We start from the raw sequence: 115,681 nt of genomic DNA on the forward strand, positions 1-115,681 counted from the left end.
TTTTTCGCCGTCGCAAGATTTCATAATGGTTGAATAGTTCTTTTAGATGTGAAGTAAAGCAACCTTGACTTCTCCGAAAATCGTCTTATCTTAGTTTCTATCTCCTGCATTCACAGTGGCCGCTCAACTCATCAAATACACACTCTTAGGTGAATTTCTCACAGAAGTAGAAAAAAATCCTCGCGCCGCCATCTTTGTTTCAAATTTTCGTCTTTTAATCTCGCGCTTCTTTCGCACGTTTCTCTCGTGCGTGACGCAAGAGTTATCTGTTCCCCGAGCAAGGAAACTAGTACGAGCCAACTTAAGAGAATAACTTACGCATTTATGTGTTAAGTTCTAACAGTATCCCAAAAATTATTACCAGGCTAGCTTAAAACTCCAGGTGAACGTAACAGTAACCCTGAAAGAAAGGATATTTTTTTTCAGGTAAAATATTTCAATTTACCTCAGTTGTCTTACAAGTGTCATAACTTGTGTTATGAAATACCTCTGAAAATGTACCGGTGATGTTTCCCATTTGAGTCTTGACGATCAGTTGAGGTCACAGACACTGTAAAGTGGCTTTTGGTGTTTAAGGCTTGAAAAAAAAGTTGCAATATATAAATGCAAATCAGTTTGAAATCATAGAAACAAGTAGGAAAAACCTATTTGCTACACAACTGCAACGCTAACCTCTCCTCACTGCAGCGACATCGTCATGCCATAAATTTTTTCCATTAGGCACAAGCTTTACCGCCTAGCTTCTGCTAACGTACCCCAACATAGCCAATGTCTGTTGTATAATGCTAAATGCGTAAAGTTGAATCGGAGTAATAAACCATGTCATATGATACGGTAACTACCTTCTAATAAAGGGGGTAGGTTTTTAAAGAAACTGTGGTGGTGCTGCGTCGGTGGGGGTAACAAGGTCATTCGGTTTTTACCAACCGAGTTGATAATGTAAAATTTGCCACCGTAAAGAGCTTCAAAGCGGACGTTTCGAGGGTTAGCCCTTCGTCACAGCGAAACTAATTATATAAAACAGAAATCTATGGTATGGATCACCGTCTGGTAACGAAATTAGCTGCAAGTTAAATATTTATTTATTACTTTCTTAATTTTTTGGAACAATTTCAATCGATTGTTGAAAAAAGTCTGGGCTCGTACTGGTTTTTTCTTTACTACGCACTGTGATTGGTCGGTTACTGTAAATGATACAGTGGCATGGGGCGCCGATTCTGAAGGAGGTTCCATGTACTTGTCCTTCATAATGATCGAGTAAATATTTTGTCTGTTCTCTATTTTTGTTGAGGCTATTCCTCAACAAGGTTTTATGTTTTAGTCCGTTCCGTTCCTCATTTTTTTTATGTCGTGCAGACCACAATCCTTCAGTAGTAATTTCACTCACTATCCTTTTACGCGCGTGGTGAAGTGGGTGTAAAATTTTAGGTACGTAAAACTGTTCCTTTTCTTTCGCTTACCGCCCTTCATCATGTGGTTTTTATGGCTCCCTTAGTCTCGTAATTTTTGGTGATGAAATATTGGTATTCTTCGCCGTCATCAAACTCGTTGGTCGAATCGCTGTTCTGTTATTATTCGACATCTTCGCCGCTCTATGTGTCCGACCCGGACAATTTTTCTATGTTGTTTCTTTGTTTTAGTTACTGAAAAAATTCAGAAAGTCTAGGATTTCAAAAATCAAACCTGAACATTAACCCTTTAATACCCATGAGTGACCAAGAGAGAATTTCTCCTTACAATATCAATACAATATCAAACATACAAGTGATGAGAACTCTGAACTAACATCATGAGAATTGTATGGTAGACAGTAAGAGGAATTACCCGGGAGAGATGTTGCGGGTGAAAGGGTTAGGGAATTAGTAATTATTGCGTTCAGCCACACCAGCTATCCCATCATCCCACGCACCTCCTTTGGGTCGATGTCGACACTCTTATGAAATTGATGCCGACAACGGAATGACGTCACGCTAGACAAGAAAACCTTCCTGTTTCGTTTTGAAACTGGAAAAGAAATGGCGGCAGTCTCGTTTGAATTCGATTCTTGCGGCTATCGCTACGAGTTTACTAACAAAATTCCCGAAGATTTGCAATGTTCTGAATGTCATTTCCCAATGAAGGATCCTGTGCAAATTGCAGGATGTGGCCACAGATTTTGTAAGATCTGCCTGGAGCCATTGTTGAGGTAATAACAACCGACAGTGCTCGAATGTATATTACAAAACGTCTTGAAATTCTTGTTTTACGTTATTCAGTGACATACCGAACGGATGCACCGAATGATAACCTCTTTTCAATCCTTATTCGGGTTTATTGGACCCAAATTTATTTGTTGTAATAGGTGAAGCTTTGAATTGCGACATTTGAACTGAGCGATTTTTCAAACCTTTATGTTCCAAGCTACTTCATTCAGCAACAGGAATACACCTAATTGACATTCCGCGAATGCATATGAGTTTAAGAATGAAGTAGAAATGAGTGGTTTTCGTAGTTTTTCCTTTTTTATTACTGTTTTCTTCCGCAGGTACTCTGCGCCTGTATGTCCTTTTGATAGAAAACCCATTCTGCGAGACCAGGTAACAGTATCGCGAACACGTATGTTGTTGGCAAAGGACGACACGAACTCAGGCGGTGTTTATCGGATAATTGGAAAAAATACTTCTGGTTTACTTCTTTTGTAATATTACGGAATGAAAACATTTTCTGTAATGGGCAATTGTTCATAATTTTGCAAAATGACTTACCTCCAAAGCAATGTTTATTTACGCGCCTCTGATCGTTTCAGAAGGAATTGTTTGTTCCAACGGTTTCTTTGCAATATTTAAGATTCTGCAATGATTCCGCCAAGAACATCTAATTTTTCACCATTTTAACGTCTTCCAGAAAACTGCATCTATTTCGGAAACACTTATGCTAAATTTTCCGCAGAAGTATATGTATATGTGTATGTGTATGTGTACGTATACGTGTACGTGTACGTGTACGTGTACGTGTACGGGTACGTGTACGTGTACGTACCCTTCCGTACACGTGTACGTGTACGGAAACACTTATGCTAAATTTTCCGCAGAAGTATATGTATATGTGTATGTGTATGTGTACGTATACGTGTACGTGTACGTGTACGTGTACGTGTACGGGTACGTGTACGTGTACGTACCCTTCCGTACACGTGTACGTGTACGGAAACACTTATGCTAAATTTTCCGCAGAAGTATATGTATATGTGTATGTGTATGTGTATGTGTACGTGTAATAGGTGAAGCTTTGAATTGCGACATTTGAACTGAGCGATTTTTCAAACCTTCATGTTCCAAGCTACTTCCTTCAGCAACAGGAATACACCTAATTGACATTCCGCGAATGCATATGAGTTTAAGAATGAAGTAGAAATGAGTGGTTTTCGTAGTTTTTCCTTTTTTATTACTGTTTTCTTCCGCAGGTACTCTGCGCCTGTATGTCCTTTTGATAGAAAACCCATTCTGCGAGACCAGGTAACAGTATCGCGAACACGTATGTTGTTGGCAAAGGACGACACGAACTCAGGCGGTGTTTATCGGATAATTGGAAAAAATACTTCTGGTTTACTTCTTTTGTAATATTACGGGATGAAAACATTTTCTGTAATGGGCAATTGTTCATAATTTTGCAAAATGACTTACCTCCAAAGCAATGTTTATTTACGCGCCTCTGATCGTTTCAGAAGGAATTGTTTGTTCCAACGGTTTCTTTGCAATATTTAAGATTCTGCAATGATTCCGCCAAGAACATCTAATTTTTCACCATTTTAACGTCTTCCAGAAAACTGCATCTATTTCGGAAACACTTATGCTAAATTTTCCGCAGAAGTATATGTATATGTATATGTGTATGTGTACGTGTACGTGTACGTGTACGTGTACGTGTACGTGTACGTACCCTTCCGTACACGTGTACGTGTACGGAAACACTTATGCTAAATTTTCCGCAGAAGTATATGTGTATGTATATGTGTATGTGTATGTGTACGTGTACGTGTACGTGTACGTGTACGTGTACGTGTACGTGTACGTGTATGTGTATGTGTATATGCCCGGCAGTCACGCACAGCACCACATGTACTAAATGTGGACTTTGGAGCATCGAGGATCGAGTTTCGTGTCGAGACAGACAACTTTCCTCTGGCGAATAACACTATACATCGCTACAACACTCGTCCATCATTTTCACCATTTACGAATAAACGGGGACGGTCGTTAGATTATTTATAGGATATGGTTCAATTGTTTAAATGATATTCTGCTTCTGACTCATCTAAGCTTGATTCAAGTCAAGTTAGATGTGACTTTGCCTAAATGTGTAGGATATGTTATCGACCTAGAAACAGATGAGTATATAGTTTCGCGTGTATTTGAGTTCTTGGTTCAGAATCTTAGAACGTTAACACTACCTATGAACGACACGAAGTCATGAGAAGCAGTTATTTAAGAATATTGAGAACACGTTTGCTAAATCTCAACAAAAACAAATTTGGTTACGCTGAATATATGAAGTTCATATATTTTGAACTGCGGTTATAGATACGTATGATGCACTATCCTCGCAGTAGAGAGCGCTATTTATGCAATAGCGAAAATCAGACATGAAAAAAATCAGGCCTGTACGGAATTCGAACCCCTGACCTGGTTCGAATGGTTCAGTGGTTCGAATCCCGTACAGGCCTGATTTTTTTCAGGTCTGATTTTCGCTATTGCATAAATAGCGCTCTCCACTGCCAGGATCGTGCATCATACGTAAAAACAAATTTATGATACATCCTTAACTTCGTGACAATGGTAGAATCAAAATAAATTTCAAACTCATGATAACACTGTTTAAAGACATATTTCGGCATGCATTATGCAATCAACAGCTCATTGTGTTGTATCCGTTTCCTTTGCCTTTACTCGTTGCATTAAAATAACGTTAACGATTCAAATTAAATGACGATAATTGAAATTCAAGTTACCGTTACGTTAGTTTAGGAAGACACGCGCGAGCGCCGCAACTGTAATTAGGCTCTCTCAAATTAGGAAGCTACTTTTGAGCTTAATAGCTTAAAAGATCATATTCCAAATGCTCTTAGAATTCCTAGTTAAATAGAGTTATATATTTCAGTTTTAACGTGCAGGATGCAACTTCTGTTACTTTCGAGAGATACATATCTTTTTTCATTAGGGTGAGAGAGATCTACTGACTGACATAAATTCGCATGTTGTTCACAAGCCTTTTCTTATTGTAAGAAAAAATATTAGGCTGAGTGTTTTAAAATTCTAGAATCAGCCAAAACTGCTTATTGCTTACAATTATAGGAAGCATGGCACTTTGGCCGCTTAGAACCTCAGCTGAATGCACAGATGCAACACCGTGACAGTAATTATGTTTTCACTTAGACTAACCTTCCGATACAAATATTACACACACGCGCGCGTATTTACAAATAAACAACTTGCGCATGGATTCTGTTTGTGATTCAACGGTCTCAATCGTGTAAATTCTTCTCCCCCGCTCCCTTATAACTCTTTTAAGAATGTTATATATTTTCCATTATACAAACGGAAGGAAACCAAATCAATTCTTGAGTTTTCTAGCACGTCCTTTGGAGGTCGACCTCTCAAGAGAGAATTCAGTGATATGTTCATTAACAAAATAATATAATTGGGTGACAGATATTTGAAGATACCGCTTGTCATTTCAAAATTCTTGAACTTACTGCGAAGTGCTTAAATGATGGGTGTCCGGAGACAGGACCACTTCGTGATATAAAGGTATTTATACATCCAAACATGGCACGTATAGTGAAATTCTAGGTAAATTAACTGCATCATTTTACATCAGTCAAAACAGAACTAAAACAACTTCTCACCATGGGACATTGCTAGCATCTAAGATATTTTCTGACCCGAAATGTTTTTGAGGCATGTCGATTTTCTTCAGCCCGAGGGCGTATTAAAGTTGATCAATTCCTAGTCGTGTCACCCCGTTACAAATTGTCAATCCTTCGTTTCTATCGAATTCTGTTTTAAGGTGGCTCGTACCAGTTTCCTCGCGCGGGGAACAAGTCACTCTTGCGTGACGCGCGTATTAAAGTTGATCAATTCCTAGTCGTGTCACCCCGCTACTAATTGTCAATCCTTCGTTTCTATCAAATTCTGTTTTAAGGTGGCTCGTACCAGTTTCCTCGCGCGGGGAGCTAGTCACTCTTGCGTGACGCGCGTATTAAAGTTGATCAATTCCCAGTCGTGTCACCCCGCTACTAATTGTCACTGCTTCGTTTCTATCAAATTCTATTTTAAAGAAACATTTCAAAATGCGTGTTCAAAGAGGTGGAGTGCCCAAATGAAGGATGTAAGAAGAGATACAGAAGCAAAGATATGAAGAACCATGAGGAAATCGAATGTTCTTGGAGGAAAGTCACCTGTGAATTTTGTTGGGAACTCTTCATCTTGGCGAACAAGCAGGTTTGTTGCTCAGTGACACGTTTGTACCAAAAGCAATTCCTAATTATTGTCATTGTTATTTTCTCGGGATCGAAGCCAACGTTTGGAACTTTGGTCCCTCATTTCTATATGGGTCGTATATTGGTCCGTTTGTGGTTGGTGCCTTCTGTGATCTGATTCTATGCTTAATCTCTGAATGTGTTTCCTTTTGATTTTTCTTTAGGAACACCAGGATGTTTGTCAGAGGTTTCCTATTCACTGTTCTAACAACTGTGGTCTAAAAGAAATTCCCCGCGAGAAGGTAACTTTTAAGAGTTCAAACGCGAAGCTGGGTCAACCCTGTATTATCATCATCGTTATCATTATGGGCCGATCAATAAGGAGCTTCAGCATCAACCTCCCAAGAAACCCATGAGCATTTGACCGTCGTCCGTGTCCAATGGGGTGGGGAGATTCAACCTCAGGGCGAGGATGGGAAATTTGAACCGGAGGTGACAAGTCGTTGCTGCGGAATACAAGTGTTATATCTTTAAATATGGAGGTGTTTAAAGGTAAATAGTTCGCGTTCGTGAGCGAAAACCTCGGAAGAAAAGATCTAACGGCGAAGTCAAGGTTTTAAAGGTTAGTCAATTGCCTTTTACGAAAAAAGATTTGGTGGAGCATTTGAACACAACTTTGCCCCAGGAGGCGGGAATCTGAACGGGGGATATTGAAGCTTCAAGCGCACCGACACATTATCAGTATTAACTTTATTATAGCAGGAGCAGGAGCCCTGATTATAGTTATCATCAGTCATCATAATTGTTGTTATCATCATTAACAAACAAGCTCTAAAATCACACTAAAAGTCAATTGCCTATGGCTCAGCAAGTATCATCGATCAACTTTTAGTCTTGTTTTTCTCTTGTCTTTAGTTGGTGGATCATATTCAAGATGCTTGTTCTTTAACCGAGGTTCATTGTGAATACAACAGCTTAGGATGTAAAGAAGTGGTATGAATTTCCTTACGCGCTTTAAATGGGACGTATCCTTTAGAAACCACATTATTTTCACTGACGTCAATTGAAGTATTTATGAAGTTAGGATTGCGAACACGTTTTGAGATTTTCAAGAGTGACTTAACCGTTTTGAATTTGCCCTCAAATGTGCATCAAATTTTACTAAGGACGCCGCCACTTTGAGTCTTGCTCAGCGACCTGGCCGTTTGCCTACGATCCAACAACTTACTTGGCAGTCTGAACAATTAAGAGCAACAGGAAATTACAGTCTTGAGATCAACTAGGTTTTTTATTGTGATAAGAAAATCAGTAACTGCTTGTGAACCGCTTGTTGAGTCTTTGTGTGCGGCCAGGCCACATCAGTAACACCACCAATTTTATGGCGGTGTCAACAGTCGAATTTTCCACAAATTAGAGGGAAGCTTTTAAATCTTTAGGTGACAATAAATGGAGAATTTCTAAATCTACCTACATGATATTTGGAGTATGCTTTTCTCATCCAGTGTTATCATAGTCATTTTTCCTTTTATCGTATACTCAGGCTTGAGTCTATAGCTTACGAATAATCAAAAGGGATTGAGAAATTTATGAGCTAAAAATAGTGGAGGATATTTAATCGGGAAACTAACAGTAACCGGTGCAAGTCCAAGATGGCGGGCTCTGTCTCGACTCCTCCAGCGTTTTGTGGCCGGTTATAAAATCGGAAGACGATCTCCCTGACTTTGAGACTGAAATACGGGGGACCAAAGCTTTGGAATTTACCATGTACATCAACCAGAAAACTATACACAGTCGCCCATTTTTTCCAGCGTAACACTTAGCATGCACCGACAATAATATAATTCTTGTTTCGCAGACGCCTTCGAACTGAGGACCAAAAATTATACTTATACCATTGTTGAACGGAATGGAGAAATAGATTGTTCGACAAATTCTTCAAATTCGAGTATTATTTATTATTATTTAGGTTCTTAAAGCATTAATTCCTCTCTTTTCTAGTTCCCAAGATCAATGGCTAAATCTCATTCAGTCTCTCAAGTTCATCACCACATAAACTTGACTCTTCGCAGTCTTGATGAAAACCAATATCAGGTTGAGAACAAATTGAAAGAGATTGCGCGACTGATGTCAAAGGACACATCTCACTCACAGCTGATTAAACAAGTAATTTCTACTGTACAAGATCAGTCACGGCAGATAGACCAACTAAAAACACTTTGCAAATTTGAGGAACAGCTGAATGAGGGGCTACGACAGGAATGGTCGACAGAGAGTGCCAAGTTAGAGCGTTTGACGGAGAGCGTCAAGCTGGGACCGTCGACAGAGAGTGTCAAGCCCGAGGGTAATGCTATTACTGTGTTATTAGCTTTGAAGGGGATTGATTTTTGTAGCTAGTCTTCTCGATCAGGCGGGAACATATTGTTGCTGGGTTCCCTGTTTTTGTGTTTTCCCGCCCTTTATGTCACATGACATCATCACATGACCTCAGTCGCTCAAGAATGTTCCGTTTTTGTTATGTTTGGGGAGGCATATTCACTCGACTAATGAGGTCCGATGAGCAGATAGAAAACCAATAAAGACGAATTTTGGTCGTTAAAGTTTTGGTTGTTACACATATTCTCCTACCTAAATGACCATTCTGAAGAATTTGCCTATTTTAGTCGCAGTTTGAGGAGCATCCACATTGCGGATGAACTCTGTTCTCTGAGGATCGCAATTAACTACAGCCCTGTCGCTAGTCGCGACCCACCGCACTATTCTAGCATTAGTGTAGTGGACTCCATTGATATTCACACTCTGGCTCATAGCCTTGTCCTTGTAGACTTTTCCCGTTACTCTCAGTGTTATTTGTCTTTCTTGTAGAGTAGAATCTTTAAAATTGTCTTCAACGTGCGTTAAAAGCTAATTAAAGTTTATATTTGTATTTACTTTCCAGCGGGTACGCTGATATCAGCAGCGCACCTGAACTCAGTCATTCTTCAGACAATTGTAGATAACATAGCGTGGGTCAACCGAAAGATTGCCATCGGTGTCATAAATGAAACACCTTCCTCTTGGACAGCGCAGTGTCCCTTTTTCAAGTCCGGTACCTCTGATGCAGTCTTGCCTGAATTCGTGAAGAGTGGCGAGGCGGCTCTGTACAGTGCGAGAAGGAGACACACCTCTTTCCTTGTTGGAGCTGTTGGTATGTTTACCTAATACATGCCAGACGCCGAAAAGACCTTAGCAGTCATGTTTAGCGTACCATACGACTATCGTTTGTTCGACAACTGGTGGAATGCTAAGGTTTATCGTGGAAAGAAGAAAGCTGATAGTGGTACGTGGAATGAACTGTACCACGAAGATCCTTTCAAAGGAGATGGCGGTTGGTGCAACAAGGAAATAGGTGAAGGATATCGTATGAAGGGTGTTATGACCGGTGCGGCTGCTTGTACCCTGGAATTAAAGGTTTTTTGTTAAACTGAACTCCAGTCACACTTGTTTCCCTCTATGGAACAGTTGATTTGAGCTTGAGGAGAATAAATTAGTGTGTGAAAATTTGACAAGTTTCTATGCTCTTTTTTTTTTCGCTTAATGGGTTTCTTAAACGAGTTCTTGCATATGTTTTAACACGGAACAAACAACTATTTTAAAACCTGGCAAGGTATAATTTTTAATATGGGATAAGCTTTTACTTCGTTGTAAAGCTTTGCTTTGGAGTGTTTTCCTATGAGTTAAACCTTTACTTGATTATGAGGCTTTGCACAGAAGTACTCTAATATGAGATAAAATTTATTTTCTAATGTATCCTCGCTTTCTATAGTTTTGTTATGACATTAAGACTTATTACCTAGTTATAGAGTATTGCATTGTAGTCTTCTGTTATGAGATAAAGATCAATTTAGTCATAAGGCTCCTGTAGTATTTCCAAAGGGATACTAAAATATTTACTCAGTTTTAAAGCTTTGCGTCATAGCGTTTTTATATGACGAAAAATCCATAGTTATAAGGGCTCGTATCATGTTATTTTGATGTCGGAAAAACTGTATTTCTTCGGTCTCAGAGCCTCGTAGTACGGTGTTGTTATATATGTTCAACACCTTTTTGTGTGGAGGTTTCTCCAGATATGGTGCGCAAATTTGGAATAGCGTCACTAATGAATTGCATCATTTATCGAAACAGATATTGAAAGTAAAACTTCGGAAAGTCTTACTTCAAATATTGTCCGAAGCAGACATCTACATCGAGTTAACCAATCTGATAGCGAAAAAATAATGGAAACGGCTCAGCTTTTGATTTGCATATATTCCTTTTTTCCCTATTCTATTTACCTACTACAATATTATAGCTGTTTAACTTAGTAATATATTTATTTGTTTTAGCGAGTTTTTTGCGTTTTTTTCTTTCACATTTTTCTCATCTTAGTACTCTTATTATTGTAACCAGCAAGAGCATATTCTTTTCTTCTCAGTAACTCATACCTGTAAATTTTAAATTAATCTGCGTGCAGCTTCTGCTCGATTCGACAGGTAGTTGCCATCTGCGAGCAGTGGATGCCAAGCTGTAAATCTAGAAGTATAAATTGATTGAATAGAGTTGAGAGTGTTTCGTCATGTTGTCGTCGAGCATCTTGTGTTAGTCAGCCATCGCGTTTTACTTTAAGCTTTGTCTCTTTTAGATATTTTATTTTGTTGTTGAAGATCATAAATATTTTTGATTTACTAATAGGGTAGTATGTTTTAATCCTTCCCCCCCCCCCCCCATTTTCTTAAAGCAGCTACGTTACAACACGGGCATGCGCACTAAGACAAAGTTCCCAAAGGGCGTTTGGTAACCTTTTCTGTCCAATTTCGTACCCTTCGTTCGATTCTGATGCTGGTTTTTGTTGTGTAATTTTTTTAATGTTATTACTCGTTTAAATACACGAAAAATAAAAAAAATATTTACCTAGCAGAATAAACTGAATACATGACGCAACTATTAAATTGAACATTTTCTTTTACATCTTGGGAATCAGGGATTACTTTTGGAAAAAACATTTCTAGTCTACTGATGTCATCCCCCCTCCATCTTTCGTTTTATATTACTTCAAATAGTTTTTTCTTCTTGTGACTCATAAGGAAAACATAAAAAAGATTCGGGGCTAAGCTATAATGTTAGTAATTTTTTAATAATCCTTTTTGATGACTCTGACGAAAATACAAACTCAGAACAAAATAGAGTTCTCATCCGAATCAACTCGTGCTCCATTCAAATTATGGACCATGGCATTCAGAACAATCACTGTTCAGCCCGCGTAACTCGATCCAATTTTCAAACTGACTCACATTATTGTATTTTGACAATTTCTTGTCATTCGAAACGTCTTAAAATGAATGAAATACGTTCAAAAGTAAACGAAATCGTTATTTAGTTGTTAGCACGTTTGAAAACACAGTTTGATCAAGAAAACAAAAATAAACAATTGGCAAAAAAAATGCGCACGTTCTAATTCTAGTGAGCAGCCTTATCGACAACGGCAACTAAGTTTCCCGAGAAAGAAAGGAAAAGAAAAAAGGGAAAAATAAAAAAGAACTCCCACACACATTCGAATTTTACTGAGCCGTTCTGTCACAAAGCACAGATCGAGACTGACGAGAGTTAAAATTAGTTTTGAAAGATTTTGTAAACTATTGGAGCCTTAGGGTGGTAATTTTGGTTAGACTGCGGTTGAGTTTCAGTTTCTTCGGCTAATGTGTCACAACCAAATGATAGTGTGAAATACAAAGAGCTGCCAGCGGAAAATCACGAAAACCACTTGGACATAGGATAAGGGAGTAAATTAGACCAGAATTACGTTAACTGCAAAAGCTAGAACGCTTGCGAAAAAACAAAACAAAACAAATTAAAGCAGTGCAGAGCATGTAAAAAAACTAAAGGTTGGAATTAATATATTGTCTTACAAATACAGCTGACTATGAGATCATGGCGTGACGTTATGATGTTTCTTTTCCCTTTCAAAAATCATTGATAATTTTTAGAATGATTTCTTTTCGTCTTCTGTCTTCCTGGGACTTTGAACTCCGTTCCTCAAAAGGTTTGAATCCACTTCCTTTAGATTGAGCCATACCCGGTACTGATTGTTAGGGCTGTTAGTTTTAAAATAATTTGGTCATCACCTTTGTTGGCTCAGGCGGCAAAGCAAGTTACGTATCAGCATTTTAGCTAAGTATTCCGTTCATTAGAGGAAGTGTTTTTTTTTTTTTTTGTTATTGTAATAATGAAGCATTGCACAAGTTTCGAAGATAAACCACCTCCTGAGCGCGTGAGTTTTCCGAGTCGCGGACGTAGTTAATTTCCCTTTGTTTTCCCCGTCCACGAATCAAATTATTAGGGAAAAACGAGCTACGGGAAAAGCAGCTACGTCACGGCATGAGGCATTTTCACCAAGACAGAGTTCCCAAAGGGCGTGCGGTAACCTTCACTTCGGATGCTGGTTTTTTGTTATGTGATTTTTTTTCTTTATGTTTTCACTCGTTAAATACACGAATAAAAGAAAAGATTCACCTTGCACAAGAAACTGAATACATGACGCAGCAATTAAATTTAACATTTTCTTTTGCATCATAGCAATCAGGGATCACTTTTAGGAAAATATTTGTTTCTGCCTACTTATGTCATCCGGTCTCGACCTTTCGTCTTACATTGCTTTAAATAGTTTTTTCTTTTTGTGACTCATAAGGAAAACATAAGTAATTTTTTTCACCTGTAACTCCTGATAAGGTTCAGATTCGGGGCTAAGCTATCATGTTAGTAATTTTTCTTATCATCGATTTTGATGACTCTGACGAAAATACAAATGAAATCAAATCAAAATAGAATTTTCATCCGAATCAACACATGCTTCAATCAAATTATGGACTATGGCATTCAGAAAAAATCGCTGTTTAGCACGCGTAACTCGATCCAATGTTCAAACTGACTCACATGATTGTATTTTGACAATTTTTTGTCATTCGGAACAGCATCAAATGAATGAAATACGTCCAAAGGTAAACGAAATCGTTATTTAGTTGTTAACATGTTTGAACGAACAGTTTGATCAAAACAAAGGATGAAAAATGATATTTTCCCAAGAAAATCAAAATAAATATTTGGCAAAAAAGCGCACGTTCTAATTTTAATAAGCGGCCCTTTCGACTACGCCAGATGAATTTCCCTAGTCGAAAATAAAAAAAAATTGGCAAAAAATAAAAAACAACTGCTACACACATCCGTTCTGTCACAAGGCGCACAGATCGAGGCTAAGGAGAGTTAAAATTTATTTTGAAAGATTTTGTAAACTGTTGGAGCCTTAGGCTGGTAAATATGGTTAGATTGCGGTTGAATTTCAGTTTCTTCGGCTAATGTGTCACAACCAAATAATAATATGAAATACAATGAGCTGCCGGCGGAAAATCACGAAAACCAATGGGACATAGGATAAGGGAGTAAATTAGAACAGAAATACTTTAATTGCAAAAGTTAGAACGCTTGCAAAAAAAAAGTAAGAGAAAAACAAAACACGCAGAGCATGTAAAAAAACTAAAGGTTGAAATAAATATATTTTCTTACAAATATAGTTGACTATGAGATCATGGCGTGACGTTATGATGTTTCCTTTTCCATTTCAAAAATTATCTTTTATTTTTAGAAGAGTTTCTTTTCACTTTCAGTCGTCGTGGGACTTATAAGGCTTGAATTCGCCTGCGTTAGATTAAGCCATTCCCGGTTCTGATTGCGAGAGCAGTCGGTTTTAAAATAATTTGGTCATCCCCTTTGATTCAGGCGGCAAGGCAAGTTCAAGCTTATGGGCATTTTAGGTGAGTATTCTGTTCATTAGAGGAATTTTAGTATTATTATTGTTATTATTATTATTATTATTATTATTATTATTATTATTATTATTATTACTCTTGTAAAAATGAATCACTGCACAAGTTTCGAACACGTACCACCTCCTGAGCGGGTGGGTTTTACAAGTCGTGGACGTAGTAATTTCCCTTTGATTTCACCGTCCATGAATCAAATCAGTACGGCAAAACGAGGTACAGGAAAAGCAGCTACGTCACGACATGGGGCATTCGTACCAAGACAGAGTTCCCAACGGGCGCGCGGTACCTTTTTCCGCGGAGTCTCGCACCCTTCGTTCACTTCGGATGCCGGTTTTTTTGTGACGTGATTTTTTTTTTTTTATAACTCATTTAAATATACAAAAAAACTCATATTGCTTCAAATTGTTTTTTCTCCTTGTTATTCATAAGGAAATCGTAAGTAATTTTTTTTTTTACCTGTAACTCTTAATAAGGTTCAGATTCGGGGCTAAGCTATCATGTTAATAATTTTTCTTATAATCGAATTTGATGACTCTGACGAAAATACAAAATCAAAACAAAATAGAGTTTTCATCCGAATCAACACGTGCTCCATTCAAATTATGAACCATAGCATTCATAAAAATCGCTGTTCAGCCCGCGTAACTCGATCCAATTTTCAAACTGACTCACATGATTGTATTTTGACAATTTTTTGTCATTCGGAACAGCATCAAATAAATGAAATGCGTCCAATTTTAATGAGCGGCCCTATCGACTACGGCAAATAGATTTTTCGAGAAAAAAATTTGAAAAAACTGACAATAAATAAAAAAGAACTGCCACACACACCCGAATTTTACTGAGCCGTTCTGTCACAAAGCACAGATCGGGACTGAGTGAGAGTTAAATTAAAATTAATTTTGAAAGATTTTGTAAACTGTTGGAGCCTTAGGCTGGTAAACTGATTTGGTTAGATAGCGGTTGAGTTTCAGTTTCTTCGGCTAATGTGTCACAACCAAATAATAATGTGTATTGCAATGAGCTGCCGGAGGAAAATCACGAAAACCACTTGGACATAGGATAAGGGAGAATATTAGACCAGAGATACTTTAAATGCAAGAGTTAGAAAGCTTGCGAAGAAAAAAAAAGAAAAACAAAAATATGCAGAGCATGTAAAAAAACTGAAGGTTGAAGTAGATATACTGTCTTACAAACATAGTTGACTATGAGATCATGGCGTGACGTTATGACGTTTCCTTTTCCCTTTCAAAAATCATTGATCATTTTTAGAACAGTTTCTTTTCGTCTTTTGTAGTCCTGGGACTTTGAACTCCGTTCCTTATAGGATTTGAATTCGCTTGCTTTAGATTGAGCCATTCCTGGTTCTGATTATGAGGACAGTTAGTTTTAATATAATTTGGTCATCACGTTTGGCTCAGGCGGCAAGGCAAGTTACGTATCGGCATTTTAGGTGAGTGTTCTATTCATTAGAGGAAGTCTTTTTTTTTATTTTGTTTCAATAATGAATCACTGAACAAGTTTCGAAGATATACCACCTCCTGAGCGCGTGAGTTTTGCAAAAGAACTGAATACATGACGCAAGTATTAAATTTAACATTTTCTTTTACATCTTAGGAATTAGGGATCACTTTTTGGAAAAAAAAATATTTAGCCTACTGATGTCATTCGGCCTCCACCTTTCGTCTTATATTACTTCAAATAGTTTTTTCTTCGTGTGACTCATAAGGAAAACATAAGGAATTTTTTTTTCACTTGTAACTCTTGATAAGGTTCAGATTCGGGACCAAGCAATGATGTTAATAATTTTTCTTATAATCGTTTTTGATGACTCTGACAAAAATACAAACTCAGAACAAAATAGAGTTTTCATCCGAATCAACACGTGCTTCATTCGAATTATGGACCATGGCATTCAGAACAATCGCTGTTCAGCCCGCGCGTAACTCGATCCAATTTTCAAACTGACTCACATGATTGTATTTTGACAATTTCTTGTCATTCGAAACATCTTCAAGTGAATGAAATACGTCCAAAAGTAAAGAAGATCGTTATTTCATTTTTAGCACATTTGAACACACAGTTTGATCAAAATAAAGGATCGAAAATGATATTTTACCAAGAAAATAGAAATAAAGAATTGGCCAAAAAGAAAACGCACGTTCTAATCTTAGTGAGCGGCCCTATCGACTTCGGCATATAAATTTCCCTGGTAGGAAATAAAAAAAAATTGGCAAAAAATAAAGAAGAACTGCCACACACCGAATTTTACTGAGCCGTACTTTCCCCTCAATTGATCAATCACAAAGCGCACAGATCGAGACTGGCGAGAGTTAAAATTAATTTTGAAAGATTTTGTAAACTGTTAGAGCCTCAGGCTGGTAAACTGATTTGGTTAGATTGCGGTTGAGTTTCAGTTTCCTCGGCTACTGAATGTGTCACAACCAAATAACAATGTGAAACTGACAATGAGCTGCCGGCAGAAAATCACGAAAACCACTTGGACATAGAATAAGGGAGAAAGTTAGACCAGAAATACTTTAACTGCAAATGTTAAAACGTTTGCGGAAAGAAAAAAACAAAATATGCAGAGCATGTAAATAAACTAAAGGTTGAAATAAATATATTGTCTTACAAACATAGTTGACTATGAGATCATGGCGTGACGTTATGATGTTTCCTTTTCCATTTCAAAAATCATTGATCATTTTTAGAAGAGTTACTTTTTGCTTTCCGTCGTCTTGGGACTTTGAACTCCGTTCCTTATAATGTTGAATCCGCTCGCGTTAGATTGAGCCATTCCCGGCCCTGGTTGTAACAACAGTCAGTTTTAAAATAATTTGGTCATCACCTTTGACTCAGGCGGCAAGGCAAGTTACTTATCGGCATTCTAAGTGAGCATTCATTTCATGAGAGGAAGCGTTTTTCTTTTATTGTAATAATGAATCACTGTACAAGTTTCTATGACATACCACTTCCTGAGAGCGTGAGTTAGAAGTCACTTTTACAAGTCACAATTTCCCTATGATTTCCCCGTCTATAAATCAAATTAATAGGGAAAAACAAGATTCGGTGGCTGAGATAATAAAGCGAATAGACAAGGGTTGGCTAAATATTCGTTACATTTCTACTATGTGTCATGTGAGTGTGGGAAATTATTTCTAGTCACGCCAAACGGCTTCACATGAATGACAAACGACGAAAGCAAAACAAGGCAATTCGAAATCGCTGTTCAGTCGTTAGTACGTTTGAATAAACTGTTTAAGGCAAAAAAAAGCTCCCAAAAAATTTCCGAAAAACTACCATGAAATGACAAACACGTAAAAGAAATAGCTTTGAATTTTCGCGCGCAGCTCAGTCAAATGAGGTTGTCGAAAGACAATTAGGTTGTAGAAGAGTTTATGGTCAAAGAGAGTGACACTCAAATGAGGAAATTTATATATTTCAAACGAAGGTATACGGTATGTCTTAGATTTTGGCTGGATTCTTGATTTTAGTACTTTCTTTGATACAAACTGTTTATATTTTAACTGGTAATTCCGCCGAGAATGTCAAAAATAAACGGTGTTCGTCCGGCTCTTTGACCCTTTTCTGAATTGGTATCGTGCGCGCCAACCCAATTGACCTTTATGGTTCTACATTGTTTGTACACCGTCCGGGTACTTCGATGCAAAGTTGCGACGTGATTTACATGTTTGTATGTGTTGCGTCATCTTTTAATGGCAAATGCTTTTGCCGTTTCGTCAAGTATTTTCAAATTGGACAAATTTAATCTCTTGGTATCTGCTCTGTAGTCAATGTTAGATCTTATAACACAGTGCTTTCTGTCTTCACGAGTACGAAACTGGATTGAGAGGACTGCGTTCATTGGACACCATCAGTCTAATGATAGATGCAACAACCCGGCAATAACACAGTATTCATTCTAAATTGGTATTCTCCTAGCTGTCTGATTTTCATTAAAACAAAGAAAAAAGTACTCTGTATTAATTGTCTTATTTTGGAACTCTGAGGCCACTTTCGAAAATAATCTTATTTTGAACGACATACCAGATGAAAGGGAAAGAAAAAAAAAATCTCGGCCAGAGTTGTATTCTATCTCATTTTCGATCCAATCTTCTTCAAATAACGGTACATTAAGCTCAAATGTAATCACAATAATTTTCCTGCGTCACTTTGTAACTTTTAACCCCTATATTTTTAAGGCTAACAAATTTGAAAATCATGTAGTGGCAGAGTACTACATTTCACTCTCCTAAATGCGTCATAGAAACCGCACGATTGCACAGAGATACCCCCGAGAAAAATCCCCGTATCCTCGTAGAACTTGAGTCATAATTTATTTATTTATACAAAAAGAGAATGCGATGGAACGTTTGCAAGTCAGTCGTGCACTTTGGCTCATTACCTAATTAACATTCCCTAGAATGGAAACACAACGTGACGATTTTTCACTGAAAATGTATTTATTCATTTCAGGAATCAGAAATCATTAAAAGAGTAATTTCCCATAGAGACGTTGTTGACCTTCCTTTAATTTTTGTTCACGGCTTTTTGAGTCGAGTGGAAGGGGAGTTCAAACTCCTCTTGCGCTTGACGGAGTCTGCAGTCACAGCAGAATAGTTGAACGCTTTTTGATCGAAAGGACACTTATTTCCAAAGTCATTTGTCTTGGTGAAGGCGGCAAAGCGCATCAGGTGGGTTGAATGCAATTGTTTGACGTGGCACGTAACGAAAGTATGCACGGCTTTTTTTTTAAGTATTTGGTTTAGACCGATGGCAATTAAATGCAAAAGGCATCTAGCATACCCAAAATATAGAACATTTATACTCATTCTTTGTAGTTTTCGGGCAAGAAGGTTCAGTTATTGTTTTTAGACCGATCAGCGTATCACTAAAAGAAATCAATTTGTTTCAACCACCATCGAGTCGGTCAAATATAAATTATAAAGCTACTCTGAATTTAAAGAACAATCCCAGGATTTCAAAACAATCTACAAAGTGACCTCTATGTTTTCCACGTATGTTCGATGAATGTAAAACAAGGTTATCGTAGCTATTTTACATCTGTAAAACTAACTGCATAAAGTTGTACTTTGATGTAGTAGTCAGACATAAAACTTTCTCTCTGAGTCCTTTTTTTTTTTCATTTTTCAGTTATGGCGGAGGGATTCACACCAGTAACTGGAGTAAAACTTGATTGTGATGAAAGCACATCTAATGGTAAGAAAGAAGGGCCCTGCTCACAAATTCAACAAATTCGACTGTTTAAATCACGAAATCTTGTACATTTTTTACATGTTGTACAAAGGTGACTTTTCCGTGATTGGATAACCTCATCTTGACACTAAGAGAGTGTTGAAAAGATCCTTTGCTCAGAATTTCCCGGAAACATCGGACAGCAGCAATTCTTGCGTGCGTTTTACTATCTCCGTTTCCCTAGCTAGTTTCGAGCCCCCAATGCAGTTAGTCGGGCTTGCTAAAAGTAGCACCTTGTATATACAGGCGTACGATTATAACCTATCAAATTTTGGTCGTTTGATCAACTTTTTTCAGCTCGATGGGTTTCTGTTTTATTACCATTTTCTATAAGTATGGGGCTACACTGTGACGTTGCGAGTTCCGCCATGAAATCTTAACTATAGAAGCTGATAACTTGAAAAACGATTTGACAGCGGACTAAAATGCTTTTATCATATATGTTAATTGAAGATATGGCAGAGGATTCCGAAGATAAAGAGAGACTCGACGATGCCACTTTGAGAGGTAAGAATTTTCACTCTTTCTCAGTGGTGGCGAGGTAATGAGACTCAAAATGAATCCTGCGGTTCCTACTTCATCAAGTCCAGTCCAACAAACGGCAGCGTTAGTTATTCTTTTATAATTGAAGCCTGCTTTTAATCATTATTAGCCAACCTTCATGAAATTGCTTCCTGCCTGTGGGGTCCTTTAACATGGCCACATTTGATTAACTTTCTCACGAGAGTCGGAATGAAGTGGTATGAAGTCCATAATAAAACGGGGAACCTAAATATTAATTTACGAATTCACTTGTTTTACTCAGAGTCATATTTGCGCCTATTTCATTGTTTCCTCTTTATTGATTAGACACGCCAGTCAGTTTTACGGAGCTTAATTTTTTCAGTTTCAAGAAATTATTCACGGGTGTAAATATTTGTGAAAACTTTAAGAATGAAATGTATATCACCCGCCAATAGAATGAAATAAACAGAAAATACGAGACCGAATAATGGCGTCGTGGATAGCTTGTTGCCATCATGGAGATCATTTAGAGAGAACAAAGAAAGGCTTTAAAGATTTACAGGTCTGCTGCACTTTCCAATTAAGCAGCAGCATTCAAAATTGTCCATATTGTAACCAATTATACTCCTTAGCTGATATTTTGCTTCAGGTCCGTGATTTCGAATGTAGCTACACTAATTTCATTATGATCTGGCAGAACATTTTCCACAGATCTCATTAAAGACGGAGCTCCACAAAATAGAGATCACTCCTTTTTTTTTCGATGACAAGAAATTAAGATATTTTTCCCGAATCTCATTCACTGTTTAGCGAAAGCAAAAGTTTTTCTCGAGAAAGGCAACGAAGCTTACAAACAAGAAAAGGATTACACATGCGCAGTCCATTTTTACACGCAAGGCATTCACGTGGAGTGCAAAGATACCCGACTTATCGCCAAACTATACAGCAACAGGGCAGCAGCTCATTTCCATCTGGGTAAGAATGTTTTTCCTAAATCATTTTTGCTTTCATTTAGGATCTTATGACTGTGTCTCATCGACACTTTGTCTCCAGGACCACATTAACGTATATAGTTTGGTCACAAGGATCACTTTACTAGTTTTTACTGCATTCTTACAAATGGCTGTTTTCTGAACTGAGCAATCAATTTTGTATCATTTCGATTTCCAAGGTCACTGTTTGAATCTGATGAATTTGGGTCCTTGTTTTAGAATAGTAATTATACATAGTAACTAAAATGCTGTCGGAATCCGCCCATATGTAAGAGAGATGGCAGGTCAAGACCAACAGCTGGAAAATCATGGCTTCTTCTTTAATCAATAAGAGGAAAAAGATAGATTGATTAGAAACATCTCAGCCCAAAAAGCTCCATAGGGGAGAGTTTGAACAAAAATCATTATTCTTGCAGTTCAAAAATTTCGTGCCAGCTTTTAAAGAGAACAACATCATTGCAAGCTCTACCCTTTGTAGATTAATATAGGACGGGTAGAGGCGTTGGAAATTGAATATTTATACGGGCTGCTTTGTGAGCTAGCGGTCGACTCTCTCTTTGTAATATTTTTTTAACATTAAACAACGAATTGAATTTCAATTTTTTTCTAAGGAAATTACCGAGAAACACTGGCAGATGCAAAGCTTGCTCTTCTACTGGAGCCAACACTCATAAAAGCTATAGAACGGGGTAGGTTTTTTTCCTAGCTAGTGGCGAGTTGTGTTACTTTAGCTCATGGCATGGTATACTCCCTGTCTAAATGGGCGTATATCCCAGACATCCCCAGACCTTGCTGGAGATTGGAAAGGATAAGAATTTTAGAAAAAAAAGTTATCTCCGAGAAGCGTGCCGCGTGCCGGTACCTGCATGAAATCTATTGGTTAAATCCATGGAATGCTACACGAGCGAATCAAATCAAGGACTCACAAAGCTTTCTCCCAATAAGCATTTTCTCTAGCACTGGAAAAAGCCAGGCTCTATGGTCGGGTCTTTCCGGCAGCATTTCTCAGTTAGTTTCCGCATTCGTCTTTCCGGAATTCAACGGAAGACTGGGGCGGAACTTAACTCGCGAAGCACCCTGGGGCTGTTTTTGAAGACACGAGCCAAAGTGATAAAGAACAACAAGGGGAAATTCTCGTGCTTTGTGCCTCGTTGCACAAATAATTGGCGTAATTCCCCAGATTTGAATTTCCATTCACATCCTCAAGATCCTAAAGTGCTCTCTAAGTATGTCAAGTTGATACGAAACCTTAATCTTAAAATACACTCGTCAAGTACAAAAATATGCGGCAAACATTTTCCGCAAGCACGACGTACCGTCCAAAAGAAAAAGACGAAAACCCTCTCCGACCAAAAGTGTTTGTGTTGAGCTCCACAATGTCGAGGAGTCCAGCGAAACCCTTCGAAAGGAGATTGAACAGCAAAGAAACCCGAAAGATGTGATTGTCCCAGAATTGATGGAATAGAAGACAAAACGATTTTGACGAGATTTACTTGATCTCGGCTTTCTACATTGCCCAATCATAATCTGCTAATGATCTGTCGAAAATTTCCATCCAAGAGGTTTAAAGATAACTAAACAAACAGTGTTGACATGATGCTAAAATACCTTATCACAAGTTCTTCTCTTTTGCCACCAACTTTCGCTCCACGGCAGCTTAACCATCGCTTTAGAACGTTAATGGTACATTGCTCAACAGGTGTATTTAGTTTTGCGCCTGGAATATCATCTTCGTTTAGTAACAGGCTCGTAATATTATCTTTTTCTACCGATAACTCTGTCATGATTAAAATTCGCGGGCTATTCCCGCGTCTCCAAAAACAGCCCCAGGGTGCTTCGCGTGTTAAGTTCCGCCCCAGTCTCCCGTTGAATTCCGGAAAGGGCAATTGGTTGTGGCCTGATCCTCTATTGTTCTCTTGCCTTTATTACGATTCACAGTTATTGATTCATCTCTTCGCGAGTTCATTACGAACAAACATGATGACCATATACATACATACATACATACCAATAATTTATTTAACCTCGAATTTAGAGTAGCTAAAGATAAGCTAGTATCTTAATTAAAGCCTTATATAAACAGCTCCCAGTTGGCTTGTTAGCGCTAGCTTAGTTGGTAGAGCACTGCACTGGTACCGCAGAGTTCATGGGTTCAAACCCCTTACAAGCCTGAAAATTTTTCAGGCCTTATTTTCACTATTGCTTAAGTAGTGTTCAGTACTGCGATGATCGCTTTCGTATTCATTTCTTTGACCGCAGTTCACATACTATACGATTTTCATTTATTCAGCCGGAGAATACTTTTGTTTGGTGGAAGGAAATAATATGATTCTAATTAAAACTGTAACTACACCTTTGACTTCGAAAGCAGTCGAATTTTATATCGCGAAGAGTTGCTGTTATTTTCTTTTTATTAATTTCAACGTTTTTTCACCTGAGTAAACTTACCCTTTGCCAACATTTGCCTTTCAGGAGCCTCTGCTTGCGTAAAACTACAGCTGTTTGAAGAAGCAAAACTCTTGTGTATCGGCGGACGTATGGTATCCTTTAAGAAAACAGAACTAGCCTATAGTTTCCAAGATATTTCTTTGTTCTTTTTATCTTTTTAATATGCCTATTACTTTTTATGTTCTGTTCCCTTCAGTTTTGATCATAAATCAAAGAAAAAATTGCGAACGACTTAGGCTTTAAAATACTCAATTAGACGAGAAAAATCAACCGGCAAGGTATAACTTAGAATCTTGGAGCGCCATCTTGGAATCAGAGCGCCATCTTGAAAATCAGAGCGCCATCTTGGAATCAGAGCGCCATCTTGGAATCAGAGCGCCATCGCTAACCGTCTCCCGAGTAATCCACCCCAGGCTCTCATGTTCTTAAACCTTGACCTTCGTAAAGATTGATTGCAGCAGGAAAAGTTTTGCAGCAATTTTGACAAAATGTGCTTGTGAGTCACCTGAGGAGGGATCGCAAGAAAGCGAAGGAAAAATTCATAACTATACTACAGCGATACAGGCGAGTATTGAAAATATTGTATATGGCTTTTTTCCTATCGTAATGCATGTTGATCAAGGCACACGAGGCTAAAACAGAGGAAAAAAAATCCTTACACCAGCTTTCAGTTTCAAAGTTCTATGTGCTTAGTGCTAAGTTTTTTGTTCCACCTCGGTTTTGACTTGCTATACGTAATCAGGTCTGCAAATATTAAAATTTACAAATTGTGATAAAAATTAAATGAGCGATTGATTTACTCAAGTAACCTCAAAGAAAACGGATTGTGTGCTAAGCAGATGGCAACTGCCCAGGGGCTTTACCATTAGAATTGGGAAAGCAACACAACTTTCATAAAACTAACAAACAGGACATCCACCATGTTTACGCGTTTTGCATACTTCTCGCGTTTACCTTGCATGCTGCTCTAAATGATGTTAATTCCTAACCTTAGGTCTTTACAAGCCACCATATTCCCATAGAGTACATTGAGCTACTTCTATCAATTGCTGAAACAACGGGAGACAAAGCTCAAGAAGGTGAATTTCGTAAATTGCTTAGTTACGCTTATAAAAGATTAGGAAAACTTCAAACAGCAATCAAGTATCAAAAACTTTCTCTAAACATCGCAAAAGAAGTAGGAGACAAAGTTAGAGAAGGTAAAACTTATTGCAATCTCGGCAATGCTTATAATGGATTAGGACAATTTAAAAGAGCCATCAGGTATCACGAACTCTCTCTAAACATCGCAAAAGAAGTGGGAAACAAAGAGGTAGAAGGTAAAAGTTATGGAAATCTCGGCACTGCTTATAATGGGTTAGGACAATTTCCAACAGCCATCAAGTATTATGAACTCTTGCTAAACAGAGCAAAAGAAGTGGGAGACAAAGAGGCAGAAAGTAAGGCTTATTGCAATCTCGGCAATGCCTACGATGCAATAGGACAGTTTCAAACAGCCATCAACTATTATGAACTCTTTCTAAACATCGCAAAAGAGGTGGGAGACAAAGAAGCTGAAAGTAAAACTTATTGCAATCTCGGGAACGCCTATGATGAATTAGGACAATTTCAAACAGCCATCAAGTATCATGAACTTTCTCTAAACGTCAACAAAGAAGTAGGAAACAAAGCTGGAGAAGGTAAAAGTTATTGCAATCTCGGCAATGCTTATGGTGGATTAGGACAATTTGAAAGAGCCATCAATTATTATGAACTCTCTCTAAACATCGCAAAAGAAATGGGAGACAAAGACGCTGAAAGTAAAACTTATTGCAATCTCGGCAATGCTTATAATGGATTAGGACAATTTCAAACAGCCATCAAGTATCATGAACTTTCTCTAAACATCGCCAAAGAGGTGGGAAACAAAGCTGGAGAAGGTAAAAGTTATTACAATCTCGGCAATGATTACAATGGATTAGGACAATTTCAAACAGCCATCAAGTATCATGAACTTTCTCTAAACATCGCAAAAGAAATGGGAGACAAAGAAGGAGAAGGTAAAACTTATTGCAATCTCGGAAATGCTTATAATAGATTAGGACAGTTTCAAACAGCCATCAAGTATCATGAACTTTCTCTAAACATCGCAAAAGAAGTGGGAGACAAAGAAGTAGAAGGTAAAAATTATTGCAATCTCGGCAATGCTTATAATGGATTAGGACAATTTCAAAGAGCCATCAAGTATCATGAACTTTCTCTAAACATCGCAAAAGAAGTGGGAGACAAAGAAGTAGAAGGTAAAAATTATTGCAATCTCGGCAATGCTTATAATGGATTAGGACAATTTCAAAGAGCCATCAAGTATCATGAACTTTCTCTAAACATCGACAAAGAAGTGGGAAACAAAGCTGGAGAAGGTAACAGTTATTGCAATCTCGGCAATGCTTATAATGGATTAGGACGATTTCAAACAGCCATCAATTATTATGAACTCTCTCTAAACATCACAAAAAAAGTGGGCGACAAAGAAAGAGAAGGTAAAGATTATTGCAATCTTGGCAATGCTTATAATGGATTAGGACAATTTCAAACAGCCATCAAGTATCATGAACTTTCTCTAAACATCGCCAAAGAAGTGGGAAACAAAGCTGGAGAAGGTAACAGTTATTGCAATCTCGGCAATGCTTATAATGGATTAGGACAATTTCAAACAGCCATCAAGTATCATGAACTTTCTCTAAACATCGAAAAAGAAGTGGGAAACAAAGCTGGAGAAGGTAAAAGTTATTACAATCTCGGCAATGATTACAATGGATTAGGACAATTTCAAACAGCCATCAAGTATTATGAACTTTCTCTAAACATCGCAAAAGAAATGGGAGACAAAGAGGTAGAAGGTAAAAGTTATGGAAATCTCGGCAATGCTTATAATGGATTAGGACAATTTCAAACAGCCATCAAGTATCATGAACTTTCTCTAAACATCGCAAAAGAAGTGGGAGACAAAGAAGTAGAAGGTAAAAATTATTGCAATCTCGGCAATGATTATAATGGATTAGGACAATTTCAAACAGCCATCAAGTATCATGAACTTTCTCTAAACATCGACAAAGAAGTGGGAAACAAAGCTGGAGAAGGTAACAGTTATTGCAATCTCGGCAATGCTTATAATGGATTAGGACGATTTCAAACAGCCATCAATTATTATGAACTCTCTCTAAACATCACAAAAAAAGTGGGCGACAAAGAAGGAGAAGGTAAAGATTATTGCAATCTTGGCAATGCTTATAATGGATTAGGACAATTTCAAACAGCCATCAAGTATCATGAACTTTCTCTAAACATCGCCAAAGAGGTGGGAAACAAAGCTGGAGAAGGTAAAAGTTATTACAATCTCGGCAATGATTACAATGGATTAGGACAATTTCAAACAGCCATCAAGTATCATGAACTTTCTCTAAACATCGCAAAAGAAATGGGAGACAAAGAAGGAGAAGGTAAAACTTATTGCAATCTCGGAAATGCTTATAATAGATTAGGACAGTTTCAAACAGCCATCAAGTATCATGAACTTTCTCTAAACATCGCAAAAGAAGTGGGAGACAAAGAAGTAGAAGGTAAAAATTATTGCAATCTCGGCAATGCTTATAATGGATTAGGACAATTTCAAAGAGCCATCAAGTATCATGAACTTTCTCTAAACATCGCAAAAGAAGTGGGAGACAAAGAAGTAGAAGGTAAAAATTATTGCAATCTCGGCAATGCTTATAATGGATTAGGACAATTTCAAAGAGCCATCAAGTATCATGAACTTTCTCTAAACATCGCAAAAGAAGTGGGAGACAAAGAAGTAGAAGGTAAAAATTATTGCAATCTCGGCAATGATTATAATGGATTAGGACAATTTCAAACAGCCATCAAGTATCATGAACTTTCTCTAAACATCGACAAAGAAGTGGGAAACAAAGCTGGAGAAGGTAACAGTTATTGCAATCTCGGCAATGCTTATAATGGATTAGGACGATTTCAAACAGCCATCAATTATTATGAACTCTCTCTAAACATCACAAAAAAAGTGGGCGACAAAGAAGGAGAAGGTAAAAATTATTGCAATCTCGGCAATGCTTATAATGGATTAGGACAATTTCAAAGAGCCATCAAGTATCATGAACTTTCTCTAAACATCGACAAAGAAGTGGGAAACAAAGCTGGAGAAGGTAACAGTTATTGCAATCTCGGCAATGCTTATAATGGATTAGGACAATTTCAAACAGCCATCAACTATTATGAACTCTTGCTAAACTGCGCGAAAGAAGTGGGAGACAAAGAGGCAGAAAGTAAAACTTATTGCTATCTCGGCAATGCCTATGATGCATTAGGACAATTTCAAACAGCCATCAAGTATCATGAACTTTCTCTAAACATCGGCAAAGAAGTAGGAAACAAAGCTGGAGAAGGTAGAAGTTATTACAATCTCGGCAATGCTTATAGTAGATTAGGACAATTTCAAACAGCCATCAAGTATTATGAACTTTCTCTAAACATCGACAAAGCAGTGGGAAACAAAGCTGGAGAAGGTAAAAGTTATTGCAATCTCGGCAGTGCCTATAATGGATTAGGACAATTTAAAACAGCCATCGATTATTGTGAACGCTCTCTAAACATCGCAAAAGAGGTGGGAAGCAAAGAGGTAGAAGGTAAAAGTTATGGAAATCTCGGCAATGTTTATAATGGATTAGGACAATTTCAAACAGCCATCAATTATTGTGAACTCTCTCTAAACATCGCAAAAGAACTGGGAGACAAAGAGGTAGAAGGTAAAACGTATTGCAATCTCGGCAATGCCTATGATGCATTAGGACAATTTCAAACAGCCATCAATTATTGTGAACGCTCTGTAAACATCGCAAAAGCAGTGGGAAACAAAGAGGTAGAAGGTGAAAGTTATGGAAATCTAGGAAAAGCTTATGGTGGACTAGGACAATTTCAAACAGCCATCAAGTATCATGAACTTTCTCTAAACATCGCAAAAGAAGTGGGAGACAAAAAGTTAGAAAGTGAAAGTTATGGCGATCTCGGCAATGCTTATGATGGATTAGGACAATTTCAAACAGCCATCGAGTATCATGAACTTTCTCTAAACATCAAAAAAGAAGTGGGAAACAAAGCTGGAGAAGGTAAAAATTATTGCAATCTCGGCATTGCTTTTAATAGTTTAGGACAATTTCAAACAGCCATCAATTATTTTGAACTCTCTCTAAACCTCGCAAAAGAAGTTGGAGACAAAGAGGTGGAAGGTAATAGTTATTGCAATCTCGGCATTGCTTATAATAGATTAGGACAATTTCAAACAGCCATCGAGTATTATGAACTTTCTCTGAACATCTACAAAGAAGTGGGAAACAGAGCTGCAGAAGGTAAAGCGTATGGCAATCTCGGCATTGCTTATAATAGATTAGGACAATTTCAAACAGCCATCGAGTATTATGAACTTTCTCTGAACATCCACAAAGAAGTGGGAAACAGAGCTGGAGAAGGTATGGCTAACTGCAATCTTGGCTTATCAAATTTTTCTTTAGGATACTCTGAAACAGCTGTCGAGTACTTAGTACGCGCTTCAAATATTACTAAAGAAGTAGGAGATAAACTTTCAGCAGCTAAATCATTACATGGTCTTGGTGAAAGCCTGTATACCAGAGGAAATCTCCATGAGGCGTTCAATTGCTTTCACTCTAGTTTACATATGCTTCACGAGATCAGAGCGGGTTTTCAATCTAAAGAGGAGTGGACGATTAGCTTCCGTAATTCGAATGTAGATGTGTATACTTCACTGTCGAAGCTACACCTAAAACTGGATGAAGTGGTTCCCGCTCTTCACATCGCTGAACAAGGTCGTGCAGAAGCTCTGAGAAATCTCCTGGAATTAAAATATGGGTATGAAGAAGAACAATGCCAGTCATTATCTCCACAGAAATCTGCCAGTCTCCCCCTAAGTTGCCTTCCACCAAATACAATCTTTACAGCCATTTACAATGGAAGTATTCTCTACTGGGTTATTCAGAATGGCAAAGAAGTGACATTGAGAAAAAAACCAATTAATAATTATATTTCGAAGGAGGAGGTAACCATTTTCATCGAGACTGTTCTCGGAAAACTTGGAATAAAAGTTCATGTCAAAGATGAAGACCGTTCGTACCTTGAGGCGTGTGATAAAAGAGGCAAAAACTATTTTCTTTTCAGCAATCCTTCTCAGGAAGATATACTGAGGAAACTTTACGAGATCATCATTGCGCCAATTGAAGATCTCATGGATGGAAATGAGATCTGCTTGGCTCCCGAAGGTCCATTGTGCTTGGTCCCCTACGCTGCATTACTGGACTCCGAGTCAAAATATCTCTGCGACTCTCTCCGAATCCGAATGATTCCATCCCTGACCGCTTTGAAATTGATCAATGATTGCCCAGCAGACTTCCACTGTAAGACGGGCGCGCTGCTCGTTGGTGATCCATATTTGGGTGAAGTTCTTTACAAGAATAGGAAGCTGCCTGAGTTACAAGGCGCAAGAGAAGAAGTCAAGATGATTGGAGAAATGCTAAGAATTGATCCTCTTGTTGGAGAAAACGCGACAAAAATGGAAGTGATGAGGCGACTCTCCTCCGTCACCTTAGTGCACATTGCAGCGCATGGTCGATTAGGATCAGGTGAGATCTTTTTGGCGCCAAACCCCACACGGAAAAATAAACAACCAGAAGAGACAGATTACTTACTGACCATGAAAGATGTGTCACAAGCTAAGCTACGAGCAAGACTGGTCGTGCTTAGTTGCTGTCACAGCGCAACGGGGAAAATAATGGCTGAGGGTGTGGTTGGCATCGCGAGAGCTTTCTTGGGTGCTGGTGCTCGCTCCGTGTTGGTGTCACTGTGGGCGATTGGTGACGAGGCTACTCAGGAGTTCATGAAACATTTCTATGGAGAGCTTTTACATGGACAGAAGGCCAGTGAAAGTCTACATCGAGCCATGGAATGCATGAGAAAGTCTGAAAAGTACAAGGACATGATGTTTTGGGCCCAATTCGTCCTTCTTGGTGATGATGTGACACTGGAGTTAACCAAAGATGACATCGCCTAACTTCGCAGTAAGCGAACTCTGACTTAAAATTATTGCTATTATGATAAAGACTGAGATTATCACACAGAAGTGTATGCTTTCATTTCATGATTCTACAAATAAACAGAGGAGGCGTTCCTGGAAAGGGACTGTCTTGAGATCAAGCATCGCCATCTCAGAATTAAAACGAATTTTTTTCATCAATCGAGCTCTCTTGTAGTTAATATCTAGTCAGCTTTTGCCAATAAACCTAAAGATGTAGAGATGAAAACGAATTTAATGCTAATAATACCTGTTTTTACTGAGTAAGTAGAAATTATCATGACACTTGCGTAATGCCTTTAAAATTGGTGGCTCTTTTATCTTTTCTTGTAGATTCAGACCAGGACCAGTTCAGCATGGTTGACCCATTTGACTGCGCGTTGCATCCACTTCCTTGACGAAATATTTTGAGTTATCTTCAGAAGAAAGACTCGACGACTATAGTGCTGACAGATTAGTGCTACTTAAATGAAAGACTGCCAGTGTTAAAAGAAAAGCGTGTGTAGGAAAGGAGAATTCAACTGACAGTCCTAAGAAGTTAATAGACATTCCTAAAAATGATAGCGTCGCTTTGGTTAATAATGAGGTGATTTTTCAGAAAAACGTACGGTATTTACGCAATTTCTAGCGTGTTCGTTTCGAAACGAGATTTTTGATAGTCTGATTTCAGTTTTTTATATTACTGATGACGACTGAAGAGCCATTCTTCGCAAGAATCAGCTAAACTGTGTTTGAAATTTTTGACTCTCATGCCAATTGAAATATTTCATACAGTTAGGTATGGAAACATGTTAAAAATGGCTTAATCATTTTTGTTTTTTATGTTTCAACGCTGAATAAGCGTTCTGCCATAGATACAAAAAGTCAGGATGATTACGGTAATTAAATGATCATTTTAACAACCTATGGCATTCTTGTGACGATCAAGTTACGAGTCTTCATCCACCCTTTTAACAATTATTTTTTTTATTCGACCGGAGCTGATCTTATTTCTATAATTTCCCAACTTGGAAATACATATTATTTTGTACAAATTTCCAAAGTCAAGTTTTCCTTTTCCTTAAACTCGTCCAACGTTTTCCCTTCACCTCCCTGGTTCAAACTAAAACAACATTAGCCTCGGGCGTCAGTGATTACACAACGTGTCGTGCGTCTTGCTCGCTTTAAGACGAAAAACACCTTTCTATATTTCTCTACCGAGCTCAAAACTTACCATCTTTCTTATTCTCCACAAAACATGACGTCATCGACATCGCTGATCCCAACGGTATGCAGGACCCGTGCCATATATGAACTTCGTTATGGGCCTTGCTCATTAGGGAGTCTCCGTGTGGCTCAGTCAGGGGTTCAGCATCAGAGCGCGGAAGGTCGATTTCTCATAGGGACTCGGAAATTTTTTCATAGTCCCACACTCGCTTCAAAACGTAAAAATCTTTCTTAATTTTTTTAAACCAAGCTCAAAACTTACCAGAAAACAAAAAATGCCATGACAACCGATCTATTTAGCTCTATCTGCTATGTATTTCATGCCTATGAACTGCCGTTCTATTTGTTCTTGATACGATGACAACATGCCGGCTTGGCCACTGTGAAAAGAATGAGAGCGAGAAGCGGGGGGAAGGAGGGAAAGGCTGTGCAAGTGGTAAGCCTAGCAGTTAATACTTGTGAGGGAACCAGGATATTACCAACTGGATCGTGCATCAAGGTTAAGTCCACCAGAGGCATACCAAGCTCATGTCTCGAGGAAAAGCGAGATATAATTTCATGAAAGCGTCACGCGTTGTGTGACGCGGTGTTAATTTACGGTAGGAACCGTTGAGAATTGGATGCGTTATACGGAATAGTGTGAGGAACGAGATATGGTCGATTTACAACACTAAATATTCGCAAATATTTTACATTTTACTCGTAAGATCGATAAAACGTTTTGGGCTTGTCATGATCGCTTTTCCTCGAGACGTGAGCTTGGGACGCCAGTGTGTCCACATGTCATGATACGCCTGCCAAGCGTGCAAAAAATATGCGCAAGCAACTTGATAACTTGTCTTAAGCTTCTTTTCCTGCGACTCGACATGTTTGCGAAAAAAGAATCCCAGCACGTGAGAAATGACTCAATCTTTCACCGTGTTCCTTTTTACTCGTTTATGCGGATGTAGTGTATTGAGAACACAGTCAAAGTACTTGCACTAATGTTAGTGATATTACTGTAAGATTACTGAGTGATGTGAAAGTACTGTTACTAAGTAAGACTATTGTACCAGCTTATAAGATACTTGATCAACGAATAAAGACAGAATAATAGTAAGCAATTGAAAAGTGTGTATCTCCACTAAATGAATACACAACAGCGGAGTTCCATTTTATCAACCACTGCTGAGCTTGAAAACCCTTTTATTCATTGGCTATCGCTCGAACCGTCAGTTTCAGAAAATCTCTACCGCGGCCATTTTACATTTTGAACTCATTTGATGAAACCAAGTTATTAAGTAGTTTTCAATATGCAAATATAATATCTTGAACAAAGGAAAAACTGACGTAAAGAGTTTCTGAAGCTGACATTACGAGCGTTAACCCTAACGTTCGTAATGTCAGATTTAGAAACGCTCTATGGTGGCCACTTCACAAGATCAATTCAATCGATAAAAGCAAGTCATTACGTAATTATTTCTACGCAACAGTAATATCTTGAACAAAGTGCAGCAAAAAAGTTGAAAATATGTATTATTTGTTTTAAATGATTCTGCCGAGTGCAGAGCCGAACTGCGACTTGAAAAGGCAAGATCAACGCCAGACTACACTTAAAAAAACTCGGTAGATACCTAAATGAATAGACTTGAATAGATCTGGTTGTCACACTTCGGCAACCGAAAACAATTCAGCCTATAGCAAGATACATCTAAATATTTTATTTAAGATTTACTCTGATTGTTTTGCACCAATTTTGCAAAATAATGATTACGTACGACTTTTGAGTGTCTCACTGAGCTCTACTCAGCTGCAGAGGAATATTCATAGAATGTTGTTCCTTCCGCCCACAAACGTCAAAAAAGAATTTTTTTGTCATCTTCAGCTAACAAGAAAAGTAACTGAATTCTTTTAAAAACAAAATAGCTAGAAAGTCTCCAGCAGCTTGTTCCATGTGGATCTAGGTAAATGTTTACCAAACACCAGTTGAACTATCTTTTGTGTGTAAACAACAATCTCCTAATCACTTCATTTTCGTATATGATAATATGGTTAGTTAATTAAAGTCTTCTTGTACTCTTTCGATAAATTTTACAACCTCCATTTACATAAAAAAAAAAAGCAAAGTTGTTGTCAGCGGGTAGCCTAGTTTCGGTTTGTTGAATAAGGAAATCAAACCAAATCCTTCTCGATTCTTCGTGTATTAAATAAGCTGGCTCTACTCCAGTGGGTATCAGTCCACTTCCAAATGCTGCAAAACTGCATATGATATCAAAAAATTGCTTCCGAAAACAGAACAATAAGAAAAACTCACTGGTGCCCTTTAAAAGAAATGAAAATTACCTTGATGAGATGAAACAAACATCAAGAAGAGAGGAAACAAAGATGGTTCCGCTGTTAAACCGCGGCACTTATTAAATATATGTTAGTGTTTTCCATAAGAACAATGTAAAATATAGGGGGAGGGGGAGGGGGGTGAAGTCATTGATGAACTTTAAAAGTTTGTCGAAATGTTTCCAGGGTAGAAATAAAAACCGGGGGAAATTCTATAGGAATACTTCGAAGGCCTAATTTCTCTCAGATAACTCAACTATTTTATCATGCACGGGTGCCCAGCAACATTCAAAGCAATGTTATTTTTTTACGCTTTACCGCACCAATTCAATGGAGAGTTCAAGGTTATGAAGAACGAAAATAACGCAGCTGTTTGTTCCGCAATGCCTGGGGCAAGGTAACTTTGCAGAACACTTTTATATGACGTCTTAGAGTAACCATTCAATTGAATTGTTCAGGAAAGGTAGGAATGTTGTTCCTTCCGCTTCACAATAACTCAACGTTTTATAATCTTCCGTTAAAATCAAGTAGAAAACCTTTCAAACTGGATCCAAACAGCTTTATCACGTGATTGAGCATGACATTATATAAGTGAACAATTCCATGATAATCGTCAATTGCGCTCGCTGACAGCTTTGGGTTAGATCTTTCGTCCTTTCTTTAAAGGTGAGTATCTATGAGCTTGAAAGATAATATTGATCGTTGTTACATGATAAGTTTTATCGAGTTAACAGACTTACGGTTTTCAAGCTTAAGAAAAAGGACGTCTATAACCTGCAGAAAAAGATGGTTCGCCTAAAAATGTAACGACTTGGAATTTCTTTGTTTCTTTTAAAGAAGTGTTGAAACGACTTTGTTTACAAAAACTTCCCGGAAGGTGTTCAAGAACTTGTAGCGGGGCAACTAAAAACTTTTGTAGTTGTCGCGACCGTGGTGACCCTCTGTCGAATAATCTTGTCCGCAATTAATAGTCACTGTATTGTGTCGTAATTCGGTAGCAGAATGTTTCAGAGCCGTTCCGAAGGATCTCGAGACTAGTTAAGTGGTTATTCTTGGTGTTCCATCCGACTGAGACCCTGAACAGCGATCTTTTGGTTACGATTTGCAGAATAAATTTGCGATGTTTCTGTTTCAAACACAGCTAGTCCGACTTGTTTATATATTTTAGTTGTCTATTGCCTTCTGTTTTTCTGTATCACTTCTAATAAGTTCAGCAGGTAGTTCAGGCGATAGTTTCCTTGATTCACGCTTAGCTGCCAACAGACTTATTATCGATTATCTCCCAAAAGACAAACACTACTGAATTATGTCATTTTTGAACAAAAGAACTAAAAATGTCGAATAATCTCTATGAAAATATCAAGGATTCTTCTCTCTCTGCTTTATAATTGAAACTTAGATAGAATCCCATGGACACTGACTCATTAAAGAAACGATAGGGTTACGGGTTGATATTGACTATCGTGTTCTCGCAATTTCTGCTCAATAATGCTTATAGTTGTGTTTATGTGATATAGTTTGACTGTGTGTATGTGTGGTTTAGTATGTGGAGTGTACCGGCCTTATAGTTTATATGTATCTAAATGCAAACTGGCAATTAGTTTCGCTAATCCCGTGTTTATTTGGGTGCCAGTGCCCTTATCTTTATATATATTTTTTTAATTTTCTTTAAAAGGCGAAGTTTGTGTTTTTTAGTTCACAGTGTCTCAAAACAAGGAGAACATGACAGATCCAGTGATACCAGCTGATCAGTTGGGCCAACAAGTTCTGGACGATGTTTTCAAATCAATGCCACCCACAAAGCGGGGAATTGCCATTGGAATCGCCAATGAAACACCTTACAAATGGAGTGGAATGAGTCCCTATTTTCGTTCTGGTAAACCTGGTTCAAATATGATCCCCGAATTCGTGAAAAGCAAGGAAGCAGCTCTGTATACTGCCACAAAACGATGTGGCGAAGCAACAGGAAGTGTAGGGGTGCTTACCTTCTTCATCCCAGAAGACAAAAAGACCGTGGCAGTCATGTTCAGTGTACCATTCGACCGCAATTTGTACAGGAATTGGTGGGATGCTAAAGTTTATCGTGGTAAGAAGGAAGCTGACCACGATATGTATTCTTCTATGTACTACAATCACAACCCTTTCAAAGGGGATGACGGCTGGCATGAGAAACACCTAGATGATGGTTACCGTGTAAAGGGGATCATGACAAGCGCAGGCGAATGTAAACTGGAGGTAAAGATCTTCAAGTCCTCCAAGTGAAACTATTTGAACTTACTTGAATTTGTTTTAAAATCATGAAATAACTGCATTAAGGCGTTATAATTAGTTCTGTTGATGACGTTTCAATTAACATTTTTAGCTACAAAGCTGCTCAGTAATGTGAAGGATTGAATCATTTAAAGGCTCGAGTCAAAGTGTTTCGATCTGATCGAACTAGCAAATAATGGTGCTTTGGTGCGGGTCAGTTATAAGCTTTTGTGTGATATTTTTTTTTTCGTTATGGAATCAAAACCATTTTTATTGTTATATATCTCCGCGTGTTAGTGAGTGAGATACTCGGAATTCGCTCTTTGGCATTTCAGTTTGTTGCATCTTAATGGTAACCCGCTAAGACAAATGTTGTGCGCAATTTTAGCTACAACAGTGCTATTAAAAAACAGTTTAATTTTCTTTGTAGGAGGCGTTGTTTTGCCTAACTAGTGCCGAAATTTTCAAAACTTTATTAGCAACCTGTGGAATATCTCCCCCGCCAATAGTCACAACCAAAGTGGTTACAGTTAGGATCAACTCTCTTTTTAGGTCGTGAAAAAAGTTGTGTGAAGCGTCTATGAATTTTATGAATAAATAAGTGCATAATAGCCTGGAAAGTTGCCTTATACACCTTTGCCATAATGGCGGAAAATCTGATGGAGGTCTGAGACTGGTTATGAATAATTTCACGAAAGCGAGGCCACCCGGGCAACACATGGCGACGCGACTATACAAACTCTCACAATTCCTCGACCTTTTTAACCGAAAATGACATTCCTGGAGCTTCCTTAGAAGATAGAAATCTCTCACAATTCAAGACTGAGGACTTGAGACTATGGTTGAAGGGCAGAGGTGACCCAGCGAAAGGTTTAAAGACAAAAGCAAGCTTGTGACAAGGCTAGTTTCGAGCACAAGATGCGTACTTCGAGGTGTTTTGATTGCTTGAGAAAATTGTCAATTGTGATTACTTACACTTAAATTGACCTAATTTCTTATACTTTAATACATCAAGAGCGGAAAGGTTAAAAACATCATTGATCCTGATTCCAATAATCTTTATTCTAAACGAAAACAACTGCGCTCGGCAAACAACACAAGTTCACACTCCACCGCTAAACGACAAGTTCCCGTCAAATTCTCTGAATTTAGTATGTGGAACTACTCACTTCAGAAGATGCCTCTGTTTACCAGAGCGGAATAAAACAATCATATAACACGCTCTGGGGTCTAGATAATTGTAGATTTCCATTAAAATAGCGTTGTTAGGAAACGAAGTGTGGTAGGACACAGCAGAATTGTCGGCGCGAAATCTTTCAATAGAAAAAGTCTACTTTTTAAACATTCTTCTTTTAAATGCTTTCTATTTCTCTTTAGAGCTCTTCTATTCTCATTTCATACTGTTTCACAAGCGCGACAACACTCTGATCACTCTGAATGCATGCATCCTTCGACTCGACCAAATCGGTCTGAGTTTCAACATCTTTTGTCTTTGCCTAATTTTCGACATTCTTTTCATTAGGTTCTACAGTTGTAATCTGACTCTCTAGCTGTTCATTCGATTTATCATTTACGCTGCTTTCCGAGTGTGCACACCATGAATAAATCCCTGAATGATTGATGAGTAGTTGTTTTACTAGTGAATCTTTGAGGTGGAGGCTTTTTTTGCGCAGCGAAGTACGCCACTGAAATACCGAAGGTACAGCATTGGTTTGAAGGCATATTTTGCCCGCAATACTTTTCTTCAAGTCTTCCATTTTAAAATGGTGCGAGCAGACCATGGTTGAGTCCAAGACTTTGAAGCTTTTTCCTTCCTCTCGACGTATTGCATGAAGCCATTGCTTTCTCGCGAGTTTTTCTTTGGGAAACTTGAAGTAGGATATTTATTAACCGTTTACGTCGCGATTTCCCTTTGTAGTCCATGAAGGAACACAGCAGTGGCATGGCATTGTACATATTAACTTGAGCCTTAGCTATATTAGTAGTCGATTCTTTGAGAAATAAAGCTTTTTGGATCGATTAATAAATTGTGCCAGAAACTTTTTGACAAGCGCTCACAAGTGCACAAATCCATACCCGGGTGGCCTCGTCCCCATGCACTAGTTTTAGTCTTCACTCGGCCGCCGCCATTATGGCAAAGGTGTATTGCTTAACTAGATTAATTAGAAGAAAGAACTTGGGTTAATGAACGCATTCCCGCTCTGTTAGTCAACGTTTGTGAAAAATCTCTCCTCTGAGGCGACAAAAAAGATTTTGAAATATTCAGGAGATGCAAAGGTAATAAGACAAAGAGACAATTCGTCCCATTGTGTACATTTTCGGAGTTTTATTATGAACAATGTTGTGTTAGTTATATTAGGGGGCTTCTGTATGCATTAAAATTGCCCACGGGTCCATGTGATTACATATACTTTTTACCACAGTCATACTGCAGCAACTGAATTGCAGTTTCTCGCAACATACATAAGTATCGTGCCGGGGGGATGTTTAAAACTACTGTCATTATTTTTGAAATTCAGTCACGCATTCAGTCACGCACCAACCTGGGACACTGCGGTCATGTGAAATTTACCAAAATAACACAACTGTTTCCCACGAAGGATGGGTGACTTCGTAAAATAACAACAACAACAACAACAACAACAACAACAACACTTTATTTACCGAGGGTAAAATACATTATTACCGGTTACCCGGTAGTTTACATAATGGCCCCCAACAAATCGTACTAAATATAAAAATTCATAATACTAAAATTGCACTTAAACGTCCTACTGATCTTAAAATGCTCTATCGAGATGTTTTCTTTAATAAAATTTGTCAGTAAAGTTATCTTAAAATTTGAGGGGGAAGTTATATTTCTAAATGAGTTTACCTAGTTTAGGTAAAAAAGGCAAAACTTCTTTTTTTTTTTGTTCAAAACACCTCTGTTTTTTATGTTCATTGCTCAAAAAAGTTCAGAATGTTATTCCTTCCGCGTCTCACTGACTAATATTTGTAATCTTCCGTAGAAATTAGGCAGAAACCTTCTTACAACTCAAATTAATTAAAAGTCAAATGCCTTGTCACGAATGCTTATGACCTCAGCTTTAGCTACAATGGCGCCAGATTAAGGAACAGTCTACCACGCGATATAAGCAACACAGTCTCTTGGGTTATTTAAACGTAAGATCAATGACATTCTTTAAGGCTAACGCACGGCATTCACGGAAATCAGCTTTAGTGTTATAGCATGTAGTTTGAATTTTAAATATCTTAGCATGTGTGATATGTATTTTTATGGCCTGATGAATTGATGGTGTTTAAATAAAGATTACACACGTGACCACGTATGACCATAATATGAGTAAACAAATCCGCAGTGCTCGTGGAAAGCGCCCCCCGGCTGAGCCTTGACTTTTAGAATGTTGTTCCCCATCTTTCAAGGTAGGTATTTACGTACGAATATGATTGTTGAAGCTGATATGTAATCAATAAGAAAGATTTACGATCGTCATTTAGCAACTTTCATCAAGTCGACAAACCATTCTAAACGGCGTACACAAAAAATTGAAAACAATAAGGAAAGAAAGCTGTTGCTAAGAAAGCGCGGTTAGGATCAAATGAATTACGCCGGCATAGTCGGTTCATCAAGCGTGATGCCAGTATAACGACTTTCCTTCTTGAAAATTCCCTCGATGTTACATATACAGTTCAGCAAGAGATAAATTCTGTAGCCTGGGTACTGTCAACATTGAGTTAGCGTGCTCTTCTCGCATGTACTTTGATCCAGTAAAATGTTGTGTTGTGAACTTCGGTAAGCCTTTTTGCTCTCAGCAAGTTTTATCTGTTGGTGGTAGAAATGGAAGGGGAGGTTGAAGGGTTCTTAAAACTGTGCTTTATTCTGAATTATTAAATTAAGCATAAGAAAACGATTCCGCTGGGCTTAGAAACCGAAATCCGTGTTTGCGACACTTGACATGTGTTACGCTTTCCGGAAATCGTCACGGTGTCACGAAATAATAGCATCAAGTCCTGTTTCAGCTGCATACTAATTACCCGAATCGATGTTCAGAGCTACAGGATAGCCTGGCACATCCTTATTAACAAACGGCGCTGCGAGTTGCCTCTTCGAAATGTACTGAATGATGGTACATTTTAAAGGACTGAGCCGGCAAAGTCTTCTCGGGAAGAAACGGGAAAACTCAAGATTCTTGATTTCTAAACAATACATGAAAGATAAACTCAAGAGGACAGTATCTCAGCGAAAGCATTGTCACCATCTAACAGTTTTAAATGGCCGACCTTTTTTGAATAATCAGCCCCTTCTTTGCGGCTGTTGTCAATGGATTACTTCTTGAAACCTTCAGTTTATGAACACTTTAGATGGAAAATCTTTAGTTTCTTTAAATAAGTGGCGTGTTTTAGTCACATTGGGATTTCAGGAAACTTTAACGGATCCCGTAGCTATCCGCAACTAAATTATCAGGTGGCTTATAGTTTCATTCTATACGGTTCGGCATTTAATCTCCGCGTCTTAACGCCTTAAGCGTATCGCTTTTCTGTTCACACAAATAAGTTTTATCACTTTAACTTTGTGCATGTTTATGCTTTGCACCTACATAGCCTGAACGTGGCGGATCTAGTGATACCAGCTGATCAGTTAGACCCACAAGTTCTGGAAGAAGTTTTCAAATCAATGTCACCCACGTATCGGGGAATTGCCATTGGCATCGCTAATAAAACATCTCACAGGTGGAGTGCTATGAATACGTATTTCTATTCTGGTTCCCCTGGTTCAAATGTTTTGCCCGAATTCGTGGAGAGCCAGGAGGCAATTCTGTATACGGCCACGAAACCAACTGGCCTACCAAGAGGAAGTGTAGGCGTGATTACCTTCTTTATCCCAGATGACAACAAGACCGTGGCAGTCATGTTCAGTGTACCATTCGACCGCAATTTGTTTGAAAACTGGTGGGATGCTAAGGTATACCCCGGTAAGAAAGAAGCTGACTATGATATGTGGTCCTACATGTACTACAATCATAACCCTTTCAAAGGGGACGACGGCTGGCACGAGAAACCAATAAGTGAAGGTTATAGTGTAAAGGGGATTATGACAAACGCAGGCCAATGTAAGCTACAGGTAAAGATCTGGAAGTGAATCTCTACGAACTCACATTTGTAAAGTCTTATAATTATTCCTTTTATTCACGAGACACTTGTTCTTATTTGGGATCTATGGCGAGGATCAGAAGTGCTTCAGATGGAATGAACATTCGTTTGTTACAAAGCTGTGTGGTGATTGTATAACGAAATGATGCATTTGTTCGTTTGACAGTGTTATAGTATGAATTACGTACATACATACATAAACTTTATTGAAGTGTCATGGTATTTAGCTGAAAGCTAATTGTGGACACTATAAATGAATAACATGAGTATAATATAAGATTAAATAGAGTATATGTAAGAATATTAAGGATATATTCTCAAAATATCATTAACATATATAAAAAGCATCAATATATAAAATTGTTACAGACAATCATATAAGCAGCAATAGAATGTTTATACAGCATTTAGAAAGTTTAAAGTTTAAGTCAAAGACGTTTTGATATGAGCAGTTAATAAGCGTTTGCATATCATTTTGATATGAAATATTTATTAATTTATTTATTTAGAGATGCTCGCCATTAGCTCTTGGGCTTGACAACCCATTATATATAGTGTTAAAGGTTTTTATGCGTCTTACAGGTTTCATAGATTGTATATAATGTCGACTTCTGTTGTCAAACTACCGACTTAATCGACTTAATCAACTTTGCATTAAAAGAGTTATGCAGTAAATAACATCACGGCAAAACCAACCGATCATTTCACACGAACTGGAATAAGAACATTCTACTGACAACAGTCATTCACTTGACTCTGATGATGACTTCCGCACAGGTTGTCGAAACGTCAGTCACTACCACCGACAACAGTCCTTCTCAGGACTACACTCACCCGGACGATCAGACTACACCTTCACATAAAAGAGTTATGTTCAGATGTTGAAGATTTTCTTTGGGGGAGACGGGGGGAGAGATTAAGAGTTAAGGGTGTTTAGGGTGGGAAGGTTCCTTAGGCTGTTGATTCCAATAACTTCTTGCAAATCGAAATGTTTTATACAGGAACCTTTCCTCTTTTAAAAAATTTGAACGATCGTGGAACTTAAAGAGCACTCAAATGCACACCATAAAATGATTTTTAGATAAGTCAACCTTTAATACATAGGCTGTGTAAGGTCTAGGTTTTCCAGCTTAAATAAAAGTTAAGAAAGAAAGTGAATTCCGACTTGGAACCAACTACACTTCTTCCACTAAAGGGAAAGAAAACTTCGCATGATGATCAGTGGCAGGCTTCACCTGAAAAAAAATGATTAACAACAAAAATAAGAGTGTATTTTGATTGAAAGTTTCGAAACAAACCCACAGCAGTCAATACGACTGATCGAAAGAAAGGTATAAACAACAAAGAGAAAGAAAGAAAGAAAGAAAGAAAGAGCTTGAGAATGAGAACTCAAAGTAGTTAACGAGTAAACTTTGTTGAGTGTGAGAAAAAAAGAAATGAGGTATTTATCATCGGTTTTATGATAAGGAAGAAAAGCAAAGACAATGCTGACACTTATAGTTACATCTAATCTACCAACTATAGTGCATACGGTACTTAAGTCCGAGTAACTAAAGATCATCAGAGATCGTCAGATCAAATTTTTTGACTCCATTTTAAACTTATTCGTCATTAAACGAACATAATTTTATCCTATTCTGAATAGAAGCGATATCATCTGTAGATCCAAAAAATTTTGATCGGATTCTTTAGACAAAGCTTAGCCGTTTTTTAAAAAAACCGCGTCCTAATTAAACAATCCTCAGTTTAGCTGAACCTTTTACCTAAACATTTAATTCTGTGAACACCGTCGAGAGGGCCGAAAGCTAACAGTGGAAGGACGTTTATTTGATCAAATCAACCCTCTTATATAGAGAAAGACTGAGGCCAACAGATTGCGTAAACCGCGGTTTGAGCAAGAACTCGTGTAAATGAATGAATGTGTTGCAAACTTCCCTTACCCTCCCTCCCATGGAGTAATCATATGTTACGTGGGGAACGACAAAATGCCAAACTCTTCACCAGTTTCACTCCCAAGATCTAGTTAGTAATTCTCCTTACTGTCCGCCATACAATTCTTATTAGGTAAGTTAGGAGAATTAGATATTGGATCAACTAGTAATCCCTATTTAGCAAGTTTTCTTTACTCTCATCACTTGTCTGCTTGATATTGTGTTGATATTGTTAGGAGAAATTCTGTCTTGGTCACCAATGAGAGTTAAAGGTTTGTGCACAAACCTCAAGCGCAGTTGTTAGCAGAACATTCTCCAGTAGATGAACAACCTTTGTTTAGACAAAAAAAACGGTCTTCACAAGGACAACCAGGTCCAAAACCACCGCAGTCTGGGCAGATACTAGCTATAAAATGGACAAAATTGTTTTAAAAAAAAATGAGGACTATTAGACGAAGGAAAGCAAGCTCTCTCACTGATTGCAATTAATAAAGTTTTAAATTTCACATTCTTGGAAGAGACTGAAAGGCTACCCACTACAGATGGAAACATAAGGTTTTACAGCTGTTTTTCACCGTCATTAATGGCGGATCTAGGGGAGGGGGGAGGGGCCCACCGGCCCCCTCCCCCCCCACTTCCTTCCTATTTTGGTTAAAAAAATTAACTCAGAAACAAGAAAAGCCGGCAGGTGTACACACACACAAAAAACTCCCCCCCTCCCTTCCCCCCCCCCCCCGTTAGCTCAAGGTGTGGATCCGCCACTGGTCATTAAACGTTTGTAGCAGTGCCAACAACTGAGACTTAATAACTCCTATTGGCAAAATATATTTATATTTGTCTCAAGCGTATGCATCTACGTATTTAGTAGGTTCAGCCTATTCAGTGTGCCTCCGCCAGACGTCAGAAGTTTTCGGAAACTAAATGAGTTTTCGAGTTGGCTGTAACATTACCATTGTTTTCACAATAAAAGCTGTTCGTTACCGTCTCTCTTTGGAAGGGCTTCTAGCATCTCTCTCACTTCAGCTAAAAGATCTAAAAGGAACATGTGAAAACAAAAAAATTCAGTCATGCTTATCATTGCTTTAGACCAAGACAATCAAAGATGAGAAAGAAATCAATTAATTGCATGCTTGTTTCCCGTAATCTGATTGGTTAGTTGGCATTCGGAACCATGTTCACAGTAAGCGCGCTGTAGCTCCCGCGAGTACTTGACATGAAAATTATTATATCACTAATTAAATCAACGAAGAGATGAACTAAACAGACAACTTATCAGCCTGAAAGGTAGATATCATTGTTATCTTTAACTCCTAACCTCATCTCTTAACTGATTTGCAAGGAAATATCGGGAGAAATTTCACTCTTACCCCTGGTCTTTGAAGCATCCACTCCTTGTCGGACTGTTACCATGATAAAACAACAATTTTATGTTAATTTTCAATGAATTAACCTAATTAAATTGAAAATGAAACAGCGAAAAATTTGAAAAGAATAGAGTACAATAAATTAAGACATAACCTTAAATACTGAAAGCTCATGGTATTGAATTCTGTTGGTTCCTTTGTTACTCATTTTATTTTAGCGCCATGAATACTCTTCAATGCAAATAAACATTTTTTAAAACAAAATAACAAATGTCGCAGGTAAACAATGTAATCCACAGAAATCCGTGTCAAAATTAATTACCGAGTGCAAACTCAAATTTACTCATAAATCTTTAAATGAACAAAGATTACCGACCTTAAGCTTGGATCGGTTTGAAGTAAACGATTTAGCGTGCGTTTCAGAAAGAACTTGCACGCTCTATTTGTAAAGTTTAGAGAAGTGTCTTATAGGAGTTAATTAATCGTTAGCCGTAATATGGCAAAAAGAATATATTATTAAAGGTAAAAAAAAATTAACTTAAAAAAAATTCCGTCAAACCGTAACGGATAGAAATAACTATTAGTCGTAAAAGGGCCAAAATTTTACTCTTTAGCCGTAAAAGCCATCACTCTCTCAAGATCCACTTTCAGTTCAGACAGCAATTAAAACTTCTTTCTTTTTCTTGAAGCTTTTACGACTGTTAACTGATTATTCTTATTAATTGTATGCAACATCGTAAAGTAAAAAAAAGCGGAGGTGATAATAAAAACTAGGTCTTCCTGAGATTAGAATATTAAAAGATTCGTGAGCTCACAAAAGACCGGTGGTAATTCTTGCTCAGGTGTCGTTATCGTTGTACACACAAAAGAGCGCGCACAAGAAAAACGCGCGCACTCTTGATTTGGGCCATAGTTATCGACTAACTATGTTTGGGCGAAACTTTCATGGTAACTTTCTGTTCCATCTTACTATGCCACCTTCAAAACGTCGTAAATTTAGAAAACTTTCTTATTCTGAAGATTAAAATATGTTGCTTTTCAAATCAGTTTTTTCTTGACCTTAAACAATCTCGGATTGCGCGCGCGCCAACTTTCACTAGCTGAGCATACAGGCAAAAGTTACGTTTTTAACTAACTAATAGAAGATGAAAGGAAAAGGCGTGCACTCTTGATTTGAGCAAATTTATAAGGGTAACTTGCTGCTGTCCCTTCCTATTTTTTGCCCTGAAAATCATCGCATAGCTTTAAAAACGTTTTTATTTTCAGTCCAAGTACATGGTCTTTCAAATCTGTTCTTTCATTAATTTTAACACTCTTGGATTGCGCGCGCGCCAAGCGTCACTCGCCTGCAGAAAATTCCCTGTTTTTGATTTATCAAATACAGTTGATTCTACTTACATTTTCCTGGAGATCGTGCATTTGAGCAAACTGAAATGCAGAGTACCAACAGAGCAATTGTGATGTTCTTCATTTTGGTGCGGTCTGCGAACTTGACAACGTTGATTGGGAATCTCAACTGAAAAAACCAAGCACTTGGAAGATATCTCTCGTACGAGTTGAAAGTTAATCTAGAGACTACAACTCAAGTTGCGTTTGTTATATAGCATACACTCACAATAGAGTCAACGATATAAACATTCTTTGGCCGCAAGCAACCGAAACTAATTTAAAATTATTCATTTTGATTTCCCGCCTTCAAGTTCAACTTTTAGTTCTTTGCGGCATATTTGTACAGAGAAATTTTGAAAGTGTCAATTTTCCTTTTTCAGGTCTACAAGAACATTCGTAGAAAGGGTCAAGTTTCAAATATATTAGATGCCATGATGTCAAACAAATCTTCGGAGGGAACCGTTACAGGACAAGATCATTATGCAAGTTTGCGATGCTTTTGAATTAATTCATTGCAGAGTGAATAGTTTGTTTATCTAACCTCATTTCACTGATTAGATTGCGAACTTAAATCTTAATTAAGCCGGAAAAAATTGCTGTCTTGACAGGAGATGTCAAAAACCGTCCGATTTTCACAATCATTCAACCAATTAACGTCAAGATTTGCGTTGTTTTGATTGACTTAGATAGGACTAACTATGGTTAAACAATATTCAACAGTACAGTCAAAGTTTTGCGCAGTTATTATTAGGGGTATGAATAAGATCTTGGAATCATTTCGATAGTTGTGCCTTGTTTGGCACTCTTGACGACCTAACTAGTTTGGATTTGTTGCGCGCAGTTAAATTTTCAGCGTTTTGAAGACCATAACCTAGAATTTTTTCAAGTTTGTTGTTCACAAATCTGGCCTCAAAGAGCGGATAATGTCATCCGACGAATAAATTACCATCCAGTGGATAGGAAGGCAACGAAGTATCGTTACTTCGCGGTGTTTGCTTGAGTAGACTAAAAATTCGGAAGCACAAAAGATCGTAATAGAACTGTATAATGCAGTAAATGGCTTGAACCCGGGGGTAACATGTGAAGGTGTAGTCTGATCGTCCGGGTGAGTGTAGAACTGTATAGATGCACAATTAGGGTTCGAGTCTCATTTAAATCACAACAAGCCAGATATATCTTATCTAACCTGGTGATAAAGGTTTTGAGAAAAGGAAAATTTAAAGACATTGAGCTAACAATTAACTTCAGTAATTACATTATCGAAAGCATGATACTTTATACTCGAAGGAACGTAAAAGTCTCGAGTTTGGCGCCAAAATGTGCTCGTAATGATTACTGGGTGTTTCAAAGTTAGGAGGGCTTTGTCAGTTGTGATTTTGCGCAACGCGTTCTTCAAGTTGTTGCATCTCAAAACTCGAAAACGTTTTCCGATTGGAGGAGAACCTGTCACGCGCCATAGGGTCAGAACTCACTAACTCCGAAGGGAAACGACAACTTGCTATTTGAAACCGCGGCTAATTGTATATATTATATACTTTCAGACAGTACTGTTTCGGCCTTCTGGGCTTCATCGATGCAGTGCTGATTCTAGGATGGAGGTTAAGCCATATAGCCACCCCAAATGATGCCACATAGGCCATGCCAGAGTGCTCAAACTAGTAACTAATGAGCCTGACATGACCCATCCAGTTTTCTATATTTTTTTATCATTATTATTTTTTGTAGTCATTGTTTTAACTTTAAGTTGAGAGTTACGACGAAACACTTAATACAGGAAATGGTATGAACCTGGGGGGAATATTTGATCATGTACAGTCTGATAGTACGGGTGACGGTAGTCCTGAGAAAGACTGTTTTTCGGTGATGGTGCCTGACATTTCAAGAATCTAGGCAGAAGTCAACAGCAGAGTAAAGTGAAGAGTTGCTGAATGACTAAAAAAAAGGACCGATTCCGAGAATACCTTCGCGACGTGGAGAGGAATGACAAGGTCACATCGAAACCAGTCGCTAGACATTTTAATTTACCTAATCATTGTAAGCAACATATGGCAATCTGCGGTCTTTCCTTACACTTAGCTAGCACAGAAAGCCGTAAAACTCTTGAACAAAAGATCATCTTTCAAACCGGCAGTCTAAATTAACCCCACATGTATCAACGAATGCTTTTCATTCCACTAATTTATTCGTGTTTTTCTCGTTGCCATGTTCCCACCAATAACGTAGCTCCATTTTCTGCCTTTAAATGCACACACAACCCACAATTCCTCTATTCGCTCCGACGAAGGGCTAACGCTCGAAACGTCAGCTTTTATAATCGTAACGGTGGCCATTTTACCATTTCAACTTTATCGAAATATTCAAATTATTTCGTTACCCCCACCGACGCAGCCCCAAACAGTTTCTTTGGGAACTATCAGCCTTTAAAAAAAAAAAAAAACACGTTACGATTAATTGTCGCCCTGTTGTCAACATGGGTATTCTATTCACCAGTCTCCATACATTCCTTTCAAAAATTGCGAGAATTTGTCAAAGATCTGGGTAATTTCCCTTTGGTGATAGTTTTCTCGATTCTAATGACCTTCAACAAGTTGTTGATTTTTTGAGAAGAATATTTGACCCCGATCATTCGTGAAGCTAACTCTTGAAGGTAACTCTTGAAGGTAACTCGTGAAGGTAACTCTAACGTTAACTGAGATAGCTAAATTTAATTATAAGCTTTAGAAACCTGCATTTATTGACTAGAATTGCTAAATCTTTCAATAAATTTTAAAGTAAAACTCTTCTCGATGACATCATCAAAACGATGCACTAATTATAATTAGCACTTATTAATTGTGACACAGTCGATTACTTAGTAACAATCAAACAAGCACGCGCTGATCGTATTCAATAAGCTTTAGAGAAACCCTGGCAGTTGTACCTTTAGGAAACATATCAGGCAGTTGAGGGATTGATCGAGATGGGTTGCGGAGGCTCCAAACTCCGTTCTTCGAATTTGAAAGGTGAGCGCTTTCAGAGTCCATCACTTATTCACAGGAGGCGAATTTTACTGACTTGCCTTGCGCAAGGACACAACTAAATGAGGGGTTGTTCACAAGGCGTACAACGCTATACACTGGATAAATCGCTCTCCAGCGGATATGTGTTAAAATAAAAGTACCACGCTATCCACCAGATTTAGATTATTTCTTTCGACCTCCTCCTGGTTAGCTCAGTTGGTAGAGCGCCGAACTGTTGTGCAGGAGGTCGAGGGTTCGAGCCCCGGCCGGACCAATTCTCATGGTCTTAAAATACTTCAGAAGAATTTGCTACCTCTCTATAACACCAAGAAATGGTTAGATGTTCTATCCTTCTCGGATAGGGACGAATAAGTGGAGGTCCCATCTCCTGCAGGGTTAGGGGTAGGAGACGGTAATTCCCACGCACGAGATTACTGTGTGATAGATGTTCTCCCATGGGTGGGATGGGTACTTACTGGGCCCGCAGTGATTGGCGCGAGCTGTTGTGGTGTCCCTGCCTGACGGAAAATCTTGTAAATAAATAAAACTAAAAGAAAAATACTGCGCTATCCACCAGAAATAGATTTGTCCAGTGGATAGTGTTATCCACCCTTGCAACAACCGAAACTGGAACATGTTGTACGATAAATTTCATTTTCAGAAACATGGAGGGCAATTGCTCAGTTGATTTGTGCTATACTGATTTCACCGCTTCTCTGACTTTGCATTTACCTTGTTTAGATTCCTCTCCTGATGGAGGGCCAGTTTCTAAACTTACGACGAAGCAAACGGCAACTACGTCGCCTGCTAAGGCGACCGATAACAAAAGGTAACTATATATGGTTCGCGAGGTACCTCCCTGAGACCCTCTCTGTTGGCTTTAAAACAAGTTGCTGCAATTCATTTCCTGGCTGTAATAACTTGTGTATGCGAATAGAAAGCAGTTTGACTGCGACTTGCTCGTTGTTCCAAATTCAATCACAGCAATAAAGATTGTCACCAGAATCCTTTTTGTCATCCGAAATGAATTGTGGCTTCGAGCTGTCCCGGCATCACCTCGCACGGACTTGTCGCTTAGGAATGTCCCCACCTTTGACTGTTCTTTTTTATGACTTCTTAGTGCCCCCGCTCCACCCAATTTCCCTAACTTGTCGCAACATAACAACTGGATGGCAAAATGTCTTACACCTGAGATCTATGGGCGACTGTGTGACAAGAAGACCCCGGGTGGATTCACTTTGGACGCAGCGATTCAGACAGGTGTTGATAACCCCGGCCATCCCTTTATTATGACGGTCGGTTGCGTCGCCGGAGATGAAGAGTCGTATGAGGTCTTCGCGGATCTTTTTGACCCAGTTATTGAGAAGCGACACGGAGGCTGCAAGAAAACAGATCGCCACAAAACCGACTTGAATTCCGCCAATCTGATTGGTGAACAACTTGATGAGAAGTACGTTCTATCGTCTCGCGTAAGGACTGGGCGCAGTATTAAGAATCTGGGCCTGCCGCCCCATTGTACAAGAGCTGAGCGGCGCAAAGTTGAATCCCTCGTCACCGAGGCTTTGGATTCGCTTGACGGCGAATTGAAAGGGAAGTATTACCCATTGGCAAAGATGACAGATGCGGAACAAGAGCAGCTCATAGCAGACCACTTCTTGTTTGACAAGCCTGTGTCTCCTCTTCTGCTCGCATCCCGAATGGCGCGAGACTGGCCGGACGCCCGCGGGATCTGGCATAATGAGAAAAAGAACTTTCTTATCTGGGTCAACGAGGAAGACCACACTCGAGTCATTTCGATGGAGAAAGGCGGGAATATGAGGAGTGTTTTCGAGCGCTTCTGCAATGGACTGAACAAAGTTGAAGATGCTATTAAAGCCAAGGGGTACGGTTTTATGTGGAACGAGCATTTGGGTTACGTTTTAACGTGTCCATCTAATCTTGGGACAGGACTGAGAGGAGGGGTACACTTGAAAATCCCGCTTCTTAGTCAAAAGCAAGAATTTGCCAGCATCCTGGAGAAACTTCGCCTCCAGAAGCGTGGCGTCGGTGGGGTGGACACGGCAGCGGTCGGAGGAAAGTACGACATTTCCAACGCGGACCGACTGGGATCTTCGGAAGTAGAGCAGGTGCAGTGTGTTGTGGATGGAGTCCGTCTGTTAATTGAAATGGAAAAATGCCTTGAGGCTGGAAATCCTATCACCAGTCTGTACCAAGAGCTCATGTCTGGTAAACGCGCCAGAGACGTTGCTGACCAAGTTGGGAATAAAGGAAATGAAACGAAGGAGATAAATAACTTCCCTGATCTCTCAACGCACAACAACTGGATGTCCAGGTGTCTGACAAAAGAAATTTACGACAGGCTCTGCGGTCTCAAAACACTATCAGGTTACACCCTGGACCAAGCCATACAAACAGGTGTGGACAATCCTGGCCACCCGTACATCATGACCGTGGGCTGTGTGGCAGGTGACGAAGAAACTTACGATGTATTCGCCGACCTTTTTGACCCAGTGATAGAGGGGCGCCATAACGGATACAGCAAGGACGCACTTCATAAGACAGATCTGAATCCTAACAATCTTATTGGAGGAGAGGATCTGGACGATGAATTTGTACTCTCCTGCAGAGTGAGGACTGGGCGTAGCATCCGGGGTCTGACATTGCCACCTTACTGCACCCGTGCAGAACGACGGGAAGTTGAGAAGATTGTGGTGAAGGCGTTGGACTCGCTGAAAGGAGATTTACAAGGAAAGTACTACCCCCTGAACAAAATGACCCCAGAGGAGCAGGATCAGTTGATAGAGGATCATTTCCTATTTGATAAGCCAGTTTCACCTTTGCTGCTGTCTGCTCAGATGGGCCGTGATATAGTTACAAATATAGTTGACTATGAGATCATGGCGTGACGTTATGATGTTTCCTTTTCCATTTCAAACATTATCTTTTATTTTTAGAAGAGTTTCTTTTCGCTTTCTGTCGTCGTGGGACTTATAAGGCTTGAATTCGCCTGCGTTAGATTAAGCCATTCCCGGTTCTGATTGCGAGAGCAGTCGGTTTTAAAATAATTTGGTCATCCCCTTTGATTCAGGCGGCAAGGCAAGTTCAAGCTTATGGGCATTTTAGGTGAGTATTCTGTTCATTAGAGGAATTTTATTATTATTGTTATTATTAGTATTGTAAAAATGAATCACTGCGCAAGTTTCGAAGACGTACCACCTCCTGAGCGGGTGGGTTTTGCAAGTCGTGGACGTAGTAATTTCCCTTTGATTTCACCGTCCATGAATCAAATCAATACGGCAAAACGAGGTACAGGAAAAGCAGCTACGTCACGACATGGGGCATTCGTACCAAGACAGAGTTCCCAACGGGCGCGCGGTACCCTTTTCGGCGGAGTCTCAAACCCTTCGTTGACTTCGGATGCCGGTTTTTTTGTGACGTGATTTTTTTTTTTTTAGAACTCATTTAAATATACCAAAAAATTCATATTGCTTCAAATTGTTTTTTCTTCTTGTTATTCATAAGGAAATCGTAAGTAATTTTTTTTTCACCGGTAACTCTTGATAAGGTTCAGATTCGGGGCTAAGCTATCATGTTAATAATTTTTCTTATAATCGATTTTGATGACTGACGAAAATACAAAATCAAAACAAAATAGAGTTTTCATCCGAATCAACACGTGCTCTATTCAAATTATGGACCATGGCATTCATAAAAATCGCTGTTCAGCCCGCGTAACTCGATCCAATTTTCAAACTGACTCACATGATTGTATTTTGACAATTTTTTGTCATTCGGAACAGCATCAAATAAATGAAATACGTCCAATTTTAATGAGCGACCCTATCGACTACGGCAAATAGATTTTTCGAGAAAAAAATTTTAAAAAACTGACAATAAATAAAAAAGAACTGCCACACACACCCGAATTTTACTGAGCCGTTCTGTCACAAAGCACAGATCGGGACTGAGTGAGAGTTAAATTAAAATTAATTTTGAAAGATTTTGTAAACTGTTGGAGCCTTAGGCTGGTAAACTGATTTGGTTAGATTGCGGTTGAGTTTCAGTTTCTTCGGCTAATGTGTCACAACCAAATAATAATGTGTATTGCAATGAGCTGCCGGCGGAAAATCACGAAAACCACTTGGACATAGGATAAAGGAGAAAATTAGACCAGAGATACTTTAAATGCAAGAGTTAGAAAGCTTGCGAAGAAAAAAAAGAAAAACAAAATATGCAGAGCACGTAAAAAAACTGAAGGTTGAAGTAAATATATTGTCTTACAAACATAGTTGACTATGAGATCATGGCGTGACGTTATGACGTTTCCTTTTCCCTTTCAAAAATCATTGATCATTTTAAGAACAGTTTCTTTTCGTCTTCTGTAGTCCTGGGACTTTGAACTCCGTTCCTTACAGGATTTGAATTCGCTTGCTTTAGATTGAGCCATTCCTGGTTCTGATTATGAGGACAGTTAGTTTTAAAATAATTCGGTCATCACCTTTGGCTCAGGCGGCAAGGCAAGTTACATATCGGCATTTTAGGTGAGTGTTCTATTCATTAGAGGAAGTCTTTTTTTTTATTTTGTTTCAATAATGAATCACTGAACAAGTTTCGAAGATATACCACCTCCTGAGTGCGTGAGTTTTGCAAAAGAAACTGAATACATGACGCAAGTATTAAATTTAACATTTTCTTTTACATCTTAGGAATTAGGGATCACTTTTTGGAAAAAAAAATATTTAGCCTACTGATGTCATTCGGCCTCCACCTTTCGTCTTGTATTAGTTCAAATAGTTTTTTCTTCTTGTGACTCATAAGGAAAACATAAGGATTTTTTTTTTCACTTGTAACTCTTGATAAGGTTCAGATTCGGGACCAAGCAATGATGTTAATAATTTTTCTTATAATCGTTTTTGATGACTCTGACAAAAATACAAACTCAGAACAAAATAGAGTTTTCATCCGAATCAACACGTGCTTCATTCGAATTATGGACCATGGCATTCAGAACAATCGCTGCTCAGCCCGCGCGTAACTAGATCCAATTTTCAAACTGACTCACATGATTGTATTTTGACAATTTCTTGTCATTCGAAACATCTTCAAGTGAATGAAATACGTCCAAAAGTAAAGAAGATCGTTATTTCATTTTTAGCACATTTGAACACACAGTTTGATCAAAATAAAGGATCGAAAATGATATTTTACCAAGAAAATATAAATTAAGAATTGGCCAAAAAGAAAACGCACGTTCTAATCTTAGTGAGCGGCCCTATCGACTTCGGCAAATAAATTTCCCTGGTAGGAAATAAAAAAAAATTGGCAAAAAATAAAGAAGAACTGCCACACACCGAATTTTACTGAGCCGTACTTTCCGCTCAATTGATCAATCACAAAGCGCACAGATCGAGACTGGCGAGATTTAAAATTAATTTTGAAAGATTTTGTAAACTGTTAGAGCCTTAGGCTGGTAAACTGATTTGGTTAGATTGCGGTTGAGTTTCAGTTTCCTCGGCTACTGAATGTGTCACAACCAAATAACAATGTGAAACTGACAATGAGCTGCCGGCAGAAAATCACGAAAACCACTTGGACATAGAATAAGGGAGAAAATTAGACCAGAAATACTTTAATTGCAAATGTTAAAACGCTTGCGGAAAGAAAAAAACAAAATATGCAGAGCATGTAAATAAATTAAAGGTTGAAATAAATATATTGTCTTACAAACATAGTTGACTATGAGATCATGGCGTGACGTTATGATGTTTCCTTTTCCATTTCAAAAATCATTGATCATTTTTAGAAGAGTTACTTTTTGCTTTCCGTCGTCTTGGGACTTTGAACTCCGTTCCTTATAATGTTGAATCCGCTCGCGTTAGATTGAGCCATTCCCGGCCCTGGTTGTAACAACAGTCAGTTTTAAAATAATTTGGTCATCACCTTTGACTCAGGCGGCAAGGCAAGTTACTTATCGGCATTCTAAGTGAGCATTCATTTCATGAGAGGAAGCGTTTTTCTTTTATTGTAATAATGAATCACTGTACAAGTTTCTAAGACATACCACTTCCTGAGAGCGTGAGTTAGAAGTCACTTTTACAAGTCACAATTTCCCTATGATTTCCCCGTCTATAAATCAAATTAATAGGGAAAAACAAGATTCGGTGGCTGAGATAATAAAGCGAATAGACAAGGGTTGGCTAAATATTCGTTACATTTCTACTATGTGTCATGTGAGTGTGGGAAATTATTTCTAGTCACGCCAAACGGCTTCACATGAATGACAAACGACGAAAGCAAAACAAGGCAATTCGAAATCGCTGTTCAGTCGTTAGTACGTTTGAATAAACTGTTTAGGGCAAAAAAAAGCTCCCAAAAAATTTCCGAAAAACTACCATGAAACGACAAACACGTAAAAGAAATAGCTTTGAATTTTCGCGCGCAGCTCAGTCAAATGAGGTTGTCGAAAGACAATTAGGTTGTAGAAGAGTTTATGGTCAAAGAGAGTGACACTCAAATGAGGAAATTTATATATTTCAAACGAAGGTATACGGTATGTCTTAGATTTTGGCTGGATTCTTGATTTTAGTACTTTCTTTGATACAAACTGTTTATATTTTAACTGGTAATTCCGCCGAGAATGTCAAAAATAAACGGTGTTCGTCCGGCTCTTTGACCCTTGTCTGAATTGGTATCGTGCGCGCCAACCCAATTGACCTTTATGGTTCTACATTGTTTGTACACCGTCCGGGTACTTCGATGCAAAGTTGCGACGTGATTTACATGTTTGTATGTGTTGCGTCATCTTTTAATGGCGCATGCTTTTGCCGTTTCGTCAAGTATTTTCAAATTGGACAAATTTAATCTCTTGGTATCTGCTCTGTAGTCAATGTTCGATCTTATAACACAGTGCTTTCCGTCTTCACGAGTACGAAACTGGATTGAGAGGACTGCGTTCATTGGACATCATCAGTCTAATGATAGATGCAACAACCCGGCAATAACACAGTATTCATTCTAAATTGGTATTCTCCTAGCTGTCTGATTTTCATTAAAACAAAGAAAAAAGTACTCTGTATTAATTGTCTTATTTTGGAACACCGAGGCCACTTTCGAAAATGAACTTATTTTGAACGACATACCAGATGAAAGGGAAAGAAAAAAAATCTCGGCCAGAGTTGTATTCTATCTCATTTTCGATCCAATCTTCTTCAAATAACGGTACATTAAGCTCAAATGTAATCACAATAATTTTCCTGCGTCACTTTGTAACTTTTAACCCCTATATTTTTAAGGCTAACAAATTTGAAAATCATGTAGTGGCAGAGTACTGCATTTCACTTTCCTAAATGCGTCATAGAAACCGCACGATTGCACGGAGATACCCCCGAGAAAAATCCCCGTATCCTCATAGAAGTTGAGTTATAATTTATTTATTTATACAAAAAGAGAATGCGATGGAACGTTTGCAAGTCAGTCGTGCACTTTGGCTCATTACCTAATTAACATTCCCTAGAATGGAAACACAACGTGACGATTTTTCACTGAAAATTTATTTATTCATTTCAGGAATCAGAAATCATTGAAAGAGTAATTTCCCATAGAGACGTTGTTGACCTTCCTTTAATTTTTGTTCACGGCTTTTTGAGTCGAGTGGAAGGGGAGTTCAAACTCCTCTTGCGCTTGACGGAGTCTGCAGTTACAGCAGAATAGTTGAACGCTTTTTGATCGAAAGGACACTTATTTCCAAAGTCATTTTTCTTGGTGAAGGCGGCAAAGCGCATCAGGTGGGTTGAATGCAATTGTTTGACGTGGCACGTAACGAAAGTATGCACGGCTTTTTTTTTTAATTATTTGGTTTAGACCGATGGCAATTTAATGCAAAAGGCATCTAGCATACCCAAAATATAGAACATTTATACTCATTCTTTGTAGTTTTCGGGCAAGAAGGTTCAGTTATTGTTTTTAGACCGATCAGCGTATCACTAAAAGAAATCAATTTGTTTCAACCACCATCGAGTCGGTCAAATATAAATTATAAAGCCACTCTGAATTTAAAGAACAATCCCAGGATTTCAAAACAATCTACAAAGTGACCTCTATGTTTTCCACGTATGTTCGATGAATGTAAAACAAGGTTATCGTAGCCATTTTACATCTGTAAAACTAACTGCATAAAGTTGTAGTTTGATATAGTAGTCAGACATAAACTTTCTCTCTGAGTCCTTTTTTTTTTTTTCATTTTTCAGTTATGGCGGAGGGATTCACACCAGTAACTGGAGTAAAACTTGATTGTGATGAAAGCACATCTAATGGTAAGAAAGAAGGGCCCTGCTCACAAATTCAACAAATTCGACTGTTTAAATCACGAAATCTTGTACATTTTTTACATGTTGTACAAAGGTGACTTTTCCGTGATTGGATAACCTCATCTTGACACTAAGAGAGTGTTGAAAAGACCCTTTGCTCAGAATTTCCCGGAAACATCGGACAGCAGCAATTCTTGCGTGCGTTTTACTATCTCCGTTTCCCTCGCTGGTTTCGAGCCCCCAATGCAGTTAGTCGGGCTTGCTAAAAGTAGCACCTTGTATATACAGGCGTACGGTTATAACCTATCAAATTTTGGTCGTTTGATCAACTTTTTTCAGCTCGATGGGTTTCTGTTTTCTTACCATTTTCTATAAGTATGGGGCTACACTGTGACGCTGCGAGTTCCGCCATGAAATCTTAACTATCGAAGCTGATAACTTGAAAAACGATTTGACAGCGGACTAAAATGCTTTTATCATATATGTTAATTGAAGATATGGCAGAGGATTCCGAAGATAAAGAGAGACTCGACGATGCCACTTTGAGAGGTAAGAATTTTCACTCTTTCTCAGTGGTGGCGAAGTAATGAGACTCAAAATGAATCCTGCGGTTCCTACTTCATCAAGTCCAGTCCAACAAACGGCAGCGTTAGTTATTCTTTTATAATTGAAGCCTGCTTTTAATCATTATTAGCCAACCTTCATGAAATTGCTTCCTGCCTGTGGGGTCCTTTAACATGGCCACATTTGATTAACTTTCTCACGAGAGTCGGAATGAAGTGGTAGGAAGTCCATAATAAAACGGGGAACCTAAATATTAATTTACAAATTCATTTGTTTTACTCAGAGTCATATTTGCGCCTATTTCATTGTTTCCTCTTTATTGATTAGACACGCCAGTCAGTTTTACGGAGCTAAATTTTTTCAGTTTCAAGAAATTATTTACGGGTGCAAATATTTGTGAAAACTTTAAGAATGAAATGTATATCACCCGCCAATAGAATGAAATAAACAGAAAATACGAGACCGAATAATGGCGTCGTAGATAGCTTGTTGCTATCATGGAGATAATTTAGAGAGAACAAAGAAAAGCTTTAAAGATTTACAGGTCTGCTGCACTTTCCAATTAAGCAGCAGCATTCAAAATTGTCCATATTGTAACCAATTATACTCCTTAGCTGATATTTTGCTTCAGGTCTGTGATTTCGAATTTAGCTACACTAATTTCATTATGATCTGGCAGAACATTTTCCACAGATCTCATTAAAGACGGAGCTCCACAAAATAGAGATCACTCCTCTTTTTTTCGATGATAAGAAATTAAGATATTTTTCCTCAATCTCATTCACTGTTTAGCGAAAGCAAAAGTTTTTTTCGAGAAAGGCAACGAAGCTTACAAACAAGAAAAGGATTACACATGCGCAGTCCATTTTTACACGCAAGGCATTCACGTGGAGTGCAAAGATACCCGACTTATCGCCAAACTATACAGCAACAGGGCAGCAGCTCATTTCCATATGGGTAAGAATGTTTTTCCTATATCATTTTTGCTTTCATTTAGGATGTTATGACTGTGTCTCATGGCTACTTTGTCTCCATGACAACATTAACGTATACAGTTGGGTCACAAGGATCACTTTACTAGTTTTTACTGCATTCTTACAATCGGCTGTTTTTTTAACTGAACAAGCAATTTTGTACCATTTCGATTTCCAAGGTCACTCATTGAATCTGATGATTTTGGGTCCTCCTTGTTTGAGAATAGTAACTATATATAGTAACTAAAATGCTGTCGGAATCCCCCCATATGCAAGAGAAATAGCGGGTCAAGACCAAGAGCTGGAAAATCATGGCTTCTTCTTTAATCAATAAGAGGAAAAAGATAGATTGATTACAAATATTTCAGCCCAAAAAGCTCCATAGAGGAGAGTTTGAACAAAAATCATTACTCTTGCAGTTCAAACATTTCGAGCCAGCTTTTAAAGAGAACAACATCATTGCAAGCTCTACCCCTTGTAGATTAATATAGGACGGGTAGAGGTGTTGGAAATTGAATATCATTTATACGGGCTGCTTTGTAAGCTAGCGGTCGACTCTCTCTTTTTAATATTCTTTACATTAAACAACGAATTGAATTTAAATTTTTTTTCTAAGGAAATTACCGAGAAACACTGGCAGATGCAAAGCTTGCTCTTCGACTGGAGCCAACACTCATAAAAGCTATAGAACGGGGTAGGTTTTTTTCGTAGCTGGTGGCGAGTTGTGTTACTTTAGCTCATGGCATGGTATGCTCCCTGTCTAAATGGGTGTATGTCGCAGACATCCCCAGACATTTCTGGAGATTAGAAAGGATAAGAATTTTAATAAAAAAATTATCTCCGTGAAGCGTGCCGCGTGTACCTGCATGAAATCTGTTGGCTAAATCCATGGAATGCTACACGAGCGAATTAAATCAAGGAATCACAAAGCTTTTCCACAATGAGTAGCTTCTCTAGCATGGAAAAAGCCAGGCTCTATGGTCGGGTCTCTCACTTTGTTGATGCAGTATTTCTCAGTTAGTTTCCGCCTTGGCTGTGACCTGATCCTCTATTGTTCTCTTGCCTTTATTACGAGGGCATGTGACTGTATCTGCCGCGATATGATATCAGTAATACCTCAGTTCATGTATATGATTTTTCATATATTCACAGTTATTGATTCATCTCTTCGCGAGTTTATTACGAACAAACATGATGACCATATACATCCATACATGCCTATACTTTATTTAACCTCGAATTTAGAGTAGCTAAAGCCTTATATAACCAGCTCCCAGTTGGCTTGTTAGCTTAGTTGGTAGAGCACTGCACCGGTACCGCAGGGTTCATGGGTTCAAACCCCTCACAAGCCTGAAATTTTTTCAGGCCTTATTTTCACTATTGCTTAAGTAGTGTTCATTACTGCGATGATCGCTTTTGTATTCATTTCTTTGACCACAGTACACATATTATATGATTTTCATATATTCAGCCGGAGAGTTCTTTTGGTTGATGGTACGAAATAATATGATTTGAATTAGAACTGTAACTACACCTTTGACTTAGAAAGCAGTCGAATGTTACATAGCCAAGAGTTGTTGTTATTTTCTTTCTTTAATAAGTTTCAAAGTTTTTTCAACTGAGTAGACCTACCCTTTGTCAACATTTTCCTTTTAGGAGCTTCTGCTTGTGTAAAACTAAAGCTGTTTGGAGAAGCAAAACTCTTATGTGTCGGGGGACGTATGGTATCCTTTAAGGAAATAGAATTAATCTATAGTTTCCACATTTTTTTCTTGTTTTTTGTCTTTTATGCCCACCAGATAGGATTACTTTTTATGTTCTGTTCCCTTCAGTTTTGATCATAAATCAAAGAAGAAACTGCGAACGACTTAAGCTTTAAAATACGCAATTAGACAAGTGAAATCAAGGCAATGTGTAACTTAGAGTCTTGGATTAGTTAGAGTGCTATCACTAACCGTCTCCCAAGTAGTCAGCCCCAGGATTTCAAGTTCTTCAACCTTGACCTTCATAAAGATTGATTGCAGCAGGAAAACCTTTGCGGAAGTTTTGACAAAATGTGCTGTTGAGTCACTAGAGGGCTCGCAAGAAACGCATGAAAGAGAAGGAAAAATTCATAACCACGCTACAGCGATACAAGTTAGTATTGAAAATATTATATATGGTTTTTTTCTATGGTAATGCATGTTGATAAAGCCACACGAGGCCAAAACAGAGGAACAAATATCATTACACCAGCTTCCATTTCAAGGTTCATGTGTTCAGTGCTAAGTTTTAGGTTCCACCACAGTTTGTCTTCCCATTTGTAATCAGGTCTGCGAATATTACAATTTACAAATTTTGATGAAAATAAAATGAGTAATTTATTTACTCAAGTAACCTTTATAGAAAACATATTGTGAGGTGAGCAGATGGCAGCTACCCAAGGGCTTCACCATTAGAGTCAAGGAAACAACACAACTTTCATAAAACTAACAAACCGGACATCCACAATGTTTATGACTTTTGCATACTTCTCGCGTTGGCCTTGCATGCTGCTCTAAATGATACAAATTCCTAACCCTAGGTGTTCATATGCCACCATAGCCCCTTGGAGTACCTTGAGCTACTTCTATCAATTGCTGAAAAAACGGGAGACAAAGCTCAAGAACGTAAATTTTGTGAATTGCTCGGCAATGCTTATGAAGGATTAGGACAAATTCAAACAGCCATCAAGTATCATGAACATGCTCTAATCATCGAAAAAGAGGTGGGAAACATAGAGGTAGTAGGTAAACGTTATTTCAATCTCGGTAATGCTTATGGAAGATTAGAACAATTTCAAACAGCCATCAAGTGTCATGAACTTTCTTTAAACATCGCAAAAGAAGTGGGAGACATAGATTTAGAAGGGGAAAGTTATTCCAGTCTCGGCTATGGTTATGAAGGCTTAGGACAAATTCAAACAGCCATCATGTATCATGAACATGCTCTAAACATCGCAAAAGAAGTGAGAAACAAAGCTGGAGAAGGTAAAAGTTATTCCAGTCTCGGCAATGCTTATCACGAATTAGAACAATTTCAAACAGCCATCAAGTATCATGAACTTTCTCTAGACGTCGCAAAAGAAGTGGGAGACAAAGATAGAGAAGGTAAAAGTTATTGCAATCTCGGCAATGCTTATGGAAGCTTAGGAGAATCTCAAACAGCCATCAAGTGTTATAAACATGCTCTAAACATCGCAAAAGAAGTGAGAAACAAAGTGGTAGTAGCTAAAAGCTATTGTAATCTCGGCTTTGCTTATAACAGATTAGGACAATTTCAAACAGCCATCAAATATAATGAACATGCTCTAAACATCGCCAAAGACGTGGGAAACAAAGATGTAGAAGTTAAAAGTTATTGCAATCTTGGCAATGCTTATCACAGTTTAGGAAATTTTCAAACAGCCATCAAGTATTATGAACATAATCTAAACATACACAAAGAGGTGGGAGACAGAGTTGGAGAAGGTAACAGTTATGGCAATCTCGGCAATGCTTATGAAGAATTAGGACAATTTCAAACAGCCATCGAGTATTATGAACATAATCTAAACATACACAAAGAGGTGGGAGACAGAGTTGGAGAAGGTAACAGTTATGGCAATCTCGGCAATGCTTATGAAGAATTAGGACAATTTCAAACAGCCATCGAGTATTATGAACTTTCTCTAATCATCGCAAAAGAAGTGGGAGACAAAGATTTAGAAGGTACCAGTTACTGCAATCTCGGCAAAACTTATGAGGAGTTAGGACAGTTTCAAACAGCCACTAAGTATCTAGAGCATGCCCTAAAGATCGCAGAAGAATTAGGAAAAAAAAGTTTAGAAGAAAAAGTTTATGGTAATCTCGGCGTTATTAGTGACAGATCAGGAAAATCTCGGGAAGCCATCAAGTTTTATGGACGTGCCCTAAACATCACAAAAGAAGTGGGAGACAAAGGTGCAGATCGTGATATTTATTTCAATATCGGCATTGTTCATAGAAATTTACGAGAATTTCAAAAAGCCATCGAGTATTACGAACTTTCTCTAAACATCGCAAAAGAAGAGGGAAACAAAAATATTGAAGGTAAAATTTTTTGCAATCTCGGTCTTTTAAAGCATCGTTTAGGAAACACTGAAACAGCCGTCGAGTACTTTGTACGCGCTTCAAATATTACAAAAGAAGTGGGGGATAAACTTTCAGCAGCTAAATCATTACTAGGTCTCGGTGAAACGCTGTGTACCAGAGGAAATCTCCACGAGGCTTTCAATTGCTTTCACTCTAGTTTACTTATGCTTCACGAGATCAGGGCAAATTTTCAATCTAAAGAGGAGTGGAAGATTAGCTTCCGTGATACGAGTGTGGATTCATATACTCCATTGTGGCAGCTACATTTAAAACTAGGCGAAGAGGTTCTGGCTCTTCACACCGCTGAACAAGGTCGTGCAGAAGCTCTGAGAGATCTCCTAGAATTAAAGTATGGGTATGAAGAAGAACACTGCCAGTCATTCTCTCCACAGAAATCTACAATTACCCTCTTGAGTTGCCTTCCACCAAATACAGTCTTTATAGCAGTTGACCATGGAACTATTTTCTACTGGGTTGTTCAGAATGGCAAAGAAGTGACATTTAGAGCAAACCGAGTTAATAATTATATTTCAAAGGAGGAGGTTACCATTTTCATTGAAATGGTTCTCGGAAAAATTGGAATGAAAGTTCATGTCAAAGATGAAGACCGTTCGTACTTTGAGACGTGCGATCAAAGAGGCAAAAACGATTTTCTTTACAGTAATCCTTCCCCGGAAGACATATTGAAGAAACTCTACGAGATCGTCATTGCGCCAATCGAAGATCTCGTGGAAGGAAATGAGATCTGCTTGGCTCCCGAAGGTCCATTGTGGTTGGTCCCCTATGCTGCATTGCTGGACTCCGAATCAAAACATCTGTGCGACTCTCTCCGGATCCGAATGACTCCATCCCTGACCACTTTGAAACTGATCAGCGATTGCCCAGCAGATTTCCACTGTAAGACAGGTGCACTGCTCGTTGGTGATCCATATTTGGGTGAAGTTCTTTACAAGGAGAGGAAGCTGTCTGAGTTACCAGGCGCAAGAAAAGAAGTCGAGATGATTGGAGATATCCTAGGAACTGATCCCCTTGTTGGAGAAAACGCGACAAAAGTGGAAGTGATGAAGCGACTCTCCTCCGTCACCTTAGTGCACATTGCAGCGCATGGTCGAATAGGATCAGGTGAGATCTTTTTGGCGCCAAACCCTACACGGACCAATCAACAACCGGAAGAGAAAGATTACTTACTGACCATGAAAGATGTGTCACAAGCTAAGCTACGAGCAAGACTGGTCGTGCTAAGTTGCTGTCACAGCGCAACTGGGACAATAATGGCTGAGGGTGTGGTTGGCATCGCGCGAGCTTTCATGGGTGCGGGTGCTCGCTCTGTGTTGGTGTCACTGTGGGCGCTTGGTGACGAGGCTACTCTGGAGTTCATGAAACACTTCTATGGAGAACTTTTACAAGGAAAGAAAGCCAGTGAAAGTCTACATCGAGCCATGGAATGCATGAAAAAGTCTGAAAAATACAAGGACATGATGTTTTGGGCCCCATTCGTCCTTCTTGGTGATGACGTGACATTGGAGTTAACCAAAAATGACACCGTCTAATTTCGCAGTAAGTGAACTCTGACATAAAATTATTGCCGATACGATAGAGATTGATATTATCACACATAAATGCATGCTTTCGTTTGATGATTCTACAAATGAACATATGAGACGTTCCTGGACAGGGAATGTCTTGAGATCAAGCATTGCCAACTCAGAATTAAAACGAGTTTTTTCCTCAACCGAGTTCACTTGTGGTGAATATGTAGTCAGCTTTTGCCAGTAAACCTAAAGATGGAGAGCTGAAGATGAATTTGACGCTATGAAAACCGTCTTTACTGAGTAAGTAGAAATTATCATGGCACTTTCGTAGTTATTTTAACATTGGTGGCTCTTTAATCTTTCCCCGTAGATTCAGACCAGGACCAATTCAGCATGGTTGACTAATTTGACTGCGCGTCGTATCTACCTCCTTGACGAAATATTTTGAGTTATCTTCAGAAGAAAGACACAAGGACTATAGTGCTGTCAGATTAGTGCTACTTAAATGATTAAGATAAAAGCAATTTTAAGATAAAAGCATGCATAGGAAAGGAGAATTAAGTTTACAATCCTAAGAAGTTAATAGACATTCCTAAAAATGACAGCGCCGTTTTGGTTAATAATGAGGTGGTTTTTCAGGAAATGTACGGTATTCACGCAATTTTTAGCGTGTTCGTTTCAAAACGAGTTTTTTGATAATCTGATTTCAGTTTATTTTATATCACTGATGACGACTGAGGAGCCATTCTCCGCAAGAATCAACTAAACTTTGTTTGAAATTTTTACTCTCATGCCAATTGAAATATTTCATGCAGTTAGATATGGAAACATGTTAAAAATGGCTTAATCACTTTTTTTTATCTTTCAGCGCTGAATAAGCGTTCCGCAATGGAGACAAAAATTCGAGATAATTACGGTAATTAAACGATCATTTTAATAACCGATGGCATTCTTGTGTCGAAGAAGTTACGAGTCTTCATCCACCCTTTTAACAGTGTTCTTTTTTCTTCGATCGGAGCTGATCTTATTTCTATAATTTCCCAACTTAGAAATACAGATTAATTTGTACAAATCTCCAAAGTCACGTTTTCTTTTTCCTTAAACTCAACTAACGTTTTCCCTTCACCTCCCTGGTTCAAACTAAAATAACATTAGCCTCGGGCGTCAGTGATTAAACAAAGTTTCGTGTGTATTGCTCGCTACAAGACAAAAAACATCTTTCTATATTACTTTACCGAGCTCAAAACCTACCATCTTTTTTATTCTTTACAAAACATGACGTCATCGACATTGCCGATGCCAACAGTATGCAGGACCCATATATATATATATATAATTATGTTATGGGCCTTGCCCATTGAGGAGTCTCTGTGTCGATTTACAACACTAAATATTTCGAAATATTTTACATTTTACTCGTAAGATCGATAAAACTTACTCACTCCGTATGAGTGAGTTGTAGTTTTTGGTGATTTCGGCCGTTTTGGGCTTGTCTCTTTTTATCAATCACTACTGAGCTGGAAAACCTTTTTGTTGACTGGCTATCGCTCGAAACGTCAGTTTTAGAAAATCTTTTTCCGCGGCCAATTCACATTTCGAACTCATTTGATAAAACCAAGTTATTATGTATTTTTCAACTTGCAAATATAATATCTTGAACAAAGTTACTGTAGAGCAAAGGAAAAACTGATGTAAAGAGTTTCTGAAGCTGACATGACGAGCATTAGCCCCAACACTCGTAATGTCAGCTTTAGAAACGTTCTAAGTTGGCAACCTCACATGATCAATTCAATCGAAAAAACCAAGTTATTATGTAGTTATTTCTACGCAACAGTAATACCTTGAACAAAGTGCAGCAAAAAAGTTGAAAATATCTATTACTTGCGATTCTGCCGACTGCGGAACCGAACTGCAACTTGAAAAGGCAAGATCACTACACCAAACTACACTTAAAAAACTCGGTAGATACCTAAATGAATAGTCTTGAACAGATCTGGTTGTCACACTTCAGCAACTAAAAACAATTCAGCCTACAGCAAGATAAACGGAAATGTTATATTCAGGATTTACTCTGATTGTTTTACACCAATTCTGAACGTAATTGAAGTTCTATCAAAAGCTAACAAGTAACGACAGTCAATTTTTTGATGCAAAATACCTTGAACTTGGTAACTTTGCAAAATATCAATTACGCACGACTTCTGAGTGTATCACTGAAGTCTACTCAACTGCAGAAGACTATGCATGGAATGTTGTTCCTTCCGCTCAATAACGTTAAAATTTTTTTTTTCTTCCATTAATAAGAAAAGTAACTGAATGCTTTTTCAACTAAAATAGAAAGTCTTCAGCAGTTTGTTCCATGTAGATCTGGGTAAATGTTTACCAAACGCCAGCCGAACTATCTTTTGTACGGTAAACAACAATATCCTAATCACTTCATTTATGTATATTATAACATGGTTAGTTAATTTAAGTCTTCTTGTGCTCCTTCGATAAATTTTACAGCCTCCGTTTATAAAAAAGCAAAGATGCTGTCAGTGGGTAGTCTAGTTTCGGGATTCTGAATAACTGAGGAAATCAAACCATATCCTTCGTGTATCAAGTATCCGCCGGCTCTACTCCAATGTTTATCGGTCCATCGCCAAATGCTGCAAAATTGCATGTAATATCAACCAATTGCTTCCCAAAAATAACAAGACGAAAAACTCACTGGTGCCCTTTAAAAGAAATGAAAACTGCACTGACCAGATAAAATCACATGATATTACAGCAGTCACGAAACAAACATTATGAACAGGGAAAACAAAGGTGGTTCCGCTATTAACCCTAAATATATGTCACGGTGTTGTCCATAAACACAATATAAAATATAGGGGGGGGGGGGAAAGTAATTGATGAATTTTAAAACCTCCCTGGAATATTTACAGTAACAATAACAGAAAGAAAATTCTACAGGAATACTTCGAAAACCTAATTTCTCCCAGATAACTCAACTATTTAATTATGCACGGGTGCCCAGCAACATTCAAAGTAATGTTATTTTTTTTATGCTTCATCGCACCAATTCAATAGAAAGTTAAAGGTTATGGAGAACGAAAATAACACAATACAGTAAATGGTTTGAACCCAGGGGTAACATGTGAAGGTGTAGTCTGATCGTCCGGATGAGTGTAGTCCTGAGAAGGACTGTTGTCGGTGGTAGTGACTGACGTTTCGACAACCTGTGCGGAAGTCATCATCATAGTCACATCACGGCAAAACCAACAGATCATTTCACACGAACTGGAATAAGAACATTCTACTGACAACAATCATTCACTTGACTCTGATGATGACTTCCGCACAGGTTGTCGAAACGTCAGTCTCTACCACCGACAACAGTCCTTCTCAGGACTACACTCACCCGGACGATCAGACTACACCTTCGAAAATAACACAGTTGTTTGTTCCGCAATGCCTGGAGCAAGGCAACTTTGCAGAGCAATTTTATATGACCTCTTCGAGTAATCATTCTATTGAATTGCTCAGGAAAGGTAGGAATGACGTTCCTTCCGCTTCCTAATGACTCAACGTTTTACAATCTTCCGTTAAAGTAAGTGGAAGACGTTTTAAAAGAATCCAAAACGCCTTGTCACGTGATCGAGCATGACATTATAAAAGTAAACAATTCCGTGGTAATCGTCAATTGCCCTCGCTGACAGCCTTGGGTTAGATCGTTCGTCCTTTCTTTAAAGGTGAGTATCTATGAATATGAACGAAAATATTCATCATTGTTACATGATAAACCTTATCGAGTTAACAGACTTAGCTTTCAAGGTCCAATCTTAAAAGGACATTGACAACCTGCAGAAAAAGATGGTTCGCCTAAAAATGTAACGACTTGGAGTTCATTTGTTTCTTTTAAACAGAATTGAGAAGACTTTGTTTACATTAACTGCGCGGAAGGTGTTCAAGAACTTGTAGTAAGGAAATTACGTAAAAACTTTTGTAGTTGTCTCGACCTGATGACACTGTCGAATAATCTTGTCCGCAATTAACAGTCATTGCCTCGTGTCATAGTTCAGTAGCAGAATGTTTTAGAGAACGGTTCCGAAGGGTTTCGAGACGTGTTTATGTTTCAGAGCCGTTCCTTAGGATCTCGAGATTAGTTTAGTGATTATTTTCGGTGTTCCGTCCGACCAAGAGCCGAGACAACGATCTTTTTGTTACGATTTTCGAATAAATTTGTGATGTGTCTGTTTCAAACACACCTAGTCCGATTTGTTTATATATTTTAATAGTCTATTGCTTTCTGCTTTTCTGTCCTACTTCAAAAAAGGTCACCTGGTAGTTCAGGCGATAGTTTTCTTGATTCACGCTTAGCTGCAAAACAGACTTGTCATCAATTATCTCCCAAATGGCAAAAACTACTGAATTATGTCGTTTTGAACATTCCGGACTAAAAATGTGCAATATTCTCCGGGTTTATTTTGGGTGCCAGTGCCCTTATCTTTGAAACTTTTTTTTATTTGCTTTTGAGGATGAGGTCTGTGTTTTTTCGTTCACAGACGGTCTCAGTACAAGGAGAACATGACAGATCCAGTGATACCAGCCGACCAGCTGGGCCAACAAGTTCTGGACGATGTTTTCAAATCAATGCCACCCACAAAGCGAGGAATTGCCATTGGAATCGCCAATGAAACACCTTACAAATGGAGTGGAATGAGTCCCTATTTTCGTTCTGGTAAACCTGGTTCAAATATGATCCCCGAATTCGTGAAAAGCAAGGAAGCAGCTCTGTATACTGCCACAAAACGATGTGGCGAAGCAACAGGAAGTGTAGGGGTGCTTACCTTCTTCATCCCAGAAGACAAAAAGACCGTGGCAGTCATGTTCAGTGTACCATTCGACCGCAATTTGTACAGGAATTGGTGGGATGCTAAAGTTTATCGTGGTAAGATGGAAGCTGACCACGATATGTATTCTTCTATGTACTACAATCACAACCCTTTCAAAGGGGATGACGGCTGGCATGAGAAACACCTAGATGATGGTTACCGTGTAAAGGGGATTATGACAAGCGCAGGCGAATGTAAACTGGAGGTAAAGATCTTCAAGTCCTCCAAGTGAAACTATTTGAACTTGCTTGAATTTGTTTTAAAATCATGAAATAACTGCATTAAGGCGTTATAATTAGTTCTGTTGATGACGTTATAATTAACATTTTTAGCTACAAAGCTGCTCAATAGTATGAAGGATTGAATCATTTAAAGGCTCGAGTCATAGTGTTTCGATCTGATCGAATTAGCAAATAATGGTGCTTTGGTGCGGGTCAGTTATAAGCTTTTGCGTGATATTTTTTTTTTGTTATGGAATCAAAGCCATTATTGTTATATATCTCCGCTTGTTAGTGAGTGAGATACTCGGAATTCGCTCTTTGGCATTTCAGTTTGTTGCATCTTAATGGTAACCCGCTAAGACAAATGTTGTGCGCAATTTTAGCTAAAACAGTGCTATTAAAAAACAGTTTAATTTTCTTTGTAGGAGTCTTTGTTTTGGCTAACTGGTGCCGAAATTTTCAAAACTTTATTCGCAACCTGTGGAATTTATCCCCCGCCAATAGCCACAACCAAAGTGGTTACAGTTAGGATCAACTCTCTTTTTTAGTCGTGAAAAAAGTTGTGTGAAGCGTCTATGAATTCTATGAATAAATAAGTGCATAATAGCCTGGAAAGTTGCCTTATTGCTTAACTAGATTAATTAGAAGAAAGAACTTGGGTCAATGAACGCATTCCCGCTCTGTTAGTCAACGTTTCTGAAAAATCTCTCCATTGAGGCGACAAAAAAGATTTTGAAATAATCAGGAGATGACAAAGGTGAGAAGAAAAAGAGACAATTCGTCCCATTGTGTACATTTTCGAAGTTTTATTATGAACAATGTTGTGATAGTTATATTAGGTGACTTCTGTATGCATTAAAATTATCCACGGGTCCATGTGATTACATATACTTTTTACCACAGTCATACTGGAGCAATTGAATTGCAGTTTCTCGCAACATACATAAGTGTCGTGCCGGGGGGATGTTTAAAATAACTATCATAATTTTTAAAATTCAGTCACGCATTGAGTCACGCACCAACCTGAGACACTGCGGTCATGTGAAATTTACCAAAATAACACAACTGTTTCCCACGAAGGATGGGTGACTTCGCAAAATAACAACAAGAACAACAGCGACAACACTTTATTTACTGAGGGTAAAATACATTATTACCGGTTACCCGGTAGTTTACATAACTGCCCCCAACAAATCCTTCTAAATATAAAAATTCATAATACTAAAATTGCACTTAAACGTCCTACTGATCTTAAAATGCTCTATCGAGGTGTTTTCTTCAATAAAATTTGTCAGTAACGTTATCTTAAAATTTGAGTGGGAAGTTATATTTCTGAATGAGTTTACCTAGTTTAGGTATAAAAGGCAAAACACTTCTGTTTTTTTGTTCAAAACACTTCTGTTTTTTTTGTTCATTCCTCAGAAAAGTTCAGAATGTTATTCCTTCCGCGTCTCACTGACTAATATTTTTAATCTTCCGTAGAAATTAAGCAGAAACCTTCTTACAACTCAAATTAATTAAAAGTCAAATGCCTTGTCACGAATGCTTATGACCTCAGCTTTAGCTACAATGGCGCCACATTATGGAACAGTCTACCACGCGATATAAGCAACACAGTCTCTTGGGTTATTTAAACGTAAGATCAATGACATTCTTTAAGTCTAACGCACGGCATTCACGGAAATCAGCTTTAGTGTTATAGTATATAGTTTGAATTTTAAATATCTTAGCATGTGTGATATGTATTTTTATGGCCTGATGAATTGATGGTGTTTAAATAAAGATTACACACGTGATTACCACGCATGACCATAATATGAGTAAACAAAGCCGCAGTGCTCGTGGAAAGCGCCCCCCGGCTGAGCCTTGAGTTGTAGAATGTTGTTCCCCATCTTTCAAGGTAGGTATTTACGTAGGAATATGATTGTTGAAGCTGATATGTAATCAATAAGAAAGATTCACAATCGTCATTTAGCAACTTTCATCAAGTCGACAAATCATTCTAAACGGCGCACACAAAAAATTGGAAACAATAAGGAAAGAAAGCTGTTGCTAAGAAAGCGCGGTTAGGATCAAATGAATTACGCCGGCATAGTCGGTTCATCAAGCGTGATGCCGGTATAACGACTTTACTTCTTGAAAATTCCCTCGATGTTACCTATACAGTTCAGCAAGAGATAAATTCTGTAGCCTGGGTACTGACAACATTGAGTTCGCGTGCTTTTCTCGCATGCACTTTGATCCAGTAAAATGTTGTGTTGTGAACTTCGGTAAGCCTTTTATTCTCAGCAAGTTTTATCTGTTGGTGGTAGGAATGGAAAGGGAGGTTGAAGGGTTCTTAAAACTGTGCTTTATTCTGAATTATTAAATTAAGCATTATGAAACGATTCCGCTGGGCTTAGAAACCGAAATCCGTGTTTGCGACATGTGTTACGCTTTCCGGAAATCGTCTCGGTGTCACGAAATAATAGCATCAAATCCTGTTTCAGCTGCATACTAATTACCCGAATCAATGTTCAGAGCTACAGGATAGCCTGGCACATCCTTATTAACAAACGGTGCTGCGAGTTGCCTCTTCGAAATGTACTGAATGACGGTACATTTTAGATGACTGAGCCGGCAAAGTCTTCTCGGGAAGAAACGGGAAAACCCAAGATTCTTGATTTCTAAACAATACATGAAAGATAAACTCAAGAGGACAGTATCTCAGCCACAGCATTGTCACTATCTAACAGTTTTAAATGGCCGAACTTTTTTGAATACTCAGCCCCTTCTTTGCGGCTGTTGTCAATGGATTGCTTCTTGAAACCTTCAGTTTATGAACACTTTAGATGGAAAATCTTTAGTTTCTTTAAATAAGTGGCGTGTTTTAGTCACACTGGGATTTCAGGAAACTTTAACGGATCCCGTAGCTATCCGCAACTAAATTATCAGGTGGCTTATAGTTTCATTCTATACGGTTCGGCATTTAATCTCCACGTCTTAACGCCTTAAGCGTATCGTTTTTCTGTTCACACAAATAAGTTTTATCACTTTAACTTTGTGCATGTTTACGCTCTGCACCTACATAGCCTGAACATGGCGGATCCAGTGATACCAGCTGATCAGTTAGACCCACAAGTTCTGGAAGAAGTTTTCAAATCAATATCACCCACGTATCGGGGAATTGCCATTGGCGTCGCTAATAAAACATCTCACAGGTGGAGTGCTATGAATACGTGCTTCTAATGTGGTCCAAATGTTTTACCCGAATTCGTGGAGAGCCAGGAGACAATTCTGTATGCGACCACGAAACCAACTGGCCTACCAAGAGGAAGTGTAGGCGTGACTACCTTCTTTATACGAGATGACAACAAGACCGTGGCAGTAATGTTCAGTGTACCATTCGACCGCAATTTGTTTGAAAACTGGTGGGATGCTAAGGTATACCCCGGTAAGAAAGAAGCTGACTATGATATGTGGTCCTACATGTACTACAATCATAACCCTTTCAAAGGGGACGACGGCTGGCACGAGAAACCAATAAGTGAAGGTTATAGTGTAAAGGGGATTATGACAAGCGGAGGCCAATGTAAGCTACAGGTAAAGATCTGGAAGTGAATCTCTACGAACTCACATTTGTAAAGTCTTATAATTATTCCTTTTATTTACGAGACACTTGTTTTTATTTGGGATCTATGGCGAGGATCAGAAGTGCTTCAGATGGAATGAACATTCGTTTGTTACAAAGCTGTGTGGTGGTTGTATCACGAAATGATGCATTTGTTCGTTTGACAGTGTTATAGTATGAATTACCTACATACATACATAAACTTTATTGAAGTGTCATGGTATTTAGCTGAAAGCTAATTGTGGACACTATAAATGAATAACATGAGTACAATATAAGATTAAATAGGGTATATGTAAGAGTATTAAGGATATATTCTCAAAATATCATTAACATATATAAAAAGCATCAATATATAAAATTGTTACAGACAATCATATAAGCAGCAATAGAATGTTTGTACAGCATTTAGAAAGTTTAAAGTTTAAGTCAAAGACGTTTTGATATGAGCAGTTAATAAGCGTTTGCATATCATTTTGATATGAAATATTTATTAATTTATTTATTGAGAGATGCTCGCCATTAGCTCTTGGGCTTGACAACCCATTATATATAGTGTTAAAGGTTTTTATGCGTCTTACAGGTTTCATAGATTGTATATAATGTCGACTTCTGTCGTCAAACTACCGACTTAATCGACTTCATCAACTTTGCATTAAAAGAGTTATGCAGTAAATAACATCACGGCAAAACCAACCGATCATTTCACACGAACTGGAATAAGAACATTCTACTGACAACAATCATTCACTTGACTCTGATGATGACTTCCGCACAGGTTGTCGAAACGTCAGTCACTACCACCGACAACAGTCCTTCTCAGGACTACACTCACCCGGACGATCAGACTACACCTTCACATAGAAGAGTTATGTTCAGATGTTGAAAATTTTCTTTGGGGGAGACGGGGGGAGAGATTAAGAGTTAAGGGTGTTTAGGGTGGGGAGGTTCCTTAGGCTGTTGATTCCAATAACTTCTTGCAAATCGAAATGTTTTATACAGGAACCTTTCCTCTTTTAAAAAATTTGAACGATCGTGAACTTAAAGAGCACACATAAATGCACACCATAAAATGATTTTTAGATAAGTCAACCTTTAATACATAGGCTGTGTAAGGTCTAGGTTTTCCAGCTTAAATAAAAGTTAAGAAAGAAAGTGAATTCCGACTTGGAACCAACTACACTTCTTCTACTAAAGGGAAAGAAAACTTCGCATGATGATCAGTGGCAGGCTTCACCTGAAAAAAAATGATTAACAACAAAAATAAGAGTGTATTTTGATTGAAAGTTTCGAAACAAACCCACAGCAGTCAATACGACTGAACGAAAGAAAGGTATAAACAACAAAGAGAAAGAAAGAAAGAAAGAAAGAGCTTGAGAATGAGAACTCAAAGTAGTTAACGATCGAGTAAACCTTGTTGAGTGTGAGAAAAATAGAAATGAGGTATTTATCATCGGTTTTATGATAAGGAAGAAAAGCAAAGACAATGCTGACACTTATAGTTACATCTAATCTACCAACTATAGTGCTTACGGTACTTAAGTCCGAGTAACTAGAGATCATCAGAGATCGTCAGATCAAATTTTTTGACTCCATTTTAAACTTATTCGTCATTAAACGAACATAATTTTATCCTATTCTGAATAGAAGCGATATCATCTGTAGATCCAAAAAATTTTGATCGGATTATTTAGACAAAGCTTAGCCGTTTTTTAAAAAAACCGCGTCCTAATTAAACAATCCTCAGTTTAGCTGAACCTTTTACCTAAACATTTAATTCTGTGAACACCGTCGAGAGGGCCGAAAGCTAACAGTGGAAGGACGTTTATTTGATCAAATCAACCCTCTTATATAGAGAAAGACTGAGGCCAACAGATTGCGTAAACCGCGGTTTGAGCAAGAACTCGTGTAAATGAATGAATGTGTTGAAAACCTCCCTTACCCTCCCTCCCATGGAGTAATCATATGTTACGTGGGGAACGACAAAATGCCAAACTCTTCACCAGTTTCACTCCCAAGATCTAGTTAGTAATTCTCCTTACTGTCCGCCATACAATTCTTATTAGGTAAGTTAGGAGAATTAGATATTGGATCAACTAGTAATCCCTATTTAGCAAGTTTTCTTTACTCTCATCACTTGTCTGCTTGATATTGCGTTGATATTGTTAGGAGAAATTGTGTCATGGTCACCAATGAGAGTTAAAGGTTTGTGCACAAACCTCAAGCGCAGTTGTTAGCAGAACATTCTCCAGTAGATGAACAACCTTTGTTTAGACAAAAAAAACGGTCTTCACAAGGACAACCAGGTCCAAAACCACCGCAGTCTGGGCAGATACTAGCTATAAAATGGACAAAATTGTTTTAAAAAAAAATGAGGACTATTAGACGAAGGAAAGCAAGCTCTCTCACTGATTGCAATTAATAAAGTTTTAAATTTCACATTCTTGGAAGAGACTGAAAGGCTATCCACTACAGATGGAAACATAAGGTTTTACAGCTGTTTTTCACCGTCATTAATGGCGGATCTAGGGGAGGGGGGAGGGGCCCACCGGCCCCCTCCCCCCCCACTTCCTTCCTATTTTGGGTAAAAAAATTAACGCAGAAACAAGAAAAGCCGGCAGGTGTACACACACACAAAAAACTCCCCCCCTCCCTTCCCACCCCCCCCGTTAGCTCAAGGTGTGGATCCGCCACTGGTCATTAAACGTTTGTAGCAGTGCCAACAACTGAGACTTAATAACTCCTATTGGCAAAATATATTTATATTTGTCTCAAGCGTATGCATCTACGTATTTAGTAGGTTCAGCCTATTCAGTGTGCCTCCGCCAGACGTCAGAAGTTTTCGGAAACTAAATGACAGTTTTCGAGTTGGCTGTAACATTACCATTGTTTTCACAATAAAAGCTGTTCGTTACCGTCTCTCTTTGGAAGGGCTTCTAGCATCTCTCTCACTTCAGCTAAAAGATCTAAAAGGAACATGTGAAAACAAAAAAATTCAGTCATGCTTATCATTGCTTTAGACCAAGACAATCAAAGATGAGAAAGAAATTAATTAATTGCCTGCTTGTTTCCCGTAATCTGATTGGTTAGTTGGCATTCGGAACCATGTTCACAGTAAGCGCGCTGTAACTCCCGCGAGTACTTGACATGAAAATTATTATATCACTAATTAAATCAACGAAGAGATGAACTAAACAGACAACTTATCAGCCTGAAAGGTAGATATCATTGTTATCTTTAACTCCTAACCTCATCTCTTAACTGATTTGCAAGGAAATATCGGGAGAAATTTCACTCTTACCCCTGGTCTTTGAAGCATCCACTCCTTGTCGGACTGTTACCATGATAAAACAACAATTTTATGTTAATTTTCAATGAATTAACCTAACTAAATTGAAAATGAAACAGCGAAAAATTTGAAAAGAATAGAGTACAATAAATTAAGACATAACTTTAAATACTGAAAGCTCATGGTATTGAATTCTGTTGGTTCCTTTGTTACTCATTTTATTTTAGCGCCATGAATACTCTTCAATGCAAATAAACATTTTTTAAAACAAAATAACAAATGTCGCAGGTAAACAATGTAATCCACAGAAATCCGTGTCAAAATTAATTACCGAGTGCAAACTCAAATTTACTCATAAATTTTTAAATGAACAAAGATTACCGACCTTAAACTTGGATCGGTTTGAAGTAAACGATTTAGCGTGCGTTTCAGAAAGAACTTGCACGCTCTATTTGTAAAGTTTAGAGAAGTGTCTTATAGGAGTTAATTAATCGTTAGCCGTAATATGGCAAAAAGAATATATTATTAAAGGTAAAAAAAAATTAACTTAAAAAAAATTCCGTCAAACCGTAACGGATAGAAATAACTATTAGTCGTAAAAGGGCCAAAATTTTACTCTTTAGCCGTAAAAGCCATCACTCCCTCAAGATCCACTTTCAGTTCAGACAGCAATTAAAACTTCTTTCTTTTTCTTGAAGCTTTTACGACTGTTAACTGATTATTCTTATTAATTGTATGCAACATCGTAAAGTAAAAAAAAGCGGAGATGATAATAAAAACTAGGTCTTCCTGAGATTAGAATATTAAAAGATTCGTGAGCTCACAAAAGACCGGTGGTAATTCTTGCTCAGGTGTCGTTATCGTTGTACACACAAAAGAGCGCGCACAAGAAAAACGCGCGCACTCTTGATTTGGGCCATAGTTATCGACTAACTATGTTTGGGCGAAACTTTCATGGTAACTTTCTGTTCCATCTTACTATGCCACCTTCAAAACGTCGTAAATTTAGAAAACTTTCTTATTCTTAAGATTAAAATATGTTGCTTTTCAAATCAGTTTTTTCTTGACCTTAAACAATCTCGGATTGCGCGCGCGCCAACTTTCACTAGCTGAGCATACAGGCAAAAGTTACGTTTTTAACCAACTAATAGAAGATGAAAGGAAAAGGCGTGCACTCTTGATTTGAGCAAAATTATAAGGGTAACTTGCTGCTGTCCCTTCCTATTTTTCGCCCTGAAAATCATCGTATAGCTTTGAAAACGTTCTTATTTTCAGTCCAAGTACATGGTCTTTCAAATCTGTTCTTTCGTTAATTTTAACAATCTTGGATTGCGCGCGCGCCAAGCGTCACTCGCCTGCAGAAAATTCCCTGTTTTTGATTTATCAAATACAGTTGATTCTACTTACATTTTCCTGGAGATCGTGCATTTGAGCAAACTGAAATGCAGAGTACCAACAGAGCAATTGTGATGTTCTTCATTTTGGTGCGGTCTGCGAACTTGACAACGTTGATTGGGAATCTCAACTGAAAAAACCAAGCACTTGGAAGATATCTCTCGTACGAGTTGAAAGTTAATCTAGAGACTACAACTCAAGTTGCGTTTGTTATATAGCATACACTCACAATAGAGTCAACGATGTAACCATTGTTTGGCCGCAAGGAACCGAAACTAATTTAAAATTATTCATCTTAATTTCCCCGCCTTCGAGTTCAACTTTTAGTTCTTTGCGGCATATATGTGCAGAGAAATTTTGAAAGTGTCAATTTTCCCCATTCAGGTCAACAAGAACATTCGTAGAAAGGGCCAAGTTTCAGATATATCAAATACCATGATGTCAAACAAATTTTCGTTGGGAACCGTTACAGGACAAAATCATTATACAAGTTTGCGATGCTTTTGAATTCATTCATTGCAGAGTGAATAGTTTGTTTATCTAACCTCATTTCACTGATTAGATTGCGAACTTAAATTTTAATTAAGCCGCAAAAAAAATTGCTCTCTTGACAGGAGATGTCAAAAACCGTCCGATTTTCACAATCATTCAACCAATTAACGTCAAGATTTAGGTTGTTTTGATTGACTTAGATAGGATTAGTTAAACAATATTCAACAGTGAAAGTTTTGAACACAGTTAATAGGGGTATGAATAAAGTCTTGGAAACATTTCGATAGTTGTGCCTCGTTTGGCACTCTTGACGACCTAACTAGTTTGGATTTGTTGCGCGCAGTTAAATTTTCAGCGTTTTGAAGACCATAACCTAGAATTTTTCAAGTTTGTTGTTTACAAATCTGGCCTCAAAGAGCGGATAATGTCATCCGACGAATAAATTGCCATCCAGTGGATAGGAAGGCAACGAAGTATCGTTACTTCGCGGTGTTTGCTTGAGTAGACTAAAAATTCGGAAGCACAAAAGAGCGTAATAGAACTGTATAATGCAGTAAATGGCTTGAACCCGGGGGTAACATGTGAAGGTGTAGTCTGATCGCCCGGGTGATTGTAGAACTGTATAGATGCATAATTAGGGTTCGAGTCTCATTTGAATCACAACAAATCAGATATATCTTATCTAACCTGGTGATAAAGGTTTTGAGAAAAGGAAAATTTAAAGACATTGAACTAACAATTAACTTCAGTAATTATTTTTTAGTAAATCATTAAAAGCATGATACTTTATACTCGAAGGAGCGTAAAAGTCTCGCGTTTGGCGCCAAAATGTGTTCGTAATGATTACTGGGCGCTTCAACGTTAGGAGGGCTTTGTCAGTTGTGATTTTGCGCAATGCGTTCTTCAAGTTGTTGTATCTCAAAACTCGAAAACGTTTTCCGTTTGGAGGAGAACATGTCACGCGCCATGGGGTCAGAACTCACTAACTCCGAAGGGAAACAACAACTTGCTATTTGAAACCGCGGCTAATTGTATATGCTATATAACAACTGCAGACAGTACTGTTTCGGCCTTCTGGGCCTCATCGATGCTGTGTAGTAGTAGTGGTAGTAGTAGTAGTAGTAGTAGTAGTAGTAGTAGTAGTAGTAGTAGTAGTAGTAGTAGTAGTAGTAGTAGTAGTAGTAGTGAACTTTATTTATGTGTCGTGAAAACCTAGCGCATAACACTAATTGGGGAAACAGGGTAAAAGCTTTAAAAATAAGAAATCTGGAACCAATTTACAGAATTATTTACCTAACCTATTAACAGTTAAAATTATTTATCAATGTCCTAGAGTTAAAAATCAACTATTACAGAGCGCACATTTTTTGCATCCATCATCAATCAGGACATTCATGTCCGTTCTCCTGATTTTGCTCTTAAATCCGTGCAGGCTGTCTTCACTGCGTAACTCTTTTGTAAGTTTCGACCAGAGGAGAGGGCCATAGTATCTTATAGAGTGTTTACCATATTTTACTGTATTAAAGCGAGGGATTCTAAAATCTGCATTTCTTAGAGAATATCTTCTATCGCAGTTTACTTCTGACATAAATAGTTCCTGTATTTGACAAGGAAGTAAGTTCTTTTTTGCCTTGAACATACTGGATTGCTATGTCCTGGAGCCTTCTGTTCACCAGTGATGGAATTTCAGCCAGCTTCAGCAGGCCGTCATAAGAGAGTGATTTATCGTTGAAAACTGCTCTCAAGGCCCTCTCCTGTAGTCTTTTAGCTTTAAGTTTGTCTGAGGCTCTGCAGAAATGCCAGATGATACTGCAGTAGGTCAAGTGAGGTAAAATGGCGGCTTTATAAAGTTGTAGTTTAGCGTAAGTGGGTATTAGTTTTCTGATTCTAGGATGGAGATTGAACCATATAGCCACCCCAAATAATTCCACATAGGCCATGCCAGAGTGCTCAAACTAGTAACTAGTGAGCATGACATGACCCATCCAGTTTTTTATATTTTTTTATCATTGTTTTTTTTTTAGTCAATGTTTTAACTTTAAGTTGAGAGTTACGACGAAACACTTAATACAGGAAATGGTACGAACCTGGGGGGAATCATCGTGTACAGTCTGATCGTACAGGTGACGGTAGTCCTGAGAAGGACTGTTTTGGTGATGGTGCCTGACATTTCAAGAATCTAGGCAGAAGTCAACAGCAGAGTAAAGTGAAGAGTTCATGAATGACTAAAAAAAAAAAGGACCGATTCCGAGAACACCTTCGCGACGTAGAGAGGAATGACAAGGACACATCGAAACCAGTCGCTAGACATTTTAATTTACCTAATCATTTTAAGCAACATATGGCAATCTGCGGTCTTTCCTTACACTTAAGTAGCACAGAAAGCCGTAAAAAACTCTTGAACAAAAGGTCATCTTTCAAACCGGCAGTCTAAACCCCACAGGTAGCAACGAATGCTTTTCATTCCACTAATTTATTCATGTTTTTCTCGTTGCCATGTTCCCACCAATAACGTAGCTCCATCTTCTGCCTTTAAATGCACACACAACCCACCATTCCTCTATTCGCTCCGACGAAGGGCTCGAAAAGTCAGCTTTTATAATCGTAACGGTGGCCAATTTAAAATTTCAACTTTGTTGATATATTCAAATTATTTCGTTACCCCCACCCACGCAGCCCCAAACAGTTTCTTTAGGAACTATCAGCCTTTAAAAAAAAGAAATTACACGTTACCAGTAATTATCGCCCTGTTGTTAACACAGATATTCTATTCACCTGTCTCCATACATTCCTTTCAAAACTTGCGATAATTTGTCAAGGATCTGGGTAATTTCTCTTTGATGATAATTTTCTCGTTTCTGATGACCTTCAACAAGGTGCTGATTTTTTGAGAAGAATATTTACCCCGATCATTCGTGAAGGTAACTCTTGAAGGTAACTCGTGAAGGTAACTCTAAAGTTAACGGAGATAGCTAAATTCAATTATAAGCTTTAGAAACCTGCATTCATTGATTAGAATTGCTAAATCTTTCATAAATTTTAAAGTAGATTCTTCTCGATGACATCATCAAAACAATGCGCTAATTATAATTAGCACTTATTAATTGTGACACAGTCAATTACTTAGTAACAATCAAAGAAGCACGCGCTGATCGTATTCAATAAGCTTTAGAAAAACCCTGGCAGTTGTACCTTTAGGAAACATAGCAGGCTGTTGAGGGATTGATCGAGATGGGTTGCGGAGGCTCCAAACTCCGTTCTCCGAATTTGAAAGGTGAGCGCTTTCAGAGTCCATCACTTATTCACAAGAGGCGAATTTTACTAACGTGCCTTGCGCAAGGACACAACTAAATGAGGGGGTTTTTCACAAGGCGAATAATGCTATACACTGGATAAATCGCTCTCCAGCGGATATGTGTTAAAATAAAAGTACCGCGCTATCCACCAGATTTAGATTATTTCTTTCGACCGCCTCCTAGTTAGCTCAATTGGTAGAGCGCCGGACTGTTGTGCGGGAAGTCGAGGGTTCGAGCCCCGGCCGGATCAATACTCATGGTCTTAATATTAATTGAGAAGAATTTGCTACCTCTCTATAACATCAAGAAATGGTCAGATATTCTATCCTTCTCGGATAGGGACGAATAAGTGGAGATCCCGTCTCCTGCAGGGTTAGGGGTAGGAGACGTTCATTTCCCACGCACGAGATTACTGTGTGATGGATGTCCTCCCCTGGATGGGATGGGTGGTTACTGAGCCCGCAGTGATTGGCGCAAGCTGTTGCGGTGTCCCTGCCTGACGGCAAAACTTGTAAATAAATAAAATTAAAAGAAAAGTACCGCGCTATCCACCAGATTTGGATTTGTCCAGTGGATAGTGCTATCCACCCTTGAAAAAAACGGAACCGGAACATGTTGTACGATAAATTTCATTTTCAGAAACATGGAGGGCAATTGCTCAGTTGATTTGTGCTATACTGATTTCACCGCTTCTCTGACTTTGCATTTACCTTGTTTAGATTCCTCTCCTGATGCAGGGCCAGTTTCTAAACTTACGAAAAAGCAAACGGCAACTACGTCGCCTGCTAAGGCGACCGATAACAAAAGGTAAGTATACATGGTTCGCGAGGTACCTTCCTGAAACCCTCTCTGTTTTGGCTTTAAAACAAGTTGCTGCAATTCATTTCCTGGCTGTAATAACTTGTGTATGCGAATAGAAAGCAGTTTGACTGCGACTTGCTCGTTGTACCAAATTCAATCACAGCAATAAAGATTGTCACCAGAATCCTTTTTGTCATCCGAAATGAATTGTGGCTTCGAGCTGTCCAGGCATCACCTCGCACGGACTTGTCGCTTAGGAATGTCCTCACCTTTGACTGTTCTTTTTTATGACTTCTTAGTGCCCCCGCTCCTCCCAATTTCCCTAACTTGTCGCAACATAACAACTGGATGGCAAAATGTCTTACACCTGAGATCTATGGGCGACTGTGTGACAAGAAGACCCCGGGTGGATTCACTTTGGACGCAGCGATTCAGACAGGTGTTGATAACCCCGGCCATCCCTTTATTATGACGGTCGGTTGCGTCGCCGGAGATGAAGAGTCGTATGAAGTCTTCGCGGATCTTTTTGACCCAGTTATTGAGAAGCGACACGGAGGCTACAAGAAAACAGATCGCCACAAAACCGACTTGAATTCCGCCAATCTGATTGGTGGACAACTTGATGAGAAGTACGTTCTATCGTCTCGCGTAAGGACTGGGCGCAGCATTAAGAATCTGGGCCTGCCGCCCCATTGTACAAGAGCTGAGCGGCGCAAAGTTGAATCCCTCGTCACCGAGGCTTTGGATTCGCTTGATGGCGAATTGAAAGGGAAGTATTACCCATTGGCAAAGATGACAGATGCAGAACAAGAGCAGCTCATAGCAGACCACTTCTTGTTTGACAAGCCTGTGTCTCCTCTTCTGCTCGCATCCCGAATGGCACGAGACTGGCCGGACGCCCGCGGGATCTGGCATAATGAGAAAAAGAACTTTCTTATCTGGGTCAACGAAGAAGACCACACTCGAGTCATTTCGATGGAGAAAGGCGGAAATATGAGGAGTGTTTTCGAGCGCTTCTGCAATGGACTGAACAAAGTTGAAGATGCTATTAAAGCCAAGGGGTACGGTTTTATGTGGAACGAGCATTTGGGTTACGTTTTAACGTGTCCATCTAATCTTGGGACAGGACTGAGAGGAGGGGTACACTTGAAAATCCCGCTTCTTAGTCAAAAGCAAGAATTTGCCAGCATCCTGGAGAAACTTCGCCTCCAGAAGCGTGGCGTCGGTGGGGTGGACACGGCAGCGGTCGGAGGAACGTACGACATTTCCAACGCGGACCGACTGGGATCTTCGGAAGTAGAGCAGGTGCAGTGTGTTGTGGATGGAGTCCGTCTGTTAATTGAAATGGAAAAATGCCTTGAGGCTGGAAATCCTATCGCCAGCCTCTACCAAGAGCTCATGTCGGGTAAACACGCCAGAGACATTGCTGACCAAGCTGGGAATAGAGGAAATGAAACGAAGGAGATAGATAACTTCCCTGATCTCTCAACGCACAACAACTGGATGTCCAGGTGTCTGACAAAAGAAATTTACGACAGGCTCTGCGGTCTCAAAACACTATCAGGTTACACCCTAGACCAAGCCATACAAACAGGTGTGGATAATCCTGGCCACCCGTACATCATGACCGTGGGCTGTGTGGCAGGTGACGAAGAAACTTACGATGTATTCGCCGACCTTTTTGACCCAGTGATAGAGGGGCGCCATAACGGATACAGCAAGGACGCACTTCATAAGACAGATCTGAATCCTAAGAATCTTATTGGAGGAGAGGATCTGGACGATAAATTTGTACTCTCCTGCAGAGTGAGGACTGGGCGTAGCATCCGGGGTCTGACATTGCCACCTTACTGCACCCGTGCAGAACGACGGGAAGTTGAGAAGATTGTGGTGAAGGCGTTGGACTCGCTGAAAGGAGATTTACAAGGAAAGTACTACCCCCTGAACAAAATGACCCCAGAGGAGCAGGATCAGTTGATAGAAGATCATTTCCTATTTGATAAGCCAGTTTCACCTTTGCTGCTGTCTGCTAAGATGGGCCGTGATTGGCCCGATGCCCGCGGGATCTGGCACAATGATGAGAAGACAGTGTTGGTGTGGGTAAACGAGGAAGATCACACCCGCGTCATATCTATGCAAAAGGGCGGGAACATGCGAGAGGTTTTCACTCGATTTTGTAAAAGTCTTAAAGAGATCGAGAATGCCATGAAAAATGAAGGCAAAGAATTTATGTGGAATAAACATCTCGGGTTTGTGCTCACATGTCCTTCTAACCTCGGCACGGGCCTGCGCGCTGGCGTGCATGTCAAGCTTCCATCGTTATCGAAAGACGCAAACTTTGAAGATGTCTTGAAGAAGCTGCGACTTCAGAAGCGTGGTACAGGAGGCGTGGACACTGCATCTACTGACGGCACATTTGACGTGTCAAACTTGGACCGTCTGGGATTCTCTGAGGTGGAACTTGTTCAGAAAGTTGTCGATGGCGTCAAGCTTCTCGTTCAGATGGAAAAGCGACTCATGGAAGGGAAATCTATTGAGGATTTGCTACCCAAATAAAAGAGACTTCCATTTTAATTTTCCTGAGGACTTTGAAAGGCCTTGAATATTTCTTTTTAAAGGTTATGTGTGTTTTTTTTACAGAATAACAGTCTGGACGTCAATATTTACTTTTAAACCGTGCAAATACCGTAAGATTTACTGTGATATATTTGAGCTGACAATCAAGACGTTGCTATCCTTAAATAAGAAGATGTCTAGATAAGAGACAATATGCACTGTTAACAATACCGTTGATCAATTCATACTATATATATCAATATCACAATACAGTGTATATATAATTCATTCAACGTTCAAAATACGATGTATTCTTCAGGGTAAGAAAAACACAAGGAACAAGAATATAATAAGAGTTGCTAGAAACCAAGACATTAAAACTTGGCTTTTTATATTCATTAGTGTTTATGTCTGCACAATTATATCTCAGACTCATTCCCATAAGGCGATGGGAACGAGGTTGATCATATCCAACACGAGAATATATAAGGTTTCCTAACCTGATCCAAAGCACTCGGTATACAGAAAGGACGGAGGACGGAACAAAGTTTCGTGTGCAGAACGCAGAAAGGGCGCCTATAGTATTTATCGAGATCTAAGAGGAATTCAAGGGGAGGCGTCAAAAAAACTCATTTTTAAGTGAGTTTTTTTGACGCCTTCCCTTGCCTTCCTCTTAGGTCTTGATAAATGCTCTGCCTAGATCACATTTTTCTTGCATGTTTTTTTAAAAATGGTTGACCTTTTTTAGACTAGACCTCAAAATACAGTGTAATGCATCGCGTGAGTATAGAGTTTCAGAATTTGCCGGGAGTGCTCTTCCTCCACACAAACGGAAATGGAGAAAGTATGAATCCTCTAGAAAGCACTCATTATTTACCGCCTGGGGGAGCCAGGGAAGATTTTTGTGGGAGATAACAAGGTTTTCAGGGCGAACGGAGAGCGGATCAGTCTTCAACAACAAAGTATGTATGGGTGGGGCATAGAAAATTGATTGCAAATGAGGAGGGGTCATAAGAAAATTACAGAGTATTATGGGGAGGGGTCAGGTAAATTTTATCGTTACACAGCCAAAATCCGCCCACCCCCTCTTGGGAGTCCAGGCGATGAATAATGACTGGTCTACAAGATAAAACGACTGCACTGTATGCGCCATCTTTTCGGTGAGAGACTGGTGCCAAGACCTTCCGATCCAAGATGGCGGCATTTCGTACTGTTCCAGAGAGACTATTAAGACCAGTGGCGCGCAGCATATCGTCAAGAAATGCCGAGATTATTTCTGTTAAACCTAATTTTGGTAAACCAAGGATGTACCGTGCTGCTTTGTGCAAGGAACTTGGAAAACCTCTTGTCGTGGAGCAAGTCCCTGCAGCGGAGAAACTCAAATCCTCTCAGGTAACTTCATGTTTCGCCTTATTCTAGAGTCGCAGAATGTAGATGTTGTGTTTTGTTTTCGAATTCCTCTGCATGATACCCAGAAAAACCAAAGCCACTTCATTAAACGTGACATCAGGCTTAGAAAAAGCATTCTCATTCATCATATGCGCACCATTTCTGTTCTAGATCTCTACTCACCCTCCCCGTCTCAGGGTAGGAAGGGAGAGGGGTGGGGCCAAAAACTTTTTTCTTAAGGGTGTACATGTGTTAGTGACTTTTACCTACTGAGCCATTTTTGAAAGAAACCTCTTTTTGCTGAGGGAGAGATGGAAGGATAATCAGCTTTTTCCTGGAGTTAGCTTGCAGAGCAGCAGCCATGCTTTTGCCTTTTTCCTGCAAGTTGAGGCAAGCATAATTTGAGTGTGAGGAGAGTATGAAGGCATGTTTTTCTGCAATATTGCATACATTGCAGCTCACCTACAAGGATCATTTCTTTGCTTGAGAAATGAAGGGTGGCAAGAAAGGAGAATCTTCTAATCATTTACAGCCTAACATCAGTATGCATATTCTCCATACTGTTTTCTATGCATTTCTTCAGGTGCTGACAAGGAGAATTTGTTTAACAATCAATGTATTCAAGGCTTGACACTAACTTTTCAACTTACTAGGCAAGTGGCTTGTGACAACTTAGATGTTACAACAATTTCAGTTTGTTTATACTATCCAAACTGGCTAGTGGAAATTGAAAACCACCCACCAAAGCTGAATTTCTTCTAGTCTGTGGCTAGTTGGCTACTCTTAGTGTCAAGCCCTGGTATTTTTTACTTGGTGATCATTTCCTTTATTCTCCAGACCTTGATGGGGTGATAGTGTAGGAAGAAACTAGATACCAATCACTCTTAGGGGTTAAATATTTATAGATATCTGTAGTTAAAGGGATAACCATTCTCCCGTCCCCCTCTCCGCAATAAAAGAAAACAATTTATACCGGTAAGTAGTGGAATGATAGTGGTGTTCATAAAGATATCGTCAATTCCTTTAAAAAGTAATCTACTATATATTTCATTTGAGGTGAGAGTTGCAGTCCATAATTGTGGTATCAACTTTGCTGACATACTTATGTGTCTGGGAAAATATCAAGATAAACCAAATCTACCATTTATTCCAGGCATGTACCTTAATTGTAAACTATAAAATAACTGAGATACTTCAAGAACCCTGATTGGTTAAAAAACCCTCGTTAGACCCATAGTGCAGTTTCTAAAAACAAAAGACCACACTTTCTATTGGTTGAGAAACTCGGAAAGTTTCTAAATCAAAATCTTCTGGCTTGTGATTTATAAACTTTAACTTTTCATAGAAGGATAGAAAGTGCAGTTTATTGCTTAATCTACATGTATCATGACAAATCTTTGTTTTCTTTTCTTATATTCTCTTCCCTTAAGTATCTCATTCAAAGTGTTGTGTACTTAACAAATTTCCTGAACAAAATTATGTAGGATACTTGCTTATAATTTGTCATTTGAGAACTTTCTTCTTCGCTAACTGGGCTTTTTAGTGATATTGAAATTCTTAATTTTGTTTCTTTCTTCAGCCATTATTGTAATACTGGTTTCCACCCCATTCCAATATTAGTACCCTCCCTATGACTGTCACAATATTGGTACTTATCCCATAACAATACTGGCACTAATGATTGTAAAATTGCTTGTTATAGTCCAAGGGATCAGAAGGGTATAGCACTCATCAGACCAGAGCTGTAGAAATGAAAAATCCCTTGCTAGTTTCTTGATTGTGATTGATGTGTATCTTGTTTTTTCAGGTGCTGAGATAGCTGGAGAAGTGATTGAAACCGGAGAAGGAGTAGAACAGTTATCAAAGGTGACTATGTATTCATGAAGTCTGGACTTACCCCAAATTACCCATCATCACAGGGCTCTTCCAAGTTTCAATTCCTTGAAACAATTAAAATATTGCTATTTATTCCCCCTCCTCCCAATGCAGGTGCATCACAGGTTGCCCTCCCTCCTCCCCATGCAATTGCTGTTAACCCCCCTCCCCCCATGCAGGTACATCACAGGCTACCCTCCCCCAGTCACAGGTTACCTTCCCTCTCCACCATGCAATTGGTTAGTTCACCTTAAAAGTTTTCTGGTAACCATTTGCATTGTGAGGAATACACTGGAGAGTAAAGCATCTTGCTCCAGAACACAACAGAACAACCAGGCCAATTAAGACTTAAACAGGTAACCTGGGGTAGGGCTCAACACTAATGGTACCCAACTAGCCACAGACTGGTTGAAATTCAATTTTGGAAGGTGGTTTTTGATTCCAACTAGCCAGTTTGGCTAGTTTAAACAAATTGAAATCGTCATAGCATCTAAGTTGTCACTAGCCACTTGGCTAGTAAGCTGAAAAGTTAGTGTCGAGCCCTGCCGGAGTCTAGTACCCTTTCCATCAAGCCATCATATCTTACTAAGGTCTACAGGTGGGACCTATGCTCTGGTTTGAAGTGTGCTAACTAACTGTCAACCATTCACTCTCAAGATCTCATTAGTAATTCTCCTTACAGTCTGGTATCCAATTCTTATTATTGGTTCAGAGAATTTGGTATTGGATCAACTAGTAATCCCTTAATTGATATAATTTTTTCTTAATTCTCATCACTTGTCTGGTTGATCTTTTATTGTTAATGTAAGGAGAAGTTATGTCTTGGTCACTCAGGGGAGTTAAAGGGTTAAGCCATGTCTCTATTCTTGGGCAAGACACTTTACTGTCATAGACAAGATACTGTCATGGTTCCCCTCTGCTAGTCCTAGGAGTGTAAATGGTAAGCCACAAACTGTCTGGAAAGCCTGATGCTTTGCTATAACTTGGATGGAGTCATACCCCTTCCATCAAGAGAGGGAAAACTCTCAAGGTGCTTCGTGCAACAAAAACTTGAATAAACATGCATCAGTGCCTTGTGGGTCAGTCCTGGCTCAAGAGCAGACTGACGCACTTATTGTTATGTAGATTCTCATTCAGGGAGAAACTAGCAGTGCTCTGATCCTCTCCACCCTTGCTTTGCTAGTAAGCAGAGGAGGTGACAGTCATTTGGGAATACTCTGACTTCACAGTTAGGAGGTTCTATCACTCAATTGGAAAAAATATGAATCAGTTATCAGCTGACTTAAATAATTTTGATCTTCAGGGTGACCGAGTGTTTGGTCTGATACCAATTGGTGGTTTTGCCGAGGAGTGCATTGCCGAACAGAGTGTGAGTTTAATTTATAGGTCTTCCCAATGAATACATTTGAACAACTATGTGTTTCTAATGGTGCTTAAATCTGATTCCATGCCTTTATGCTGATTCCAGGGTTTGTGGAAAATTCCTTCAAGTGTTGGGTATAATGCTGCAGCAGCACTTGCAGTATCATATGGTACAGCATATGTTGGACTCACTACCAAGTCAAACACACAACCTGGGTAAATAACATATCTGCAATGTGAAGACTTGTTTTGATGAATTTAATTATTTTATGACCATCCCCAAACATGGATTAAAGTTTGATTTGTACGCCTTCCTTCTGGTTACCATACATTTCCTTTTAATCTCTTACAAAGGAATTGTGTTTGATCAAATGAATGTAACACCTTCAAGCTGATAAGTATGTCTACTCTCACTGTCTGTTTGCCTTATAGAAATATTTTTGTTTTTAGTTGGAGTTACTCATGAATCACTTCTAAGAGTTACATAATTTTTATTATATTTTAAAAAGGGGTTTATAATTAGACTTGATATTGTTCTGTCCAACTGATATAATGATCAGTAGGTCATGTTCAGAAGACAAGTTAAAATTTTAGAAAAAAAAAAATAGGCACAGCAATTTATCATGGTGATGCATCAACAAGGGGATATTTCAATTCTCTGCTTTGACACCACATTCTCAGCAATGAGTGATTATGACAAATATACACCAGAGACAGAAAGGAGCATGTGATCAGGTGTTCTTTTTCTTTGGGGGAGTTTTGACTATTGCATTGATGCACTTGCTCTCCTTTGATAACTGTTCTACAGATGCTTTACTCTTCAATGTAATTAATTTCCATGCGTCTGATGGCAGATTAGGCAATTAATGTTGAGACTCAAATGGTCAAATCAAAGCCTGCTTTGTTTTATTTGTAGTCAAACAGTGTTGGTAACAGCTGCTGCAGGAGCATTGGGATTGGCAACAGTTGACTTAGCAGCAAATGCACTGGGAGCAAAGGTTTGTCCTTGAGCGAGAATCTCACTTGGAGGGGCCTCTACATATGAGCCTGATAAACCCCCCCCCCCCCCTGACTCAGGTTGAAATATCTCCATTGGTCTCTTTCTTCTCTGTAAAGATTTCAACGTGTTAAATTAAGAGGGCAGTGCGAAAGCTGCCTTTCAACATCTTGGCTTGTATATAGCCATCTTTTTCTCATTGGATCCTCTAAGAGTTAACCTGGAGAGGCATCCTATTTGTTTCATGCTCTTAGAATTGTGATCAGCTTGTCCAGTTATGAGGGATTATAATTTTTCTGAAGATTGTGTATCATCTGATCCTCACGGGAGTCTGGCTCTGCTTTTAAGGTCATTGGGGCTGCAAGTAAAGACAAGCTTGATGTTGTTACAACAATGGGAGCCTCATCCACAATTGATTACAACAAAGACAGTCTAAAAGAAAAGGTAATCTTTCTTGTTAACTCTTTAACTCCCTCAGAGACCAGAACAGAATTTCTCTATACAATATCAATACAATATTAACCAGACAAGTGATGAGAAGAGAGAAAAAATTAATATGCATGAGGGGATTATTAGTTGATCCAACACCAAATTCTCAGAACTGAAACCTTATAAGAAATGTGTGGCAGACAGCAAGAAGAATTTCTTGACACTCTCTTCATCTCTGATTAGTTGTATTATGTGGCAGGTTAAAGAACTAACTGGTGGCAAAGGAGCAAATGTGATCATGGAAGCTGTTGGAGGAAAAGTATTTACAGAGTGTCTGAAATGGTAAATATTAAAAATTATTTTTTAATAATAAATTTCTTTATATGTAAGATTAGTACTACAGAAGTATGAACATTTTGTAGCTTGAATCTTGGGATTTTGGGTTATCATTAGCAGAAATAATGTTTTGGACATCTCATGCATGACATACACTTAGATGTTGGTGGAAATAATGGGTGTTGTGCCATGGTGAGGGAGAGTTGGACTTGTGCTAACTGCTTTATGGCGAGATTACCACCTTCACTGCTGGAAAATAATTATACCTGTCCATCAAAGCCCAAAATGTCTTAATTGAGTTTCAAATGATGGAAGCTAACATGCCAGAGTGAATAACTTCCAACATTATTTTTCCTTTCAAGCATTGCATGGGGAGGTGTTATTCTTCCTGTTGGGTTCGCTTCAGGAGAAATTCCTCAGGTGTGGACCTTCTTAAAAATATTAAATTTAATTTCTTTTATAACATTGCTCAATCAAGTAGATGTTGCATTGTATGAAAATGTTTGTTCTATGACTAGTTGCAAATTAGTTCCTCTGTTGTTATATTTCAGATCCCAGCAAATATTCTCTTGGTGAAAAACTGTTCGGCAGGTAATTTTAGAACAACTGTTTATTTTTTTTCAAACATCTCAGCAGGTTGGAGTGTTAAATCCTCAAATCTAAGTGGCTAATTGCATTCTTGTAACCTGTCCTGACAGACCTCCCTCTTCATAACACATTATATGCAATATGATTGAGCTTGAAAAGGTTGAGTTTCACTCTTATCTTTATTCTGCTAAAGATGACAGCTCTTAGAGTCAAAAGATGTCAAGACTAAAAGCTGTTACTTACAATCTGTCTTTTTTTCTCACAGCTGGATTGTTTTGGGTAAGTACAATGCACCAGTTGGTGTCTGTTTTTTTACAGCTTGATTTTTCCTTTTTTTGGGGTTATAAATCATTACTAGCACCACATTGCAACAGTATTATGCCTTTCGATTTCCAGGGAGCACACATGAAACACAACCCTGCATTACTGAGAAATTCTGTCAATAAATCACTGGAGTTTCTAGAACAGGGTAAGCTCAAAGGACCACATGTCTCTGGAGAGTTTGAACTAGACCAGGTAAATAACATAAAATAGAATATTAAGCTATTTCTATTTTCTATTACAAATTCTTCAACCCTTTTAAACATAACATCAGTATTGATATTCTCCATACTCTTGTCTATAAATTTGATTTGTTACTGACAAGGAGAATTTGTTTAACAATCCAAGCTTCTTAGGTTGGCAGTCCTGTCCTTTATTCTTATGATTTGAATATATCAACAAAGTTGAAATGGTAAATTGGCCACCGTTACGATTATAAAAGCTGACGTTTTGAGTGTTAGCCCTTCATGATCTTAATGAATGATTCAACAGTATTACTGTTAGGAGAAGCAAGATGCTGGTCTCTCCAGGGGTTAAAGCAGCTTGCTTAAACATTAATTCTACAGGTCATAGTAACAAAGCAGCAATGAGGGAATCTCACATCTTGACTACTAAACAGTGCATTCTCTTGCTACCAGGATTACTCAAATGCTGTTTTATTCTTTGTTTCAGGCAAATGAAGCTTTTAAGTTTGTGATGCAAAGGAAATCAACAGGAAAAGTGTTAATAAAAACAAGATAAATAGTTCAAGTAAGAAGAATTAGAATAGTCCCTTCTACAGTTGTGGGCTTGGTGGCCAAGACTTTGAAGAGGAGTGAGGCTAAGTGTGACCCTGTTGTGTTAGAGACCTGTATCTAGTTAGCATGATAACAAAGTAATTTGCATTTGAAAAGCAGCAAGATCTCCCTTAGCCTCACTCCAGTTCAAAGGCTTGGCCACCGAGCTCAACTGTAAAAAGGACTATTGAGATGACTTGTTTGCTCTAGAGCTGAAGTAACTTTAAACACTTTTAAGTTATCAGCAAACATCCAAAGATTCACTAGCGAACAAACTCTTCCCAAATCTGTTGACTTCTTGATTTCTTACTTAAAAAAAAAAATTAATCTTTGTAAGTTTCTTGAAAAGTTAACTTGAGATACCTTGTGTTTCTACACAGAGATAAAATACATAGGTACATGTATACAGTCAAACCTTGATTATCTGAACCTGTTGGGACTTAGGTAATCAGTCCGGATAATCAAGAGTCCGGATAATCAAAAATATGAACATTAATGAGACACGTATGATGCAGGATCCTCGCAGTAGGATCATATTCATCATATTAATGAGACAATAATGTAAACAAAAGAAATAAAGACGACACACTTTAAATTCTAAAAGTCTGCTTCAATGACTCTCCGAGTGCTCAATCTTTTGAAAGCGGAGGAGGTAATGCGCTGTTTTAAATGCACTTTTCCTGAATTTAGGCATAATCTCTGAATTTTTTTACCTCATAAAGTTTGGAAGATCAAAGCTCATTAATAATCATGAAAAAAACGGGACAGAGAAAAACTCCGGATAATCGAAAAGTCCGGATAATCAAAAAGTCCGGATAATCAAGGTCCGAATAATCGAGGTTTGACTGTAGTAATATTTGAAATAATCAAGATGACATGTAAATCAATCCTTTGAAAACATAATTTGAACCAAAAACAATTTGTTTAATCGATGCAAACTGTTTTTCTGTGTTTAGTTTTTCAAACATTTGGCTCTGCAGTCATGACCAATATCAGAGAAACTTAAACTGCAAAATACACTTAATCATTTTTGTTAGTATTTAACATGGCAAATAAATAAGGTATTTAGAGTTAATGGTTGGAGCTTTGATTAAGCATCTGGAGAATTGTACCCAAATTTTTTCCCATGATCATTTCCAGCCCAAAATGTTTTTTTTTCCCGACCCTTAAACATAATTGTTCCCTCTCTTCCCATTTCGATTATTCCTTTTGTAATAAACTTCATGCATTTTCCTCTTATAAATTAAGTATTGCACACCAAAGAAATCTTGTAAGTGAACCCTTTACCCTTAATTAAGAGCCCCTGGCTTCTAATTTCTCCTTATAGTTGCACCCTTTAATCAAATGTACACTTGATGAGAATATAGAAAATGATCACTGCTTTGTAGCAGGGCTCCCACGCACACTTTGCGCGCATGGGGCAGAGCCCCATACCCATGGAATACGGTCAACCTCTTTTCATTTGATTGTCACATGACTGACTGAGCATAGGTACATACGTACGTCCCTTCAGATTGCACGGGTAGGGTAGGGGAGACTATCAAAACGAAGGGAGGGGTGTCTCAGGTAAGTCTTAGCAAATGCACATCTCTTATGTTATCATTAATATTATGAACTTGGGAGCTCTGCTTTTAGGCTTGGCTAAATCTATATATTATATAGAACAGTGTGGAGAATATGAACGTTAACATTAGGATGGAAGGGGATAAAATAATGTTTAGTTTAATAACATCAATTACCACTCCAATATACTTGAAAACATAATAACTTTAATATTCTGCAAATTATTTCCACTACTTTCTAAATAAACTCAGTTTAAAACATGGATACTACAGCATCATTTGCTTATTGTATTTACTGCAGATATTGAAACAAAACAAAAAATACTACTTTTAAGCAAAACTACTCAAATGGGTTGCAAACCAAAGCAACAAACATGTCCAGTTTGTACAATTATCAAAATCCTTAGTTACAAGTTCATGATGATGCCATGTGTAGGTACAAGTTCACTAACACCTTGCCTCTGTTGTCATTTTGTTTTATATTACCATAACGTGAAGCAATTTTATGTCTGGCACACATCTGTGTGTTGTTCCTTTTTTTAATGACAATGCCAAACAAACACAGCTCCCAGTATTAAATTCCCATCATAAGGCTTGCTCCTTTACCAGTCAGTCCTTTCAGTGCAGGCTTTCCAGAGGGAGGCAAAGAAAAAGTAAGCCCTGCCTTTTTCAACATTGTTCCTTTAAAGACTGGATAACTGGGCTTTGTAACATCAGTTAAAGCATCCTCAAAAATTTGTCATAATTACATTGTATCCCTTTTCCTATTGATACTGTGGCTGATAATCAAATTCTGATCCTGGCTGTATTGGTTGTGGTGTAGGGTTGAATGGTTTGGGAGGTAGCTGTGCAGGGTCTGGAGGCTGCGGCATGACTAAAATACAAGGAAGAAAGGTTACATATACAATACTTATAACTGACCCAATTAATAGATTTAGCCAGGCCTAAAAGCAGAGCTCCAGTTAATTTATTTTCCAGCCCCCTTCACTTTCTCCAAACTCCTCAGCACTGGCTGTCAAAGGCATATTCAGTACTATTCAAAGGAATTTAGGGACTAGTCTAGTGGGGGTGGGGGGAGTGACAGGGACTAGCCTAGTGGGGGTGGGGGGAGTGACAGGGAATAGTCTAGTGGGGGTGGGGGGAGTGACAGGGACTAGACTAGTGGGGGTGGGGGGAGTGACAGGGACTAGTCTAGTGGGGGGTGGGAGGAGTGACAGGGACTAGTCTAGTGGGGGTGGGGGGAGTGACAGGGACTAGTCTAGTGGGGGTGGGGGAGTGACAGGGAATAGTCTAGTGGGGGTGGGGGGAGTGACAGGGACTAGACTAGTGGGGGTGGGGGGAGTGACAGGGACTAGTCCAGTGGGAGTTTGGGGGAGTGACAGGTCTGGAGTTGAGGGACCATTTCCTAATAACTTGCAAAGCGATTAACATGCATGCTAGTCAGCCCTAAATTCAAGAAACTGAAGACTTCCCAAATAAAGTACCCTCATTTACAACTGATCTATAATTAACAGTTTGCTGTAAATTGATCCCAGCAGGGAAACTCTGTTCTTGAGCCAAGAAAATTTTGACAACAGACCTGGTTTGAATTGTTCTGCAGTCATTCTTGTGATACCAATTCCTATCCCTTCAATTAATGCTAACAGTACAGCTCCTAATGCTGCTGACCTCAGGGCTGCTGATGGTCCACCTAAATATCACACACAACAACTCTCTTACATTTTTTGTCACCATTTTTGATCATCAGTGGTAGTTATGAAATGTACATCAAACAGTGTAGGTCAGAGGTCTCTGCTGTTAGTGTAAATCAGCACCTATCATTAAATAAGTGCACGCTTCCCCCATTTCACAGACAAGTGATCAAGATTACCAAACTACAACTGTATATAGGTCACATTTGCTTCATAAGTCTAGGTGGGAGGAATCACTATTTGTATCAAGCCAATTATACATTATCATAATTAAACTTTTTAATACAGAAATTACATTTCTAGTATTCTGATTGGTTCACTCAACTCCAGTTATCAGCTCATAATCTGAGTTGCCTTACATGGAAATGCATTGCCCCAAGTGTTGTGGAGCTGAAAATCTCACTTTATGACGCTCTAAGTATCCAAATGTTAAGGATTTAATGAAATTCACAAAGCAACTTTTCCATCTGTGCTTGTTGGATATGAGATTAGTTATAGCCAACTTGGTGCATGCTACTGGTAATTACCATCTCATATCCATTGCCTACATGTGGAATAGTTGTTAATTGTAACATTTACTTGTAGTTTTTTTTTATGCTCATATGTTTAATCACAAAAATATCCAGCTCCAAACTGAGAAAATGTACTTCCATATTCTAGGCTCATTGAGATCTTGAGGGGAATGTGGTTAATATAACTCACCTCTTGCAGCTAATACAGCTCCTGTAATGGCACCACTACCTATTGAGTTCCATGGATCCTCTTTACCACGTATTCCCATTAGACAACAGTCAAATGTAGAAAATAAACCTCCCCATACAGCAAAATTACCTGAAATGAAAAATTGTTTAATACCCATATAAAACTGAGTTAACAATAATGCATGTAACAACTGAAGCACAAACCTCCTAGTACAGGAGCTCTTGTTTTGACAGCACCTATACTGCCATAAAGTCTTTGCCCCTACAAGAAATACCAGAGTTATTTAATCTATAATGAGCATCAAAACATATTTGTTAAAGGAGCCGTATGCCTGAGTTGACCTAATATTTCCCTGTTGGGTAGGACTGACAATTTGGTGTTACACCCAGGTACCATCCCATAGTTACATTTCTTCAGCAATCTCCGTGAAAATATATCTTATTTGTCAACAGAAGAATTTTCTCTATTACTTATTAAAGCTTTACAAAGTTATATGAACAAAATAAAGTATGCAAGACTATAGTGAAATTTTCTAAAATTATGTTTCTTCTTCGTTGAAGGGAAAGATTTCCGTATAACCCTATACCAATCAAAACCAAAGCCGTAGTCCCAAAGGAAATCTGTTGTTTTGCCTCTGCTTTCCTTTATCCAAGAATTGAATGCATAATGAAGTACGGGGTTATACGGAAATCTTGCCTTATTTTCGTCTAACATAGCCACAAAACAATCAAGTATAACGCCGGCATGACATAAGGTTGAATTATCTGTGATATGCGTCAGAGTTTATAGATATGAGGGGAAAATAATATTTTGTAATGCTGCAATCAAGTTTGAAAATTCATCAGCTGATCTTACGTGCACATTAGAAGTACAGACCATGATGTCGATTCCATTAGAACTGAAAGAAGCTCATTGTGTATCACTAGTTCAGTCATATACAGTGCAGATTACGACTTTGTTCGGAGTAATATATCCTAAAGATCAACGTACAAAAATGCAACGAAACAAAACTTACAGCCGGCGAATTTCTCCATCCTTTTACAAACGAGAAGATTCCTCCACCGATGGCACCCATCATAAACGCTCCACCACAGTCATCGACGATACGGTAAGGACTATAAGGAATTCAGGGAAATAATTCAGTTATTTTACCTCTAAAAAATTACCTTTGTGAAGAAATTCTAGAAATCAGAGGGGCAGGGAACTATAAACTTACCAAGGCTCTCTCGCGTATTCCTCCATCTTGAATTGTGCACGTTTTTATCCAGTTGTGACGCAATAATTGCAACAATATTATATCGTAGTATACTATTGGTTAATATTTATGACCAATGACAGCTTCTTTTAGAAAAAAACGATCGTTACAAAGCATAGGGGGTAACCTGACTTCAGCCAATGAAAATACATAACGAACGCGCGCCAAATTCTTGTATCAATATGGCGGCTCTTAGGAAATGAGTTTCTGATTAATTGTTTATGTATTTTCTTGGTGATCTCGCCGATATGTTGTCTTTTATGGAAAAGAGAAGATCCTCGGCCAAGTTAGCGGAATGGAGTCCATCAGATTGGCCAGAATCTCTTCTAGAAATGAGGGTATTTTATTACAAATATCTCCGTCTCAACATCGAAAATATTAATTAGTTACATTATTTTGTTTTATTCGTAGATCTTTTTCAAATTCTTAATTTTCAGACGATCGACAATCTGCTGCGATGTTCTATTTGCTACGAATTTTTTGACGTAGCTTTGATAATTCCAGAATGTTCCCATAACTGTAAGTTGAATTTTACTTATTAATTTTTACCTCGAAGTATGGAAAAATTACTAAAATCTGTGGAAGTTGTATTCATGTATATTTGAGAGAAACATAATTATAGAGAGGGACTTGCGATGCCCTCTCCTCATAGTGCGCCTATTTTAAGCTGAAGAATATTAGGTGGCCTTAATTATAAAGAGTAATACCGCACAAAATTCTCTTTCCAGATTGCTCACTTTGCATCCGGAGATCCCTCAGTTACGACCCAAAGTGCCCCACTTGTTCTTTGGTGAGTGTCGGTATGCTTTTATCTAACATTTTGTTATCAATTTCGCTTTGTACTTGAACATGTGAAGCCTGTGAACGATGTACATGCATGACTTCGTGTTACATGTTTGAGAAAATAATATCTACTTGAAACCATCTTTGATGGAGATAACAATATAAAAGCTTTTATTAGTGTTGGTTCGATGTCTCCCCAATTTTTTTGTAAAGCTTTTAAAGGAATAGAAAGGAATAGGACATTGTACCATAATCACAAGGGATATTTCATATGTTAACCATATTATTCCAAGCTTAGACAGGAAATGCACTTCTTATACATTTGTATTTATTCTTAATTTGGACAAATGGTTGGTTCAATTTTTACGAATTTTGTTATTAGATCCATCTTAAAATATTTCTATTTTGTTTTTCCTTACAGAAAGTCACTCCTCTCAGTTTAAAAAATAATAGGGTGTTGGATGAATTAGTCAAAAGTTTCATCAAAGTCAGGTATGTAACCTTACCACGTCAAGGATAGTGGTTCAGCCAGTCAGACAGTCAGTCAGTCAACCACAAAGTCTGTCAATCACTTAACTAGTAAGTCAATCATTTAGTGAGTCAGTAAGGCAATGAATTGGTCTGTCAGTCTGAGTCAGTCAGTTATTCAGTTTGCCTTGCTGTCGGTCCGTCTATCTGTCTGTGTGTCTAAAGGCTGATAGTTTCTAAAGAAACTGTTTGGGGCTGTGTCGGTGGGGGTAACGAAATAATTTGAATATATCAACAAAGTTGAAATGGTAATTTGGCCACCGTTACGATTATAAAAGCTGACGTTTTGAGCTAAGGGCTAACGCTCGAAATGACAGCTTTTATAATCATAATGGTGTCCAATTTACCATTTCAACTTTGTTGATATATTCAAATTATGTCTGTGTGTCTGTTTATTTGTCCATCAGTCATTCAGTCTCTCTGTCTGTCAGTGTGTCTGATTGTCTGTCAGTCATTCAGTCTGTATGTCAGACTTTCTGTCTGTTTATCTTTTACTCTTTTACTCCCAAGATCTTAGTGATAATTCTCCTTACTGTCTTTCATACAGTTGTTATGATGTAAGTTTGGAGAATCTAGCATTTGATTGACTAATAATCTCCCAATTGACATTGTTCTTTATTCTCATCACTTGGCTACTTGATATTGTATTGATAATGTAGGGAGAAATTCTTTTTTGGTCACTCACTGGAGTTGAAGGGTTAAATCATGTGATTGGTCGGTCTTTCTGTCTGTCAGTCAGTCAATCTGACCGTTTGTCTGTCCTTTTAGGCGACTGACTGCTGTGAATGTAGGGTAATGTTTATTTATGGGAAGTGGAAATCTCCAATCTTTTAATAACTATAGAGATTGCATGCAGACTAGATATTATAAAACTCAGACAGAAAGTGCACAGTACCTTTGCAAAACTCTAGTATGTTACAACTTTTTAAATATATATTGCTAGAAATGATCTTTTCCGTTTTCACCTGAGAATTATTCCATGTTTGTTTCAGAACAAAACTGTTGGAACTAACAACAAGCACTGTGCAAGTCACAAGTGTGCAGTCTGTAGACAAAAAAGGTGGCGAGCCAAAAAATAAAAAAATCATCAACACCTCCCAGACAAACACAAAAAGGAGAAAGGTATTCTTTGTTGTAATTAAACAGAGAAGAGCCACCCTGTGGATCTGTTAAATAAACCATTATTAATAATATTATTAACTTATTTGCTTGTAAAAATTAGACATTAAGAACTCTGGCCTTTTTAAAATAATTTACCAAAGGTAGTTTGTGGTGCATGTAATTTGTATTCTTTGTCTTATTCACACATTTTCATTTTACAGGCTCAGTCAAGCTCTCAAAACAGTGCCACCTTTTCAAGCCCAAATACAAAGAGACAGAAACTTGATACAGAGAATGAGCAAGGCTTCATTCCTGTTAAAGTAGCTGAAAATGATGAGGAAGAAAACTCCAGCAGAGAATCAACCCCCGAGGTTGTTGTCATTGAAATGGAAAAACAGGTGCAAGAACCACTGCCATCAGAACCACAGCCAGTGGTAATCAGTGAACACAGACCTGATGAAGGACAACCATCACAGCCACAAGATCCAGAGTTAGGTCAGTCGGGAAAGTTAGCTTATAGAGGTTTTGCATGGCAGCCATGTTGCATGGTAGGAACAATGAAAATATTATGCATAAGAAAGAAAATTTTTTCTCATTGGAAAAAATTCTATTGCTCCTGTCATGCAACATGGCTGCAGTGCAAAACCTCTATTGGCCAGAAGGCCTTCATGTATCTTACAGCAGCTTATCTTTGTTTTGATAGAACACTTCAGAGCTGCAAACTATACCTTTGATCTCCAGTCTTTCTATGTTTTTGGTAAATTTGTTTGCATTGCCTGATGATGTGAGTGTGAGTGATCTTGAGAAATTCTGTTGTGGTCCATCCCAGGACTGTTTTCAACTGCTGATGATGCGATGATACATGATCAAACGTTGCTTCCAGGCTCAAACCTTTTACAGTATGATATGTTTTTGGGTAAATATCACAATCATTCTGATGAAAATATCATTTTCTTTTGTTGTCAGCTGAGTGTCCAGTTTGCGGCGACATGATCCAGCACAGAAAAATAAATTCTCATCTTGATGCGTGCCTTAATAGAACAGAAAAGAAAAGTTCTTTACGCACTTCAAGGTATGTTAGAAAATCAATGTCTGTGCATATGAAAGAATGACATAGGGGACAAATGTCTTGGCACATTTAAGTCCTTTTCTGTAACTTCTTCATTTCTCCCCCTCTCCTCCCTCTTTGCCTCTCCCCCCTTTCCCCTTTCTCCCTCTCTTCCTCCCCCCTCTCCCCCCTTTTCCCCTCTCTTCCTCCCCCTTTTCCCCTCTCTGCCTCCCCCTTTTCCCCTCTCTGCCTCCCCCTTTTCCCCTCTCTGCCTCCCCCTTTTCCCCTCTCTGCCTCCCTCTCCCCCCTTTCCCCCTCTCTCCCTCCACCCCTCTCCCCTTCTTTCCCTTTTCTCTTCTTCCTCTCTTCATGTCTCCCCTTCTTTTCCTCTCCTTCTCTCCTCCTGTCCCCCTGTCCCTCAGTCCCCTTCTTTCCCTGTCCCCCTGTCCCTCTTATGGGATTATGATAGATAAATATTTATTGCTCTTTACTGTATTCCTTGACACAGCAGGAAAGAATCTAGCAAACCCTCAACTAGTAAATCAAGTAAATGCAAGAGTCCAGTTGATGAAGAGTTTCAAGATTCATCTACTTCTTCAAGTAATGAACTGGGATCCTCTACAACGGAGCAAGAAGTTTCTTCCATTCCCACATCATCCAACGTGACAATTAAAGGCTCTAATGCTTTGATGTAAGTCAGTTATTTAAATATAATTTATTCGCTTTTACTCTTTCTAAACCGTTTGCTTTCTTTATGCAAACATGTTTTCAATTAACACAGGTGTACTCTCCTTTCACTAACCCCTCTCCCCACAATCCCACCCTCTCTCTCCTCCCTTAAGAAAATGTGTTCTTTTTTTTGTGGGCAAATATTGTTACATGCATGTATACCAAAATAATGGTTGACACTCAATTGTTTGATCCTAAAAACGGTCAATATTTTATTAGTATTTTATGTATTTTTTGCTTGTGTTTGTTTCCTTGATCTTTAAACTCTGTTTCCAATTAATACAGTTATATTTTATATTAAATTATTTACTAGTTATTTCTATTTTTTTTAATAATCTATTTACAGCCGATTGATACAGAAAAGAAAGCCTCTTCCAAAACTTGTGTACAATGTCATGTCAGATAAAGAATTACTAAGAAGATTAAAGGAATGGAATTTGTCAACTAAGGGAAATAGATCAGTAAGTACTAAAGTGCTACATGTACATGTAGGTCTCACAATTTTATTTAATTCTGCAGTGAACTGATCAGACTAGATCAGTAATAAAATCAGGATATCACCATAATTATAATAAATCACGAACTAAAGTTTCATGAGTCATTTACTGCCCTGAATCAATGAGAAGTACATGCACATTATAGGAGTCATGTTTATGTAACTCTTTATAGTTTTATAAGTCATTTACTGCCTTGAATCAATGAGAAGTACGTGCACATTATAGGAGTCATGTTTATGGAACTCTTTATAGTTTTATAAGTCATTTACTGCCCTGAATCAATGAGAAGTACATGCACATTATAGGAGTCATGTTTATGTAACTCTTTATAGTTTTATAAGTCATTTACTGCCCTGAATCAATGAGAAGTACATGCACATTATAGCAGTCATGTTTATGTAACTCTTTATAGTTTTATAAGTCATTTACTGCCTTAAATCAATGAGAAGGACATGTACATTATAGGAGTCATGTTTATGTAACTCTTTAAAGTTTCGTAAGTCATTCTTTGCCCTAGCTGAATCAATGGGAAGTACATGCACATTATAGGGGTCATGATTATGTAACTCTTTAAAGTTTCGTGAGTCATTCTTTGCCCTAGCTGAATCAATGAGAAGTACATGCACATTATAGGAGTCACGTTTATGTAACTCTTTAAAGTTTCGTGAGTCATTCTTTGCCCTAGCTGAATCAATGAGAAGTACATGCACATTATAGGAGTCATGTTTATGTAACTCTTTAAAGTTTGGTGAGTCATTCATTGCCCTAGCTGAATCAATGAGAAGTACATGCACAGTATAGGAGTCATGTTTATGTAACTCTTTAAAGCTTCGTGAGTCATTCTTTGCCCTAGCTGAATCAATGGGAAGTACATGCACATTATAGGAGTCATGTTTATGTAGCTCTTTAAAGTTTCGTGAGTCATTCATTGCCCTAGCTGAATTAATGAGAAGTACATGCACATTATAGGAGTCATGTTTATGTAGCTCTTTAAAGTTTCGTGAGTCATTCTTTGCCCTGATTCAATGAGAAGTACAGTCATGTACATTATAGGAGTCATGTTTAATATGTAGCTCTATAAAGTTTTATGAGTCATTCATTTCCCTGAATCAATGAGAAGTTCATGTACATGTGTATGTAGCTCTATACCTCCTCTGTGACCAAAACATAATTTCTTCTTACCTTATCAGTAGAATATGAAGCAGACAAGTGATGAGAATAAAGGAAATTATCAGTTATGGGACTATTAATTAGCTGATTGAATTACCAGAAAATTCTTATTGACATAGAATATGATGGCAGGCAGTGAGGAGATTCACTAGTGAGATTTTGGGTGCAAAAGGGTAAATAGTCATCCTGTCGCATTTGATGTATGATCTGAAAAATAATATTCCAGTTGTACTGTATTAGGCGAGATTGGAAAGAAACATTATCCTCAGCATCTCTTAACACTTCAAAAGTTTGCCTCTTGTTCAACACTTTGGTGTAAACAGCGAGTATGATATAGACTTTTTTACTCAAGAAATGGTTAGATGTTCTAGTCTTCTCAGATAGGGATGAATTAATGGAGGTCCCGTCTCCTGCATCTATTAATTAGTTAATTTGGTTAGGCAGGGGACGTTAAAGAACCCACTTCACGAGATTACTGTGATGTGGTCTGGCCTGGTTACTGGGAATTGGGGGGAGGGGGCATCTGTTATATTCGCCTTTATTTGACTGTAAACTGCTTAGCAGTCTGGTAAAGTCCCTGTACAGTGTTGTAAAGCGCCTTGAATTTAAGATATGAGCGCTATATAAATAAAAGTTATTATTGTGATATTATTATTACTTCATGTTTATTAGAGTCCCTTACACTGACTTTCATAGGGCTCGACACTATTGGTAGCCCACTAGCCACAGACTAGTAGCAATTCAGTTTTGGCTAGTTGTTTTGGATTTTCATTAGCCAGTTTGGCTAGTAAGTAAACTGAAATTGTCGTGACATCTAAGTTGTCATTATAGCCACTTGGCTAGTAAGTTGAAAAGTTAGTGTCGAGCCCTGCTTCAAATTTGACTAATATTTGACTGTTGATTCCTTCCTCAGACACTTATCAAAAGACATCAAGAATTTGTAATGCTTTACAATTCACAGTGCGATTCTGAGAGACCTATGACTGGTGAGCAGTAATTTCCTCCCCTTCCACATAATTATATAAATTATTCTTCATCTGACAGTTGCTTGTAAAAAGTGTTATGTACAAGAATTTTTCATTGCTGATTATTAACACTTTCCTTCATTAAACTTTAAACTTTAATAATAAATACTCCTAAAAGGTTTTTCAGTACCTATTTACAAATATGAATGCTAACTATATCTAACAAGCTATTGTTAAATTCTAAATGCTAACTGTCACTCGATCATTCATTCATGGCAAGTTTCAGGACTTTCTTAAAGGCCTTTACAGATGTAATGTCTCTCAGGTCTTCATCTAACATGTTCCACAGAGATACTGCTCTATAGGCAAAGGACCTTTGGCTGGTAGCTGATCTGAATAATGGAATGTCAATCTTCTCATTATTACGAGTTATACGATTATGTACAGAAGATCGTTTTTTAAACTTAGCACATTAGATATTCTGGAGCTAAATTGTTGACACACTTATAAGCTATAACAGCATCTCTGAATTTGAGTATTTTTTTCAACTGGAAGCCAGTTGAGTTCATCCAGTAATGGCATTACATGGTCAAATTTCCGAGCGCCGCAGATGATTTTGCAGGCAAAATTCTGGATGAGTTGCAGCTTTTGTATGTTCTTAGATGAGGTATTATCCAACAATATTGGGATGTACAATAATAAGTAACTTAGTTCATTAATCCTAAATGCTGATAAAGTAATAAATCTTGCTCACACAGCTGCACAAATTGTTAGAGAGGTGGAGAAAAATGAGCTGACAAAGGAGAGAGAGGCAGCATCTGTTGCTGAAGCTTCAACATCTGTATGTAAACAAATAAAATTCTTTGCTTTTGTTTAGTGACTGATTTTCAGATGATGAGAAAATTCTGCAGTGTTTTTATGACTTAAGAAAGCTCAAGATGTCAAGTGGGTTATGAAAAGCTGTGGAAAATGGCAAAACATGATCAATTCAAGAATAACAAAGCTACAAACACTTTAATAATGAAGTGATGATTGTTTTCACTTAATTCTTTAAGAGTTTTTGCAGCTCTCTGGAAAGGTCCGGAGAGCTCAGTGTAATATTCTATATTGTTATAATATACTTTTTTTATACTTGGACTTGCATGTATGTGTATGTATTTTTGAGTGATGTGAAATTGCCAGTGTTAGATTCAAGATATCCTTCACCTTTGATATTATCAACAGTACTGTTGTTACTATGACTAACTTTTTTTTCTACATTTGATTCAAAAGCATAGTATTCATTTTACAAAAAATCAAAGTGAAGGAGAGATGGATGAAATTCGACAGGAATACCGTAAGTTGTCAGCACTCACACTGATTTAGTTTTACATGGCTGTATGAAGTACTGTAAGTTTCAATTAATCAGCCAGCCAACTTTGGGGATTGATGAGACTGCTTTATCTTGGTTGGGAAGTTGTGTCATCATGTTTAATTCAGCACAGGTTCCCCACCCATTTATATCTTAACCACTGGTCTACATTCAACCATTTTTGCATAATTTTGTCTCTTGGTGTCCATGTGTAATATCTCCCTCTTTTTTTTTTTGTACACATGTAAGTAATAAGGAATTACAGAATAGATTGTCATGATCATTTTATCTGTTCTTCTCTATTTTTCGTCAGTGAATCAACATAAAAATGAATTTGATAAGCTAATAGCTGATGTGCAAAAGCGAAAGAAAGGGAAAAGTAATTTATCTGTAAAAAGGACTCCAGGTTAGTGGAAGAGCTGCTATAAATAGTGTAAATTTGCCATAGTTAGGAAGAAGGAGCTCAAACTATTGGGAGTAACATCTCATGAAGACCCATGTACATGTAACTGGGATACTCAATTTGAGCATATGCTTGGCAAGGCCAATTCTAGACTTTACATCTTGAGGGTCTGCAAGTACTTTACCTACTACTTACTGGAGTTGACTGTGCTATTTGATAACCTCATAATGTCATTATTTTTATATGCATTAGAAGTATGGGCCTGTGCCCACCGGGGTAAATACATTGCACAGATTGATAAGTATTGTAGGCTTGGTTTGCGATATGGATATACCTCCAAGTACACCCCAATGACCAGCTACATCGTTTCAAGAGATAGGCAGTTATGGAACAACATCATAACCGATGCAGCTCATTCTCTTTATGACCTTCTTCCTCCACAAAGATCACGTTTTTTAAGAAGCAGGGGCCATGATTTTATCTTGCCACGTGTGAGAACCGAGAGGTTCAAGCGATGCTTTATTAATAGATGCCTATTTAATTTTGTTTAAGTCTATTTTAACTGTATAGTAGTATTGAATAGTAGCATAGAATTTTATTCTCATTGTAAACTCACATTGTTTGTCTGTGGGGGTGTTTTTAATAACGAATGAATAAAGATCTTTATTATTATTATTATTATTATTATTATTATTAATGCTTAAATTATGGGTTTGGAGGGCAGACTAAGTAAACTATTGATATAATTATACTTCATAGTCAGTGAAAGGTTGGATGTGTCAGAGACTAACCCCACTGATGAAGACATGAACAAGAAAGACCAAGGTAACATCGACACTAATGAGCAGGAAATTAATGATAACACATCAGAATCAAGTGATCAAACATACCCACCTTTCTTTAAGAAGAGCACTGCTCCTCCAGATTCATCAAAAGGCGTCAACAGTAGGACTTGTTCAGTCATTCCTGAGCCTCCATCCTCTCCAAGTCTGGTATCGTTTGAGGAGGATGAGGGTACACCATCACTAGGTTTGGAGGATAATGATTGGGTAATGTCATTTTAATTCTTTGATGTAATTGCATAATGCTAAAATTGATGTTAATATGAACAAGTGCCAAGAGAGGGAGAAATACATGAAGAAGGCACTATTGGGAAGCTTTGATTTAAGGATTTCAATGTTTTAGAGTGCAAGTTTTTATTAAGATGCCATGTGGCAACCCAAAATCATGAGAAAAGGAAAATAAAAAATAAAAATAAAAAACTGAAGAAGGAAAATAGAAAGAGGATCAGACTAAGCCACTATAAGTTCACTATTACGTCTGTAGTGTTCTGCAGATCACAAGAACTATCCCTGAAAAAAAGGATAAGCCTTCGTTAGTTATCGTTTAGGAAGTTTGACAGTACAATTTAAGGCTTGGACAACCAAATTATTAATTTTTTTCCTCCAATTTTTCCAATTTGAAATTAACAATTTAAAAAATAGTTTGTACTTGAAAATAATTTTTTATGCTTAGCGGGTTTTTATGAAGAGGGTTGATAAATTTTGAAAACAGCTTTTTTTTTTTTTCTTTTTTTCAAAAATTGACTGAATCTGAACTTGTTGCAAAATGAAAACAACAATAATTTATAACATGATGCATATGGGATGACAAGTTTGCTTGTTTTGCTTCTTAAGGAACTTAAAGATGGTGAGTCAGAGGAGCCCCTGGTTATTCCAGAAAGGTATCATATCATACACATGTACTGTAGTTTTACTGTTGGTTTATACTCTTTTCTCAGCCATTTGCCCCTTAAGACTGACTAGTATCTATAATTTCCCCCCACAGCATCCCCCCTGAATCCACATTAAGGTCATGAGGTCTATTTTACATCAAATTATATTGACTCTTAATGTTTTTGCAATATTTGTGGTATTTTGCCCTTTTTTGAATTTTTTATCACCAACCAAAGAAACTCTTGATTGTTGAACAAGTTCTACCCTGTAGCACCTTAGGTAATGTAGAGAGAACAGTATGGAGATTATGCAAAATGATGTTCAGGTGCAAAGGGTTAAACTTCTTCATCTCATGGTTCCCATTGTAGCCCAGTGATAAAAGTTGGATCAAGAGCTACAGATGGAAGAACATACGAGGACACTGTATCAAGTGACAGTGAGGAAGAGTTTCAACAAACATTTGTTAAGAATAAAAAGGTCAAATCTAACCTGTTTTAATTAATGTAGGTTTTGCCTTTAGTGCAAAATTTTCAAGTTGAATAATAATTATCCCCGTCTTCTTTGATCAGAAAGGTAACTATCTCAACTGATATCATTGGCAAGTTAAGAGAGATTGATGTTACATGTGTACTCAAATGTTATTTTCTAGTTGATCATTTTTCTAATTCTCGTCACCCTTCTTTTGAAAATGCGTAATTGTAGGGAGAATTTATGCACAAATTAATCTACAGATAGTTTCAAGTATAAAACTCTAGAAATGAATTGTAGAAAATTTTGAAGTCTTTATCAATTCAATTGTGAGAGTTTGAATTTTAAAACTAGACATGTCTTGAATACTCTCATCCAAAAGTTATATCCCTACATCTAAAAAGTTACTCTAAACTTCCTTCCACTGCCATTTTGGCCATATCCCAATTTTAAGACATAAATTTGCAAAAAGAAGTTCTAATTGGTTCAAAAAGTTTAATTGGTTATTCAAACGTCATCCACTGATAATAAACCTCAAACATTTTATTTTTTTCAAAGAAGCAGTGAAAGTGGATCTCCATAAGCATGATGACATGGGTTGAACTAACAACGTGATTTAATGTAGAAAAATCTGTTTATATCTGATACATAGAGAAGTTGTGTTGCTTCACTCCCCAATCTTAGGTTTGCTTAGTCTGTAAATATCTGTAGAATTATATCCTTCTGTATTATTTTTAATAATAATAGTGTGATAAGTGAGGCACAGCTAACTATTAGTAAGAAATTATTTTAGTGTAAGGCACCATCTTATTTTTCATTGAAAGTAACAGGTTGAATAATTCTGACCCAATGTTTACAGTGATTTGAGTGAAAGAGCCATAAAGGAAAAAAAAAGACATTGTGGACTACACTCTCTGTTGTCTTTGTTGCATTACTTTATTTTCTCTTTTTTTTTTGTTTCTGAGATCTCTCCAGTTATAGTTCATCTACCTGTACACACTTTCCCTCTGTGTTTAAAGTGCCTATGACAGTTATTTTTTTTTCTATTTTACATCAAATTATATTGACTCTTAATGTTTTTGCAATATTTGTGGTATTTTGCCCTTTTTTGAATTTTTTATCAAGCTCTTTAATCCGCAGATAAAATGTCTGGCCGAGCAAAGAGGGACTGGGCGCCATGACGTCACAGTAGGAATCTTAGGGAGAGAAATACTCTTCATTGAGTCAGGGGTATTTGAAAAACCCCAAACTACACATCGAAATGGCATTTTTTGGCTAAAAAGTGTAAACAGTAGCTTCCACACTCACTTTGCTTTTTTGATAAACTTGTTGTTACTACCGTTATGTCACAGGTTCCAGTACTCTTTAACGCGGCTAAAGAGATACAGGGAGCCTAGGTTCGATACAGTTTCAGACTTTTATCGCCTTGTAAAATAACAAAGATACATCAGAATCACCCATAAATCTTACTAGGCACCCCCCTACATACCATCTATAAAAATAGGTGTCATAGGGACTTTAAATATGAATCCTCTTACACCCCCCCCAAAAATTTAATGTTTTACTTGGGCTACCTGTGGAAATACCCAAGTCTTAGAATGCCAAGCAGTCATCATCTACCTTCCTCAAAAGGCACTTCTGACATTTCTCTACAGGTGCTGATTACAACAGTGTAAACACTGTCATGCAATGCAAGGTGGCAAAGAAAACACTTTTATGCCTTACCTTGATGATTGAATCCACTCTATGTAACACCAATCATGTAACCCATATTTGCATACAGAAAAACAAACAGACTTTTTGCACAACATTCATGCAACGCAATGTACCTAGTGTTTCTGTGGTGCTCCCATAATAATAGTGCTAATGCTCTATTCCCAGTTACTCTTAAGAAGCCCAAGTGAAAGCTGCAGTACGGCCTCTCATTTTTTATATATTTTTCAAAGGGTTGATTTATCAACAGAAAAGAAGTGAGCACACTTAAAGACAATTGTGATAATTTGTTTCATTCTTTTAAAGTTTGTATGGCTATCAAGGACTTTGACATCTTAATATGAGAAGAAAAGGTCTGAGAAGAAATAGTAAAAATGTTATTTCATGTAATGTGATGTAATGTCAGTTATTTACAGGCAAAAGCCATAACACAAGTTGTGTAATACCCCATGAAACAAAATAACAGTGCAGTAACAAAAATTTAGTAACATTCTAATACTTGAGCAATATAAGCAAATAATTTAAAAAAAAGAATTTTTGTAATCTTTTATTTTCTCTTTGGATATGCAACTTGAGCTGGAATCATTGTTTCTTGATGTAAAATTTTCTAATCTCAGTTATTTTATGAATCAATTCCTATCTATATCTTGTAAACAGAAGTCATGCCCACCTTTTCATACCTTCTACAAATGACCACGAACAGAACATACTAAATTAATGAGTTACTACAATCCGAAAACAAGCAGTACAATGTAATTAAAACCTTTCACAGCTTTTCACAAGTACTTAAAACTGCATTATTTTCAACTACCCCCCCCCCCCCTTCAATTTAAGTGATCACATTTTGAAAGCTGACTAGCTTGCCTGCCAGGTACAAACCGAGAAGGAAGGTGCAAGAGAGCACAAACCAATAAGGACTCTCTCGCTTGCGTTTTTCTGTACTTCAGCCAGTTTGCTTGTTTCTACTTGCACTCCTTCTGGCAATTTGTGTTATTTTACTTTTCTCTGACTGGTTGTTGTGATAACTGTGGTCTTGGTCCCTTTCCTTTGCACTATTTTACTCTTCTCTGATTGGTTGCTGAGATGACTTTGGTCTTGTTTTGATGATATTCAATTGAAATGCACACTATTGCATACATGTGCTACAGTCTTCCTGTATGACTTTGCATGTATCTTTAGGACCACTCAACATCATCCTAGTGTCTTAATAATTATTATTATTAGTGAGAAAAAACCAATGCACACATTCAGTCACTTGATCAGGATAATTTAACAGTGTGCTTTGAGACTTGTTGGAAAGAGATATACATTGCATCGATTCTCTCTAAAACACAACTTTCTGTCTCAATTCTAAGAAAATATTTCAGCAAATTGAACATTTAAATGGCAGCACCAACTAAACTGTTCCATCTTGGGGAGAAAGCAATCTAAGAGAGGTGTCTGTAAGGTGCACCAGCAGCTTTTAAAGGGGATTTTGTTTGTCAGAAAAAGGTTCTTGTTCTCCTCTAATGACAAAAAATACAAATTGTTCCTAATAATTACTGTATCAATATAAAAATAATTCTAATGTCAGGAGCTCTCATCCTGATTATTTACTCCATTACTTGTAAATTCAGAGCCAAGAGAAGGTCCTGGGTCTGTACCATCTTCTGACAGTGGTCTGGGCGAATTCCTGTCTGGTGTGACAGATGGTGAATTTTCAGGTTTTAAAAGTTTATAATCTGTTATAATCACAGTGATGTTTCCTACAGTGACAGCCATGTGCTGTGCACTGCTTCTGTCAATGTTTTTGAGTCGAGGCCTGCAAAATTCAATAATTTAAATACAGGTTACTATGTATCATTTCACATTCTCATGTGGGAAAGGATTTGTGTGGGCACATGTTGGATACTTTCCTCCCACATTTTTTGCTGGTATCTTGAATAAAGTTACAATACAGGGTTTGGAACAAGTGAAAAAATGGTACAAAATAGGAATAGCAAAGCAGTATCAGAGGCTAAAGGTTCTCATTTAGTGCCAACTGGTGGCTATTTTGACTTCTGAGCCACCTACTTTTCAGAAAAGGTGTGTGAACAGAAAAATGATAATCAAAACAATTCCCTGCACCACAACAAGACATTGATGAGTCAGGAGACTATCAAGACAACTTGAGAGAGCTTGAGGCTAACTTGTGACAGCCTGACATCCCACCCAAGATGTGTGCTACAAAAACAAGTATGAGGTTCACCAATGTGGAAAGCCATTTGATTTCTGTACAAGCCCACAGTACATAAAAAAGCTCATAATCAAGAAAAGACTTTTTACAGAAAATGCTCAATTATAATTTGTGTAGCTTACCTTAACTTTTTAAAAGGTCTTTTAGTCACAGCCTTTTTTAAGGGAGGAGGTGATGTAACAAACTGTTGAGCGACTTGCTGAGCTACTAACTGAGAATTAAGTTTAGGTTTCCTGGTAATACAATGAAAAAAAATAAACATTAATTGTCACACACTGATTTAACTTCCAAGATCCAATTATTACCAACATGACAATTTCATAATTTGATTAAATAAGCTTTAATCTTTGATCCACATAAAGAAGATACCACAACAATTTCCTTGCTTCAGTCAAATAAAAAAACTCTGTGAATGAGTCACATGTTGCTTTTTATTCAAAATAAGTCAAATTGTCCATCTAGGAATTATCTACCACATAGCCCTCATCTTTAAAACTCTCTGAGAAGTAAAAACGAATTAAATCACTTCCTGTCCAATTTAAATTCTGCCCCTTCAGACAGGAAATTGAAAAAAATTAATTCCCAGCAGAAATTTCAGTCATGCCAAATGGGTAATAAGAGGAAGAGCAAACAGGAGAAAAAAATACTTCCCACTCAGCCTCATCATATCCTTTATCTAACAAATAAAACTATAAACAAATTAATTAAGCTATGGCATCACTACGACAAAACAGTCTGGATTTTCCAGACAGCATCACAACATGTACATTCCGAGGAGGGTCGGGTGAGGAGCTATTGATACACCACAAAAGTAACGTTTCGAGGCCATCATAGAGTAACAAAAAGTCTCTTGTAATCATGAAATGAGTCACGCATCTATTGAAAGTGCAATAACTACAAAAGGCGAAAGATTGACCACAAAAATCCAAAGACTCAACCAGGCATCTGTTTCGAATCTTTTGAAGTTGACGTATGGTAGATCGTGTTCGATTCTCATGCACATGGTGTTTGGTTTTGTATAATCCACAAAAACCAGATCGAATTGCAATTTTTTTCTTTCTTTCACCTTTTGAAATGATTCTCCCTAATGTTTATTTGCCATTTTCATTCAGAACTTAACAAAAACATGCTCCAGATGCGTGAAGCATGGCAAACACATTGCGACCGTAATTTTCTGTCCTCCAGACAGTAATTACGGAGAACAAACAAATACTCTATTTGCCACGCGTTACCTTGTGGATGTTCCCTTCCTAACATCGCACATCGCACATTTAAAGGCTTCGGCTCCATTTCTGTACGTACAAACACTACAGTCCCAGTAATTCTCATCTGTGCTCGGCCTTAACACTTTACGAATCCTGCGGTGAGACAAAATAGTTCAAACACTCGAGAAATTTCAATTGCTCTAAGCTTGCACACGAGTAATTCGATTGCTCGATGAACTTTATTTTCTAAAACTTCTCGTCACCTCTCTGATGAAAGGAAAAGATATTCATATCTACTAACACCTTAGACTCCAGCATTTCATTTCCTTTCACTCTTGATAGCTTAAATGAATGACAATCTCGCAATAGTTTTGCAGTGCTCGTTTTCCAACAAAAACACTAGGATTCAAGGGACAAATTCGACTTGATGCACGCGCTGTAATCGTATCAAACTTCGACTTAAAAACGCTACAAAAGCTTCCTTACTTGACTGGACTTTTCTTCTCCACCTTCTCCTCCATACTGCTTGAGAAAGAAGCTCCAGTATAGAGAAATTTATCTATTTTTTTTCTTGAAAATTTCTCTTAATGTTATCCTCTGCTCCCGTTTGTATACAGGCACGGCTTACGGCCAACAACCAATCACAGGGCAGGACGACCGGCGGAACCTCAGAACAATAGCTTGCCTAATATGGCTCGTGAAAGCGTGACTTCCCTTGAGTCTGGCTTCCCGCGAAAATTTCATTCACAGGAAGCGGAAATGAAATAACACGTTGGAATTTCAAATATTTCTGACGAATTGAGAGATTACTTCTTCTTAAGTTCAGATCCATTGGAACAAGAAACCTTGCTAAAAATTGCATTACAGCTCAGACTTTGAGGACCATTTTTACAGGTACCCAAAGTGTAAGATTGAGAAGAGTTCGAAGAGAATTGGATGGGAGGGAAAGACAATTCTCCTCGTGGGAGGGTAATAATAATAATAATAATAATAATAATAATAATAATAATAATAATAATAATAATAATTGAATATTTATATTGCGCAAATTAACATGTGGTTATGATCAAATGCGCATCACAACACTTTTCGGGGGACTTTGGCCAGACTGCATCAGCAGTTTACAAACAATCGAAGGAAACTTATTTGAAGATGCCCCCTCCCCCCAATTCCCAATAAACAGGCCAGACCACATCACAGTAATCTCGTGAGTGGGTTCTTTAACGTCCCCTGC

The 115,681-nt window shown here is 38.2% G+C and overlaps 9 protein-coding genes, 2 long non-coding RNA genes and 5 pseudogenes across 19 annotated transcripts; 12 read left to right on the forward strand and 4 right to left on the reverse strand.

Annotated features, from left to right (window-relative positions):
* Positions 1-1,683: 1,683 nt before the first annotated feature.
* On the forward strand, positions 1,684-6,175 carry LOC148729762 (TNF receptor-associated factor 4-like). 2 transcript variants are annotated; one of them, XM_088761282.1, is made up of 3 exons: positions 1,684-2,185; positions 3,443-3,494; positions 5,688-6,175. In XM_088761282.1, the coding sequence occupies exons 1-3, from the start codon at positions 2,016-2,018 to the stop codon at positions 5,826-5,828; spliced, it is 363 nt and encodes a 120-aa protein (XP_088617408.1). In that variant the 5' UTR covers positions 1,684-2,015; the 3' UTR covers positions 5,829-6,175. The 2 variants fall into 2 exon arrangements, with proteins under 2 accessions (XP_088617408.1, XP_088617407.1); XM_088761281.1 differs by lacking the exon at positions 3,443-3,494 and adding an exon at positions 2,525-2,576 and having other exon boundaries at positions 1,687-2,185.
* Positions 6,176-6,271: 96 nt separating this feature from the next.
* LOC148729763 (uncharacterized) lies at positions 6,272-9,791 on the forward strand. Its single transcript, XM_088761280.1, has 5 exons — positions 6,272-6,479; positions 6,682-6,759; positions 7,373-7,450; positions 8,456-8,798; positions 9,393-9,791. The coding sequence occupies exons 1-5, from the start codon at positions 6,393-6,395 to the stop codon at positions 9,653-9,655; spliced, it is 849 nt and encodes a 282-aa protein (XP_088617406.1). The 5' UTR covers positions 6,272-6,392; the 3' UTR covers positions 9,656-9,791.
* Positions 9,792-12,647: 2,856 nt separating this feature from the next.
* On the forward strand, positions 12,648-31,689 carry LOC111347499 (uncharacterized). Its single transcript, XM_088760827.1, has 9 exons — positions 12,648-14,277; positions 19,447-19,512; positions 20,002-20,055; positions 20,863-21,027; positions 21,656-21,733; positions 23,517-23,584; positions 23,940-24,056; positions 24,487-30,610; positions 30,958-31,689. The coding sequence occupies exons 1-8, from the start codon at positions 14,265-14,267 to the stop codon at positions 30,601-30,603; spliced, it is 6,678 nt and encodes a 2,225-aa protein (XP_088616953.1). The 5' UTR covers positions 12,648-14,264; the 3' UTR covers positions 30,604-30,610; positions 30,958-31,689.
* Positions 31,690-34,599: 2,910 nt separating this feature from the next.
* Positions 34,600-36,816, forward strand: LOC148729764 (DELTA-stichotoxin-Hcr4a pseudogene; annotated as a pseudogene). The gene is made up of 2 exons (XR_016001838.1): positions 34,600-34,809; positions 35,839-36,816. The product of XR_016001838.1 is annotated as a DELTA-stichotoxin-Hcr4a pseudogene (transcript).
* Positions 36,817-41,002: 4,186 nt separating this feature from the next.
* On the forward strand, positions 41,003-42,225 carry LOC148729765 (DELTA-stichotoxin-She4b pseudogene; annotated as a pseudogene).
* A 393-nt stretch (positions 42,226-42,618) lies between these two features.
* Positions 42,619-46,448, reverse strand: LOC148729766 (uncharacterized). Its single transcript, XR_016001839.1, has 5 exons — positions 46,241-46,448; positions 44,846-44,878; positions 44,460-44,510; positions 43,765-43,884; positions 42,619-42,782 (listed from the first exon to the last, which is right to left on the reverse strand). It is a non-coding gene; the product is annotated as an uncharacterized LOC148729766 (long non-coding RNA).
* Positions 46,449-49,190: 2,742 nt separating this feature from the next.
* LOC148729767 (creatine kinase M-type pseudogene) lies at positions 49,191-52,136 on the forward strand (annotated as a pseudogene).
* Positions 52,137-52,237: 101 nt separating this feature from the next.
* LOC111330788 (uncharacterized) lies at positions 52,238-65,678 on the forward strand. Of its 2 annotated transcripts, XM_088762176.1 has the most exons (10): positions 52,239-52,353; positions 56,797-57,014; positions 57,477-57,542; positions 58,032-58,085; positions 58,893-59,057; positions 59,691-59,768; positions 60,731-60,798; positions 61,088-61,210; positions 61,638-64,761; positions 65,107-65,678. In XM_088762176.1, the coding sequence occupies exons 3-9, from the start codon at positions 57,479-57,481 to the stop codon at positions 64,752-64,754; spliced, it is 3,669 nt and encodes a 1,222-aa protein (XP_088618302.1). In that variant the 5' UTR covers positions 52,239-52,353; positions 56,797-57,014; positions 57,477-57,478; the 3' UTR covers positions 64,755-64,761; positions 65,107-65,678. The 2 variants fall into 2 exon arrangements, with proteins under 2 accessions (XP_088618301.1, XP_088618302.1); XM_088762175.1 differs by lacking the exon at positions 56,797-57,014 and having other exon boundaries at positions 52,238-52,353.
* A 2,199-nt stretch (positions 65,679-67,877) lies between these two features.
* LOC111330787 (DELTA-stichotoxin-Hcr4a pseudogene) lies at positions 67,878-70,252 on the forward strand (annotated as a pseudogene). 2 transcript variants are annotated; one of them, XR_016002111.1, is made up of 3 exons: positions 67,878-68,470; positions 68,645-68,698; positions 69,284-70,252. The product of XR_016002111.1 is annotated as a DELTA-stichotoxin-Hcr4a pseudogene, transcript variant X1 (transcript). The 2 variants fall into 2 exon arrangements; XR_016002112.1 differs by lacking the exon at positions 68,645-68,698.
* A 1,402-nt stretch (positions 70,253-71,654) lies between these two features.
* Positions 71,655-74,524, forward strand: LOC148729768 (DELTA-stichotoxin-She4b pseudogene; annotated as a pseudogene). The gene is made up of 2 exons (XR_016002114.1): positions 71,655-71,734; positions 72,906-74,524. The product of XR_016002114.1 is annotated as a DELTA-stichotoxin-She4b pseudogene (transcript).
* On the reverse strand, positions 74,518-78,401 carry LOC148729769 (uncharacterized). Its single transcript, XR_016002115.1, has 5 exons — positions 78,141-78,401; positions 76,746-76,778; positions 76,360-76,410; positions 75,664-75,783; positions 74,518-74,681 (listed from the first exon to the last, which is right to left on the reverse strand). It is a non-coding gene; the product is annotated as an uncharacterized LOC148729769 (long non-coding RNA).
* Positions 78,402-81,366: 2,965 nt separating this feature from the next.
* On the forward strand, positions 81,367-85,671 carry LOC111330760 (creatine kinase, flagellar-like). Its single transcript, XM_022935692.2, has 3 exons — positions 81,367-81,894; positions 82,636-82,723; positions 83,017-85,671. Exons 1-3 carry the CDS (start codon positions 81,852-81,854, stop codon positions 85,271-85,273), a joined length of 2,388 nt encoding a protein of 795 aa, XP_022791427.2. The 5' UTR covers positions 81,367-81,851; the 3' UTR covers positions 85,274-85,671.
* Positions 85,672-86,431: 760 nt separating this feature from the next.
* LOC111330770 (protein Cryzl2) lies at positions 86,432-94,421 on the forward strand. Of its 2 annotated transcripts, none has more exons than XM_022935709.2 (13): positions 86,432-86,665; positions 87,719-87,815; positions 88,470-88,528; positions 89,841-89,906; positions 90,006-90,115; positions 90,816-90,897; positions 91,245-91,340; positions 91,585-91,667; positions 92,024-92,081; positions 92,213-92,252; positions 92,515-92,528; positions 92,646-92,765; positions 93,243-94,421. In XM_022935709.2, the coding sequence occupies exons 1-13, from the start codon at positions 86,468-86,470 to the stop codon at positions 93,309-93,311; spliced, it is 1,092 nt and encodes a 363-aa protein (XP_022791444.2). In that variant the 5' UTR covers positions 86,432-86,467; the 3' UTR covers positions 93,312-94,421. The 2 variants fall into 2 exon arrangements, with proteins under 2 accessions (XP_022791444.2, XP_088618325.1); XM_088762199.1 differs by having other exon boundaries at positions 86,527-86,665; positions 87,246-87,815.
* A 674-nt stretch (positions 94,422-95,095) lies between these two features.
* On the reverse strand, positions 95,096-98,613 carry LOC111330771 (mitochondrial import inner membrane translocase subunit Tim17-B). Its single transcript, XM_022935710.2, has 6 exons — positions 98,518-98,613; positions 98,317-98,416; positions 97,505-97,562; positions 97,302-97,430; positions 96,488-96,598; positions 95,096-95,782 (listed from the first exon to the last, which is right to left on the reverse strand). The coding sequence occupies exons 1-6, from the start codon at positions 98,541-98,543 to the stop codon at positions 95,673-95,675; spliced, it is 534 nt and encodes a 177-aa protein (XP_022791445.2). The 5' UTR covers positions 98,544-98,613; the 3' UTR covers positions 95,096-95,672.
* Positions 98,614-98,646: 33 nt separating this feature from the next.
* On the forward strand, positions 98,647-110,224 carry LOC111330769 (E3 ubiquitin-protein ligase RAD18). Of its 2 annotated transcripts, none has more exons than XM_022935705.2 (16): positions 98,647-98,894; positions 98,994-99,075; positions 99,285-99,346; positions 99,761-99,831; positions 100,860-100,989; positions 101,190-101,463; positions 101,935-102,040; positions 102,525-102,707; positions 103,092-103,206; positions 105,326-105,398; positions 106,136-106,218; positions 106,650-106,713; positions 107,042-107,134; positions 107,891-108,180; positions 108,808-108,854; positions 109,215-110,224. In XM_022935705.2, exons 1-16 carry the CDS (start codon positions 98,778-98,780, stop codon positions 109,342-109,344), a joined length of 1,920 nt encoding a protein of 639 aa, XP_022791440.2. In that variant the 5' UTR covers positions 98,647-98,777; the 3' UTR covers positions 109,345-110,224. The 2 variants fall into 2 exon arrangements, with proteins under 2 accessions (XP_022791440.2, XP_022791441.2); XM_022935706.2 differs by having other exon boundaries at positions 102,528-102,707.
* A 1,323-nt stretch (positions 110,225-111,547) lies between these two features.
* Positions 111,548-115,090, reverse strand: LOC111330806 (YY1-associated factor 2). The gene is made up of 4 exons (XM_022935760.2): positions 114,934-115,090; positions 114,475-114,600; positions 113,365-113,475; positions 111,548-112,828 (listed from the first exon to the last, which is right to left on the reverse strand). Exons 1-4 carry the CDS (start codon positions 114,966-114,968, stop codon positions 112,597-112,599), a joined length of 504 nt encoding a protein of 167 aa, XP_022791495.1. The 5' UTR covers positions 114,969-115,090; the 3' UTR covers positions 111,548-112,596.
* Between the last annotated feature and the right edge of the window lie 591 nt (positions 115,091-115,681).

Source organism: Stylophora pistillata, chromosome 5, assembly GCF_964205215.1.
Source record: "Stylophora pistillata chromosome 5, jaStyPist1.2, whole genome shotgun sequence".
NCBI lineage: Eukaryota > Metazoa > Cnidaria > Anthozoa > Scleractinia > Pocilloporidae > Stylophora > Stylophora pistillata.

What these genes read in the sequence shown, in the direction of transcription:
- LOC148729762 (XM_088761282.1), top strand. Translation starts at nt 2,016, where the DNA reads ATGGCGGCAGTCTCGTTTGAATTCGATTCTTGCGGCTATCGCTACGAG. An exon ending in TGCCTGGAGCCATTGTTGAG is followed by an intron (nt 2,186 to 3,442) that starts GTAATAACAACC and finishes TTTCTTCCGCAG; the next exon opens with GTACTCTGCGCCTGTATGTC. An exon ending in AACCCATTCTGCGAGACCAG is followed by an intron (nt 3,495 to 5,687) that starts GTAACAGTATCG and finishes ATTGGGTGACAG; the next exon opens with ATATTTGAAGATACCGCTTG.
- LOC148729763 (XM_088761280.1), top strand. Translation starts at nt 6,393, where the DNA reads ATGAAGAACCATGAGGAAATCGAATGTTCTTGGAGGAAAGTCACCTGT. An exon ending in AAGAAATTCCCCGCGAGAAG is followed by an intron (nt 6,760 to 7,372) that starts GTAACTTTTAAG and finishes TCTTGTCTTTAG; the next exon opens with TTGGTGGATCATATTCAAGA. An exon ending in GCTTAGGATGTAAAGAAGTG is followed by an intron (nt 7,451 to 8,455) that starts GTATGAATTTCC and finishes TCTCTTTTCTAG; the next exon opens with TTCCCAAGATCAATGGCTAA.
- LOC111347499 (XM_088760827.1), top strand. An exon ending in TGTGTATCGGCGGACGTATG is followed by an intron (nt 23,585 to 23,939) that starts GTATCCTTTAAG and finishes ACCTTCGTAAAG; the next exon opens with ATTGATTGCAGCAGGAAAAG. An exon ending in ACTATACTACAGCGATACAG is followed by an intron (nt 24,057 to 24,486) that starts GCGAGTATTGAA and finishes TCCTAACCTTAG; the next exon opens with GTCTTTACAAGCCACCATAT.
- LOC111330788 (XM_088762175.1), top strand. An exon ending in TGATGAAAGCACATCTAATG is followed by an intron (nt 57,543 to 58,031) that starts GTAAGAAAGAAG and finishes TGTTAATTGAAG; the next exon opens with ATATGGCAGAGGATTCCGAA. An exon ending in CATAAAAGCTATAGAACGGG is followed by an intron (nt 59,769 to 60,730) that starts GTAGGTTTTTTT and finishes TTTTCCTTTTAG; the next exon opens with GAGCTTCTGCTTGTGTAAAA.
- LOC111330760 (XM_022935692.2), top strand. Translation starts at nt 81,852, where the DNA reads ATGGGTTGCGGAGGCTCCAAACTCCGTTCTCCGAATTTGAAAG. An exon ending in CCGTTCTCCGAATTTGAAAG is followed by an intron (nt 81,895 to 82,635) that starts GTGAGCGCTTTC and finishes TACCTTGTTTAG; the next exon opens with ATTCCTCTCCTGATGCAGGG. An exon ending in AAGGCGACCGATAACAAAAG is followed by an intron (nt 82,724 to 83,016) that starts GTAAGTATACAT and finishes ATGACTTCTTAG; the next exon opens with TGCCCCCGCTCCTCCCAATT.
- LOC111330770 (XM_022935709.2), top strand. Translation starts at nt 86,468, where the DNA reads ATGGCGGCATTTCGTACTGTTCCAGAGAGACTATTAAGACCAGTGGCG. An exon ending in AGAAACTCAAATCCTCTCAG is followed by an intron (nt 86,666 to 87,718) that starts GTAACTTCATGT and finishes ATTTCATTTGAG; the next exon opens with GTGAGAGTTGCAGTCCATAA. An exon ending in AAATCTACCATTTATTCCAG is followed by an intron (nt 87,816 to 88,469) that starts GCATGTACCTTA and finishes TTGTTTTTTCAG; the next exon opens with GTGCTGAGATAGCTGGAGAA.
- LOC111330771 (XM_022935710.2), bottom strand. Translation starts at nt 98,543, where the DNA reads ATGGAGGAATACGCGAGAGAGCCTTG. An exon ending in GAATACGCGAGAGAGCCTTG is followed by an intron (nt 98,417 to 98,517) that starts GTAAGTTTATAG and finishes AATTCCTTATAG; the next exon opens with TCCTTACCGTATCGTCGATG. An exon ending in TGCAGAACAATTCAAACCAG is followed by an intron (nt 95,783 to 96,487) that starts GTCTGTTGTCAA and finishes CTTGTATTTTAG; the next exon opens with TCATGCCGCAGCCTCCAGAC.
- LOC111330769 (XM_022935705.2), top strand. Translation starts at nt 98,778, where the DNA reads ATGTATTTTCTTGGTGATCTCGCCGATATGTTGTCTTTTATGGAAAAG. An exon ending in GCCACAAGATCCAGAGTTAG is followed by an intron (nt 101,464 to 101,934) that starts GTCAGTCGGGAA and finishes TTTTGTTGTCAG; the next exon opens with CTGAGTGTCCAGTTTGCGGC. An exon ending in AAAGGCTCTAATGCTTTGAT is followed by an intron (nt 102,708 to 103,091) that starts GTAAGTCAGTTA and finishes ATCTATTTACAG; the next exon opens with CCGATTGATACAGAAAAGAA.
- LOC111330806 (XM_022935760.2), bottom strand. Translation starts at nt 114,968, where the DNA reads ATGGAGGAGAAGGTGGAGAAGAAAAGTCCAGTCAA. An exon ending in AGGAAGGGAACATCCACAAG is followed by an intron (nt 113,476 to 114,474) that starts GTAACGCGTGGC and finishes TTGTATTACCAG; the next exon opens with GAAACCTAAACTTAATTCTC. An exon ending in AGACCTTTTAAAAAGTTAAG is followed by an intron (nt 112,829 to 113,364) that starts GTAAGCTACACA and finishes TGAATTTTGCAG; the next exon opens with GCCTCGACTCAAAAACATTG.